The sequence below is a fragment of the Aspergillus lucknowensis genome, assembly GCF_044049455.1.
Source record: "Aspergillus lucknowensis strain CBS 449.75 chromosome Unknown BJX67scaffold_31, whole genome shotgun sequence".
Taxonomy (NCBI): Eukaryota; Fungi; Ascomycota; class Eurotiomycetes; order Eurotiales; family Aspergillaceae; genus Aspergillus; species Aspergillus lucknowensis.
This window is the reverse complement of record NW_027263575.1, coordinates 1-121,925: the sequence shown is the minus strand read 5'-3', so window position 1 is coordinate 121,925 and position 121,925 is coordinate 1. Positions and strand designations below refer to the sequence as shown.

The following is a 121,925-nucleotide window of genomic DNA, read 5'->3' as shown; positions in this document are numbered from 1 at the left end:
ACGCCTTCTCCTGATCCCTGTGACTCCAGCTTCTTGGTTCTCCAAGCGCCAACAGCTCCTCGTCTGGAGTCGATGACGGCGCTGATTTTGAAGGAAGTCGGTCTCTCCCACGGTCTATGATCTCTCTCTATATTTTTCCCCTCTCCAGGATTCGGAAACCGATGCGGTTGCATGATCACCGACCAAATTTAACCCGTAAGAATGGCTCGGTTCCAAAGGTTCAAAGACTCTGGTTCTGGTCCTGGCGCGCACCAACCACAATAGGCAGTTAGCTGCTTTCCTTGCAAGACGAAGACCCAGGTGAAGATCACGACAGCCGCCCAATTGTTCGATAATCTCGCCCATCGTCGTCAGCTGAATCAGCACAGGGACGGGAATCAGAGGGCAACGGCTGCTTCTTGTCCACGCGACTCGAAACATCCCATGACTGCCAGCAGGCCTGTTATTCGGCCAACCAGCAAACAAGGACACCCTCCATCACCAGTATCGTCGGCAATCCGTGACAGTTGACGTTGATGCCGTCAAACAGCACAAACTCATGGCCACCAAGATGTCGTGCCTGTGTCTCTCGTCCTCCGTCGTCTTGAAGCGCACGGTTGTCCTCCGGAGGAGCCTGTCAATTGAACAATAAAGAGCAGTCATCGCAGCCCCACACGCGCGTCTGCAGCCCAACTTCGAGACAACATTCATGCCCAGACTGCTTTTCCATTGCACATCCTCACGAGAGAGGTCTTCCCTTCCTCATGCCGTCAACATGTTTGAACCACATTATTGTCCACAATTATGTTGTCCTTCAACGCTTCAGCTCAAAACCACTCAAAGAGTGCCATGTTTCGGATCCACCCCCTTTTCACAGTCTCGGTCCCATCACTCAATGGGCAGAGCCACCGACCAATGAAACCCCCGTCGATCTGATGATCCCTTTCGAGCCATGCTCCAATGTCCATCGCTTCCAGCTTTCTGAGTCCAATTTTCTTGACTTCTCTCTCGCTGTCGGAAATTTTCGGTCATTCTCCGCTCGTGTTGTCTCATCTTGCACTAAATACTCTCTTCTCCCATTTTCGGCATTCCAGGTTCCCGATGAAGCCGAAAACGCCATATCGATGTAACTCAGGGCGCAGGTCCACTTCGGCATTGTATTTCGCCATCACCAGTCCAAGGACAGGGCCAGTAGACTCCACGTCCCTCTGCAGCTGACGGAGTACAAAGGCACGGTACCCGAGAACAGCAGTTCTCTCGCTCAGCGCATCTTCAAAATAGAACCTTCCAATGTCAAGATGAAGACCAAATGCCAGTGATATCCCCTCCCTCCCGCTCCCCACTGACTCTCGGCCCAGACGGCACAGACCCTGGCTGGTGACTCCTGCAATCATCATCATTATGAGGACAAGACGACCATCAAATCAACCAACCCCTCACGCGCTCGCTTGCCCTCAACGGAGCCTCATTCATTCTGAATAATTAATCTTCTTTTTTTCAGTCGGCAGTCTTAATTAACTTCAGGATGTTAGGTTAACTCGGCAATCAACCTGGGCAACTAACTCGCAATGGCCCCAACGGATCAAATCATCAACAATCCAAATTGATCCTCGTGCATGCTCATCTGCTGCTACGACCAGTCCAGCCCTAGCGCGCCAACCGAACAAGGCAGAAGGATATCTGCCGTTGCTCTTGGTGCTTATCGCCTTGCATTTTCTTCGTCTCACCTTCGTCGCTCTCACGTGATACAGCGTCGAACTTCCGTGATCCAACGAATTACCAAACTTATTGCGCGAAGCAGGCCCAATCGAGATCCTGTCGTCTCTTCCTTCGGCCATGAATAAGATTCAATATTTGGGCTCTTGTGTCTCGACGCGTGATTCAAAATTGGGGCCCTGCGATGTCGCCATTAAAGTCGGTCATACCGAAGCACCCCTCTACCAAAATGTGGAGGGGTAAAGCTGAATGTCGGTTTCGGCCGTCTTGTCCTTTCTGTAACTTAATGCAGAACTCCCTCCAGGCGGAGAGAGGGTGAAGTCTCCAACCAATGCACGAGGCATCGAGTCTTAACAACAATGTGTCCTCCGTCCGTGTATTCTGAGAGCCGGGAAAAAGGTTAAGAACATCATAAATCCCCGCCCATCACAAACAAACTCGAGAGTCTCGTCACGCCGCCATAGTAAGTACATAACTAGAACCAGGAAGGTCAGTCGGCGAATGATAGTCGGGTGCGGGGAGCCACTCACGAAGTAATGCTATCCATCCGCTCCGTCGTCAGCTTCAAGCTAACCGTCAAGAGCTCTCGTGCAATATCCGGCTCTCGCTCCTGCAGTGCCTTCCAATTCTTCGCATTAAGGCTCCACGTAACGCAGTCCTGCTCGGCTTTGACAGTCGCTGTCCGCCGCGTCTCGCTGAAGAAGGGTAGCTCTCCACACGGCCGTCCAGCGACGATCAGCTCAAAGTACCGACCCTGGGGTAGCTCGTACTCTGCCCGGAGCATCCCCGACTCCAGAAGGTAAAATGCATTGGGGATATCGCCCTCTTGAAAAAGGGCGGTTCCCGCTGCATAGCTCTCGCGGACGAAATACGGGCAAGCCGAAAACCAGAAATCTTCGTTTCGCGAGGTCAGGCCCTGGAAAGTCTGAAGGAGAAGGGGCAGTGGTTGGCGCATTGCCGACCACGCTGCTGGAACGATGACCGCAGTTTCGTCTTCGCGGAGCGTCGTCGTAGCCGCTCGCTGGAGGTCTTGGTGGCGAGGGGAACCGACAACTCCTTCCGCTAGCGGGGGGTGGTGTTGGGATGCTGGCACCTCCAGATTTTGCGAAGTCGTCTTCCGCTGCAGCAGCGCTTCACGGTGGCTGTAGAAGACATTGAGATACTCGTTTTCACAGTATTCCAGCGCTGAATTCAGGTCTTCGTATATTCGAACTCCGAACTCCGGCTGGAACAGACCAACATTCTGGAGGCTTTTCCCGACATCCCCTTCCACATCAAGGCCAGAAATCGTCATCTGCACATTCCTCTTTTTCAAGATTCGGTTGATGCGAGTAAAAGCTTCCGCCGCAGAAAAGTCGACACCATAAACCCGAGAAAGATCTAAGATAATGAATCTTATCGGAAGTCTACTGAATGCGTCCTCTTCAATGAGCCCTCGCATGGTGTTTTCAACGTCCACAATCGTCCCGAAGAACAAATAGCCGCCGAGTTTGAGGATCAGGGTCTGCCGCCCAGCCTCTTTCAGGTAGCGGTGCTGAATAGGGGGCCGGCGAACTGTAGAACCGGCAATTTTGCCTGAGTAAGTTGCGCGGATGGCGGACTTCCGGGACGTCTGAACAACAAAACTCAAGCAGGCTAGGATAATACCAACGAGAATACCAGCGACAAAGTCCCAGATACCCATAGTTGCGACAATAATGACAACCTGAAACGTAAGCTAGAGCCGAGAAACCGAAGGAAAGAGGCCTCACCGTCAAGTACTCGTGTCGATGTAGCTTTCCCCAAGTGTCTACAAGTGCCTCCCCCATCAACTCAATCCCGAGCAGGAATATAAGAGCTCCCACAACCATGACGGGAATGAACCCGATTATGACAGGGCCAACTACCATAACACCTGCAGTAGCTCCGGCAAGCATAACACCGGCTAGGCGGGAATTGCCACCACTGTCGATGAAAAGTAAACTGTTGGTGTACACGAGGTAATTCTAGCGGTGGGTTAGAATAGATCACTTCCTCAATGTTTCCTGTGACTCTACCTGAATACTGCCGGCAAATCCAGACAGGGCATTTGTGACGCCGTGAGCTATCAATTCGCGGTCAACGTTCAAATTGTCTTCCCCGGTCGAAATGCCTAGAGCCGGAACGTTGATGGGAACGTGAAGTACTCCAAAGAATGTGAGTGCAAACATTGCGGGAACGGTGTCGATAAAAGCAGGCCAATCGACGGCAGCAAAGTCTAGAAACGTTAGTCGACGGCAAATATAAGGGAGGCAAAATGGGTCCCATTCAGCTACGTGAGTGGAAGTCAATGAAGGATGGGACCTTGTGCCCGGCGGCGGCAAGAAGGCAAGAATAGTCGGGAAACACTCACCATAGAGGGTATAGAAGTGGTACCACGGATTAGAAGCCGAAGGCGCATCAAACACCCAGCCGCTATTCCGTAAGGACATCAAAGGTATGCGGGCGATGAACTTGATGATATAAAAAATCAGGGCAACAACAATGAAGTAGGCGCCAACTAAAAAGTTAGATCTGACAAAACGCTTGAGAACGAGAAGACCAATTGCAAGCGACAAAGGCGTTATCCAAAGAGGAACTGTACCCAAGCGGAAAAGCTCCTGCATAGTTGGGATATTAAACTCAAAAGACCCAGGTAATCGAGCTGATACCTCGAGGCCTGTCAGGATAAGGAAAAATCCTACGCCTCCAATGCACCCAATCAGGATATGCCGGGGGAAAAATCCAATGAGAGAACCGATCTTGCAGGTACCCATCAAGAAGAACACCAGGCCTGTGAGAACAGAGCTGACGGAAAATGCTAGGATTGTAGTAGCTATAACGGATTTGGGATTGTCCTCACCAACACGGTGCAATATCGTAAACGCCATCTGATGGAAGAACGGTACGACCTCGATCATCTCGCTTCCAATTCCTCCACGGAATATCGAGCCTCCGCAAGAGAAAACCAGTTGAGAAATGATCGTACTGACGTAGAACATGGAGATACCGTCAGATCCGAGATCCGAAAATATCGACTCGCCCAATGGAAACAGGATCATGCCGTATGACAGAGCATCCAGGATGTTAAGTAGAAGACCGAGAAATACCGAGGGTAGCAGGCTGAGTGGATGTATAATGCCTTGTCGCCATACGGTTCGGCCATCCCAAGCTTTTGGATGAACTAATATTTCGAATGTCATCGAGAGCTTCGAAAGGGCTCTTGGAAGAGCGCCAGATATCTCTTTCGGCGAATACACCTGGCCCTCCACATCACTAGCTACCCCGTAGCTCCTGGATTTTTTCGAAGAGGGTCGTTTGGTCAGTAGAGATGTCCGCTCCGTGCTGGTATCCGCTTCTTCTGCATCATCTGGAGTGGATATTGTAACCGTTGTATGCTCACTCGATCCATTCAAGGCTTTGGCACTCTTTTTTGATTTTCTATTGTGACTAGAAGACGGGTCACGGATCATAGCCGTTAACACCGACGAACCGGGAGAATGCCCTCCGGGCCCCGGACGTATTTCAGCTACCTTCATTAGGTTGGCCGAATGTTCACTGGACGAGGACAGAGCTTCCAAATTACTTGGGCGGTCTGTTGGTTGAAAGATATTCATGGTTGGGGGCAGGTTTCTCAGTTCCTGTGGCAAGGCGCGCGAGGCCAATTCGGCAGTCTGTTCTCGAAGGCCATCAGAGGAGTAATGTGCTGGATCTAGACAGCTCTGTCAGTAACCAGTGCTAGCCAATTGACAAGAGCTCTTCTACCAGAAGCGTTGTGGAACGAGCGGTGATGGAAAGACCGGCTCGGCGTCCTGTAACTTGTCCCGCCAGTAACTATCCGCTCAGACCCCAGTCCGCGGGGGAAGCTACTTGGCTCCGCCAGAGTATCAACCGTGTCTGGAGCAATGTGGTCTGCGGAAACTGGTCCAGAGTGGGAGGCGCGCGAGTCCCCGCGCTGTCGACGACCCAGGACACCCATCGTTGCAAGGGGATTAACTCGTAATCCACTCGAGAAATTACTAGTAGTTTGCGTGGTTCAAGAGCTCTCGCGGCGTGGGCGGTGGCCAGAGGTGGTCGATGACGCAAGACTTATGGCGAAAACAACAATGGGCATCGCCTTACGGGAGAAGAGACGAGCCGGGAGAGGCGTGCACGCGACGACATGGGAGAGGAGGATGGAACTGGGGCGATGGATGCAGGCGACGGAGGATGGAAGAGTCGATTCCAAGCCCGTTGCTGTTCTTATCGACAAATTGACTAAAAAGTCTTATCATGGGCGGATTCTGGGCTTTGGAGGGGTCCACTTAGACCCGGTCTAACGCTCTGGCGAGGAACAGGAATTCATCGTCAGATTGAAGGAAAGAGAATCAAAGTGGAATCCCGGAGCTTCGAAGAGTTGATGAGAGGAAGTTGAAGCTCGAAGCTCAGATCGTGGCCGTCGCGACGCTTTCGGAGATCGGCCGATAGGGTGCAGCGAAAACGTCGCACTTGCGTTCTGCTGCATTAACTCGTCCACTGACGGAGTCAGCCGAGAGGTCAGGATCGGTGAGTTATGAAAATCCATCCATCACAATTCTGATGAGTTAAATACTACTTGACGCTTGGTTTACTGGATGCAACCTCACAGGATCGAACGTAGGGTCTCGTCTATTCTAATCAAGATAGTAGGCGTGGAGAACGTTAGACACACAAACATCGGGTATCACAAAGCAAATAACCATCAAACAATTAGCTCAATCGCTCCAGAAACCCCTGAGCAATCAGTCGCTCTACGTCACCATGTCGCACATAGAGCTGACTATTCTTCGTCAAATTGATGACCCTGCTCTCCGTTAGCCCAGCCCGACCTTTTCCAGTCCAGGGAAACGAGGAGAAACATACCCATACTCCGTCTGAATCTCCCCTGCGTCCCTCAATACCCTGACATCTATAAACAAATCCTTCGGCGGCTCTAGGCTCCCCGTAAGATCGATATCCGTCCACTGCCCCTTATACGTCGCAAGCATATCACTATACAGCCGAAAATACTCCTCTTCCTCGGGACTCAGCGAGCTCTGATTCCCACTCTGCGAACTCATCACCCCCTGTACTCCTTGCCCTGCTTCCGTACCACCGCCCGATGGTGGTGCCTGCTCCTCCAGTACATCAATACCCTTCCAGCATAGCTCCTCTAGTTTCTCCGTACGGACGCGATGGTAGGCGAGGAGACAGCGCTTGTTGCGCCGAATGCAGAGATGGTCGACCAGTAGTGCGCATGCGACCGCCGGCTCTTGGGACGGATTGAAGCTCCCCTCGAAGGGAGCGAGAAGGTGAGCGAGGTCGCGGTCGAGATCTTGGACTTCGCGGGCAACTGTGCGGACGAGTTCGGTTTGGTAGGGCGGGAGATGGGCGAGTGATTGGGTGCGTTTGGCATGCTGGACCTAGGCAAATCTTAGAAGGCGCTTTCGGTGGGGTGTGCAGGGTATTTTGAACATACGAGTTTGTTCCCTAGTTCTCCGTACATGGTGTGTGCTCAAGGGAGGCGGCTGGAAACAATGTTGAGGGCGTGCGGGTGAACGCTGGGAACCGTCTTGATGGGCGTGGGGTCTGGGTGAGACACAATTGGGGTCCACGAACTGAACCGAGAAGCCTGAATTCCTGAGCGTGTTGTGGCCCTTCCGGTAGGGAATTTGGCGTTGTCGAGGGCCCCCTGGGGGTCATTGTCTGATTTGGGCTTGGGTTTCCCCCAAGTCTTGCAGCTTTAGAAGCTGCCCACGTGATAGGGCACAACAACTTGAACTCACTTCCTTTCGTTCTTGCGCAGGTATTTTCTCGGAGTTTCGTCGCCTCGGATTCTTGAACCATCGTCACTACCCGCATAGCCCTACTAGTCGCCCTTTCCAAGCATCGTCACTGGTGCAAAGCATTTAGCCTATCGGATTTTGATCGCAATGACGAGAATAAGGTCTGATGGAGTCTCATGTTGATGCAGGAAATCGACACCTCCATGCGATCAGCTGGTTACCGCTTCAGACTCAATATTACCAAGGCAAGTCTGGGTGGATATACCGGTAGAGAAACGTTGTGTGAGAGAGTATTTCCAAAAAAAAAAGGTGCTTTAATTTAACCTAGGAGGATCTCTACCATCATGCCGCAAACCGAGTGAAGTCTATGATAATTACCAACCAACCGTAACGACAGTCGGTTGCAGCAGTCCTGCACCCAAATACAGAAATGACTGACGGGTAACTACAACCAAGTAATAAAATAACAAATTGGAGGAAGGAGACGTTAAAAGCAAACCCCGTCAGTCTCGAGACAAACACCGCCCAAGCGGCCGTCCTCCTGGATTCTTATGCCACGACACCATACTTTCAAGCAGAGAGCCAACCCAGTGAAAAGCAGATAAGCCGACGCATATACCACAGTTAAGCGGGTTCATTCAGCTCATGATGTTCAGCCTCATTAAACGTGGTTCAAAGAGAAGGAAATATGTTGATTAGTATCCCACAGAGTCGTTGAAAAAGGTATCAAATTCACCACCAGCAGCGTCGAAGGTGTTTCCCTGGCTCGGGCCCCATGCTCCGCGGCCATCCCCTAGACTCTGCATCCCCGGTTGGAAGGACGATGCACCAGCATAGGGCATTGCCCCGGGATCCATGGATGTGGGGACCGGAACATAGCTGTTTTGACCGGGTGATTCCTGCCACATGGAGTAGTGGGAGCTTCCGTAGAGTTGGCTCCCACCGTCTAAGTTTGCAGGAGCGCCGGAAAAGCCCAACAATTGAGGGTCAAGCTGGCCGTGTTCCGATACTGTCAGCTGTTGGGTTTGCGGTTGGATGAGGTCATGGTGGGCCGCTCCAGGCAGTCCAGCCAGGGTCGTCGACGACGAGTACTGGATCTCGTCCGCATCCACACTGCCCAACCGTGCATGTACGTCTTCCACGTTGTATCCCAAGAGGGTCGGGTTAGCAGTTGGCTGAGTATACTGAGACGGACCGGAGGAGAGCATTATCCCCGAAAGAGACCTGTTGGGGTTGCTTGTGGGCCATGAAGAAGGGAAGTACCCGTCGTTTGGCAAGCCATGGTCCAATGTGTCAAATGGAGTCGAGCGGCTGCTGTTTGCCCCAATGCTGTCGAGGTCGGGAGTGTTTCGATGGTCACCGAGGAAACCAGAATCGTCGGAACCTTGACGCCTCCTCCGATCCTTTGCGGGTGTAAATTTGTAGCCAGGATGTGCGAGAAGATGGTTTTGCTTTTCGATGCTCGCTAGTCGTGTATACTTCTGCCGGATTGCTGGCGTTTCATGACTCCAACTGTCGCCGGTCACTTCCGACACCACCTGATGGTTGTTCTGATCGAACCACGCTTTGGTCCGGTCAGCGTACGCTGATCTATAGAGCATGAACGAATTCATCGGCCTGGCGACCTTCCCATTTTTCTTGGCCACCTCCAGTCGGCGCTCTTCGATCGAACGATGCACGAACTCATCCATGTCCTTGATTGGGACATGGGTCAGATGCTTTGTTATCTCACTCAAGGGACCCGGTAGAATTGTTCGTCCATCCCTATCCCTGGTTCTTTTTGTCCTCCGTCGTTGTTTGGGCGATCTCGCCACGCTCGGCCTCGAGAGTATCCGTCTCTGTGAGGGCGGACTCCACCGAGCTGCGATAGAATCAACACTGTCAGAGATGCCATTGTCATCAGAGACTGGTGGCGTATGCGGCCCAAGACCGTTTGGTTCCATCTATGTTTTCATTAGACACGGCAAAGTCACACTAATCGATGGATAGCAACGAGCAGGGTCCTTACAGAGGTTAAGGATGCGTTTTGAGAATAGTCACTCGTCGGGCCATATTGCAGGGTCTACGGGACGGCATTAGCGTTGTGGGGTCAGGTTTCTTTGCTGCTGAAGCACTCACAATTGATAATGAACTTTGGCTGTCAAAAGAGATATCGTTGGCTTGCCCGGCAGCTCCATAAGCCCCTTCGCTTCCGTACATCGCGTGGTACAGACCGGAAGGCCCTTGGGATGCCTCAGAAGCTAAGTCACTGTCTTGTGACTGAGGCGGCGAAGGCGGATGGCTGCGAAGCGATCGGCCTGTGCCAGCAGTCATTGTTCGTCTTGCTGGAGAAGGTCGTGGGCGTTAGATATTCCACGAGATTGATTGACCAGGAGGAAATGAGAGGTCTTCCTCTAAGTTTCCCAGGATTAAGCAGCGGGGTGGATTTGGAGAGTTATTTCCGCCGGGGTATCTCTGCTTGAGAGCGGCAGGAGACTGGATTTGTTGAGAACTCAGATGAATGGGAAAATGGACCGATTTTGGAGAGAAGCCGGAGAGAGAAGATTTATCAGAGTTCTTTGCTGGCGGAAGACGCGCATTTGATGCCCCTTAACCAGGTGCCCAGCAGTGAACTGCGATAATCCGGAAGGAGCTCGGAAAGCAAGTGAGACACGCAGCCTTGCTATCAACTGATAGTTGAAACAAGAGACTCAGACAACAGACAGGGATGGAAAGAGGAATCTCGGTAGGGTTGAGATGGTGGCGAGAGCAGTGGCAGAAGATACAGGAGAACAGGTGAGTGGAGAAAGAATGTGGTGGTGAGGATATACTGATGGATGAAGGTTCTGGTAGGAAGAGCGGGACGGGAAGGTCAAGACAATAATAAATGGAGATAGTGATCTGTCTTTATTTCCAGCCTGATAGAGAATAGGCGGGGGAACTCTGCTGGATGTGTTGGAAGAAGAGTGGATGGTTGGAGAGGGAGAGAGAGAGCAGAGCAGGTGGATATCAAGCTGTTTAAAGCCGCGATGATACTACTGCAAATGTCCGTTCGTTCTCTGGGACCACAAGCCGTGGGCAAACTAGCGTGACACGGAGACTGTGCTGCGAGGGGAGAATTCTCACATCCATGGGCGGAGGCGGTGCTCTTTTCCCTGTCCCAGACTGTTGAAATGATGGCGCTCAGCCTTTGTGCGACTAGTATCCAGATCTCTGGGACGGCCGTCGTGGTTTCTTTCTTTTGGTTATCCTGACCCCCCCCTGTTTGGGCTATTCCCATTCGGATTTCTGATTTTATTGGCTTTTTCTTTTCTCAGAAAAAAAGAAATGGATTTTTATTCTTATTTTTAACCCTCTTTCTTTTCTTTTTCTTTATTTTGTGATTGGGCTGTCGAGACGTTATTTGACTGGGTCTCTGCTCCCTTCTTTTGCTCCCCGAGAGCGTGCCCGACAATGGACCATCAGAGACACCGGTTGTTTCCAGACTGACCCTTTCAGGAACACCTCTTTGTGCCAAATCTATCCATCGATCTGAGAAGAATGGTGGATGCGCTTCTAGTCTTCTGGGGCAAAACGTGTGGGTTTCCAGATCCGGACGAATCTACCGCCCCCCGGCCAGAATAATGACAAGTGCGCTTCTATCCTGGATCTCAATTTGGCGCGCTATTCGCATGAGATCCGTGGCAGGAGACTGTCTAAGAGGAGCTAATTATAATCTTCAGTAAGGCTGTGACGGCTAGATTTGGCGACATTTTGCCGCGAAGAGCCTGAGACTAAATTGTGGGACCTTCTTCTGTGCCGCCTGTAGGTACGGTGAGGAAGACCCTTGGGAAGATCGGGATCACCATGGTCCTAGAGACGAATCTGCCAGATCCGTGAGCAGCAAGTAAGAGGGCGGCCGGGGTCTATCGCTATTGACGCCGAAGCGGTCTTCGGGGATAACTGAAGGGCCGATGACAGGTGGGACTAGTAGAAAAGTATGAGATAGTGCCCGGAACAAGACGAGGTCTGGCCGTGGTATACCAGGCGGAGTGGACCTGTCAACAGATGCAGGCAAAGAATTTGAGGGTATGGAACGAATGGGGGCCAAGAAAGTCGAATGTTGGGTTAAAATGGCGAAATTATAGCGGTGCGACAGAAAGGAGAGAAGAGATTCAAGAGAAGGGACGAATGGCTGTCAAGCAATCATGGGATCCGCTCGCCGAGCGAGTCATTAGACAGTTCTGGCAGAGAGCTGCTTCCGTCATGTTCTTATCGACACGTTCAGGGCTCGAATCTCAAGCAGGAGAGAAAGGATGCGTGCCATGGAGGGTACTCCGTTGCAATACCCGCATCTTTGCCTACCCTCTCCTTCGGAGAGTCTGAAAGTCTCAGAGCTTGACGAGCGGATCTCTTTCTCCTGCTCTCCGTTCGGAGAAATGACAGGAGCGTGCGGATGGCGATCATCCTATCGTTCCTTGTAATTGGCCTTGACGAGACCGTTCGGGAAGGTGTCATGATACCTCCAGCGTGAGAGGATGTGATGATATTCTCTGTCCCAAGCAAATCCTCCAAGGACTGAAGACGCTAAGTGAGGCAACATCGCAATCCAACACACGGACGAAGAGGCGAGGCAGATCCGGAACATTTCAGCCTGCAGCTGTCTGGTGATGTTGGTGCGGGTGCAGGCAGATCCTGTGTTTGATTGGAGATCCAACTGGCGACACTCGCTACCAGATCCTCTTCGCAGCCTGGGAGTGATCGTGACAGGGGTCCAGGCCACGAGCTGCTTCGCGTTTTCGGGGTCCAAGGCATCCAACCTGGATGCGAAGGCAAGCACTGGCAAAACGACCTGTGTCTGGATCTGGACATGACGGTTGGGGGAGGGCCCACGATGGGCCACTCAATGGCAGTGGACCGTGGACCGTGCCTCATCACTTCCCCATGAACCCCCATTATTCAACCAACAGACGAACGCGCTGTTGATTGGCTCTTCTGCCGACCGGAATGACTTCTCCGGTCACGCTCTCGTCCATGGGTTGGTGGAAATTGAGCAGATCATTGATCTGCCACCACCCAAAGTATCATTCTGTGCTGGTGTACGTCTTCCCAGAGTGCGCTTCCCCTCTCAGTTTCTGTACCTCCTCCCCCAGAATACTTCGGTCTCTCTTCCACAAGTCTCCCTCTTTTTTATTATTGGCTGGCTGTTGGCGCCGCATCAACCGTCTGACGTCTCGGAATAAACTTTAATCGATCCACCATGCATCGCGAGGGCGTTCCCACCGCTTGTCCACCATCTTCGGCTGTTGGATATCTCGCACTCTCAGGGCTCAGCAACCTCAAGAATCTTCAAAGTCGACAGTATGGTCCCTCAGCAAGGAAGAAATCCCGCACTGTAACCTGCGCCGCAGCCTTAGACAATGACTTGATCTCCTCTTCGGGCGCTACCATGTGGCTCTCCCTATGGTGATCCTCGTCGAAACTCCCAAAACCCTTTCGGGCACTCTGCATTCCACGGTCTTGAAGGGGTGACGATCGGGCGTGGATGGTACATGGTACCTTTCGCTCCGGGGACGGCAGCCATCCATGGAAACGAAGACTCGCAGCTCGCGTCTCGCGCTTTTGGGGCTGTTAAGTCCGACGCCAATAATGGCGAACGTCGTACTCCGAACTGGAGTTCGTCAACGGGTCCAATGCTCTCTGGCTGAATTGAGTTAAACGTGGGTTTTGGCTTTCCCCCAACCTTGAGCCACCATCCTTATTCGCTTCTTCCACTCCTGACAGACTGTGAGATTCTTGCTGGCTGGCCTGCATGACACACCTGGTGGTCTTGGCGTCGAAGGATTTGGCTTGGGTTTGCTTGTCTCTTTCCATCCTTCCAACTTATTCCCCACAGGGCCGCGATTTTTCGCTCCAGTCTTGTCACTTTGCTCAGCCTAAGCTCCTCGTGGTAAGGTCGAGCTTCTCCTCCTCGTCCACTTGGATACTTTTCAATCACGTGAGTGTCTTGACTGCACTGGGAAAAGGCAGAATCGATGGATGGATGCTGGTGGGCGAACCCATGCCACGAGCTCTGGGAATCAGGGCCGTAATGGTCTCCCTGTGACTCTTTGCTTTTTCTACTTTTCCCAACCCTTCCCAATTGTATGCCCGTGTCTTGGGGAACTAAATGTTCACGCCTACGCGGCCGTTGCGTCCTTCCAGCGTTGACAGTGATTGGGTCCCAAATCAGGAAGTACGGATGTGGTGGTCGCAGAAAATCGTGCTGGGTACACAAGAGGAACGGAAGAGGAAAAGAGCGAGGAGATAACAGGATGGTTTGAGCGTGGTTGGACGACTTGACACTGCACTCGGTCATTCGGGCTCAACCACTCTGCACAAGCCTCGAGTCGGTGCGTCTTGCTGCCAAAATTGTCTGCATCCGTCTGCAGCCTCGACGCTATCTAAAAGTTTCTTCCCCACCTGCTCTGCGTCCATCCCCCCGAGGCGTCTGTTCATTGTCTCTGGGACTACTAAGAGTGGAGGGGCCTGGGATGGTGTTCATGCACTGTGCCCGGTCCATGATCGACAGCTCTGTGGCTGTCATGGGCAACTGAGAGACATTTTGATGGGGTTGGATGATGACTTGCGCAGGAACCAAGCGCACCTGGCGAGTTTTCTTTGTTCTCCCAGTCCCTCGTCAAAACCACACGAACGTCTCTGGAAGGTCAATGGAAGAACCCTCTCCATTTCTGGCTTTCGTCCAATAAACGCAAGCAGATCCATGAACCACATCATGGAAGGGAACCTCGATTTTCCTGAGTGGTTGGTCTAGCAATTCATCCTGAGCTCGAGCCATTGCGTGATGATGTTCTCAGCTCCTCGCATTCTTCATCTGGGCCGTGAATACCAGGCTGATAGCGAGAAGGTACGAGAACTTCGCAAGCAAGATGTGTTCGGTGGTATAACGCCTTCGTGCTTCCTCAGATGCAGAAACAGTTTAGAAGGTATAAGGAGCCATTGGGTGTACGATAATACCAGGACATACTAGTAGGTTATTGACAATAACTACCAATTAGATGGCACGAAAGAACCGCGATAGGGATCGCCATGTGCACCCAGGGCAACCATGAGCCACCAGCCCTGTCACCTCCACCTGCCAAAAGGATTAAACTCATGGTGCTCGACCTTCTAAATCGTTCTAGAAGATATTTAGAGCGTTGGCTTTACGTCAAAGGGCGCGCCTATCCAAATCCGGCGCCATACATGAGCCCACGGACCTACTCAGTCGCCGACGAAGGATTCCATTGACAGTCTGCTGACAGCACCGTCATCCCGAATTCTCCTCGGGCCATGGTCTTGACTCCTTGGGTCGTCTTATCTGTTTCAAGATGTCTTAATTTGCTGAAACAGGGCCCCTGTTTTGAGTGTCTAAGAATACCTCCCTTCTCTGCTTTCTTTTGTCTACCCCATCGTCCATTCCATGGTTGACTGCCGCGCCTCATGCTACCCCGTCAGGCTCTTTTTTAGTTCTTCAACGGGTGGCTTTTTTTAGCAGTACGGGGGAGGTGTAGGGTGATTCCCTCTCGCTATGGCGAATGCTGTTGATCAAAATTGAGAGAGAATCAGGGCAGGTGATAGCGCAAAGAACCAACCCGAAGAAGAGACACCCTGGTCCCTGCTTCTGCCGGTATGGGAAGATAGTCAAGCGGCCAAGGAAACGTACAAAATCTCTCCGATCTCTTGAGCCCCATTCGGAGTTTCGAAGACGAACTCCCCCGGTGACCTTACCGCAAGCAAGAGACCTCCAGAACTCGACTGGAATCAGAATCTGGCGGGAGTTCATGAGAAAGGCAACTGTCATCCGAACCCATCCTGCATTCGTGGAACTCGCTCATGAATCGAGGTGTTGCTCCCTTTCGAGCGGCGCAGACCTGCACGGTACTTACACCACCTGCCCGTTTTAGAACTCTTACGCACCTCTTCGCACATTTGTCCTGTCTTCTCGCCTTTCCAAGCTGGCCATGGGCTCCGACAGCCAAAACGTGGCCCCAAAAGGTGCGCGTTTTTGGCTAGCATGACAGCAACTGATTCCTTGTCCTATGGTCTGATGGATGGCGCTTAGTCTGGCTATCCGCCACCAAGGCAACTCAGAAAACGTAGCGCCCCATTTCCCTCCGTCTCTCCGGATGATTCTTGCTAGTATTGAATGTGAATACTGTCAGTGCGATTCCCTTTGATCTTTCAAGTAGATGATCGCTGGCTGTGCCGAGCGAGTTCATGTGCCATGCAACCGGGGGAGCTCCTCGACAGCTTCTCGAGCCTACACCGACAGGATGGATGGCTGACCCCGTAAGCAAGCGGGCGAATGCGTAAGGCATGGGGCAAGGGTTGGTGGAGGGGAGGTTGGGCAGTTCTATCCAACGCTGCGCACTGTCCAACAGTTTGCGCTGGCGTCAACCCTGGTCGTGCGGGTGGCTCCTCTCAACGATGCCCTCAGTATACGGATGGCATCTCATCCAAGTGGACCTCTTCCTAGGGCCTAGGATCTCCATACGCGTGCACGTAACCTCCAGCATATTGCTTCATCTCTGAGAACTCGCTGCGGTTCGAAAGTTGGGTTATTCCAGGTGCCGCCGAACTGTTGTACAAATTTCATGAAAAGAGATGGCATTGGAAGGCTTCGAGTCATGAAGAACCTGCGAAGGAAGTGACATTCTGAAGACTGAGTCGAGTCAACAGGGATGTTCTTCCCGGACATTGGATGCGGAGGCCGTCCAAAGGAGAAAGAGCGTCCAAGTACGGGAAATCGATCGGCAACAGGCTTGAACCAGACGACGGCAGGCAGCCAGGCGCTCGAGAGCAAAGATTGCGTGACGACGGGGAATGACATGACACGACGTTCGCCTCAACGCCCGTCCATGGAAGCAGCCCTCCCCACCCGAACCGTCCTCACGCCACTAGCCTTACTACTCATCTCGATCCACCGATCAGTCAATCCTTCGAAGAAGAGAGTTGTCGATTCAAGGGTCGGTCGATGCTTTGACCCCCTCAAGGATGCGCCGGACCTTGTCCCCCGCCGTTCGGGCATCCACCAGCGGCCAAGGAAAAAACAAATGGAAGTATTCTGCCGTCAGTGAGCCTGTGAGAGCACGCCAGAGGCAAAATCCTGAAAGGACGAATGTTGGTCACCGGGTCAGAGTCACAGTTCGTGGATTGCGCACGTCTCTTCCGAATTATCCGCGATCCTGTCCCTCTCTTCGTGCAACTCCAATGGTCTTTTCGTGAATTAAGTTACGGAGGACATCTACCAGGCTGCCTGAGAGTCAAGTCAGTCATTTTGCGGGGCCTCCTAACCCTGCGTTCGATGCCGTCAAGACTTGAGAGCTGCCAGAGTCGTCGATCTCCTCTCCAACGTGTAGTCAGAAGAGCTAGAAATCCAGCGACCACAACACCGACTGCATTCCCAAGGCCCGAGGTGGGCGATACACCAGGCTCATCGAGGGCATCGACGACAAATCACGCAGACAAGACTCGTGGCCGAGTGCTCCGGTGATGTCTTTAGGGTTTCATCTCGGCCGCGATCGGCGGCCTGGACTGGCGAAGTCCCATCTCTGTCAAAATTAATGAGTGACCTTCATGAGCTCGTGGGGCGGGGGAGTTGACAGCATCAATCATGGAGATCGGACCAGAGGCCTCGATTCTCGAGTCTCGACGCTCAAGTTCCCAACACGCGCAATGGACTGTGGTGGAGACAGATCGCAAATAATGGGACCGTAGTCGATGCACCGGCTGGATTCTTTCTGCCTCGAAGTTGAGTTTATGTGACGGCTGTGACAGGCTTGCGCTAGGGGGGATTTGCAAGTTGCTGATGAGTTCTATTGGCCAGCCCACATGAACTGTTGGATTTCTCGTCTCCTGATGCTGGACTCTGAGTCGGCAGCCTGACAATCTGACAGGGCCTTTGAACCGCAGCTCCTCTCAAAGGCCCTGCCAGACTTTGAAGGGGATTGTTATGCAGCTTGGTCATTGACGTTTTTCACCCCAGACACCCTCCGCCGTCAAGTCTCAGAAGGGCAGGCACTGCAGCAGTCAACCGACGGTTACTCCGAAACCGAGATCTCCTTTTGCTCCCAGGATTCTTACCCTCAATCCAGATCCGAGTCGATTGATAAGCAAGGCAATGATGCCCATGGTACTTCTGTGAACAAGCTATTATTTGACAGAAAAATAATTTCTTCGAGCCCGAGAGATCTGCACTACGAGATGAGAGACGGATTGCGTCTTCGTCTCCGTGCCAGAAGCCTTCGTGAAGATCAGATAACCACTCGCCACAAGGAAAAATTCCAAATCGTGAGCGCTACGTTATCGGAGGAACCTTTTCTCTCCACCCGCCCGCCAATAAGAGAGCCGCGACTCCCATCCAAATTGAACGGAGATTGCATTCCGGTTCCGCTTGAGGCTCCCAGCGCGGGGCGTCGGAGGGACCGGGGTCCGGGGAGAGTGCGAGTGAGTGCTGGTTCGTCCCTCGGACCTTGGTTGAGCTCGGGCAATGGGTCGACGACTCGTATCCTGACCATTCGACGTCTCTCTGAAGAGGTGGGATCGACAATAATCAGCTTCAGGTTCGGGGTCTGTCCGCGGGCGAGCGGGATGGACTTTTTGAGTCCTCGAGATTTGACTAACTTTTTTTGTCGCTGGGCCGTTGGATTGAGTCAGCTCCCCGGATGAGGGAAATGTATGCACGGCCTCAATGGATGTTCTCCATCATCCCACAGAGCATGTCTCAAATGCAAACGTTGTCCAGCGTTCGAGGACTCCTCGTGCGAACAATCGCGGGTAGACAGCAAAGACTCGAAGCTCACTCTCTCACAGCTCCACAGCTGCATGTTCGCGCTTCAGTTCCCGCTCCACATTCTCGCTTCGAGATCTTCTGCATGGCTAACGAGGAAAGTGCAGGGTCATTGGTAGGTGCGGCAATTCACGAGGAGGCCCCCAAAACCAAGATTGTGATTGTTTGCTCCCAAGCAGCCCACAGAGATATTGTTTCTCTTCCCCCATATCTCTTTCTCGCCTCCTGCGTCATCTATTCTCTGTCGTCTATCTCAGGAAGGAGGGTCGAAAGGCTCTAGGGCTTCATGCGGGGGCTCGTGCCGGAGTCAGATGAGCCTCCTGACAGGGCAAGGAGCTGAACTGAGCTGCCTTACCTCTCAGACAAGGTACGAGGAAAGAGCGATATTTCAAGATGATAAAAGTTGAGCACTCTCCAGGGCTATGTGGAGCTTTCACCTTGGAGTTTTCTTCAACTCGAGGCAGTTATCCACATATATACATGCCAAAGTCCTCGAAAAACACTCAGAACTCAGACAGACCACCACATCCAGGGCTGGCAACGATAACCCTCGCCAGTCTGACACCCTGCAACCTAAACTGGAATATAACTCTTGACTCGAACCATGTTGGGTTTTTTTGTTTTTTTTTTGCTTTTTCTCTCGCCTCCACACCTCCACGCCCACGGATACATGCAGCCATGGCAGCCTCATACACTAATGTATGTGATAGACCGTGATCGGTGGTGTTTGCTCCTGTGCGGAGAGTGAGAATGGGCTGGTCACCTCCAATAGGTCTCTCGACTACCCAAGGAGGGGAGGAAAGTCGAACCTGAACAATAGGATTATATTCTGTTTGCTACCCGCTGTATGGTTCCTGCCTAGCCCTTCGCTTGCAGGGATCAAAAGGTGATGATAACAGGTTCGGGCTGTGTGACTGGGCTTCTCGCTTCGTTTTGAAGGACAGTAACCTGGGTGCCGTGTGTTGCCTTTGATACAGGTTAATCACGATAGCGAGAATCCGAGTGTCTCTGATATTAATCACAATGCCATTCGAGAATAGAATATATTTTATGTACGTGAACCACCCCAAATATTGCCCCAACGCCAACCACCTGTAAGATGTATTGTGTCTTGTATAAATGCATGCAGTCCAGTCCAGTCCAACCCATCCAGCCATTTTAGTACAATCAAGAAGAAAAATCGTGGCGACCGATGGTACATAAATTCAAGAAGTAAGAAGGGAGGTAAGAACAAAAGTAAACATCCAGCCAATAATCATACGGTATTGTTTTAAGGTTGTCGGGGTATGGAATTGCGGTAGCTCTGAAAACGAAATGTTGCTCTGAGCTCGGTCGTTCAATTAACGTCGCGGGTGTATCCACTGATAGTCCCGTGTATCGAAATGTCCTGCAGATTGTGAGGGACTGCCGAGTTGTCGCTGATAATGTTTCCATCTCGCTCGGATTCGTCGCGCATGCACAGACCTTAAGGTGTGGACAGAGACCCACAATCTAGTTCTCCTCTAGCGTTTGCGGAATTCAGGCTGATCGCCAGGGAGAGCAGAGAACGATTCGGCGAAGAGTTGGAAAATTGGGATCTATGGTTGTCTCAATGGAAGAGGAAAATGACATAGTTCATCAGTTGCCGGTTGGTTATATTATTTATGGACGTTCGCACTATCTGAACACGGCTGCCCGGATGCTTCAGGCTTTGGAACCAATGGCGATGGCTCCGGAAGCGGAATATGGTTGATCGATGGAGAAGACATCATATGCTGGCCATTAGGAGGGACTGCGAAATGGTTGTGTAGTCCCATCGCATTCTCCCTCTGTCTGCGCTCCTCTTGCTCGGGAGTCATGCATTTCACTGGCGGCGGAATCGGCGCGTCCGGCGAACTTCGTCCCATTAACTTGGGGCTCGGTTCTAATCTTTGAACAGGAGGTAGAATCGGGGCGCCCGCCACGCCTCCAGCGGTCAACGGTCGTGGTGATTGTTTGGTAGGGCTCAGTCCAGACATTAGAGTGGGTTGTCCATTATGAGGAGACGAGACCCGGTTCGCGGTAGGTGTCGCCGTAAATGATAGATTCCCGCTGTGACCCGAAGAGAATGACATGACATTTCCTGTGCTGGGGCGTGGGGTCTGGTTGTGCCCGTATGGCGTCCATGGGGCGGGCCCATCCGACGAAACCATGGGCGGGAATCCAGCAAGAGGACCAACATCGCGATTACCTTGTGTGGGGGACATCGAAGGTCTATTCTGAATGGGTGACGGGAGAGTCGGACTATGGATTGAGTGAGAAGATGAGGGTCGTCGAGTACCAAAGGAAGGCGCGGAAGGAAGCGAGCCACGGCCGTTGGGTGGAAGGTGGTGGACTGGCGGCAGTTTCGGGACCTGTTCCTGAGTGGGTGCAAGCCCGTTCACGCCATTTGACTGGGAGAAAGGAGCGCGAGTGGGGCTGAAAGTGTTTGTATGCGACGACTGAGGTCGGCGTTCAGGTGAAGGAGGAGGGAAGGGTAAAGTACGAGTCGGCTGTTGGGACAGGGACGGTTCCGGGATTGGCTGTTTCGATGAAGAGCCGTTGACAGCCGCTGGGACGACACGTTGATGTTCTTTGGCAGTCGGCAGGGTCCTTGAAGCAGTGGGCGTACTACCAGTCCCATGGCCCTCAACGGCAGCATTGGATGGCGGCGAGGAGCTGAGCTTGAACTTCAACGGCGGTAATTTTGGAAGCTTCGCTTCCTCCTCACGCCGCTTACAGTCACGACAGATGAAGTGGAAATCGTCACGTTCAGCTTCAGCCTGCGCGATTCCAAGGCACTTGCTGTGCTGCCACACATTGCATTTCTCGCATGCGACACTGTGAGAACCATCATCCTAAGACAAATTAGTAAGGGTGAGCTGAGTTTTTGACAAATCGGGCAAGCTCACCAAATTCTGCCCATGGACGCCACAGCCCGAGCAGTCAAATATCCACTCGTCTTCTTGTGAGAGACCCTCCAAGTTTTTCCTCTGCTTCTCTAGCTCCGCTCTGAGCTGTCGCTCGGAAATTCTGCTTTCACCCCTTTCCAGTTTCTGTTGCTCTTCCTCGATTCTTTGTAGCTCGGCCTCATGGAGCACGCGCTTCCGCTCACGGTCCTTGATACGCTGCTCCCGTGTCATGATCCGTGAATGCCTTTCATTTTCCATCTTCTTCAGTCTTTCCTCCTCCTTGCGAGCAACTGCCAAATCTTCTTCACGTTTCCGTGCCGCCTCAATGGCCTCTCGCTCTTGTCGCTCTTTCTCGGACTTTTGAGCAATGCGGCTTGACCTCTTCGCACCAGCAAGGAGCTGGAGGTTAAAGAGTTCCTTCTCACGCTTGATTTTCTGGCGCTCCTGGTTCGCTTCCTCTTGCTCAATTATTGGTAGTACCTGCTCTCCGATCCTGTCCCTGAGAATCTTTTCGTCCGCGTCTCTCGTGTTTCGTATCAAGTCGAGGAAGGCGCGGTAGTCGTCTAGCGTGACAGCAATGCATTCCCACTTCATCCCCCCAAAAGAATCTACAACTTCCACTGCGGGTTCAGTATTATCCTCATCCGACTCATCATCATACTCAGCACCAGTGACTTTTCTCCGCTTCGATGCTCTTACAGCACGGGGGCTTTTCTTCTTGGACCTGGACTTGGGCTTGGTAGGCTTCGGGGGAGGAAGAGGAGGATCCGTACGGCGGTAGAGTCTGTTGTCATCCAAAATATAGTAGTAGCGACCTTGCCGGTCGTATCCAACCTCCTCAATACGCTCGAGCCAGTGTTAGTAATTAGAGAAATTTCGGTGCCCACACACTCACCCATTGTGTTTGATCAATCTCCCTTTGCTCTGGCATCTTATCACGGATCCGGTCGGGATTCCAGAATGTCCAAACGGTGAGTTGGTGCAGGACCCGCAGCTTCAAAAAGACGTCGAATTCCAAAAACTTGTTCGGGGTCTCGTCATGCCCAAAGGGATTAGGGATATGCGGAGCTTTTGCGTTGTACTGTCGTCGCGTGTACTCATCAAAGTTGTCGATTCTAGAAGAATAAGTGGCACACTCATAAGAATTCTGCGCGCTGGAGGAAGAAAAATATCCACGTACGTGAGTCCGCGATGCGACGAAACCCATTTGAGGAGGCAAAGACCAATCTCCAAAAGCTTCTCCGAAGGACCAGGTTTGAGGCATTCATTTTCCAGATCCTAGACGACCAGAAAAGGCGGGAATATGTCAGCCCGCAAGCACACACGGAACAGGATAATGCGCGACGGCCGGGATAAGTGTTGCCGAATATTTGGAAAGGTGATTCACGTACTTCAATGCCGAACTCCTCGTCGATTTTCATGAGTTTTCCAAACATGGCAATGTACTGCATAATGTTCGCAAACTCCCAGCAGTTCCGAAGCTGTGTCAGTAACCCAGGCTCCTCTTGTGGCTGCTCCGAAGGAGCGTCCACCTCGGAGCGGGTGCGCTTTCGCGAGACCATGAAGACGTTTCGAGCCCGCTAAAAATGGCGCTGGAGCGCAGGGGCGAAAACGAGGCAAAATTAGAGGCTGAACAACGTGCTGGAGAGGAAATGCAAGTATTCAGGGTAGTACCAAAGTTTAAAAGGGAGAATTTCAATCTGACCCCTATCATGCAGAAAAAGGCATACTCCAAAGTGGGTGGGTTCCAGGCGCGAAGGGGATGGATGAGCTCACAGAACCTCCGGGCGGCGCGTCAGGATCCGCACGTCACCTGACTTCTGATAACGCTGGGCACAAAAAGACTTCTTGAAAGGAACATGCAATGAATTGACAACTACGGAACCAGCAATCTCAGCCAGTCAACGAAACATGTCACTAGATCTTGGTATCTCACATCAAGAAGGTCTACTGCCCCCACATGAAGAGCAGAAAGAACTGCAAAGACCAGGAAACACAGAAGCAGAGCGCCATCCATATCAATACCCACGCCACCAAGAAGCCACGCACCATGATGACCGAAAGAAAAAATAGATAAACAGGGGAATAATAGATGTCAGGAAGCAGAAAACAAAACCCCTGATCGGCCAGGGACAAGAAACCAACCCCCAATATGCTGATAAACACCGTCCATTTATCTCTTCAGTATATCCCCTTTGTTTCCGTAAGACTCGGTCCTCTTCGTTTATTTTTTGGGTTTTGTTTGTTCGTTGGAGTATGCCATCCCACAATTTGCGCCAAATCCATTTCGCCTGTGCCTGTCCCATGCATATCGGAAGTGTATTGAATATAGCAGATAGATTGTGTTCAAGCAATGCTTTTCAAGTTTTTACATGGCAACACCCGCTGCGCCATCGGAAACATTATCAGAGAGGTTTATGAGGAGTTGGGCGAGGCAACGTTTTGTGGCCGCGTCGTCGCGGAGGACCGAGGAAAAGGTGGCGTCTCTCAGGGGCTCGGGAAGACATTGGCGCAGTGCCTCGCGAGCGCGGCTATTATCACTCAATCTACTAAGTGGTTAGACTCGCTCAACGGGTATATTGACCAAGCGGTGTATCGAATCGGACATACCGAAGGAAGCAGCGAACGACATGCTTCAGAAGCCTCACGGTTTGCTGCTCCACCAATTGAGTAACCATATTACTCAGAACCGTACCGACAGCGTAGAACCTCTCATAAGTCGCACATATATAAGCTAAACCGATATCATCCAGCAAAATCTTCTGGACAATGAAGATAGCGACGGTCTTGCTCAGCTCAGAGCCTGTCTCCATGATGCGAAGGCAGAGGGGGATGATCTCAGTGGTAAGGAGGAAGTTGATGACATCAGACGAATCGTTTTTGACTAGAGCTCCAATTACGCCAAGGGAAGTGAGACGGAGGTATTCGAAAGGTCGCGATTTCGAGGTGGTATTAAGGAAGGGATAGAGGAATAGAGGAATATGAGCTATTGGCAAGCAAATATAAATTAGTAAGGCATGCTCAAAGTTGAAATCCCAAATGTTGGCACATACCGTTCAAGAAGAGGGTGCGAGTCTCGTTGTGAGATGCAACGCACTGCAGCAGAGCCAGTGCGTTACAAACCCGATTTGAAGCCGCAGCGGTGAGTTGTGAAGGGTTCAGTAGGGGATATACGGAGATGATTTCCTGGAGTAGAGCAGTCATGACACCTGTTCAACAAAGTAGAGAATTAGCTTCAAGTTAGGCCGCTTTAGTTGGGGGGGCAATACCAAATGAATGCCAGATAACGAGAGCCAATTCCGGCACCTGTTCCCTTTTCTTACTGAGTTCCATGAGAGCAGCCTCCCTACGATTCGCATCTAAAAGCTCCGCCACCCAGATGAAAACCTTGCGGTTTTCATCGCTAACTCCGCCATCAATCATCGACATCGCCCCTGGCAACGCGCCCTCTGCATTGATTCCTCCTGTACCCACTCCCTGGGGAGGATTCCCTCCCGTGGTATTGCTATTCATAGCGATACGATTGTAGTGCTGTTGCTGAGCTGCAGCCGCTGCCGCTGCGGCGGCCTGAACTTGGGCATGTTGTTGAGCGACAAGAGAGGAATGCTGCTGGGTCTGATGCGGATGGTGTTGGGCTTGGTGCTGGTGCTGCTGATGTTGCAGCCAGGCCGCATCAGCCTGAGGGTACTGATGCTGATGGGAAAAGACGTGCTGAGATTGCGTTTGGAGCATGGCGAGCCGAGATCAATCTTCAGGACCTCACCGGCCAAAGAGTCTGAGCTGGTGGGCGGGAGGGCTCAACGAATGTAGAAGCGGTCAGAGAAACGAGACCGGCAGAAGACTCATTGATCAAAATTTCAAGGCTGGTAATGGCCGGTGAAAGACGACGACAGTTCTGCGAGTGAGGAGGTGGAAAGGTGTGAAACGGTGATCGAGGTTCGGGCTCGGGAGGCGGGGAGATGCAGGTTCCGACCGGGGCCTGAAACCTGACTCAGCTCAACCACATCACCTTCACGAACTTAGGAGGCGTTCACTGACTGACTTGGTCATGGTGACCGCGATGGACATCTGCCAGCAGGGACTCGGACCGGCACCCGTGGAGATTGGCCTTCTAAAATACGAGACAGATCTTCAATGCATTGTCTCTGGCCCAAAGGGGTCGCACGAGCTTTCCGGCCGTGCTGATTATTGTGTCGGGTACGGCGGGACGGAACAACAAGAAGCCAATTTGGCTGTTATTGAAACGAAGCGCCCAACAGAGTACGGGGAGGCGCGCACGCAGGTTTTGGGCTCCATGAGTACGTATCAGTGTATCCTCCATCTTGATTGTATCATGGCTTACTGTGGTCGACCTCGTCTGCTATTCAACTAATAGCGTTATTCTTGGGCAGGCTGGTATTTCGTATAGCCTCTATCTGCCTTGCTAACTGCCGAGCACCTTGCCAGGAATTACGTTACGCAGCTCAGCAATTGAAGCAACATCATTCTGTCAAGAAATATTAAGCTAGAGACTAGAACAAAGCTTATGAAAGAAAGGGAAAAGCAAGCAAAGGCAGTAAAAACAGAACTTCAACACATCTTAACATGCTCGTTGAATGGCTCGAGCCATTCGTCAGTCCAGTCTGATGGCTTTCCTTTAATCCTGTAGCAGTCTTCCTCAGCATTCTCCAGGATGTTGTCAATTTGGGTAACAATCTCGCCCGTGAGCCCCCATGAGCTCCTCCACTTTTTACTTTTCACGTCCCACCAGCGCCTCATCCGAGATGGTGCTTTGGAATAGGACACGTCGAGATTTTCATATTCCACTGGGTTCCAGCGTCCACTGAAGAGGTAACGGGTGTGGCTTGTGAAAATCTACGGTAGAGTTAGAGATGAACGGGATATGTGTCGTATGGCGAAATACCTTGCCTGAGGAGTTCATCTTATAGAAGTAGAAGTCTCTATATCAGTGTGGAGTCCGTAGACGACGGAGTTTTTTCCTTCTCTTTTCAGTCTTTCGTGGATGATCCCTAATATTTGTTAGACTCGGACTTCGCATGAAAATTTCTAGAGCTTTTCTATGGCATGACTCACCCATGTACACAAACATCGGCAGTTGACTAGTGATCCGACCACAGCATCGCCGGATGACAAAGTAATCGCGCAGGTTCCCATCACTGTCCGCAAATGCAACGGTGTGTGATGCGTCGGCTAAGAATGTTCTCTTCTGCTTTGTGTACGGAAGGACCACCCCCTGACTTACCGTTGTCGAATGACGAATGATCGGATGACGGGTATGGGCAGATGGGCCGAGCGCTTCTTTTCTTGCCTGGACACAGCGCTCCAGAATCGCACGCAGTAACGTATCGTGGGACTCGTCGAGCACCTTGTGCCAATCATCACCCATTAATCGATCCCTGGTCTGCTCTTCCATCCTCCTAACCATCTCAACTGTATACCACTGATGCTAGAAGCAAGCTACTTGCCGAGTTTCTGGCGGAAGCTAGCCATACATATCTCTTTCGCGTGCGGTGCCTGTCCATACGGCCGAAGGTCTTGCGAGGGACCGCCGAGCGGGGTGCCTCTGACGCCAAACAGGCGATAGATGTCTTTCCAGTCCGGCATATCTTCGCTGATCTCACTCCTCAACGCAAAAAGTGGCGGCGCTTCCGGTCCTGAATCCCCTCCTTCGGGGTCTTCAGTCCGTTTTTCGATGGGTCGGATTACGAGCATTTCGTAGAGCGAAGAATTAGGTTTCGTTGGTGCGGTCCGATCCGTGATAGAGGTCGATGGTAGTGTGAGAGCTGAGGGTAAGAGGGATGAGGAGAGGAGGGAGATGCTGGAATCTCCGGCCCAGCTTGAGCCATTTGAGAGACTTTCACGTCTAGGTTTCAAGTCATCTGTTCCGGAACAGAAGTGTGATGAAACGGGACACATCCAACCCAGGGAAAGAGAAACTCTTAAAGCTTGATTCGAGCGGTGGGCATTCTGGCAACCATCCACGACCTTGCGGTATAAGACGAAAAGTATAACCAGCGTGATCTTCTAGGGCGGATTGCTGCAGGATATAGATATCATATAGTCCCACCATAGGCACGACTTTTATGACTAGCCTTAACCGCATCGATCTACGTCGGAGGGACGAACAGGAAATAAATTAACTCCACGATAACCTTGACCACGTTTTGTGGAAGTCTGAAACGCCGTTAGCCATGAGATACGTACGCATAGGGAGTTTCATGGTCGCCATCATCATTCTTTCCTTGCAATAATTTATTTGTACAGCAATTCTCAGGTGCTTGGTTCATGTGGCTTATCTCTGCACGTAAAGCATCAAATACAGAACCCTCACAAAATATCATTCCAGTGGCTCCCATTAGGTCACCGGGAACTGACCACTCATTTATACAAGAAAGGAATCCCATCATCATCGGAAATTTCATCAAAATCATGTCGTATACCTCGCCATCTCGTCATAAAAATCGTTATGAGTGCGTCCGGGACCTGGAACGGCCTGATCGTCTGCTCCGTCTCGTTCGTCGGTCCGAGCTTTCGCTGGCTGCAAAATGTTAGCAGTATCCTTCACGCTTAGGGGGCAGGAATCGCATACTTGTGCTGGTATAGTAACTATAGTAACTTGGGTAAGTGTAGTCACTCTTCTCGTCATGATCGTTCTTCTTTCTCAAGCCGAGGATAAGTGCAATTGCACCGACAATGATTCCAATCATTGCGAGACTGCAAAACCGAGATTTCTTTTCGCCATCGTGCCCTGATCCTGATGGTCCAGCGCCGAACCAGGTACGGCCTGGAGGCCGATGCGCATGATGTGAGTGGTGATCCTCCACATACGTCTCTTCTGTCCTTCTCCGCTTCCCTATACCCAGACACGCGAGGATGCTGTGCAGGATTCCACGAGCGCACAGGCAGAGGCAGAGGAGGAATAGTAGGAAGACACCAGCGAGCGTCCCAATCACGATGCCCGCGATTGCGCCGCCGCTCAAGCCCCCGTCGTCCGGGGCGTCAACACCATATGCTGGAGACCCGTCGGTGGTTACTGGCGCGTCGAAACCTTGAGTAGCTGTTGCTGTTTCAGTGACGGTGTTCGAGTCTGTTGGTCGTACCGGAGGGGTGGCAGTTTCAGTGGCCCAGATCGAAGTTGTAGCGCCCAAAACGCACTGGTCGTCCCTGCAGACATAGGCGGCGCCGCAACAGTCGCTGCCGCACTTCGTCTCGCCCAGATCGGCCTGGCAGCTGCCACTCGTCGGACTCGCGACCCAACTGCTCCATACCGAAGTCATTGTCTGGACGTCGGTTTCAGTTAAGACGTAGGTGCTGGTATAATATTCCCAGGCTCCGCTTCCGTCTCCACTATCATCACTGCTTCCAGATCGGCAAACAGCTTGGTTGTCATCGTTTGTAATGCAGACTTGGTCGGAGGTGCAACAAAGCTGACTGTAGAAGCCGCAGGGGTTATCGCAGCGTTTTTCCGGTCCGATCCACCCAAGACTAAATGGAGTCGCATGAGAGTGTTGACATCGGCTCAGGAACGTAAGTATCGAAATGGCTGACTGTAGGGCCCGGGAAGAACGCATGGCTAATATCGCAGCGCTCTGAGAATATTCGAGCGACCAGTCTGGAAGCAATCGATAATACTCTGATAGCGGCAGTTGTTGGCTCCAGCGCCCTGAGAATGTGCTGGGCTCGAAACTTGCTGTACTTTGACTGCGATCAACAGATACAGACAGCGACTCCCCACGTCAAACTCCAGGAATGTAAGATCTGTTTGGAGAAATGAAGAAAATACACTGAAGATAGTCGAAAAGGGGAGTAAAGAATGAAAGTCGGGGAGGGTCACTGGAGCTGTTGTGAGCATGGCCAGTTTTCCCAGCCTCCTCCTCATGCAACCGGGTCAATAATATACAAGCCCAACCACCGGATTTCTGAGACAAAGGGAACACGACCAGTGGTCTGGCAAAACTCCACAGATGTCGGAGAATTCAGTTCAGAAAAAATCCAAAGGCTAGTCTGACTTCCGTTCCTGATCCCTAATTTTATTTCGGATATAACAACCACTCCACCTCTTTACCCTCGAGCTGAAGTGGCATGAATCCTTGGAGCCCCTCCATCGATGTCGGCTATCCCCGCATCTTGCCCCGTCAATTCTGACCGACGCGAAGTCCAGCAAGTTGAACATCATCAATTATTATTTTCTTCCAGGTGTAACTAAGTCGTGGTATCCTCTAGACTCGCTTGGCGGGGTCGCATTCTGCTGAGACGATTTTTTCAGCTCTTTCACACCCCTGGACAGCCTGATGTCTGTTCATTAGGCACCTTGTCTCTGCGCTTTCAGGTACTGATGAGCTCGGTCTAATCAGGCACTGATATGCTCCGTTGACATGCCGCTCACTCTGCTCGCTCTTCATTTTACTGGCCAGAACTTGTGGGGGCTGCAGGGACACCGTATCAATCGCAAGTTCGCAACAACCTCCTTGTTCTGCCGGCCATTTGGGTTGTGACAATCATGCGGTGTGCGGGAAGAGATTTTGGTGGCATATCGAGTCCCTGCAGTCTCAAAGGCGACAGAAAAGACTGACTCTTCCAAATCTTTATTGCGAGGCTGTTTAAGGTAATGAGGAGGGTAAGGATACAGCTGGAGTAAGAAAACATCGCTCATTCAATCATTGCATATATCCATCCAGTATATAGTCAGTCATTAAAATATACAAATACCATGCAGGCTTTCCTCATCCAAAAATATGTTCAGTTAGTGCCTGCTGTTCCTTCAGATGAAAAATCCGGCAACGCCAACGGCTAAACCGACGACTAGGTCCTGAAGTCTAGAAGTCTGTCTGCAACCCGCACCATCCGACCCCCCTTCGTAAAACCCACATACCCCCAGGTTGAGACCGTGGCAGGCTGATTGGCGCAAGCTGGAACAGGTCTCAACTGCACCTGCAGCACCACCAGTCTGGGTAAAGTCCGCGCCGCCTCCAGTCACTGTGACACCGTATCCTCCTCCAAAATGGGTAATACACTGACTATAGTCGCTTTCGCACCTGTCGTAATATGAAGAACACTGATCTGCATCGGAAAATGTAGTAGGAACGTAAAGGAACGGATAAGCACCCGAAATAGTTGACCCTGTAACTTCTGGGCCACCGTTCCCTGTCGGCGTCGCATCTGAGGTTGAAGGGAACTGGAAATCTCCTGAACTCGAGCCGGTGAGTGTGCCAGTGCAACTCGCTCCGCTCGGACAACATGCGACGTGGTCAGCTTCGTCGCTTGTGCATATCGCATTCGTCCGACAGCAAACGCCAGAGCCGTCGCATAGACTGTATCCGCCCGGGCAGTTGCCGTCGCGCTTTAAGAGTTGGAGGGCGTCATACGCCCTCCTGTTTGGCTCGGGGCTCGCGGTGATAGGGTGTGCGAAGGGTACGGTCTCTAACGACTGGACGCTCGAGGCGAGAAATGTGGCCGCGATCCATCCACAGGTCTTCATTCTCACGGGTTAGGGCTTCAATCTGCCCGCCAGAGTAGAAATCGATCAATCGTTATCGACCCCGGTGGTAAATTATATGCCGGGCCTTTGAGGCCTCCTCCAACCATCCGAAAGTTCTACCCTTGAAGAGAGGTGCTAATGATGAGGGGGCGGTCAACAAATTACTGGAAGCGGCAAGGTTATCAGCGATGGATCCATCGGATCAGAGTGGTAAATCTGGGGAAGTTGAAGACTGACTGTGGGCTGTCCTCTGCACATTTACAAGCCAGATTGAAGAAAAAAGCGATATAGTTTGGCCTTTCGAAAGGTAAAAAGGGGAAAAACATTTCAGAGCCCGATCGGTGATCGGAAGAGTGGGTGGGCAGAAGGTCGATTGTGTCTGTGCTCCTACCAACGCAAATCTCCACCCGCAATCCCTGCCACAGCAACCAACCATCCACGCGGGCGTGCCCATTGTTGCGACGGGGCCTGTGACACCTTTGTAAGTCCATTATTATTAGAATCGACTTCAGGGTCTGACTTCGACCAGCTTAAAACTGCCCTAAAGCTGGAACGGTCTTATCCCACTGGAGCAACGGACCGATAAACAATACCCCATTAGTTGTGGATGGAGCCCACGATAGGACCCTGCTGAACTTGCGTCAAACAACCTCGAATCTTACAATGCCCTTCAGAAAGCGGGCATCATTGTTTCTCAAACATGGTCAATAAGGCCTCTGAGCAGATAGACAGCAGCTGTAGAACATGTGACCGTCAGACGACTCTCAATCTACCCTCAACGACCTGACAAACCGGACATTCTTGACCTTCATCAACCCCTTACAGACCAAGTTACTGAATTTAGATAATCTTCCAAAATTGCGTTTCTACTCCGGAGTATAATGAATCTCCCTGTTGTGGATTTCTCGTCATGGTGTAGCTCACAAGACGAAGCGTCTGGGCGGTACGTGGCACAAGGGCTTGTGGATGCCTGTAAGCAGGTCGGCTTGTCCAGATCATCAACCATTCTCTGCAGGAATCAACCCTTGATGGAGCATTCGATTGGATGAGGCGGCTTTTTTTCACTTTCCAGAGAGGAGAAAATGAAAACCGTAAGGCTTTAAGAATTGACTTCAGATGCTCTTTAACTTAAAGTCAAGTTCCCTTAGCAAAGAGGGCTCATAACCTGTAGGAAGGAGTCTGGTATTCAGGAGTGCGGATGCACTAGGGGGGCTTGCGGACGGAAGCTTTTTGGTTCCAGCTTTGGGTTGTGCGGATTTTGCTTCCGCCACGTGGTGGAGGAATATACTGATATATCTCTGGCAAGTAAGGGAACAGGTGGGCAAGACCGGGCGAGGGACGTAGATTCTTCACAGGGAGCGGTGTCTGCATTGCCCTTTTCTCCATTTTCCCCTTCTGAGACCGGGATAATGGGAGTGGAGAGATCACCACAGGACTATTGCTGCGCAATATTTCGAGCCATTCTAGGGTCACATAGTAATAACAGCTTAAAAGGTAGATTCATGATGTAGGGTAACTCAAAAATTGGCTAGTTCAATCATTTGCGAATCAGACCTCGATGTGGACTTTTCTATTGGATACATCTAGAGACCCATTAGACCTGTTCCATGGCCAGAAAACGTGCTCGATAATCCAACGATTATTTGGCTGCTTTCTTATTGGCACGAGCTTCTATAGAATTATCTGGCAACGGTCGCTTTTTGCCCACTGACTTGGCCCATGTTCCATCATCGAGAACATATCCGCCGCCACGGAAGAACTCCAGCTCGGCCAGCACATTGACGAGATGGTCAGCGAAATTGACATAACGCCTGCGTCGTTTTGCTAGATCAAAGCATGTAGCGCCGTCCAGCCAGTCGACCAGGCTGCTTGATCGGAAAACAGTTGCCGTAGAGGGAGGTATTGCCCTTGGGTAGATAACGTGAGTCTCGGAATGCTTGGCCTTCACGCTTACTCTGAATGCGAGTCGAGCTGCCGGGTCGTCGTCTTTTGCTGCGGTTGCCCAGGCTTCAGGATGCCTTTCACCGGGGGGTGCAATTTCCGCCTGCACTAGAATGCCCTGCTCATTATCTTCCTTGAAATAGCCCGGTAGGAAAAGCGTGATAGAGCTGTGGATATTAGTGGCAAGTCCTGGACCATAAACTCTACTTTCCCCATGATAGCCCTTGTATAGTCTCCCACTGAGTAAGCTGAATTGTGTCTGGATCACCTGTTTTCCGAAGCCCTCCTTTATGGTTACCCCGCTCTGCTGCTCCGAGTTCACCGTAGGCATCGCCACAACGCGTTTAACCTCGAGCTGCAGCTTGCCATCACGCAAAGTAGTCACTGAGATCCCTGTCTTCTCGAGATCATCGTGCTCGTTGGCGGCGACAATGTCCTCAAGCTCATAGACGTCGAGGGGGACATCTGAGTCAGGATCACAAAGCAATTGGCGCCTCTCAGGCGGCCGATCATGGTCCGAAAAAGATTGTTGCTCTAGCTGTTGTGCGTCTGTTTCCTTGAGCCATCCTTTATTCAATTCCTCATAGAGCTCCTTAACCTGCCGAAGCTTCTGTTGGCAGAGGCTTCGGCCAGCTCGTCTCTTTCCTTTTGACGGTGGTATTTTCACTGTTTTATCATTCTTGCCGCGCGGTAAGGAAATCAAAAGCATGAACATCGACGTCGCGAATGATCCCCCAATGGCTTCAAGACGCTTGATATCATCATCTGTCTGAAACCCTTTCCTGTATAGCCATGCGTGAAAACCCATGTCAGTGTCTCCGTCTCCGCCTAACGGCTCGCCCCGCCGTTCATGGTGGAAAAGTCGAATGATACGTATGCAATTATACGCAGAGTCGTAGTGCATGGGATAAATATCGTCGCGCTCGCATACGGACGCTGCGAACCTGAAAACCTCGCATATTTGTCTGATCTGATTGCCGTTGCTGGCCCATAAAAGCGAAAATGGCCTTGGTGACTGGATATAGACCCTCTGAATTCAAGACTTATCGATCGAGGTCTCGATGTAAGCTCGGAAAACCAGGCCCCTCAGCATGAGGTTGATTGCGGGGCCTAGTCCTAAGTATCTCACAATCTGATCATCACCACTGAAAATGATTACCCGTAGGTTACTTGATTGGATAAGGTCGCGGTTGAGTCTACCCAGGATCGCAACCTCCTCTGGCCTAGGATGCTTGAACTGGTACGATGCTGAAACGTTGAGGATTTCTTGACTCAATGTAAGGGGCCATATAAGAGAATTCTTTCGGGTAAAACCGCTTTCCTCCAAGCCCCATGGTATAGCACACTCACCGAAAATGCCGTGGGAAATGTCCTGGACATTATGGATATAGCTGTTCTGGTCGAAGATAATCCCGATCTGAGCTTCCAGTGTGCCCCTTGGAAGGACTAGTGTGCGTGTGGTGTCCACACAGGTTTTTATTTGTTGAACACAATCGTCAAGGCGCGTCTTGATATTGATTGGTGTCCGTGGGAGCGTGAAATGGGTGTCGATAAGCTTCAATTCCGGAATTCCAAGCCGCGTCCGAGCAGCCGAAGTCAGAACATCTAAGTATTGCTGGCGTGTTAAACGTGGCTCATAGTTCAAGCAAGTGGGCTCTTGTGCCTTTTGTTCCTGCTGGTATGTAGGCCATGCTCTGATTTCCGGGTCTGGCGACTTCTCTATCTGGAGAGAATAATGGTACCGTAGACAGGTGTTTAAAGATATGCCCTGAAGAAGCGGAGGTACCACATTCAGGCCAGTTCCAGAATAGTTGTCACATCCAAAGGACTGCTCCATTACCCCAGGAGGCAGGGATTGGAAAGCTCTTGCCATAAACATTTCCATGATATTCGCAAATACCATGCAAAAGTGCTTGTGGACGTGTTCTGGTGCAACTAGAGTCTACAGCTTAAGGAAGTTAATGGCACGGTACCCAGACCCAACAGCCATGATATAGTAATGGAGTGTGGACATTTCCCGACTGAGGATGGCTTTGAGGTGCTGTGAAATCCTATGAATAGGATATTCCGACTGTCCCACGTATGGGCGCCAATATCCCGCCACGCGATCATCCGTGATATAACTCAGGTAACCACTGTTCTTCTCCCACGACTCTGTCCTTGTCTGTCGCTCGCGGACCTCGTGAAGTCTTCTAGCGGGTTAGTAGAGAGTTTTAATAAACCAATGACTCCCGCTTACATCTTCGTCGTCACTAATTTACCCTCGAGGGCTTTCACCAAGGGATGTATGCTTCCTGAAAGAAGTTCGACTGTGGCCTTCACTCCCCCAGTAGCTTGAATAACTTGTTCATAGGGTATATGCCTTGTTTCTTTTGGTTTTTTGTCGTCAGGGTCTCGAGGAGCTGGGTCATAGTTTGTGTTATTGGTGGGAATATGACCGGTGGACACACGTTTGTCGGACCCTGAAGGATGCGGCACAAGATGGATAAGTCATAGGCCGCATGATATGGCAAAGGAATTGTTATCAAACCTACCGTGCCTTCAAAACTCGAACTTTCCGGCTGCGTTCGCATGCGCTGTACTTGGGTTTGGATACTACTCATCCGATTCCTCTCCGTCCTCCGAGTTGGAGCCGGGCTCCATTGAACGTTGTGCCTATTTCATGGGATGTCGAGGACACTTTCGCTCATGTCCCCTGACGCCGCAATCCGTGCAGGCCGGGCATTTCGGGCATTCACGAATGGTATGGCCTTTGCGCTTGCAGTACTTGCAAGGCAGCTGTGGGCAAATGTATTTTGTATGACCCTCTTCACCACAAATATGGCAGGCTGGTAAATTAGGGTTGAACATAGTGGGATGGACGGTTGTATGATGTAGGCCAAGAAGATGGTCTGATCAAGGCCGTGCGAAGAGAAGTAGAGGCCAGCAGGGTCTTGAAAGAGGGTGTGGGAGGATATGGGTGTTACTCCAGAGTCGCTCAAGAATTGCCAAGAAAGTGCGCTCCAACCAAAGCAACCTCTATTTAAGTGTAAAAGGGCGGCTGAAAGGCTTATTTAAGCTACATCTCAAGTGTGAGCTTCTTTAATTTAGTAGTAGTCCCTGAGAAGTAACAGTGCATAACTATAGTATCAAGTCGAATTGCTTATAGTAATGAGAGAGCAACCCTGATTTAATTGCTTACTTACTGCGCTTTCGCCTTTCTTTGCTTTGTGTGCAATAAGATATATAGAAAGGAAACACAAACCAAAGCCAAGACTGCTGAGAATTCTGGTATCACTTTTACATGTTCCCCCTTCTACCTCGCCGCCTCCCGCCGCCATCATCAGCTGCACTTCCTGGCCACTGGCGATCTATGGAATCCTCCTGCTTGCTGCATGGTGCCGCCATACATTGCCATCACGTCTGCGTGCAGCGTAATGTTTTGGAGAAATTCATATCATGTAGAAGATAAAATAACGAACTACATATTATGGCAGAAGTGCCACCATAGCTTGCAAAAATTTGACAAGGACGTGATTCAAACATGAGAGTTTCCTCACTGCTGTATTCCATTTTATGGAGGGTAACATTCAGAATATTTACAGAAAGTAAAAATTCATCTCATTGGACTGGTGGGATGAGCTATTTTAAAATGGTTAGCATGTGATTCGGAAAATCGGCGCCGGTGGTCCGAGGTCCCAGGGTGGGTGGGCTGACCTGTAGTCACGGGATGTCGTAGGGGTGCACGCGGTGCAGGTTGGGTACAACCCGCGGGGTGAAAAAATCACCCACGCGGGTTTGCAGGTCCTATAAAACTAATGGATCTGTACTGCAAGATTTAGAAGAATCCACACCACTTAATCCATACTTTTTAACGCTATACTTACGTATTTCCCGACCGAATCGATCACCTGGTCGAGCCGACCACCTCTGTGTTCCATATTAAATGGCCATTTTTAAGAGTCAAATATCTCAACAACCAGGCTTCTAGAGGAATTATAACTCATATATAAAGCTTAACAGTATATAATATATAGATATATGGGAGTTATAACCTGCCTAGTATCCTTATACTTTCAAGGGTAATATAAATTACACCTGTATTTTTGGTAATTTTGGTTATTTGAATATAATTAGGATAATATAAAGGCTTGGGAGGTATAAAATAGATATTTTATTAGTTTTAGGGTATATGTACCTAATTATATTTACTTTATCCCTCTAAATTATGTGGTTGTTGAGATACTCAACTCTTAAAAATGGCCATTTAATATGGAATACAGAGCAGGTGATCGACTCGGTTGGGAAAAACGTCAGTTTGGCAATATTTTATAAGCTCCAGCTACTCAACTAACGTTAACGCCTTGGACGCCTCAACGCAGAAAACAAGGACCTCGAACAGCGATATAACAGCGCCTCCGTCTATCGGGCTGCCTCAATCCAAACATTCTGGTCATATTCAAACGTATACGTCTCTTGGCCCTCAAAGTTCGCGCCACCCCTCGCGTCCAGCTCCCTCCAACTTCAACCCCACCTCCGCATCCAAAATGTCTATTCCAAACGAAGCTCTGCAGAAGGTAAGTTCAGTGCTTGACTCGCTACGCTAGTGAGCTATCCAGGCTAACGCTTGTTAATTATCGTTTCAGCTCCTCCAAGAGATCGAATCCCGAGTCATAACCTCCCAACAACAAATCAGTATCACCAAGGCCCAGATGACAACGAAGCAGCGAGATATGCGGATGCTCGAGCTTACATCGAAGGAGCTCGGGTCTATACCGGGTGATACGAAGATTTATGAGGGTGTCGGGAAAATGTGAGGCTGTCCTCTCCCCGTTTATTCCGCGGTGGCTGCCGTTGTTTTTTTGAAGCTCAGACACTAATACTAGCCGCGTGCTTGTAGGTTCGTTGGTGTCCCCAGAGCAACGGTCGACAAGCGGATATCGACGGAGAGCACTGAGTTAAAGTACGAGATTGAGGGCTTAGAGAAGAGAATGAACTACCTTGAGATGACGTTTAAAAATAGTCGGGAGAATCTGGAGCAAATATTGAAGTCAGGCAGGGCCTGATTAATTTCCCCCAGGTCCTGGGGACCTGTGTACGGATACTATATTTTCGAATTGTACGACTGGTTTTGTTCAATTTATGATTATCGGCATTGGAAATGCATTGGATCGAATTGAATGGGTTTTGGTGGGAGACACTGGGTTCGCCCAGAGTGGGCCGATCCCAGAGCCGCTCGAAGAGAGCCATTTATATATGAAATGCTTGGGCACCAGGGCGCTTAGATCTTGAGATGAGGATGAACCTTAGTGCCCTCGCATACTGCTGCTGAAGTGGGAACCGGATGGTAATGCTACGGGGGCCTTGGGAAAATCAGGTAACGCTTCTTCAATTTGACGCAACCTTGAATGCAAGCCTACAGCATCAAGGGCCGAAGATGCGGGGACTAGCGGAGCTTTTCTCGGCTCGAAGAGGAGCAATCAAACCTGCAGGTGGAGCGGCAGAGAGGCTCAGGCAGTAATGGGAGATTGCATTTTTGATGCTGGCCTGGCGGGACCCTGAGGCAGGGCGAGACGCTGGCTTTTGGTTCCACTGACCTCAGCCCTGTCAAAGAAAACTGGACGAGGGGCACATGTCCGACTGAGGCGCCCACCGCCTGGTCGTACGAATTGATACCTAAATATTGGGGTCTCCTGAGGCATCACGGCTGAAAAGAACCGCTGGTCTGGGCCCTGTCGCCATTTGTTTTTGCCTCAGTCAAATGCCAATTGGTGGCAGACAGTTGGATTGCTTGAGTTGGCGGGCCATTCCCAGAGGTTCGCGATAAGAGTCGTTCAGCTCCAATCTCTGCCTGTGGGCGGTTGAGTCTGGGTCCTGCGGGATTAACCGCTGTGTTCCCTGGTCCTCTAGTTGCCCCGGGGGGGGGAACTTCGAGCGATGAAAATGGAATGTCTGTTAAGAGAGGTTTGAAGAACCGCTGCTGAACGGATAGAATGGTCCCCAGCCACTTGCATAATCATTCTGCTGCCCAAGAAGCTGCTGCGACGGTCGGCAATGGTCGTCATTCAAATGATCAGCCGCCCAATGATCCAATGATGCCAAATCCCCCACTCCAGCTGAGCCGCCCGCCATGCTCTCGAAGGAGGGGGGGCTTTCTGTGTGATCTCTTCTCTCTTTCTTCTCCCGTCTCCTTTTCTTCCCGGGCTGTTCCCTCTTCCTGTCAACACTTTCAAAGCACCCCATCCCTCATTTGCACGGTTGGTGTCTGACTTTTCAGCCTGTGCTGCCCCCCTTCTCGCACGTCGGCCCCCACCACTCACGGTTGGCCCTCGTCATCGAGCCTCCTGACTCACTTTTTGACCTTGCATTAGCCTTCGTATTCCTTTTCGTAAAGCGAATTCTTCATATTAAAGACTTATATATTGTGCGACTATCCTCTCGACATGCATCGGCATCGCCGTTATTCGATCACTGACTCTGAATCCGAATACTCAGAGTCCGACATCTCCATGATGGAGGTTCCCCGAAAGCACTATAGGAGACGCTCCGTCTCCCGCACTCGTCTGAGTCCCAGCTACAGCAACACCTACCTGAGCCCGAACACTTTGCACGAAGATGTCCGCATTCATCGGTCCGCCTCAACTGGGGCCCGTCGTACCCGGGAGGAGCGCGAGCGGCGAGAACGTGATCGCGATCGACTCGAACGTGACCGCGTCCAGCCTACCGCCGTCATCGTCGACATCAAGAATGACTCCCGAAATACCAGCTCCAATAAGAACCGGAAGCAACACCGTCACCTCGAGGATACTACCTACCTCGACATCTCCGACGATGAAACAATTTTACGACGTCAGCAGCGTCGTCGACCTCGTGCAAGTACGAGCGTCTCGCGATCTCGGGATGCTTCACCTCTTAACCCGGCTCGGGACTATGATCTTCTTATCGACCAGCGAATGCTGGAGAGGAACGACCAGAGACAAGACCTGGAGCTCCTTCGGCAGCAGCAAGAGATTGAGCGGCTTGAGCGTGAGCTAGCTCGCCATCGTGGAGACCACGAGATCCGCCTGCTTAAGGAAGAGGAGGACCGGTATGAAGACGATATAAGTGACCGGCTACGAAGACTTCAGCATTACGAGGAGTCAGAGCGCCTAGAGGAGGAAAAACGCAAGGCTGAGCGCCGAATTCGACTCCAGAGACTTGAAAAGGCGGAACGAGAGGCCGCTGAGCAGGAAGAGGTGCGCCAGAAGTTGCGCTATGAAAGGTTGAAGGAGCTGCAGCGCAAGATTGATGAGGAAGAAGAGCGCGAGCGGATCAAGAAGGAGATTAAAGACGAGGAGGCGAGGATCGCGCTTGCGGAATCGGAGAGAAAGGCGAAGGAGGCTGCCATGAAACAAGCTGCTGTCGAAGAGTGGAAACTCGCTGAAGAACGGCGGAAGATCGCTGAACGGGAGGCAGCGGCGAGACGTGATAAAGAGTTTAGGGAGCGGTTGAGGTTGGAATTTGGCTATACCGAGGAGGAGATTGAAGATATTATCAACAAGAAACACAAGAAAGAAGGAAAGGAGGGGAAGAAGAAGGAGGAGAAAAAGGAGGAGAAGAAAAAAGAAAAGGAAGAAGAGGAAAAGGAAGAACGCAAGGCTACTTGGATCAAGGTACGGATATCACTATCCACCTTCACTCTCGAGTGCGCATGCTAACGACAGTATAGGTGCATCGCAAACATCTTATTCCCGAGACGCTCATTGCCTACCAGCTGCCTTGGGCCTTTGATGAGGTAAGATCCATTTCCCCAACCTCGAAGAAGAAACAGAGGCAGTAATCTAACTCTAGTTTTCTGAAACAGCTCGACGGCAACTACATTATAATCAAGAAGTGGATCAGCGAAGAGCTCCAGGAGGAACTCTTCAACCACACTCGTCGAATTCGGGAGGGCAAGCTCGTTGCCCAAACCTCCAGCACTTTGACCGAACTCAAGGTAAATGACAGGAAGAAGGATAAAATGTACCTTGTGCGGAAGAAGAGCCCCAGCCGGCGATCCTGGATCTTTACCTGACGAAACAGCCTCGGAGACGGCCGTAGCCATATTTCTCTGATGTCTTCTCTTCTACGTTTTTGGGTTCCACTCAAACACCCCCCCCCCCAAATCTCTTCAGTTCCAAATTATTCCCCTCACCGCTCACCTCATCTTATTATATCTGTTATTCATGTTCATATTTTGTCTGTCATGAGTTGTGATTTTTATGATATGAGCTGCGCTATATACAACACATCTATGAGTAAAGTGATCTACGACGATGTTTGCCAAACCAGATCCACACCCCGCACAGTTTGGAATATATTATACATTATGGTAGGTTGGCCATCAAGGCCATCATGCACCCATCTCGGTCTTTGCCCACCGCGTTTCCGCACGAAGAATAAGCTCCTCATACACAGTCCAGGCAAGCGCGGAACTCAATGCCTTCCTCCCCATTCGCAGCCCTAGCCCACCGAAGAAACTGCGTACTCCGTCTTCATGAACCATAACCCGCACAGCGCGAATCATATTGCCGTATTTTCCAGGCATTAGTTGGAGCCGAGTCTTCACAGCGTCAAAAGGGTTGGTGATGGCTGTTGCAAAGCCCGCTGCTAACGCGCCAGAGACGAAGTTGATGGACGATGAAGACGATGCTCTTAAGGGTTGGTCTGAGTTCGAGGCCTGTATAGTCGTCGCAGATGCAAGATACCGCTTTAATTGCTCATAGAAGAGGACATAGAGACCCGCATATGGTGCATCCCGAGCAGCAGTTGCGCCGAAGCCGGAGAAAAGACCACGAACCCCTTCCGTACGCAGGATATCCTTTCCCGCTCCGTAGAGGCTCCTGTACGCGTAGTAATCTGATTCGTAGCGAACTTTCAAGACAGTCACTGGCATCATGACAAATCCCGCGGCGACCCGCGCTGCAGCGCCCGTGGCTAAATTTGCTGTGTGTGAGAGTTTGGGGAGGGCGGAGGAGGAGGAAGAGGAGGGAGATGTGGAGGTGGTTTGGACTTTGGCGTCATTGGCATTGGCGAGGGCGATCGGTACATGCGTTTGTGCGACGCCTTGACGCAGGGCATTGAGAGATGTGAAGTAGAGAGCGGAGCCGAAGCCCGTACGGAGAGCGGAGGGGAGGGTTCCGCGCCATAAGCTGCGGACTGGGTTGGGAGAGGATAAGATTGTCCTAACGGTTGAAAGGAGGGAGGCGCTGTGGTAGGATTGTTGGACGCGGGTTTTGAGGAGGTCTGCAGGTTGGAGGAGGATCGAGGATGTGAGGCCTGAGAGGAGGCCGGCGCCGAAGTGGAAGGTTGTTTTGGAGGCTGAAACAGATTCTGTTAGTTGGATTTGCTAACAGTATGGCAGAGTAGCAGGACTATACATTTTGAGACTGTTTTTACCGGCGGAGATGGGTATGTGGAAGCATTGTTCGACATATCTCCGACACAGGCCTCGGGAAAAGTTCCGGAAATCTCACCGTCGAACGCGGGGTATTTCAGCACAGAAGGTCGGACGGTGTGGCGCGCACGGTCAGGTCGGAGGAGGTCTCGATCGCATCTCAAGAGTAATCGCAGCGTGAAGGTATTCGCGGTGATTTTTGGGAGATCGTAGTATTTTTTCCTTGCCTGTCGATGAAGTCATCCGCGGCTATGCGAACTGAACGCTGACTGGCTGCCACCAGCGGGCATGGCATGTGGCTCTCGCAATGTATTGGTACGTATTGATCCTGTAATCTTTCCCGCTCTGTTGTCCGACTGGAAAACCGACAGTCTCAAGAGCCTCAAAAGGAGGCGTAGTGGAACGACGACTTCTGCTTAGTACTCTCGACTATCGGACTGATGGGCCTGCAAGTTAATATTTCTGGGCCAGAGATGGAGCGTGGGTACTCAGAGACCAGGCAACAACGGCAACAACTTGAAACTCTTCGGATGATCCATCCAAGTCCGGAACCTGCGGAGGCGTCTTGAACCAATCGGCAACCGAGCAGTAGTCGGGCTGGCAACTGCAAATCAGAGGGATGTATCGACGTCACAGCAAGACGGCCCTGAGCTTCATGGAAATGGTTCATGGTTCCTGCTGGTTCAGACCAAATCTTCACAAGGCTGCTCCTCCCTCTGCATTTTTAAGGACCCATAATATCTGTGCTGACCATGGTCAACTTTTTTTGCGACTTCGCCCCTCTCGCCCCCTCCCCCCCCTCGCTCTCTCTCTCTCTCTCTCTCTCTCTCTCTCTCTTTTATCCCTCTCTCTCTTCTCTTCTCCCGCCCTTGGCTGTCCTGACCTCAGCATTCTTGACTGCCTGAAGAGAGATATCTGGTCGGATGCTTGCGGGGAGTCAACGTCGACGCTATAATGCCGTTACTTCCTTTTTTCCCATACCCGCCTTCTCAGGATGGGTATTGGCATCCCATTACCTCGACCTTGAATTGGTGTGAAGAGGTAAACTTCTATTTTGCTTTTTCTAAGTTCCATGTTAGGGCCTGGTGATTAACCGTCTCTGTTTGTCTAGGACTACTATGCGACTATCTACTCCGCCGAGATTGTTAATGCCTTGACGAATCTTCTGTTCATGTTACTGGGAGTCAAGGGCATCCTGAGCTGTCGGCGCAACGGACACGACACGATCTTCGCGGTCGCATTTTATGGCTACCTCTTGGTTGGGACAGGCAGCTTCCTGTTTCACTCCACTTTGAAGTGTAAGCAAGCTCCTCGCTTGCGCTAGACTTGAAATGCAAAGCTAAATGCTCTCCTCTCACAGACCCAATGCAGCTGGTCGACGAACTGTCCATGATCTACACTACATGCCTCATGTGCTACGCTTCCTTCTCCTACTCGAAGCCGATAACGTACCGGGTCTTCCTCGGGATCTTCCTCACGTCTCTCGCAATCTTTATCACCCTCTACTACCATTACCTTCAAAACCCGGTATTCCATCAGAACGCGTATGCACTTCTCACGGCTATCGTGCTTCTGCGAAGTATGTACACCATGGAAGTCACACTCCGCCCGTCCCGGCGAAGGTCCACGGAGGAAGACCGACTCGCACGGGAAAAACAGGGCCTACCTGTCCTTTCCAAAGAGAGACAGCACTATGAGAATGTCCGGGACCTGAAAACACTGAAGACAATGTGGTTTATGGTCGCACTTGGTTTGAGCGTGTTCCTGGGAGGGTTTGGGATCTGGAATCTGGACAACCATTTCTGTAGTACGATTCGGAGGTGGCGTCGGGAGGTTGGTCTTCCATGGGGAATTCTTCTTGAGGGGCACGGATGGTGGTACGTCTTTGACCTCTTCTCGACCCGGCTGTGTGCTAACTTGGTCCAATAACAAGGCATTTGATGACCGGCACCGGTGCCTATCTGTACATTGTGTGGGGTATTTGGCTGCGCCACTGCCTGAATGAGCTACAAGAAGAATACTATCTCTGGTGGCCGCACCTCTGGACTTTCCCCGAAATCGTGCGGACCCCGATTTCGGCCAATGGGCCAGCCAAAAAATTGAACTGAGACGGAAAGGGATTCGATCGTTTCCTGGTTAGTGCTAGAAATACGCTGTGTCACTCACGCTTGCGTCAAGATGAAGAAATTCAATCGCGAGAACAGGTCTGTGACCCGGAACATACCACTTTTCACGATCGCGGTTGGGAGCGGGCTCTGCCGCTTGCCTTGCTTTTGATACCTGTATTAGCGGAGGAGTTGCGTTTTGGGTACATTGTTTGTATGCTGACAGGTTACGGTTTCCTCTGAACGGATAAACTTGAATAGACCTTTTTTTTTTTTTAAATCAGGTATAATCGATACCTAATATTCCATAGAAAGAGAATGATCTGAGAAATAAAACTACATAGAAATGCTATTCTTGCGAAGATGGAGTTTGTGTATGGCAATCATTTCCCCCCACCTTTGGAATCCATTATTCGTCGCCCCGGCTCGGGATACGACTCATAAAGTAGTGACTACTTAGTATGTTTCACTACTTCGGAGTATCAAAATCGGACCTTGAACCCAAGGTTGCTCGCCGTCCTGCTCCTTCCACGCCCCAAGTCCATCCGGGTGCGGTTTTTGTTGGCGTTGGGAGTCTCGCCGCCTCCAGAGATACATCCGTACACTCAGCACTGACTTCATATTTGGGTACGGCGTTTTGAGTAATTCTGTCCGCATCCCTTTTTACTGTCATGATGTTGTTCTTGATATATTCTAACGTCATGTTAAGTCTCTCTTTATATCCAATGCAAGTATGGGTTGGGAATATACGAGTTGTATATACAGGTAGCCCGATCATACTGGGGGGCGCCGATAGTCTTTGGGGTTCCTATATCCAGACGGTCTATCTCCTGTCCAATAGCCTCGGGCTTTCTGGCCTAGTGGGATAGTACGTCATCCGAAACTCGTACGGTCCCGTCATTTCACAGCTTCGATTTAGAAGCTTCCTTCTGGGGACGGACGGGAGCTGGAACATGCGCCTTCCATCGGGAATCGATAGTCAGCTTTTCAGCCTGCGACTTGAGAGCCCACTGGTCCCGGAAAGTCTTCTCCTCTTCCCGCCACCGCTTCAATTCCAAGCCTAAGAAGTTGCTAGCCTCCTCAGCGCACTGGATGGGTGCCTCCTGGGCAACGAGATGCCCGATATCCTTCAGGACTGCTTTTCGGACACGGCCGGCCGCGACTCCACCACTACCGCCGAGCCCTGTCCCTGTGTTGGCGAGCTTATCAGCTATCATGGTTGGCGGGGACATATCTGATGTTTCGCCGAAGATATATAGAACGCTTGGACGAAGTTGAGGGAGCTGTGCAAAAATACGTGATGGTTCGGGTCGGTAAAATGGGAAAGAGCCTAGGTGATTGGGGTCGAGGTCGGGGTGGGTTACTTTGTTCACAGGAACTGCGAAACCGGGTGGCCCGTCGTAGTTTGGCCGGGAATAAGTAAAGACTTCTTGGTGTCGGGTAGTGGAAAGAGTTACAGGTCTGTCTTCGTTATTGTTCGGGCTAGATTGGTTGAGGGGGTAGATGGCGGTGGGAAGGTCCCGGAGGCCATATTGTAGCCAACGCTCGAGGACACGGGGATCCCAGGCTTGATAGAAAGGATTCTTCTTGAAGGACTCCGCGGCGGCCATTCGTGATGGCCATTGGTCACGTCGGTAGGTTGAGAGCTGGGTCGTTTTGGCGATGACTAATTCCTGCTTGTCTGGGCCCGTAGGGTCTAGCTGGGTCGTTTGTCTTTGGATAACGGGGTCGAGCAGAACGAGGGAGTGGATGAGGCGCGGGTGCATGCTACACAATTGAACGCTGAAGAGAATAATAGTTAATGTTTTCCGCTTGTAGGTATTGTAGTGGAGGGCGGGGACGAACAGATGTGCGCCGCCCATGCTATGTCCAACTCCAATGATAGGGCGTGGCATATCCTTCCGCTTCACATTCACGAGATGAAGGAGGTCACGCGGGTGATCAAACCAGCTAGCTGTTCAGGTGGACGGTCAGTTCTCGGGTATTGCAAATAAGGTGGGGGGAACTGGGATCGGACTGCACGCACGGTCGTTTCCTAAGAGGTTTTCATTGATGACACTGCTCTGTCCCTGGTGCGCAACGTCTGCCATCCAAATACTCCGAATTTGAAACCCGTGTGCTTTAGACCGAGCATGAATCTCTTCCCAAAGAGGCTCGTAGAGTTCCTATTCAGGTGGTTGTTAGCGGTTCGACGCACCGGGAACGGCAGCTTACGCCAGGTTCAGCAGAGGAATAAATCGTACCTTTGGGAAGCCATTCGCATGCGCCGCAAGTATCGTAACATCACCGACTTGCGGGTTGGGATTATCCAAGGGGATGTACTGTTTCACAGCCAAGTTCAAGACATCCTCCTGCTCGTGGGCGGTGGCACCGGGATATTCCCGAATATGCTGCGACGGGACCACATGTTCGACGACACGAAAGGGGCCAGAGGTTGACATGATGTGTTGGAGGGGGTGATCTAGATGCAACTATTCTGGAATCCTGGTCATTTCGACGCTGAATTTCCGATGTTTAAGGAGGAATGGAAATCTGACCCGCATGGGGACGTCGGGAGCATCCGAGCTTCTCGTTGCCGACGCAAAGTGGGTGAACGCCTGAGCCGAGGCCCAAGAACCCCCATGGCCAGCAGAGGGGTGCGGCTTCCTGTTGGGTCATGATGGAAGCATGGCCAACAACACCATCGTAATCGAAAGTATGAGCCCAGAAACTTGGAAGGTCGGAGCTTTCCCAGAAAAGAGGCATTGCGCAGACAATGCCAAAGATTGCTTTTGGGGAATCACGGCAACAGACATGACACGTGACCTGGTGTCGCTTTGGCGCGCCCCGAAAGCGCGTCGCATCGGAGAACACACCCAGAGCCTCACGTTTCCTTCCGCAACCAACATCTACCCATTCTCTGCCCACGCCAATCTTCTAATCTGACCATTTTGACGGCCTTAAGTGCAGGTGTCTTCCCATAATGGGGCACCAGGACGAAACCCCCCACCTCTTCGACCAGTGCAAGGTCTGCATAGTATGCTCTAAAGATCTGAGCCCAGATACCGCGCATCAGGTGTGTACTGGACTGACTTCCACTCGCCTATCATGCAAAATCTTGACTCTAGTTAACACGTCTATGGCTTTGTAGCTAGCATCCACTCTAGAGGAGAATGGCGGCGAGTCAGTCATCTACGAACCCCCCGCCGATTTCCCGGATCTGGCGCAGTTCAGCCATATTATGTCAAACACGATTGACTTCCCTGAATTCGACGCTGCCAACGACGCTTTAATTCCGGTTGTCAAGCCTCACTGGATGCATGCATCACTGTCAAAGACGAAGTTGGCCAACCCCCGTCAATATAGCCCTGATCCACGACTCTTTCTGAACGATGTGGTGGTCACCTGCGGCGATATTCCTGAAGGTGATAAGGATGCGATCATCGGTGGTGTCTTAGCCAAAGGCGGTCTCTATAACTCTAGAGTTACCCAAATGTGTTCCCACCTCGTTGATTTGACCGTCGACTCCGATAAAGCTCGCCTTGTCAGGGAAAGAAATCTTCAGGTCAAGATCGTCCTCCCTCATTGGTAGGCCGAATATACTCCGATGTGACTTGCTTGGATTGATTTTAACTGTTGCTCTAAGGTTCGATGACTGCTTGAAACTTGGACGACGAATCGACGAGCGCCCATACATGCTTCCCGATCCAGAGATTCTTCGCGCAGCGCCAGACCTTCCGATTCGATCCGCAGAGAACCGCGACATCGTCGGGGCATCTACTCCGGAGCCCTCTACATTACCAACTCCCATAACCTCCCCGGTAAAGGGCAAGTTGGACGTATTCCATGGGAGGACTGTCATGCTCTCCCCGGACTTAGGAATCGGCTCCCATCTGCAGAAAACCATATCCGACCTTATTCGGGAGGGCGGAGGCGAGGTAACTTCTGATGTCTCAAAGGCGACTACTCTGATATGCCGCTACAGAGAGGGATTTGCTTATCGAGTGGCGTCAAGACTAAACAAAGATGTCGGAAATCTGTCCTGGCTTTATCATCTAATGACTTACAACACCTGGACATCTCCGTATCGACGTCTGCTGCACTACCCGGTCCCTCGCACTCCGATCCCTGGATTTGAAGGATTTAAGATAAGTTTGTCTAATTATGTTGGTGAGGCACGGTCTTATTTAGAGAACCTCATCACGGCTACAGGGGCGGAATGTACTAAGACCCTGAGACAGCAAAACACACATCTTGTAACAGCTCACGACAGTAGCGAGAAGTGTGCTGCGGCAAGGGACTGGGGTTTGCATGTGGTCAACCATCTGTGGCTCGAGGAAAGCTACGCAAAATGGAAGCTGCTCCCCGTCTCTGACCCTCGATACACTCATTTTCCGCGGCGCACCAACCTAGGCGAAGTGGTGGGTCAAACGCGGTTGGATAGATCTTCTCTTGAGAGCCTCTTTTTCGCAGCAGAAGATACTCCTTCAGCGCCTGCCGTCCCGAGTAAGGCAATGCAGAACAAAGATCAGAATACCGCGGCTGGTAACGCCTTGGGTATGCTAGACGCCGACGATAACCTGGTTTCAGGCACCACCAACGCCACCCCAAGAGTCGGAAAGTCAAGAAAGATGACGGACGGCAAGAATCTACAAACACCAGCCCGTGCTCGTCTCGCCACAGACGATAAGGAAAACGATACACCATCAACCACTAGCAGCCGCAGATCCAAAGACGCAGCAGCGGCCAGGCTGCATGAGATTGCACCAGACATTGCACTGTATGAGAAGGAAAAAAAGCGTGTTGGTGGTGTGATTTACGGTGGCCGAAGGAAAACCGATGAAGATAGGGTGACCCTCAACAATAAAAACAAAAAGCGCACATCAATGGAGGCACAGACTGAGAGCGATGAAGAGGATATTGCTGAAGTCAAGAGGCAGAAGAAATCGAAACCCCCGATTACAATCCATCTTCTCATAACTGGCTACCAAAAATGGGTCGGCAATATGAAAAAAGAAGATGCCGACAAGGTGCGGCATACCTCCATTCTGTGTCGGATGAAAGACTAACAATGAACAGCGTCAACTTCGGGAACTTGGAATCATGGTCGTTCAAGATGCACGAAAGTGCTCTCATCTCGCTGCTCCATCCGTCTTGCGAACGCCAAAATTTGTCAACGCCTTGGCATACGGCCCAGTGATCGTCCAAGTGGAATTTATCACGCAGTGCTTGAAAAAAAACGATCTTCTCGACCCCAATGACTTTCTTCTTAATGACAAGGACGCCGAGCAACGATTTGGATTGACATTGGAAAAGTCAATTATCAATGCCAGAAAGAACAAGAACAAGCTTCTCCGAGGGTATCACATTTATTGCGTCGAGACTATCCGCGGAGGGTTTGATGCTTTCAAGTCAATAGTTGACGCGAATGGTGGGGAGTGCAACATGTTCCGCGGACGCGTCTCATATCAAGCAAAACGCGAGGAAAGCGAGGACGAGAGCGAGGACGAGGATCACTCGAATAGAAAGGAGGTTTACCTTCTCAGTAGCGTTGCCGCTGAGCACCAGAAGCTGTGGCCACGGTTTCGACAGCTCGTCCACCATATGGACAAGACCCCGCGGATTGTCCGGGTAGACTGGCTTCTCGATATGGCGATGTCTCAGGAGCCGCGCGGTGCCCAAGCGTACGAACTCAACGAAGAGATGGTGCAGCAGTCTGAAGAGTGAGTTGGTGGTTTGGTCGACTTCGGAATGCTTCACTTACGATACCTGCATGTGGCGGCGGATTGTCTTCTGTCGAGTTTTGTGTTGAGTACACCCCATATTTTGCCTGCGAGATCGTCGGCGACTGGCGCCAATTGAATGAAAGGCTCGGTTATTGGGCACTAGAAGAACTTCACGCCCTCTTGCCCTTCGCTGCCAAAGACCTGTGCCTTCCCTTGCTTGACAAGGATGTTCAGAGACTTAAACATCACTTCAGGATCCATCCCATGCCACTCTATATCGATCAGCACCGGGAACTAACCAAGTATATAAAGATGGGAATACCTTGCGAGATAGTCGCATCCCCCTCCAGCAACTCATAAACCGTAAGAACAACATTTTTCTGCCCTGTATTCTCGACCTGCAAGCAATCAGCCAATTACCCACACCCGTACAACAAGCCACCTGGGTATGATCCTGAATACATACCCACTCCGCAATAACTCCCGCCCACTCCTCAGGCCTCCTCCACCAAATCCACGCCATCCCTTTATTTGCACCGTCAACCCACTCCGCCCGCCTCCCTCCACCCCCCTCCTCATCCGCCTTGCTCATCCAATCCAGCACAGTTCGCGCATCACTCAAACTCAACTGTTTCCGGAGCTCCGCATTCCGGAAAAGAGGGGATTCGATCGCCTCGACCAGGGAGATCTTGTAGATCCGGTGGTGTCGGCACCATGACTGGATGAGGTTGGACCAGCGCTGGAGTTGGACGGCTCGAGTGTTGCTGTTTGGTTGGAGGGTGAAGAAAGGGGGGAAGGCGTAGCGGCGGGGGAAGGGGAATGAGGTTGATGAATATTCCAAGGTGCTGGCCATTCTCAAGCGTGTAAGTAAGAGAGAAGGTGATGATGGCGAGGTGGATGTTGGATGGATGCGGGGAAGGCGGGGAGGAACTCGAACAGCTCCGCTCCGCCAGCCCGCCAACGTTGAGGAAAAAAAAATTCCGCAGCAACGAGTCGTGCCTCTCTAATCCACGCTCACCCCTCAATTACCTCACGTCAGAGAAAGATAGTGAAAAATCGCCATTCACCATGGGCGCTGCAGCAAAACGGCAAAAGCGCGAAGAATTCCGCAAGAAGATCGCTGCTGCCACGGCCGAAACAGCGAGGGATGGGTCAGCCTGCCCCGTAGGCTCGGTGCTCAACCTTCCCCAGAAGAAGTACTACCGGCAGCGGGCTCATGCGAATCCATTTTCGGATCATATGCTCTCTTAGTAAGTTGATTCCCGGCCCTTTTTTTGTTGGCGAATTGTGCTAACGTAGTCGTGTGGAATTGGACAGCCCGCTCAGTCCAGCACATATGGACTGGGCCACTCATTTCCCTGTGTATGTAAACCCTGATCCAACACAGACGAATGCGAGCGGCGCACGGAAACTTCTCAAAGAAGTAGAGGTCGTGGATATCGGCTGTGGTTTTGGCGGGTTACTTGTTGGACTTGCGCCAGTCTTGCCTGATACACTGATGGTTGGTGAGTTACACGCTCTCCTATACATGAAAAAGGGAGAATGAAGGCTGATTCGATAACGAAATTAAGGAATGGAAATCCGCATCCAAGTAGCAGAATACCTAACAAACCGCATCCACGCCCTCCGCCACCAACAACACAACCTTCTCCTCCACAAAACGCCCTCATCAACACCGGCCACCCCCGAACCATTGCGAGAACAAACGCCCCCCGCCGCCCCCTCAACACCAGACTCGCCATCTGAAACATCCTTCCCAACCTCCGTAATCCCAGGCGGATACAACAACATCACGGCCCTCCGCGCAAACACAATGAAGTTCTTCCCGAACTTCTTCGCCCGACACCAACTTTCTAAAATCTTCATCTGCTTCCCGGACCCGCACTTCAAGGCCCGGAAGCATAAAGCTCGGATTGTGTCGGAGACGCTGAATGCGGAGTACGCGTATGCGCTTCGGCCGGGTGGGTTGCTGTACACGATTACGGACGTGGAGGAGTATCATTATTGGATTCTAAGGCATTTCGGGTACCAGGGGCCGCAAGATGGGGAGGGCGGAGAGGGAAATGAGGATCAGGCTGGGCATGGGGGTGTGGAGGGGTTGTTTGAGAGGTTGACGCAGGAAGAGCTGGATGGGGATGAGTGTGTGCGGGTGATGATGGATTCGACGGAGGAAGGGAAGAAGGTGACGAGGAATAAGGGCAATAAGTATGTGGCTGTTTTTAGGAGGAGGGAGGATCCAGCGTGGCCGCTCTAATTCATTTTCCCTTTACTGGTATTTATTTTCTTCGGAGTAATAAGATCTGTACTTGCATGATGAGAACATCTTCCATCTTTACAACAACTCAAATCAGACCAACCCAACAAGATCGTGAAATCGTAAAATTCTGTGGACACATGCAATAAAGACGTAGCTGCGTAAAATCTGGAAATATTGACCGTAAGAATAAGAGATGAAAAACTCAAGGAGCACTTTGCCAGTCTAATATGCATGGAGAGCAGGAAATGTTCGTCATGAATCCTGACGCTGAATGTAGCGTTCGAGTAGCGACTATGGCCAAGGTCATGCCGGGTTACGCTCGAGGAGAAGCCTTCAATCGTATGCCTTCGCATTTCTCACACACAGCCAGTTGAACTGGTCCTCCAATAATCCGACCTTTGGCGGTCCGTCTGGGCTCGCCTTCCCGAACGAAGTATCGACCCTCACGACCAAAACCCTCCCCGCATTCGTGGCAGACGAAGCATTTGTCATGCCATTTACCTCCAACTGCACTGATCACCACGTCATCAAGGATAGGCTTCTTGCAGCCCGCGCACGAGGGCGCAGTCCGGCGCGAATGGCACTGCAGACACCAGGCAAAGCCGTCCTTTTCCACAAATGGAGTGTCCGAATTGAAAGGCTGTGTTGAGAGGTTAGCAAGAGCGAAAACACGCAATTGGGGGCACATACATCGCCACATTCGGCACAGAAGAAGTGGCCGACGTGCCATTCGGCACCGCACGCGACGACTACTTCTCCTTCGACAGGTGTCTTGCAGCTTTTGCATCTTGGACTGAACAGCTCGTGGAAATCTAGGTGACAGTAGAACCTTGGCGCATGAGCCTCCTCATCCACTGAAGGATCTGCCAGTCGTTCATTCCGCTTTGCATCCGGCTCTTGGTAAAAAGCAACGCATTCTAACGGGGTCTGGCAATGGTGGCATGTGAAGCACTCTGTATGGAAGCGGGATCCGGCAGCAGTCACAACCCTACCGGCAATCGGAAGTGAGCAAGATTCGCATGTTGCAGTTGGAACACCGGCGCGGGAATAGGTTGACATCCAACGATCTTGCGACGGCATAAATCTCCTTAGCCCGGAACTAGACCTCCGGCGGTCCTTCGTGCTCGAGGGTGGTTGTGGGTTTTGCTTACGATTCTGAGAAGGATGATCCATTTCCGCGATGGTGGGTTCCTTCTCATCTGGCAGATTAATAACTGGCACGGAAGGTGGCTCCGACACTTCGATGGCGGGCGGCGGGGGAGCAGACTGAGACACTTGGATTTCCGGTAACTCCCTCTTTGCAGGGCTCTTGGTTTCTGTGGGTTTCCAACTCGGATCGAAGCTCACTATAGGCCTCCCAGTGCGATCGCTCACGGCAGTAGGCATGGGTAGCTTTGAGCTGCGGTCCGACCGCTTCTTACTCGTTGCTGCCCTGATGTCGTCACTGCGGATTTCGAGCCCATCTTTTGCCCGAATTGGTTCGCTGTTCTCCTGCGATGCGTCTGCAGTCGGGGGAGAAGGCAGCGTGTTAGTCTTGTAGTCAGGCTTTCTTGATTGGGTAGGTGGATGTTTATGAAGCTCGAAGCGGGACAGCTTGTCGACGAACGGGATGCTGCCGAACCGACTCGGTAAAGGCCGAGATCCTTGGGGAAGTGCATTGCGTGTTTTCGTACGGAGCGCTGAAGAGTCGGACATTGAGAATTTGTGCCGTTCGTCGTCGTCGTTCCGGTCATAATCGTGCGGCTCCTCATAGATCTGATCTTTGGGGTTCCTAAAGATGCCCTTGGAGGGGTCATTGCTCGCCCCTACAAGACCCAATTCGTAGTCGCCATCTGTTTTCTCCGCTTCGCGTGGTAGTGCAAAGTTAACCTTGAGGTTTTTCTTGGGGATTCCACTGTTCTTAGGCATAGGACTCTCGTCTCCAAAGCTAGCATGGTCAGCCCCTGAGTTATTCCCGGTGGTCCGGCCTTTGAAAGAAAACCGATTGCTATTTCGCCATGAGCTTCGGAATTCAACTCTTTCTTGTTGCGGTTTGTTCTGTTCTTCAGCAACCCTCTTCTGCTCATCCATATCTGGGTTGCGATAAGGTGCATGTGGGTTCTTGAATGGGATTCCTGGGTTCTGGTGCATCCAGACAAGTTCCGTCGCCTCATCTTGCGCATCGCCATGGATGCGGATCTCGTCTTGGATATCCATCTCTTGCAATGCATCGCGCAAGGATTTTGCCTCCTCTTTTTCTCTGCGCCGTTCAAGACTCTCGCGATACGCTGTGGAGCCTGAAGGGATACGAGAAAAGGCTCGACTTGGTGAAACGTTTTTCCTGAGCGGGACTAATCTGGGTTCCTGGACCAAAGGTCGTCCAGCAGAGCTTCCATATGAGCTTCCGAAAGAACTGCGGAACGAGACTGGACGGTGATTTGAGAGAGAGCTAGCGGCACGAGGGCGTTCAGCCTCAGGTGTTGGTGCCGCGGAGGTTGCTCTCGAATGCCCATACGCCGACATTGCAGACGTTGCGCGAGGTGGAAGATCGTCACGGTTTTTGGATGCCGAATCTGGTCTTGTAGGCAAGGGTCGTGAGCCGCCAGGACGAGTCGGTCGATTGGTTCGCAAGTCTTTCAGATAACTCGCTGCCAAATAAACCATATGTTAGTGTGGCCAGGAGGATGAGCAAAGCCAACAGCAAACGAAGTCAAAATAAAGCCAAGGTGTTAGTTACACCGTCGAATATGTGAGAAGCTTCTCCGACGAATGCCAAGACTCTGCCAGCAATGTGGACTCACCGATCTGATCGTTCGACATGTATGAGGGGCCAGGCGGAGTGACCTTCCGCTGAGGGTCTCTGGCTCTGTTTTGCGGATGAGGAGATCGGTGGAGCATCTTGACTGGCTATCAATGTCTTTAAAAATCATATCATATGGCGGAGAGACGTGAAGCGCGAAAGATACTGGTCAGACGTGAGGTGCTCGTGTCGTGTTGGGCTTTCTGAAGCCGGCGATCCAGGTACACGCGCAGGGCCAATGAGCGGCAAGCAGGAGGTTGGGAGAGAAGAGAGTGTAAGACAAGAGTGGATTGGGACGCGAACGAGCGTGGGTCAGTTTTGAGTCGGTGAGCAGTTCCTTAGGGGGGGGTTGAAGAAGGAAAGAAAACGAGAGATCGGGGGAGATTGCCAGGTCTGTCTGGTCTGGCCGTAAACAAGGCCTTGGGGGTGCCTCGGGAGACGGGCGCAAGATTGGAGGAGACGGGGGAGCTATGGCCACCTCAGCAGTGTAAACAATGCAAACACCCGGGCATCTCAGGCACATGCTGAGTCATATCTCCTCCAGCCAGCACAACCCTCTCATCCAGACTTTGCGTCCGGTTCCCTCGGAGAATCAGAAGTCCAGAACTCAGGCACCTCGTGCCCCAAGAGAAATTCAATCTTCGGGCCCTTTTGCTGTCCTAGTCCGCACCCCGCCAAACCGCTCCTTGACTCTACGCACGAACCCCACATGTGGGCCACTCTTAAATAGCCGATCTGTAGTGTGTCTTTATACTCTTCGTTTATGCCCGACCAAAAAGAGGCAGGGTGACCTTTCGGATACAGGGGTGGGGCTCATTGAATTCTGTTGTTGACGCTGTGGTGGACAAATATGAGTCATGAACCGCCCAGCGCTTGTTGGCGGCGTTCATAAAGAGCTCGAGGCTCTTCCTCTGTCCACACCACACACTTCACCCGAATGACGATGACAGCATAGGGACCCGGGTTTGTGGGAGCTCGTTGCATGATGGATGTCCCCGTAGTACTCCAGTTATCCGTGGCCTCCGCCTTCAATGGCCTTACAAAGCAAGAGAAACTCTATGCACATTATATGGCGAAGTATACTCACTCGAGATCTCTTGGCCGATATGTTGGCACTGACAGAGTACGTCTAGAGCCGCTTGGAGAGGAACTCGAATTATTCTGCGGCAAGTGTCTCCCGAAGCTAACGGAATACTCGATTTCATACTCGCCCTATATCGATCTTGTAAGGGTGACTGGGAGCGACTTGCTACAACTGCCAATATAGCGCCAGAAGAACTTGAGAAATTCCTTGACTATGCTGCATTGTTTCTGTCCAACAATGGCAACTACTTTGTGGGTCAACGACAGGTTCCCCGTAATAGCTGCGCAGGTACTCATCACTGCTTCAGGGATCGGGAGACCAGAAGTTTGTGCCTGATATCTCGAAAGAATATCTCACTAAATTGGCTTCGAGTCATTCTCCTGCTAGGAAGCTACTTGCTCATATTTTAGACGAGATGTACCAGATGCCCCCACATGGCCTAGGATCACCCAGTCCCCTTTACCAGACAACGTACTATCTCGGGGACGACTGCCTGGGGAGTCAAGATGACATCTCTTCGATATCAAAATTGATGGAAGATCAATCGCTTCATCCCGAGAACACTCGCTTACATAGATACCAAGAGTCAGGGTTTGACTGTTACGACATTTTACAAGCATCAGTCGATGAGAGCACCGTCACCTTCAACAACAACGGTCAACCATGGTTAAGTAACAAAATAATCCGCCTGGTACGGGGAGACCATGAACAGGAGCTGGAGCAGATATGCAAGTGCTTGCGACGAGCCAGCAAGTATGCATCGAATCCGGCGCAGAAGCAGGTCCTGCAATACACGATGGATAGCTTCTTACTCGGCGATCTAGAGCTCTATAGGAGTGCACAGAAGATATGGGTAACTGATAAAGCCCCATCAGTGGAAACAGTCCTTGGTTTCGTTGAGCCTTATCGAGATCCACTTGGCGTACGTGCTGAATTCGAAGGGATAGTCGGGATACCTGATCCCATAGCGACTGAACGTTTGAAAAAGCTCGCAAGCGTGGCAGATACGTTCGTCTCGAAGCTTCCGTGGGTTGATGGGGATGCCAACGGCAAGGGGCCATTCGAGAGGGATATCTTCGATCCCCCAGAGTTTTCAAGCGCTCATAGTGGGTTGGGGTTTTCTATTTTTTCTATTCTGGATAACAACGCATGCGCTGACGATGAATGAAGTCCTGGCATACTGCTCGAGTAATATATTTCCTGGTATCAATTTGCCAAATGTAAATGGTAATGTCCTTACACAACTCCATCCAAGCTGACCTTTCTAGTACAATGACATAAGACAGGAAGTAGGCTACAAGAACATCATCTTCTCCAACCGTATGGTAGCCGAAAAGGCCCGAACCAGAGGCCTACATATGGTCAGTGAGTCCGAGCAAGAAAAATACCGCAACCATCGATTCCACTCTTATTATATCTGGGTTGTTTTGCATGAAATACTTGGTCATGGTACAGGAAAGTTCCTTGCAGAAGTTTCCGAAGACAGATACAATTTTGACCCAAGGAACCCACCGCTAAATCCTCTAACCGGAAGCCCAGTTGACTGCTGGTATGGAGTAGGGCAAACTTGGACGGGGGTATTCGGTGACCTGGCAACAACGGTGGATGAGTGCAGAGCCGAACTCGTAGGTGCTTATTTGATTGATGAGCCAGGTATACTCGCTTTGTTCGGGTATACCGAGGAAAGCGATATAAAGCCCGGAGATTGTTAGCTTCCCCCGCTTGCCGGGTCGTGAAGTATATGCTAATTTTCAAATCTACGACAGTGATCTATAATATGTACCTTCAGCTAGGTGTGGACGGACTCCGGGGTTTAGCAAATTATGATCCCGTCACGCAGGTAAGGATGGCCGACATCACTACGCAGATAGTAGAGCGCTGAAAGTTTCTTCCTCTAGAATTGGGGGCAAGCTCATAGTCGGGTAAGTTTAATTCTCCGCTTCTTCTGTTCGCTGTTCTGACCGTTAGCTAGGCCCACTACGCTATCTTCCGACATCTTCTTCGCGACAGCGACGATCTCTACGCGGTCTATTGCGATCACCAAACCCGGAAGTTGACCGTGCAGGTCGACCGGAGGAACACCCTTCAGAAGGGCAAACCCTCTCTAGGCCGGATGCTGCTGAAGCTACACATATACCGTTGCACAGCTGATATCTCCAATTGCCGGGAGTTCTATGAAGCCCTTTCCAATGTCGATGATGAAGCTCTGAGATGGCGGGAAGTTGTTGTTGATCACAAGGATCCTCCATTGGCGTTTTGCCAGGCGAATACTTATCTTCACGGCCAGGATGTCAAACTGAAGGAGTATGAGCCCACAACCAGAGGAGTTATTCAGAGTTGGGCGGAAAGAGAGATCCTATAAATACTATGTGAACGACTTAGTCGGTATGTATGGTTTAAGGTAGTAAGATGATCATATGTGGACTATCGAGTGCGATGTGACATGGCATCAGACCATATCTCTAGAGCCAGATGACAAGGTCTTAAATGCAGAGCAACAGCGCCTAGAGATCCTTCGGGTCTCAACTGCTCTCATATCTTCTTTATACGACGATGCACTCCCTCAGCCTCGTCAGAGTTTATAAAGTTCTCTTCCAAGGTAGCGTGTTCGCGGTTGGTCCTTCTGACAGGGTCAGTTTTTTCCAAAGTTCGACACAGTATTGTCGACAATCCCAGACACCCAGCGAGAAAATTTCCGACTGTTGCCTTTGCGAGATTGGCACTCTGCATGGTGAGGTCTGACGTTGAGGACTCTCCCGGGCGAACTCGAATCATCTCCCAATTCATCATTCTCCTTCTCCACGGCTCCCGGCACTGATGAATCTCGCTGCCCACCAAGTTGTCTCCAACTTGGGGATCTTTATTTTTGGGGGGATTAACCGACCAATCACCAAGCCTTTGACGTCGTATCCCCAATTTGCCTCTGGAGACCTCCGCACGACGGCTCGACCGGCACGCCCAACGGACCATCGAGCATGGCCCATGGAGAAGTCGCACTCCATTCCTGCCGACCACGAGAGCCAAGATGGCTTGCGCTGAGCCTAACAATGGGCTTGGATGTTTTTTGACAAGCAATCCATGACACATCGGCTCGACTTTTTCTTCTGCCCGGATTTTCCCTCTGTTTCTTCCCTTCTCCAGCAGGTCCTCCTCCCCGGCTTTTCGCTCTCGAGTCTGGAAAGTTTCATCAATGTTTCCATACACAGCTCGGACTCTTTTCCTTGGATATTAGAGAGCTATCCTTATGCATTATCGGTCGGCGTGTGCATGTTCAAATTGGTTCCCAACGCCGGCTCGTCTATTCTCGGCCCCTCGGCTTTCATAGCCATCACAGATGGCAGATAATCCTCCAATCGACATAATTCACTCCCGAGATCATGACCGCGACCTAGAGATACAGGTGTCTTCGAAGGAAAGGCGCCCTCACAGCACTGAAAATGAAACGGCTACAGGCCTTCAGCAAGAGAAACCTGAAGACGTGCCTCCAGATGGTGGATATGGCTGGGTCTGCGTCGCAAGTGTCTTCTGGATCAATGCACATACATGGGGAATCAACAGCGTCAGTATCTCCCATATCAACTATATCTGCTTAACATGCTGACCTGTGCTATAGAGCTATGGCGTGTTCCTCTCTCACTATCTAACGAATGATGTATTTCCCAACACTTCGCCACTTATGTACGCCTTCACCGGTGGCTTGAGTATATCCTGTGCCTTCCTCATTGCCCCTCTGGCCACCCATCTCATTCACCTCTTTGGGACGCGCGTCGTCCTGAATCTGGGCGTTTTCTTTGAAACACTCAGTCTAATCGGATCCTCCTTTGTCACCCAGAGATGGCAAATATTTCTGAGCCAGGGCGTTTGCTTTGGACTGGGCATGGGCTTCCTCTTCGTTGGCAGTGTTTCAATCACACCACAATGGTTCCGCCGTCGACGGGGTCTTGCAATGGGTATCAACGCCGCCGGATCTGGCCTTGGGGGTATGATGTATTCCCTTGCGGTGGGAGCGATCATACCTCGGCTAGGACTGAGTTGGGCGTTCCGGATACTCGGAATCATCGCCTTTGTTGTGAACGTGATATGTGCAAATCTGCTCAGAGATCGCAACAAAATAGTTGGAAGCCGGTATAAAGCTTTCCCCCTGCCGTTACTCAAAAGACCCGAATTTCTTTTTTTCCTTGGCTGGGGTATTTTCACCCTGCTCGGCTACGTCGCCATTCTATTCAGTCTTGCCAATTTCGCCGTGTCAATCGGTCTTTCGGCCCACCAGAGCAGTATCGTCGGTGCCCTCCTCAATCTTGGTCAGGGACTAGGGCGACCCTTCGTAGGCATGTTCTGCGACAAGCTAGGCCACATCAACATCGCGGCCTTCCTCACCTTCCTCTGTGGGCTGTTCTGTCTGCTAATTTGGATCTTTGCCCATAGCATGGGCCTGGTCTCTTTCTTCGCAGTTCTTGTCGGCGCAGTAGCAGGTACATATTGGGCTACTGTGGCTCCGGTCCTGGCCGAGGTCATCGGCTTAAAGGATCTTCCCGGCGGCCTTAGCATTACCTGGATTGTCCTGGTTGCGCCGACGACCGTGGCAGAGCCCATCGCGCTGCTCCTGCGGGATAACAATTCCGAAAACCGTGTGTATTTGCACGTCCAGATTTTCACAGGCCTGATGTATACTGCGGCTGCGGTCTGCCTTTGGATTGTGCGGGGTTGGAAAGTCGGAGACAATATTCGAGTTAAACAGGAGAAAGCGGCGGCCGCCGTGGAGACTGATCAGAAGGATGGAGGAGCCGTTCCCCCGCCCCCGCAGGCCACAGAAGCTGGTGATGGCAAGAGGAGCGTGGATCGGTCGCCGGTGCATTCCAAGGCAGCGCTTTGGTATCCACATACACTACTTCGGAGAATGGTAGCGGCTAAGAAGGTCTAATCGCAGAGGGACATGCCCTTTAAGATAGTCACCTTCGTAATACGGAAATGAAGTATCGACACCGTGATGTTACCGATTCACGTATTGCTCAAGCTGTATATTGAATGTACTTGTATTGCTTTTCAGTAATCACCTGTAGATGCCATGGATCCCCCTTTCATGAATGGTTGCATCCCCTTATCACCGAATAATTCTATCGGAACAACATTACGGTCTCAAACGGCGCTCATATCCTATTTGCCGTTGAGGATCAATATCCTCACCCTCCTCTTCCCAACACCCCTTCCACTTTCCTCCTTTACAGAACTAACATTAACCCTCACCCTCTGGAAAAGCTCAACAGTCATCGCCCGATCACTCGACCCCTGCCACTTCTCCGTGACCTTGAGTGTATAGTCCTCGGGATCGAAATCGCTCTCGCGCCTCGTTACAAGCTCGCGTCGCTCCTCAACAGACCGATTCGCCGTATCACCCGGTAAAACAAAGTCCTCCAACCGCACGACACCCTCAATGCCGAACCGGGGAACAAAAACCACGACACCGTTCTCAAAGACGCGCATTACGTAGCCGTCTTCTTCGATGCCGGTGTCAACTCCGTCAGCGGCGAGTTTTTCACTACGGGCTTTGAGTGCTTGTCCGACGTAGTACTCTATACTAGCGCGGCCGGCATATTGGGCGTTCCGGTGGCGGTAATTGATATTCCGGCAGATATCCTCGAGGCGGTTACGGGTGATAGAGCCCTCGATTGTGGCGCGGCCATCTTCGCCCTCGTAGTTGATTGCTGCTGCGAGTTGGCGGTGGACAAGCAAGTCTGCATAGCGTCTAATGGGGGAGGTAAAGTGCGTGTAAATTGGAGAAGCAAGACCGTAGTGCCGGAATTCGGACTCGGCATGGGCTCCGGCGCTGAAATATTCGGCAGAAGTCATGCAACGGGTTGCGAGGATGCGGACTAGGGTGTTGAAGAATGGGTTTTCGTTATCCGTGCAGCGGTCGAGGGATTCTGCAAGGGCTCCGGAGCTAGAAACGTCGAGGCGCATTTCCCGCTTTCTGGTGAGTTGGTTGATTAGTTCTTCAAAGTTTTGGGGCGGGGGTGTTGCGTGGCGCCGCAGCATGGCGGTTTGGGGGAATGTGCTATAGATTTTGGCTGCGACGGTGATGTTGGCGTGAAGCATGAATTCTTCAACAAGGCTATTCGTCGCGAGCATGGCCTTGGTCTTAACGTCTGCTAGTGGGTCACCGACCTCGTCGTTGTCTGCTTCGATGCGCACTTCTGGAGAGGCGAGGTTTAAGGCGCCAGCGTCCATTCGCTTTTGACGCAGGATCTTCGAGAGGTGGAGAAGTGTCCGCATACTTTGGGTCAGTTCATCAGTTTTTGATGGGTCGTCAATCCGCAGTTGAGCCTGTTCATAACTGAAGGCTTCACGAGAACGAATTACGGACTTCGTAAAGTCAGCAGAAACAACCTCGGCGTTTGGTGTCATTTCCCACAGAACCGAGAACGCATAACGCTCCACGTATGGCTTCAGGGAGCAGAGATCTGTACCCAGGAGATGTGGAAGCATGTCAATACGCTTGTCGACCAAATAGACGGTTGTTCCACGGACACTAGCCTCGAGGTCCATAGCATTATTCGGTTTGACGAAATGAGAGACATCAGCGATATGCACACCCACTTCAAAATTACCATTCGGCAACTGACGAGCGTGGAGAGCGTCGTCAATATCTTGACAGCCTGGAGGGTCAATGCTGCAGATGAGGAGATCTCGAAGATCCCTGCGGCCAGTCCACCCCTTATCTTCTTTGCTTTCTGGTACTCGCCAATCGTGGCCCTCTGAAGGAAGACAGTCCAGCACAGACTTAGGGAACGGCTTATACTGAACGTCCCACTCAAGCAGCAAAGCTTCGGTTTCGGCATCCTTTGTTTCCAACTCGCCAAGTGACCGGATAAAGTGCCCAGTCGGGTATCGGGAGTCGCGGTTCCATGCATCAATCGTGACTAAGATCCTTTGGCCCAAAAGGTCCGCGGCTTGTCGCGTTCGGACTCGGATTTTTGGCACTTTCTTATCCATGGGGAGAACGAAAACATTCTGCTGTCGCCTACCGGTAGTATGAGAGCTTGTGGAGGTCGAGTCAACGGTCCCAACATATTGCCGCCAGTTTCGCCTGACGATACCGACAACTTTAGCTGTTGGTTGCGGTCGTCCCTCCAGATTTTTCCCATGAGCATGTCTCACCTCCTCTTGGAGCGCCCTTTGTTCTCTCTCGGTGACAACAGCTTCGTTGTCTTCAGCATCAGGATTGTCATTCTTCGTGACAACTTCCTCGTCCACAATCTTAGTTGACGGTGAGTTCCACTGGTCTTTGGGTAGGACTTCGATTACAACGACGTCTCCGGAAATAGCTCTATTGCTATTATGGCGGCCCATGATGATAAGAGGCTTATCGAATGCAGCGACCTTGACTGAGCCTTCCAGATAGTTGTATGGGGAGACATTGAAAACGCCTTGGTGTAGATTTCCGGCCCTCAAGCCCGTCATCATTTTTGACATCGAGTAGTATTCAGGATAGAATAGCTCTCCGCGTGCTTCCTTCGCCTCTCGAGCTTCTTTGCTCTCATTGATCATATCGAGCAATCGATCTGCATCTTCCAGACCACTGACATAGTTCTCCAGAGATAACGCTGTCACATTTTCCTCTTTCGCTTTGCGCAGATTTTCCTTATCATCTGTAATCATGACAATTGCCGGAAGTGCCTTCTCCTTCTTGCTCCTTTTTGTCACCATGCGCAGATGTTCCATGTACCATTTTGCGACGGTTCTCACGGCTCGGTCATTCCTGTCATTGATCGACTCCTCCTGTCCTCTCCTAACGTGCGTTTCGAGACGAAATTCGTTGAAGAAAAGGTAGAAGCGTTTCTCGTCGGTTTTGATCAGGGCGAGGAGGCGATTGTAGAGAGGCAGCGATTGGTTCTTTAGCTCCTCGAGGACGGTTTGCAGGATGATCACATCGTAGAATGCCCCAGTATGCTCAAATAGGTCCATACCATTCAAAAGCGCATTCGTATCGGGCACGATGTAGTGACCGCGGGGAAAGGCCGTTGTGCCTGCGGGCTGCTCGGAAAGAACGAAAGGCGCGACTATAGAAGCCCACATTAGCGATAGACCCGCACAGCGGAGGTTGAAAGCATTTTCTTACTGTTTCCATTCGCATCTGTTGGAGCGACCGACGGGCATATCGTACATAACCTCGACGAGCAAGGAATATCCTGTCTTAGGTACAGCTCGCGAACGATCTTCTGCACCTTCCCACTTTTTGTCGACCGCACGAAGACTTTGCTGGTGACATTTGCGGTGTGCGGATCTGAAGACAAATCACGCCTGAGACTCTTCATGTTACTCTGATTAGAAACCAGAACTCCCCGGTCAAAATTATCCTCAGAGCCAGACTGAAACGTGATAGCTGCTAGAGAGGTCGGCGATGATCTGATAATTCCTCACCTTCCGCAGGTGCCTTGTCCAGAAACTGGTCAAATTAGGCAAGTCTCCCGAGACCGGGCCCCAAGTGGAGTTAATCACCTCAGGGTCCAAGTCGGAGATGTGATCTTGATTCACAAGATAGTCCACTGATTTAGAATCAACTATGGCTATTGCAGTATGTCCAGCTCCCTCCTGGCTACGAATACGCTTTCCTTCACCATGCAAGTCTACTGAACTATCCACCGCTGATAGGCCGTGGGGCAACTATGTTCAACCGCAAGTATGGCGGCCAATTTGGCCCAGTGTCGAATACTTGTGCGAAAGGCAGTTCAAGCTGGAGCAAAGGTAGTACCCGGCTAATTTTTCAGCTGAGCTGAAGTGTTCCATGTTATACCTCTGACCTCCCAGGCACTATTCCTCCCAGAGGCTGCGGACTATATCGGGTCATCTCCGGCAGAAACGATATCACTAGCCCGCTTAGTACAGGAGAGTGAGTTTGTTTTGGGTCTGCAGAGCGAGGCGCGGAAAGCAAATCTGCACATCAATGTCGGGATTCATGAGCCAGCTTTACACGGCAAAGTCAAGAACACTCTCATCTGGATTGATGATACAGGCAACATTACCCAGCGATATCAGAAAGTTCATCTGTTCGACGTGGACATCAAGGGGGGGCCTGTACTAAAAGAGAGCTCGTGCGTTGTCTCCTTCATTACGTCCATGCGACATCTAGTCATATAACCTTGTCCAGGAGTGTTGAGAAAGGAATGGAGATACTTCCCCCATTTGATACAGCCATTGGGCGGGTCGGTTTGTCCATCTGCTTTGATGTAAGCTCTCTCCACCGTTTCCCATTGGTATTGGTAGGCCACTCGAATACTCACAACATGTTACTCCAGTTGCGTTTCCCAGAGATCAGTCTAGCTCTGAAACGCCAGAACGCCCAGATTATCACTTACCCATCAGCCTTCACAGTTCCGACGGGCAAAGCGCATTGGGAAACACTTCTACGCGCTAGAGCGATTGAGACACAATCTTATGTGATAGCTGCCGCGCAAGCGGGTCCCCATAATGAAAAACGACGAAGCTATGGCCACTCTATGATCGTAAACCCATGGGGAGAGATCCTTGCGGAGCTTGGGGATGAGTATGAAGAACCGCAGATCGCCGTTGCGGACCTTGACCTGGACCTCTTAGCAAAAGTCAGAAGGGAGATGCCTTTGCTTAGAAGAACAGACATATACCCAGATATATGAGCAACAGCGCCGCGTCAAACGGGCGCGACGAGAATGCGTCAGCCGCGTCCTCAGCAGGTAGTCACTCTTAACTTTACGAGCCATTCCTCTACAGTTCTTGCTCAATTTTATCGCGATAAGCAGTCAAGAAAGTGGAGATGTCTAAAAGTAGACTTCGGATCTTTTTCTCTTCCCTTTTCGTTCCCTTTAAAGCAAAGCGCGAGAAGGAACAGGTCATGATAGAATATCTCAGGATGCGCGCAGACGACAAGAATTAAAGAGGAGAACACAAGGCAACCAACACCATCTAAATCCGGAACAATGCGTCTTCACCGGGGTTGGTGCGAACACTTGACCGAGATTGTCTTTTCTGATCACTCTATGTACAATGTACAAGGAAAATCGGGTGGTACACATATCACTTGCCCTGAGGGTCCTCGAGAATACCTTCCGCTTCCAGTCTCCGTCGGGCTTCTTCCAAAGCCCATGTTTGTATCCTAGAAAGCGGGTTAGTCAGGTAATCCGAAAAAATTGTATTAGGAAAGCTTGGGAGAGTCAAAACGGTAGGACGTACGAGGTGTCCGGCTTGAAAACGTATGCAACTCCAGCAACGAGCAGACTGCCAATGAAACCGTAGTACCAAATGTTCTCCCAGCCTTCCTTCACATATTTCTGGCCTGGCTTAACGCCGAAGAGGTACCCGGTAGGAGGGTCGTAGTGGTCGCCATGGTCGGCGGCGCGGAGGTTGCTTCGCGTGGAGAAACCCTGGATGCTCTGGGGGCAGCGCCGAACACAGCGGGCACGAAGGCAATGTGTCAATGGGCGAGCAGTCATTGTGTATATGCGTATCGTTCTTTGAGCTTGTTAACCGGTCGGGATAGCGGTGGCGGTTATGGACCCCTGTTGTACACAGTGGGGCGAGCTCGCGGAGACCAACGGTGCCCGAAATTGAAGACTTTATCGGCCAGAGGTGAGGGAAGATGGCCAATTGAGAAAACCCGGAATAGGATCGTTCGCTCGGGCCGCAGGTTGTGACAAGATAGAGGTAGAAGGGTGACGAGATGACCCCGGTGGACGACATTGCGAAGCCGCAAAAGGCCGATGGAGTCAAGGTACTAGGCCCAACTGGGAAGGTTTGGATGCCGCCTTTCTGCCTTATGATTCAGGCCTTAAAGCCTCTTTCTGCCTGAGGCTGCTATAGGACTGGACGCGTCGACGCGTCCCAAAAGAGATATCACCGCGCCCTTCACTGGGTCAAACAACAACTTGTGCCGACTCGAGCGGCACCTGCACCTTGGAGTCAGACAAGCGATATCCTTTTCTCTTTGTCTATGGCAAATATCAGCTGGTATGTTCCCCCTGCTTCTACAACCGCACGTTGCAGCTTGACTGAATCCTCGAACCAGACCCCTCATCGAAATGCCCTGTCGCTCTTTGCTCGCGGGGAAAAAGCACCAATATGAACCCCACGTATGGACAACTGCAGCGAATTCCGCCCTCGTCGACATCCCTCTCGAAATTAAACGCTTTCCGATATGCAAGCAATAATGAGAATGGAGCCGAGGCATCACCAGCGAAGCCATATCTTCCGGGGGGACGTGCGAACAAAGAGAACCAAACCTCTTGGCTGAATGGTGTGGTAGAGCAAGACGAGCCGAAATCTGACCCGCAACAACCTTTGCGGGAGACGGCAGAGGAAAACATTGCCAAAGAACCCCCCCAGACTCCTGCGAACAGGCTGCCACTCGCAGATCTTATCGGCAACGCAGAAGACGCTTTCAGTCGGGTCCCCATTGGAAACGATTTCACACCGGAAGACTACGTTATTTGGCAACATGTCCCGCCGAGCTCAAACGCAAGCATACAGACACCGGCAACGCAAAGCAAGAAACGCCGCCATAGCTCTTCACAGAGCAGCTCTCCTCTAACCGAAAGCTCCAAAGGAGCGCAAAATGGATCCTTTGACCTACAGTCCTTCCAGACCGTGCTCAAAACCCCACAAAATGATCTTGCCACTGATTTGTGGAATAACTACGTTGCCAAAAATACCAATGTTTCTGATCTTCAGCAACCGCGTTTCGCAAACCTCCTATCATCCTCTCCACGCACACCAGCATCAGCTAAAACAGGACAGGATTCTTCCGGATTAAGGCGGTCAAACAGCTGTATTGCTGAATGGCCTAGTTCCAAGGCGAAGAGGAGGAAGGTAGATGGGGAAAGGCATCCAACAGGGCGTGCTATCTTCTCACGGACCCGCAGCAACACAATGATTCCCAAGGATTTCAAAGCATCCAATTTCAGTTCTCTTGTCAAGGAAATGGAGAGAAGCCTGAGAAGAGCCCCTCCTCAGCAAGCAGATCACCATCAGATCAGCCCAATCCCAGCACACACCAAAGCCCGGCGAAGTCGATCAGCAACACCGTTGGAAGCTAAACCAACCAAACCAACTGACGAAGGGACAGCCATTTATGGCCAACGCGGTCCGCCAAGCAAGAATATGCTGCAAGGTACATCTTCTGATTTCGGTGACGATGACTTGGATGACGATTTCCTCGAACTTGCTGAAGCCGCAATGGACCCTTTCGCGGAACCTATTCGGATGGGTAATGCAGCAGGAGGTACCACTACGGAACCCAAGCAAGCTTTGCTCTTAGATAGTGGCGAAGCTTCGTTCAACAACATGGCTCATGATTTACCTTCGAATATGACCCAACCTCTACCGACGAAAGCCGATCATACCCTCCACATTGATGAGTTTGACGACGATTTTGAGGGATTTTCGGACGATATAGATGAGATCCTCGCCGAATGTGACGAAACGCCCAGCAATAAGCTCTCAAAGGCCCCTCAACAACAGCCTCCAATTTCGGAGTTTCCTCCTCATCAAAATATGAGGGAAATGCCGCCAGTGGCTACAAGTGTATCGCATAACGAAAACAGACATCAGTATATAACCTCTAGTGATGAATTTGGTGACGACGACTTTGACCCAGATTGTTTGGACCAAGCAATAGCACAAGCAGGTGAAGATGGCCCAGATTATGTTCGTCATTCTTAGTTGATATGTCCCCTAGGTCTTTGCTAAGTACTTTATAATTAGAACTCTAGAGGCCGTAAAGCTATCAAACGGTACTTGATCATGGACACTGCTGAATCTACTTATGCTACCCCGAACGGACGCATACAACCAGAAAAGGTTTGCCATACATCCCTCATAGTTTCTTAACATGAACTAACATTGTAAAAAGGTTCTGTCTATCCAAGATGAGGTCACAAAGCGTAAGAAGGTCATCGTGCTTCGGGACTCCTGGATCGACAGCCCGTGCGACAAGAATTCTTATATACACTTGATCGGCGAGTTCGACGCGGCGGGTCACTGCATTGTCAGTAATGCTCAGAATATGATCATTATCCACCCCGACCACCTTATATCCGCAACAGTCATAGCAGACTCAATCAGTTGCCAGCGGCGAGCTGTGCTCCAAGACCGCATCAAAAGGAGCTCTGATCTCGGGAAGCCGCAGGTATTTGGAAACATATTCCACGAGGTCTTCCAGGAGGCTATGAAACTCAATATATGGGATACAGCGTCGTTGAGAACGCTCGTTGAAGATGTCGCAGTCAGACATGCCGAGGAGTTATACCTGATCCACATGAGTATTCACGAAGCTGTTGACCATCTGATGTCCAGAATTCCAGGTATCCAGCATTGGGCGGATCTATTTCTTCGGCCAAAGCCCACCGTGAGTACAGCCGAACAGGTCGCCTTCCAAGTTTCTCGCTGATCTACAACAGGCTCAATCAATTGTAGAGGACCGAAATAGTTCGAATTTGAAACTGAGCGTTAACAAACTGCTTGAGGTGGAAGAGCACATATGGTCACCAATGTACGGCCTGAAAGGCAATATTGATGCCACCGTTCAAGTCGCCTGCAATGAGGGACAGGGTGACCGAAATCTGGTTGTGCCTCTGGAGCTCAAAACTGGTAATAAAGAGACAAACCAGGCACATAGAGCTCAGACGGCGCTATACACGTTGCTCCTTTCTGACCGCTATGGTAAGCATACGTCTTATGCTGCGTTACGCTTTGCTATGGCCGGATGTTTGCTAATATGACCGGTATACCAGATGTGGAGGTTACATTCGGGCTTCTCTATTACCTCGAGACCTCTAAAATTCTGCGAGTACGAGGCCTTCGACATGAGCTACTCCATATGATACAGCAACGCAATCATGTAGCGGGTTTTGTACGCGACAGAACGAATCTACCACCTATGGTCAAGAGGCCTTCGATGTGTGCGAATTGCTATTCGAAGACGCCGTGTTTCATATATCATAAGCTTTCAGATGGCGGAGACGGCGAAACTAGCGGCCTTGGTGACGAGTTTGTGCAAGCTATGGAACATCTGACCCCAGCATATCGTGACTTCTTCAGGAAATGGGATGACCTCCTCACCAAAGAAGAACTCAGTATGATCAGGTTCAAGAGGGAATTGTGGACTTTGCTCAGCAGTGAGCGAGAAGCCTTGGGGCGCTGCTTTGGCAACATTGTTATTGAACCTGGAACGGCTTGCGAAGACAGGGATGGAACAAAAATCAATCGATACCGGTATACGTTCGTCAAGAAACGACTGTCTCCCTCGTTCTCATTTGCCGAATCCCAGATCACCATTGGAGAGCCGATAGTCGTTTCGGATGAGAAGGGTCACTTTGCTCTGGCGAATGGGTATGTTGTTCAAATCAGCCCTCGGCGTATTACCGTCGCCGTGGATCGAAGACTTCACAATTCCCGAACCAGAACAAGCGACTTCGATCCCCAAATGAACCAATCATTTCGAGGAATCATGGAGATCACAGATGAAAATGCTCCCTCAAGAGCGCCATCTATACAGGCAGAAGAGATCCTCTATCGACTGGACAAAGATGAATTCAGCAACGGGATGGCCATCGTTCGAAGCAACCTAATAGCTATGATGGAGAAAGACCTTTTCCAGGCTGGCCAACTCAGGAAGTTGATTATTGGAGGAGAGCCACCGGCATTCAAAACCACCATCCCCGAGATGTGTGGCTTAGACAAGTCTAGCCTGAATATTGATCAAAAACAAGCAATCAACAAGGTGATGAGCGCGCAGGACTACGCACTGGTCTTGGGAATGCCGGGAACAGGAAAGACAACTACCATTGCTCATATCCTCCGCACCCTCGTCGCTCAAGGAAAGAGCGTTCTCCTTACATCATATACTCACACAGCGGTCGACAACATTCTATTGAAAGTTCGGGATGACAATATGCGCATTCTCCGTATTGGAGCAGCTGCGAAGGTGCATCCTGATATTCGCCAGTTTGCAGAACTTGCAGCGACACCGAAGAAAACTATTGAGGAGCTGAAAGCTGCATACGAGGACTCCCAAGTCGTCGCGACTACCTGTCTTGGAGTTGGCCATAATGTCTTCAGTCAGCGCATATTCGATTACTGTATCGTCGATGAAGCCTCCCAGATCACACTTCCAGTGTGTTTAGGACCTATTCGTATGGCAAAGACCTTTATTCTTGTGGGTGACCACTATCAACTCCCACCATTAGTGCAAAATAAAGAAGCACAGGCAGGCGGACTTGATGTCAGTCTGTTCAAGCTACTTTCGGATGCTCACCCTGCGTCGGTCGTGAATCTTGAACATCAGTACCGAATGTGCGAGGACATCATGCTTCTCTCAAACACACTCATCTACTCGGGTCGTCTAAAATGCGGTACCCCAGAGGTCTCAGCCCGCTCCTTGGAAATCCCCAATATCGGAGCCCTCAAGCAGCACCACCTTAACGACTTCTCTGAGCCCAGCAGAAACCGTCAACTTTGCTTGGGAACTGGCCACGGCCGCTGCTGGCTCCGTGACCTGCTTGATCCCTCAGCGAAAACTTCCCTCGTCAACACAGACCCACTCGGTACGTCTGCTGGCGATGTCGCAAATGGCTCACGGATTGTGAATCCCACCGAGGCAATGTTATGCACTCAACTTGTTGAGGCCTTCATCTCATGCGGCATTCCCGTACGCAGCATTGGTGTCATCACATTCTATCGCAGTCAGCTTTCTCTCCTCAAGCAAAATCTCCGTCACCACCTCCCAGAACTTGAGATGCACACCGCAGACAAGTTTCAAGGGCGAGACAAGGAGATTATCATCCTGAGCTGTGTCAGGAGCAACCCGGAAAACCACGTCGGCGACTTACTTAGCGACTGGCGACGGGTCAATGTCGCCTTCACACGAGCCCGCACAAAGCTTCTTGTTGTGGGAAGTAAACGCACCCTCCGCGACGGTAACGAGCTCCTCGGCAAGTACGTGAAACTAGTGCAGCAACGAGGCTGGGTCTACGACCTGCCGAAGAACGCGCTTGAGAATCACATTTTTGACGATGTCCCCGCTTCGACGTATGATCGATCAACACCCAGTCCCAAAAAGAAGTCCCCAGTGAAGAAGCCGCCACGCAAACCGTTGAGCCTTGTCGAAGGACGGCAGACGGGGAAAGGGCTCAGGAAGCCTGCGAAGAAAGGAGCGAAGCTTTTGAGTGGCCAGAAGATTCTTGGAAATCGACCGATTCTCCAAGATGTGGTTAATGACCTTGTTGGATGATTGAAGTACTTTCCTTTTTTGGAGTCGTCTGAATGGATATGGCGTTTCCGAGAAACCAAGTTCCAGACAATTTAGCATAGGCGTCGGATTTCCATTCTTGATTAGGGTTTATTGGATGATACGCCTTCGTGTGTTGGTGGGAACATGTCTTAGCTTTCGATCAATGATTACATCTGACTCTGCTGGCCTTTTTCCATTACAATGGTCCTACTACTGGGACCGGAAGTTCATTGCTCTATTCCTCCTGTTCGCTATTCGATGCCTCTCAATCCGGCCTCATTCTGCTCGACTAGAGTGGACAGAGCTGTGTCTAGTATGACCGGTGGCCTTGCTTGAATATGCCCAGGGATGTTGATCTCGCGGTTTATATCCACCACCGACTTTGTTATTGGAGTTTATGTCGACTTGAACGTAGCAAGAGCCTTTCTTACCAGCGACTACGTTGAGTCTCGAACTAGTCTGCTGTGCCCAGTGTATACTTCCTGGAAGATTTCAGGCAGTACAATAGCACATAACGGAAGGCCTGCTCATCATCAACAATGAAAAGGGGTAAGAGTTCGAGGAAAGCCGTCTACAACACAGACTCGAGAAAGGGTACCCCGAATTTCTATAATATTGACGCGCCAACGAACTCCCAACAAATGGAATGGCGGATATCTTGAACCTTTGCGTCTTGGTTTTCCGGAGTACGACACTGCGCAGCAGCACAGCTCACGGGAGGTAGTACCATAATTGTGCATCCATCTTTACCCTCTGTAGCGTTCCTCCCGAGTGCACTTGCTGAGAGAGTGAACCAAGTCCGTGACTTGGAAACTCGAGGCGCTGTTTCGCGGCTACATGAGGTTATAGGGAGTTAGGGCTGCGCAAATATGGCAAACACAAATGGGACGGGACTTACAAAAGCGTAATGAATAACTGCGTAACCCATTGTGGAGGGATGAACCCATGCCATTTCAGACTAACAAGGTCAGATGCGCTCGAATCGCCGATCCCCGGCGCATCATATCGACACAGGAACGGGTCTATATCGTCCCCGACAGACACTCGACGAGATCCAAGGGAAACCATAGCCAGCCACTCAGATACCTCACCGCAGAGGCTTTTTAGGTCTGATTCGGAGGTTTCCTCAGTGATTTTCAAGTCCGAGAAAGATGGGGTAGTAATATTTTCATGCACAGTGCGCACTGGTTCGCAGGAGATGAGTTCAGGGTTATTTCCCTTCAGAGAGGGATCATCTATTCCTGGTTACTAGAAATACGGGAAAGAAGATTTGGCTGTAAAGCCCCGAAGACCTACCTTCTGCCATGCCGGTTGATTCCGATCCTAGATCAAAGAACAGCCAGGTAACAGGCTTATCCAAGGCTTTTCTGAATGCCCACTCTATCCTCTGAAAGCCCTTTTTGCCATGCAACATCGATGGCAGCCGTAGATTAAGCTCAACAACTGCAGATTTTCGTTAGTTTATATACTTGTCGGGGATGACCCGCGGGAAATCTCGTACGATATCTTTCTTTTGTATGTTTCTTTCCGCCCGTGCGGATAGCTTTCCCTGTCAACCCGGTCCTCTCATAATCCTCTTTTCCAAGCTCCAGCCTCAACATACCTTGAGCACAGGTCAGTCATAGTTTCATCGGCCTGTGTAGTCCCTAGTAGGTAACTCACCATCCCTGAGAGTAAAGACATTATCCAGACCTGACCAGCCTTCGGATATCATGAGAAAGTTTCCTGATATTAGGAAGTGGTCAGTGTGCAGCTTCCATGCGGTATTAATTCAAGGGGGAAGTTTCCTCAACAAGCCCACGTACTACGCGGTTGATGCGAGAAATGTCAAGTAGGGTCCAACGTGTAATATACCTGCTTTGATATAGGTGTTAAAAAAGTCTCCTTCGACTAAAGATGAAAGAGCCATGTGAAGCCGAGCATATCTGAGCTTCGGTAGTTTAGATTCTAACGAACTCTCAATTGATGAGTAGACATCTCTAGGCAGCGTGACTTCGACCTATTCATGTCCCGTCAGTATAGTGCCGGAAGCGGGTGTTCGGAATCTGAGGAATGGTGTATACCGTATGTACAAATGGATGAGCTTCAATTGCTGAGAACGGTGGACTTCTGGCCGGGGGTTGTTTTGGGTCAATAAATTGAGGCAACTGAGCTATGGTGGTGTAGCATTTTTCGCGCCCAGAGGCGTCATCACCTTCGAGCTCAAACATGGATCGCTAAGTGAGCCCAGTAGACTCCTAAAACCAAGAAGATACAATGAATTGCGCGTATGGAGCTTATAGGGGCTGTTGTAGAGAGCGTTCTTGCTGCCAGATGTCCTCGTCCCCGAGAGTAAAGCTTGGAAAGTTGCGAAAATTTGGTGACAAGAGGTCCCGTTCGAGCGTGGACATACCTTCTGTAGTATTTGATCAAGCTTTTTGATGCAAAAACGAATTTCTTCCGCGAAAGCGTAAATGATCCCGCACAATTGCGACGGGATACCGACGAAGATTCTTAAAGCTATATTTAGGCCTCAGGCATCAAGGCATAAATACCACGCGCTCTTTTGAACGGCAACCAACCCAAAGCTCTCCCTCCGTCAGAGTTGCAGCTCGCCAAATTCCCCCAAACCCGACGCCTTCCCACTCATCCTCGTCTAACCGCAGTGTCGCAATATATATGCAATACCACCTGTTGATCTCTCGCCAATTCCTATCCCTCCCCCTGTCAGAGAACCTTCGCCCACACCCCGCCCTCGGGGCAGACGAGCTCCGCCAAACCCACTAATACTATAAAACATGGCGCCCCCAAGGCGCATTCTGCTATCCAAGGAGCGCTTCGCATATAACTTTGGATTACTTAAAACACAGGCCTATCATGATCCTCAAGCGCGGGCACCAGGATCTCATACGTACGTCTCCGTCGGCCACACCCACGACTACCGTCCAGCCCATTTGTGCGGGAACAGAAACTCATGCTTATAGAAATACGGCAGAATCCGAACAATTGCATGGAACCCTACCGGCCAGCTGATCGCGACAGGATCTGCAGACCGCACCCTTCGAATTTGGAACCCCGAGCGCTCACAAGCCAAAAACTCGACAGACCTGCGTGGTCACACGGCGGGGATTGAAAAGGTCATCTTCAATCCCGTCCGCGACTCAGAGCTAGCTAGTTGCTCTACCGATGGCACGGTGCGGATATGGGACGTACGTTCTAAGACGTGCGTGAGCCGTCTAGATGTCGGCGGCGAGGCATTCACTCTGTCTTGGTCTGCCGATGGCACCGTCCTTATGGCTGGGAGAAAGGTGAATCCTAACTCCCCGCAATCCGAGATTGTTTGCCACTTACGCTTGTGGTCTCGAATCGCAGGATGATACACTCGTTCCTATCTCCGTTGAATCTCCGTCCTCCCCAATACCCTCCAGCGGACCTCCTACTACATCAACAACGACCGATCCAGCAACCTACAAGATTCTCCCCTCCCACCCTCAACCCATTCAAACTAACGCAACGACATTCTCCCACCACATCCCTACACCTACTTCTCCGAACCTCCATCTCCTCGCCACAACCGGTGAAGGCACCGTCAAAGTACTCTCCTACCCATCCTTCGAAACCCTGCACACCCTCCACGCTCACACATCGGCATGTCTCTCCATAGCTCTGACCCCAACAGGCCGCTACCTCGCGATCGGTGGTAGCGACGCCCTCATTTCACTTTGGGATACAACAGATTGGATCTGCCGGCGGACCGTATCAAGCAATAACGGGGGCGCCGTCCGCGGCGTCAGCTGGAGCTTTGACGGGCGGTTCATCTGCGGTGCCTGCGACGAAGTCGGGTGTGGCGGGAATGGAATTGAGATCTTCCACGCGGAGACGGGGGAGAGCGTCCACACCGTCGCTACTGGTGGGGGTATGAATGCGGGGATTCCGGCCGTTGCATGGCACCCATCGCGGTATTGGTTGGCTTATTCGACTACGGCGGATTCGCACGGACCGGGGGGGCTGAGGATCGTTGGGGCTGCTGGAGGTGGGAATTTATAGTTGAGGTCAGTCGGTGGTCGGGGCTCTTGTTCGGTGTTGCCGCTGTTAGGTCATGCCATCGGCATATAATAAATATACACTGGCAAAAAATGTGACATAGCGGATGTGTGAGGTCAATACGCGAACGCAGAGACGAGATTCCATTATATACATTATTATATACAAATATCGCGAAGTTTCCAGTCCTGTCCATGTATCCCGAGAATGTCAAAATGCAATCCACCAGAGATATATTACCCAAAACTCCCACCACTTACCCAAAGTCATTAAGTGTATCGTAATTTACCCGAGGTCGTAAGGATATCACCGCTGCTCACGGTTATCAAGGTTATGGATTCCACCCGGCGGACCCTAAGATATGCGCCCATTGGGCCCCGCTAAACCCATCCATGTCTGTCGTCATCAGATCGATAACCTCCGCATTTGGATCGTTAAAATCGCCAGTCACATTAATAGGGTAGCCCCATGCGGATGACATGGTCTGAGACCCATCAGCTCCGGATGATTGGAGTTGGTCCATGACGAATAAGGGATTATTGGAAGTAGAGTTTGAAGTTTCTATGAATTGGTTGACATTCGTTCCGTCGAAATCTCCAGATCGCTCTTGGACGGAGGTACCTAGAGACGATGATGGTTGTGACTGTTTCGGGGACGACGATTGATCGGTCCTCATGAATGAGGCGCTGGATGAGGAGTTCAGAGTTGACGGGGTGGAGCTTTCTGCCGCGGAGTTTGTCACGTCGTGGAATCGCGAAGGTGGTTCGATGTCGAAGAGGACGCCTGGTGTGGGATCTCCAGGAATGAAGGGCGCTTTGCTGAAGCCTGGCAGATTGCTGATGTTCATGGTTGGAGGCGGTTGCGGTGTGGGATTGGAGGCGGAGTTTGCGTGCTGCGTAGGTTGTCGCGATCTTGGGCGGGTAGGAAGACAGGGTAGATTTCCTGGAGGACCCTGATGGTGTCCAGAAGGAGTCGGATCCCATGCCACGCAATTGCCAGCCTTCTCGGCGGCGGGCTGACGCTTGGCTGGGAGTGTGGGTAGGCCGGTCTAAGAGATATGGGAGTCAGTGATGTGCGGTCTAATTAGCGGGACAATGGGTAGTTACATACACCATCATGGTGCACACTTTCTTCAAAGAAAGTCTTCTGCGGGGGCTTTTGAGTATTCGGTGCCATCCGGATATTTTGGAATGGAGTTCCTTCAATGTCAACTTCGAGCTGAACAAGGAAAGATTCGGTGAGAGGGTTCTTATTCTTCAAGGCGTCAAGGACAGAGAAGACAAATTGCAACGAAGAGCGAGCAGCCATGTCATCAGGACGAAATTTCAGATACTGCACGAAGACGCGCGCCGCTACATAGACACAGAACGATATGAATGGGTTCATCTGTAGACTGTTAACGGGTGCTATGATAGCCAATGCAACCTCGGGAAACGTACTTTGCTAATATCCATAGAGCTCACCATCTTCATTATGCTTGAGATCTGGTCAGCTGCGACGATGCATCTCCGTTTGCTCTCCAGAATGATCTGTTCAGGCATTCTGTTCTTCTCAGCTTTGAATATTGCTGCTTGGTGGAGACATATAGTGGATGTGTGGACTGCCAGGTTGCAGAAAAGAACGTTCGAATCACCCATTCCGGCCGGGAGCCGCAAGTGGTTCGGCATTGACAGTGCGAAATGAAGCAAGATATTATCATGGGACCTATGGCGCTGCCAGAACACCCCATTAAGATCGTTGTCATTGTCCTCCGGTTCAGGACGGTGGAGATGGGTCAGATTTCGACCAAAAAGACAAGAGACGAATGCAACACTAGCAAAAGGTGATAGCTCCGCAAGCTCATCACCGAGGAGAGCTTCGCTTAGGCGGGCAGTCTTTTCGAACTTGCCGTTAACGAATGCTTCTTCGCTTGATGGAAGTTTCGTCATGACCTGTCCAGTTCTGTGAGTCACCTCAAACCGTTAGTATCAAAGTATTGAGGGCATAACTGACATCTCTCTCATCGATACAAGTGGCCCATCCTGTCCCGATACTTGCATATCTATCGACAGCGAAAGTCATCCAAAAAACTCTGCGTCGCTCTTCTTTCTCTACCCAGTCTCTTGGCGGCGGCAAGCACTGTTTCACCTCGAGGCCCTCGCCATCCAGACGATGTAAACCAAGCATTACAGCTAGCCTAGCCGCTATACCAGTGCTGATCCATGCCCTGGGAAAGAACATCATCTTGTACTCGTAGCAAGCGATAAGGATCCATGCTTGACAATGTGCGAGGCTAAGAATGTTTTCCCCAAGACCTTTCATCTGATCCAGTTCGGCGTACTTCCGAGCGCGTTGGTAGAAAAGCGAATGTAAGTCAGAATACTTGTCGCTGACGACTGCGGCATGACACCAAACTATGTACCGTAGACATGCCGGAGGCCGTGAGTTAGGGGCGAAATTCATCATGGCCAGGTATCGAGGACGGTGGATGATCGGCATAAAGGCATGGGTCTTCTCAAAATAGACTTGGTTCCTGTCGAGAAAATGAGAAGCGCGCTCACCAATAGAGATAGAGAGTAGACATACAGCTCATCCATAACCTCGCGAGACGGGAGAGGCTCTTCCAACCCTAACCCGATCATATCCCACCCAAATGTGTTAGTTGCGTCCACCCCTTCCGGTGTAAATTGTGAGGTCGAACCAGCCGCTGGACCCTCAATGGGGGAGATCGAAGTGTTCATGCCAGCCCCCATCGCATGCATCTCGGTCATACCAGTGGGCTCATTCGGCAGAGCGCTTGGGAAGCTAGGTCCTTGGGCGGATGGCACATTGGGCTCTTGGGTCTTCAACAGCGTTTCGACCTGGGCTTTCGTTCATAGACAGCATTAGTACCAGGAGCGCAGAGACACAACTAAACATTCAGCAGGCGAACGCACCTAACCGGGCTTCTAGCTGCTTCACATATCCCCGCTTTGGGCCACTCTTCTTCCGCGCCTCATCGTACGTGCATTCATGACCTAACCGCGAGCAGGTGCCGCAGCTGGGCTTCCTCCCATCACATCTGAGCTTCCGGCGCCGACAAACCGCACATGCGATTCGCTTAGGACGGGGGATGTAGTTGCTGTCGCCACCACCAAAGCTCTCGGCGGTTTGAAGAAGATGCTGAGCGGCCGAATTTTGTCCAGTCTGAGATGCCGCAATATCGTGGTCGATCCGCGGCTGGCATGGATCGTCAAGATGGCTCGCCATAGCGTTGTCAATGGCGTGGGGCACACGGACAGGCGAGGAAATCTGGAAAAGCGAGCGGCAGTCGAGGAGTCGGAGGTTCTCGCCCTAAAATAGCAAAGGGCATATGCTTTGACCTGTAGATCCCTCATCAAAAAGGGGAAAGGAAACAATGGAGAGATGCAAAGGGAATCACTGGTTGATGAATAATCGTAATGTTGGAGGTTCAGGATAGGCAGCACTGCGCCACGATCTTCCCAACGCCTCGTTCGCATGTCCCTCCAACATGGGCCAGTGCGGATACGAGCAAGGCCATTCTGTTTCAAGGAAAACCCGAGAGATCCAGGGATCCATCAATCACCTTCCAAAAACAAGAATCATTCTTTCAACCCCACATGAGTTTCTTCAGGCAGTTGAAATCTGAAAGGATGCAAGGGAATTTGCATATATGTCTTGGAATGCGGTCATCCCCTCGCTGGAGACTCTTCCCTTGCGCATCATCTTTCCTTCTGAAGACCAGTCGGCCACGTTGCAGAGGGGGAGAAATGATAGTCGATGCCCAAGTAATATCGTCTTGGCTGCAGCTTACAGCTTGCAAGTTTGAAGGAAGCCAGATATGGAGGCAAGTATTCAGCCCATAATATACAATGCCAGCAGCCATGAGCATTTTCAGCCGAGAAGAAATGATCTTGGGAATATTCGAGGTGGCAGATCCGTCTGATGGGACTGAAAAGACGATCTATAATACAGTACATACAAACGGAGACATTGAAGACGTCCCAATAATCAAAGCCCGGTTGAATCGAACGACAAACACGTCTAGCTGTACCCTCTGCGACGCTTACCCTGGTTGCGAACTCTTGGAACAACAACAGCTTTGTTGACTCTCCACTTGGGACGAGTCTTGTAGCCAGATTTTGCCTGAGTGGCACATTAGTATGTTGAGACAGATATTAAACTTGACCTTCAGAAGGAGGTTACGTACCGGTAGACCCCAAGGACTCTTCGGGTGCACATTACCCTTCGACTTGCCTCGTCCACCACCATGAGGGTGGTCCATAGCGTTCATAGCAACACCGCGAACTGTTGGCCGGATATTAAGCCAGCGCGACCGCCCTGCCTTTCCTAGTTGGGTGTACTGGTAGTTAGGATTGCTGGCAACTCCGATAGTAGCACAGCAATCCTTATGAATAAGACGGACCTCACCACTTTGAAGGCGGATGGTGATATGGTTGAGAATACGGTCCTGCTTTTGTTTCTCGCGCTGGGTCATGGGCTTCTTGGTTTCCGTTCCCTCCTGGTTTTCCTCTTGTTTAGCCGCAGCCGATTGTACGTTGCTTCCCTTTGCGATGACTGTCGCGTAGGTGCCGGCACTCCGACAAAGCTGAGCTCCTTTACCGGGATATAAGCCCACGTTGAATATTAGCGTCCCAACCGGAATCATATGTAGCGGCAAGCAATTTCCTCTCCAAGCTGTTCTGGCTGCGAGCACACCAGGGTCTACAACTCCTCCCATAGTTTTCCACAGGTCTTCAGGTATCCCGGACATGTAGCTCTGAACAACGTCTCCTGCTCTCATGCCATCTGCGGCCAAAATATAACTCAACGACTTGGTCTGATGGCTGCGAACAAGGGCAATGTGTGCACTCCGACCAGGGTCGTACTCAATGCGCTCAACTGTGTGTGGGCCAGGAGCCTCTCTCTTAAAGTCGACAACTCGGATTCTGCGTTTGTGCCCTCCACCATGATGCCGGACAGTAATCCTCCCGGAGTTATTTCGGCCTCCTTTGGCGTGACCTTTCTTCGGAAACGTCAGCCTGTGTACCGGGCGACCTTTCCATAGATGATCATTTACGGGCCTTCGCAAATGTCGAACACCAGGTGTGCGGGGTGTGTATGTGCGCAGATTGACACCAGAATCCCCGCGAGTAGGTGGAGGAGCGAATGCAATGCTGGGGTCAAAGGTCGAGCTCGAAGTTTCAGTGGAGGAGGGGGAATCAGCATGCTGCTGGGCACCGTCGGAGTAGGCACGAGAGGAAGCGCGCGACAGAAATCGGAATGGGAGACGGATTCCCGGAAGCAGAACCCGAGTTTGAAGCATGATGAAGAGTATGCACTAACAAAGTGAGGTCCTCTGCGGTGGAATCGACCGATTGGGAGATAGACAGCGAAAGGTTATATTTGTTGAAGTCAAGCGGACTAATGCTGAGCCATGCTCGCACAAAACGAAAGAAAGGTACAAAGCGGTGAGAGAAATGAGATACCGCTCAGTCCGCAGGCCGAATTCAGCCGAGATATTGTCGAGGAGTTGGGGATGTATTATTATTTCAGAAGCACCTCCTCTCTTGACCCAATTGAAGCAAAAATGTTCGCTGGAATAATTTACGGATGTGGCTGTGTTATTGTCACGTGATATGTGACGCCACCGCCATGGTGTGGCTAGGTAAGAATCACGGGACTACGCGTGTCGTGAAGTGCGTCCCCGGTTGCCTAGCAACGAGGTCTTGTTTTGGTGATCGTGCCGCGCTGCATCACGTTCTTTGGCGCGTTTTGTTCAGTGGCCTCATTGCCTTGACAACTTCCGGTGCCCAGGCCATTATTGCTCTGCTTTTCCTGCTCTGACAGTACCAATAATACCACCTCAGAGCGTCCACTTGCTTTCAATTCTCCTGCATGCCCTGAAGTGGTGAATTTGGTATTTCATAATACGGTACCAGGACCTGCTCAACAAACAGGCCACAGCAGGTTCTCTTTTTCTTCTCTCACATTTTCCTCATCCTCAATTTACTTTCCCCCTCTTCTTAAATCACTGCCCGAGTCGGTATCCAGACGTACATAGCAAAGGAATTGGGCGTATCCGCCCATCCTGAGGACAAACCCCGACTTGACTTCACGACGTAATTCCACGCGACCTGGGTGGGTTGTGCTGTGGGGCAGACATCTTTCCCAGTCTGGCTCCCTCTTCACGCGAAAGAGAGTAGGGCCAAACATCGCCTGTGCCCTGTCGAGTGGCCTGCCGTCTTTTCCTCCCTCCACTCATCCCATCAACACACCCAAGGGAACCCAGAACCTCGCACATCTTTGGCGATTCCCTGTATTTTCTCGCGTTACTGTTCATATCTTACCCATTTGATTCTTCTATACCCTCTCACGCCGAATTTCGTGTCAAGCAAGGACGGTTGCATGCCGTGACGGCGACGTGATTTGCCTGTATTGAGATCCGATCAGCGTCAACAAACCCATATACGCCACGCTTCAAAGACCGCTCAACCAAGTTATTCCACATTCCTCTCAGTTAGCCTTATCGGCTCTGCATTACCTTGACTGATTGTCTGAGGGTGGACATACTCGCGCCCGGTTCGTGCACCAATATTGCTGTTCCTTGGGGTATTCGGGCTCCACCAGAGCAATGTATCTGGAATGCTGACTGAGCCCAGCGACGTGCACGTACAGAACTCCAGATATTATCTTGAGCATTCTACCTTTGTCTTATCCGTCGAGAGCTTGTTTCCGCTCTTCGCCCTCTTTTCATCATGCCTCCGGTAAGTAAGCCACCCCGCAGATATGCATGGGCCACTTCCTACGGATACACCTCCTGTTCGTGATGCAAAAGATTAGAGCTAAATTTCCAATTCACAACTAGGCTCGGAACCTCCGTACGCGAGGCACTATGAACGAGAATGATGAGAATGGCCCGTCAACGCGTGTGACTCGAGCCAAAGCCGCTGCGCTGACAACAGCAGACGTACCCGCCTCCAATGGAGCCCTCAAGAAGCCCCTTCAGACAAAAAAAGCCGCTACTGGCACCAACGGGACGCAAAGAAAACGCGCTGCTCTCGGCGATGTGAGCAACGTTGGCAAGGCAGATAATGGCGAGACTAAAGACACGAAGAAGTCCACGTCAACGAAGGCTAGCTTGACTTCGAAGGCTACCATGCAGTCAGGAGGCGTCCAGAAACTCAGCCGTAACAATTCATCTCGCACCGCTCTTGGAGCCAAGGATAACAATGCAAAAAAGCCCGTTCCTGAGGCAAAGCGTCCCGGGAGCGGCTCAGGAATGGGGAGCGCAATGAAGCGGACGTCAAGTCAGAAGTCGCTCCAAGAGAAGACACTGCAGACAGAAGAACCACCGCGCAAGAAAGTCGATATTGAGAAAGCCGTCGAATTGAAAGCCCAGACCATCGCAAAGGAAGATGTGCGAGCCAAGTTTCACTTGGAAGAACAAGAAGCACAGGATCTCGTTGCAGATCTAGATACGGAAGACTTGGATGATCCACTGATGGCTGCTGAGTATGTCGTGGAAATTTTCGACTACCTCCGAAATCTGGAAATGGACACACTTCCCAACCCTCACTACATCGATCACCAGCCCGATCTAGAGTGGAAGATGCGTGGTATTCTTGTCGATTGGCTCATCGAGGTTCACACTCGTTTCCGCCTCCTGCCCGAAACGCTTTTCCTTGCCGTCAACCTCATCGATCGTTTCCTCTCTGCAGAAGTTGTGGCTTTGGATCGTTTGCAGCTGGTCGGTGTTGCCGCTATGTTCATTGCTTCCAAGTATGAAGAGGTCCTCTCTCCACACGTCGCAAACTTCAGTCACGTCGCGGACGAGACCTTTTCCGATAGAGAGATCCTGGACGCCGAACGCCATATCTTGGCCACCCTAGAATACAACATGAGCTATCCCAACCCCATGAACTTCCTCCGCCGGATCTCAAAAGCAGACAACTACGACATTCAAACCCGTACCCTTGGCAAATACTTGATGGAGATCAGCCTCCTAGATCATAGGTTCTTGAGTTACCCTCAGAGCCAAGTGAGTGCGGCAGCCATGTACTTAGCGCGCCTCATCTTGGACCGGGGCGCTTGGGTAAGCCCAATCACATATTATACTTGTGCTTGTTCCGTACTGACTACCCCACAGGATGCTACTCTCGCTCACTACGCGGGATACACTGAGGAAGAGATCGAACCCGTCTTTCGGTTGATGGTCGATTACCTCCACCGTCCAGTCTGTCACGAGGCGTTCTTCAAGAAATATGCCAGCAAGAAATTTCTTAAAGGTAAGGGTCCCAGGAACCAAAACGATCCGCGCATCCTTTCTAACTGATCTTCTAGCCTCCATCATGACACGACAATGGGCCAAGAAATATCACAAACTCTACATCGACAGTGCGCTCTCAGAACCATACAACTCCATCAAAGACAGCGAGTAAGGGTGGCACCCGATGATCTAGGTACCACGGTACCGAGGGAACACCGAAACTAGGACAGGAGTTGGTTGATTTCAATATGTTGGCATTTTGTTTGTGATGGGTATAAGGCAGCTCTTGCATATGTTTACGACGGCATCCTGTTTCAGTTGCGGACATTGGCATTCTTCACCTTCTGCGGTTGGGGGTGTCTGGCGCTGTGTTTTCAAGACTTGCTTTATTCACTTCTTTATAACTTTCTTGGCAGTGTCTTCGGGATGCTTCACCTTTGATTAATGAAACTTTCCCAAGATCCAGCGATACTTGAATTCGAGATGATTCAGTGAGGTAATGGAAAGGAAGACTTTAATTGGTAGCAAATATGTAACTGCGTTCCTCTGACAATTGTGCTAATAGCGCAATGCGGATATTTATCCCAGTCGAGGCTCTGCAACACCCGAGGTTCCGCCACGCCTCCTTCCCCCCATGGATTTAGACCCTCGATTCTGTTCTCTATGCTTCTTCTATCCCATCATAATTGACTGTTATTAGACTCGGCTTTCTTTCTCCTCTCATTTAAAGATGTCTCCTACTCCCTGTACCTTTTGTAAAATTGCTGCTGCACACCCCCCGGTCTCCACATTGGGCTACCTCCGCAAACCAGACCAAGAATCAAAACAAGTGCCTTCAACACCAAGTGTAGACGAAGACGGCCACGCGTTTCTGATTCTTTCAACGAATCACGTCCTCGCCTTTCTCGATATAATGCCCCTGACCCGGGGACATGTTCTCGTGGTCCCGAGGGAGCATCGCCAGAAGCTTGGCGAGGTCGGAGTGAGAGTTAGCCGGGAGGTATGCCTTCATCGACCATGAATTTATTATATTTTTTACCCTTGATTTATCCTCTACTGTCGGAGAAGTCTGCTCGCATGCTACGAATACTGACAAAATATCTAGCTCGGCCAATGGCTCCCCATCATTTCGCGCGCCATAATGAGGACTATCTTTGGGGAAAGCACGGAGTCAGATCCCAGTACAGATGATAGCTGGAATTGGAATGTCGTTCAGAATAATGGTTTCTATCCCCCTGTTTTACATGACCAGTTCGTTGAATGTCGCCTAACCTGTCTGACTAGGAGTGGGAGCCGCGCAGGTCGTCCCACATGTACACTTCCATATTGTGCCGAGACCGCCTTTGGGTGCTGCGGGCACCGCAGCGAAGATGAGTTTCATTATGTTTGGGAGAGGGCAGAGGGATGATCTGGATGACGAAGAGGCGGAGAAGTTGGCGGCGGAGTTGAGAGTGGAGGTTGCGAAGGAGGTGGTCCGGGTGAGGAAGGTGGAGGGGATTGATCTGGATGGCTTGGAGGAGGGCCCGAGTGCTATTGGGAAGGGGAGGTTGTAGAATGGTGGGTTCGGACTACTTTAAATAGGTAGAAGAATTAGATAGGATATGACCTATAGGCTGTGAGGTTCCTTTTCGGCGCTTTTAAATTTGCTCGCGGCCTTTTGCACCATGATGATAATGAATATACCCTATCCTTACCCAGGCATGGCTGGATCTTCATTATCACGGGGGGTATTTATTGTGTCATTGTGACCCTATGATTGGGACCTTCGCTGCAGATTTTGGGCCTGAGTTTTTCATGAAGTACTGCAGATGCTCAGCATTGTAAGGAAAAATGCTGGGGTTAGAAAAGTTTGGGGCGAACCTTTCTTCTAAACGGATTTAGCTCGTCTGCTGTAGCTCCCGTTGAATCCCCCTTTTGACGTCCTAGTGATATATCCGAAAGCATGCCTTCTGGAAGTTTTCGGTATGTGATTAGCCGTCGCGACCCTGGGTGGATGAGAAACCATCAGTAAGTATTTATTCAAAGAAGACGAAGAGAGGGGTGCAGATGGAGTGCGTACAGTTTGTGAACGGTTGGACTGAGACGCTGACAACTTCTAGATTTGGGTGCATAGGGACGGAGAGTTCCACGTCTTCGTCGTTGGCGGTTGGCATCCACATAGCAAGACGACCATCAATGACGAGGGTCCGCGCCGCGAAGGCAAGGATATCATTTAGCATGGCTTCAAAGCCATATGGTTTCTTGGGCGCGATATAGCCGGGCCGACTAAAGAAGAATCAGGCTGTGGTTCAGACAGAACAGTTTGGGGGAAGGCATACTAATGCGCAGGTACTCCGTCGATAATGACTTCTTCGTTTCGACGGCCATCTCGCACTCCCAGGACCCGTAGGCCCTCTCGGACTCCATAAGGTGGATCACAGACGATGCCATCCAGGAATGGGCGGTCCAATAATGGAGTATTCGTGAGGTCTGAAGTAAATGTGTCAACAAGCTTGCTGTTAAGTCCATATTGCTGAAAATTCAAACCCACGCCCGTGGGTTTCCCTTTCGCCTTGTCCTTCCCCCGGAAGCTTCGGCCATCAATATCGGAGCCAAACGTAAGGGCCCCAAAGTGCGCCGCAGCAACACAGAAGCTGCCGGTTCCCACAAAGGGATCAAAGAATAGCTTCCCTTGACCAGCACCTGCCATATTTGCGGTGATCAAACTCAACTCAGCATCCATCGAGGTAGTACTGATATACCGACGCTTCTTCAAATCATATTTATTCACCACGTCGCGACTGCTATTCGCAATCCACCGTCCCATATAGATATTCACCGGCACAGATACCTGAGCTGGAGGTGGCCGCTCAACGCCCGCCGGGGCATGCGTGTGATCGTAGCACTGCTCAAGAACCCAGAAGTCCTGTTCAGGGTCCTTTAATGTGATCCGTCCCTCGAAGCCCACATAGCCGAAGGACTGAATGATATCTCGTTTTTGAGTCGAGCTGCGCTTTCCAGCAAATGTCTCGACTGTAAATCGGAATGGGACTTCCTTGTACTGGGCCCAGAGATGTTGTGTCCGCTTGCGGACATCGGCATGTAGCTCCTCGTAGGTTGTACCCTGGCCCCAGAGCTCAAAGATATCTTTTGCGATGATGCTGCGAGAGATGAGTGTTCGTGCAGCCTCCTCATTTGGAAGTTTCACGATCCAATACGGAGACTGGATGTCATTAGTGCGTATACTTTCATGCTTTTCTTTCCGTTGCGCGCGGGGAGGTGGCGAGATTGTCACTTTCTGCAAATTGGCCTATGCTGGACCCAAAGGCAGCTCGGAAAAAATTGACAAAAATAAAAGACTCACGATTTCATTGTACGAGATACTCTCGACCTCGATATTTGCGATATCGGCTAGTGCCTGGATTTCCGGCCGTCGGAAGGTCTCATGGACTTGGGCAAAGCGGATGAGATATTCCATCCTTCGCGTGATATTGCGTTTCAGTCCAACCTCTCGAGGGCCCCGTTCTGTATAATGTCCAAAATAGAAAGAAAGTGCAGTTCCTCTTCTAATTGGCTGGGATTTGAGGGTGGTTGTTGATGGTGGATTGTGGCAGCGAGATTTTTTCGTCACCCAGCGATCAAAGCCTGAGGGGAGGGCAGAAGCGTGGTTGGACGTCACAACTAATAACTACAAATTAATTAATTATGACCACCGATGTGGAAGAAACGCGAACTGCTTGCTTGCAAGCAAAGAGGACTCCTCAAAGTCGATGGATATGTTCAAGCAGTCGAAATCGTTCTATAAAATACACAGACAAATGCTCTCTATCAAAGATCGTCTCTCGGCGGCCACAGTAGAGTCGAAAATCGTCCACGACGAGAAATCCCTCGGAACATCCCGAGAGCAGAGCAGGTAAAGGAAACACTAATGGCGCACATCCTCCCGTTAGCCCTCCAATAGATACCATAAACCGACGCCATCCCTCAAGAAAGACAGCCTGAAGCCCAAGACCTATCCGAACACGAAACTCCGCCGCTATGCGCCGACAACCTTAAATACATGTCGTGAGTCATATCCATAAACTGGAGTGATGTCAACCTTCTCGTCTGGGGGTATCATCTCATGCTTCAAATCCCATCCAGCCCGGCGACAAAGTTCAGACACCACCACATCGCAATCGCCCAGCAAATCAATGTCAAAACTAGTATGCATCACAGGCTAAGAGGTGATATTAGTTGCGGAGATATCTTACAATGTCTATAGGAACTCACGGTGCGGGAAATGTAAATTTGAGGCACATTGGGTGGCAATACACCGGGGACCTCTGCAACAGGTGCAACTTTCAAGGAGGTCCCTATGACAATGACGAGGTCTACCTTGTCTCGATCATGGTGAAGGAGGCGGCGGCCAAACTCATCAGGAAGGTCCTCTCCGAAGAATGTGATATCCGGCTGGACGGGTTTGGGTCAGTGATCAGAAGTGAGGGTAGGGCGGGATCGCGTCCTTCTCAACTAACCTTCATCACCCCTGGAGTGGGTATTTCGTAGTCATCGTCGTCAGAGCTATCTTCTCCATCACTTTTTCTATCTCTATGAACGCTATTGCTATGGCGTTTCCGCTTCTGCCCTTGGGGCTTCAGCGCGTCTTGAGCAATCTGCTTGCGACACTGGGCGCATTCAGGGACGACCCCTTTTTTAATCTCGTCATAAATTTCGTCACCGGGGACCTTGTACTGACACTTGAGGCAGGTAGCCATCGCAAAGGAGCCATGGCACTGCACGATATTCTCCGGATGAACACCCGCATTGGCTTCGATGTTGTCTATGTTTTGGGTGTAATTGGTAAGCAGTTTGCCTTTGTCCTGGAGGAGTCGGATGAAACCATGAGTCGGCGAATATTTCTTTTCAGTAGGCAGAATATCTTTCGCAATTGAATAAAAGACGCTGGGGTCTTCGCGGAATAGGTGGATATCGAAAACTTCCTGCGGATCACTTAGGCCCAAGTGCTCCAATTGTGAGTAGAGCCCAGTGTCCTTCGATCTAAAATCTGGAATCCCAAGACTTGTAGAGATCTATCGAATCGGTCAGTAATCTCCCACACAAGATCAGAGACGGAGTGCGACACTCACACCTGCCCCCGTCAAGACAATTATATTTTTCGATTCGTTTAAAAGTTTGACTGCATCGTCTACCGAGTTGTATTCCGACAGCTTCTGACGCCTCGTAAACTCCTTAGAGATGGCGATCGCCAACAGGGGATGATAGGCCTCATCCGGCGCACCATCAAGGAAGGCTGGAGGCAGAATCCCAAATGCAGTACACAACTTTCTCGCCGTCACGGTGTTGCGAGCAATGGTTTCCTCCACAAATGCCGCCTTTCCGATCTCATGTAAGCGTTTTCGGTAAGAAACAGCCTCCTCGAGGGTACAGGCGCCGGGTATTGCTAAATGGGAGGAGGACAGTCAGTGCGCCGAACATTTGACTTGCACTATGGCGATAAACACTTACTTCCCTCGCGCAACTGGTCGTCGCGGAGCATTTGAATGGCGTCTTCGTAGAGGGAATGAGTCTCCCACTCATCTTCCAGGCCATCGCTATCCGTCTCATACTCAGACTGAGAGAGAGACGCCCTCTCCTCCAGAGTTAGAGCGTTCTCTATCGGGGGTGTCTCTTCGACCTCCGCAGCCTCAACCTCCACCACGGGCGGCTTCAACGACGGGCTCTCCCCGCGGGGCGCTGATAAAAGGTCCATCCTGGTGAGTAGGCTGAGAAACCTTCAGCAGCCCTTATATTGCCGGCTGGATCACTCACATTGAGCCTTTTGCCAAGCCATATAAAGAGGATTGGCTCTGCACATGGACGGTAGCGCGATCGGATTAGCATTAATCCGATCCGTTTCCGAGTAGGAACGGGCGCTCTTTGTCTCCAGCAGCACCAAAGAAAGCGCGTCCAGATGGTGAATATCGATTGATTTTCATTGGTATCATCATGGACATTCGTTCTAAGTTATTCACACTATGAGTCAGCCATTTCATGGTCGCTATCTGACTCAATCCCTTCCCATTCTTCCTCACCACCGTTGCCATCCTCCGCGTTGCTGTCATCGTCCATCTCTTCACCCAATTCCTTGTTCATTTCCTGGACTAGTTCCAGTGCATGTTCTTTGAGCCTTTCATCCTCGTACTCGACGAGTTCGTAAAGCGCCAGACTCTGCTTCAGCCATTCCCGGCTGGCAACAAGCGATGCATGTCGCTTTGACTCAGGCTCTGTCGTCTCTTCCCCTTCAGGGTCTTTGGGAGCCTCTCCTTTCTCAGCAAGAAGATAGGTGCACCAACCCCCCAAATACCATGCCTCCACGCTTTGATCATCTTCTAGAATAAGACGTTCTAGTACTTCTAGTGCCTCGAGCAACATTGACACTTCCATTAGCAGACGGGAAAGACTAATCCTTGTCGCAAAGTCTGGGACGTTAGGGTCTTCTGGGGGCAAGTCCTTCCATAACTCTATACTCCTCGAAAGCGCCGCCCGCGCATCGTCTTCTCGCAATTGCGAAATCCGAATGGACGCCAATGTTTGTAGTACTTCTGGGGAACTGGGCTGGACCAGCAGCGCCTCCGTAATAAGGGCCTCGCAACGGGTTTCCGCGTCTTCCTCCCATCTGGTAGCCTGTTAGCTGAGGAAAAGGGAACGTATAGCGGCCGAGGCAGTTAACACCTACGAAAGGTCCGTCATATAGATCTCCGCAACACCGCAGAGTGCATTTCCCATCTTCCGCTTTTTTTCCTCGAGTTGCAGCACTTGCGCGGGGCCATGATTTGCCTTTGCCTCTAGTTGTTGTAGGACGTTCCTCAAAGCTGCCACTCCCTTCTCAAACCACTGAACACTATCCTTCCCCCCAAGCTCGCTCAATTGAGCTAGCCATAAGAACTTTTCCGCTCCCCCTCCTTCGGACTCGGATATGGAGCCGGTCGGATCTAGCTCAACAGCCTGCATAAAGTGTTTCCTGGCCAGTTCAATTTCGCCGAGCTCAACATAGATCTCCGCCACCGTATTGAGGGCAAACAGCTGGGCTGGGGAGTTGGCGGGCACATTGTTGAGTGCTTTTTGCCCTAGTGAGAGCGCAGCATCTGGCTGCCCCGTCTGAAGAAGTATCGTCGCTTGTTCGAGTATTTGCGTTGGATCCTCGTTCATCTTTCGTTTCGAGACTGAGCCGCCGGCACTAAGGACGGATTTTTCGCGGGTCTTGGAAGTTTTCTTTTTGTGAGGTCTGGGCTTTCCCATGATATGGTCGACGCGGTGACGTACTGTAAGCGCTTCTCTAATGGATCAATACCCAGCGTGGGATAGTGTCGAGTAATCCGGTTCGTGGGTATGTCATATATAAAGTGTCTTGCTTGAGGATTGAACAACCCCAGTGCATTTCCCGATTCGGGTGAAACAATTTTGGTCGGTTTTCTTATCTGTTTGTTCGGTTTGCATGAGGGACCAGCGACAGTATCCAACATTGGGCAACGGAGTATGCAGAATTGATTTGGACATTCGTCAGGCATTTGCTTTGCCCCTTCTGAGACGGTGATAGATATCTCGGACCATATATTCTCTCACTTGACTCCGTTTTGTGGATGCTGCTATAATTTTCCACTTTCCGTCTCCGATCAATACCAACTGCAATACCCCTGTGGCGGCGCAACAAAGCTAAGATGGGCCGCGAGGACCAGATCGAAGAGCGCGAGGTGCTCGAGTCTATCTTTCCAGATGAAATAACAGGTGCAATTACACTCATCCCTTTTTGTTAGAGGTTTGGTAAGTACTTGGCCAACTGACAAGAGCACTCCATGATTTTAGACCTCTCCGACACCTCATTCCGAATATCAATCACATTAGACGCCCCCGAAAATGACCAGCAGGAAGCGGAACCTCCGATATTGCTCTTAGAAGTCTCTTACCCAGAAGAATACCCCGACGTCGCGCCAGAACTAGAGATATCGGTTCCTCCGAATGCGCCGAGACATCCCCGACTAAATATCAACGAGGATCATGACCGCCTACTTGAAGCCCTCCAGCCGACGATTGAGGAGAATATGGGTATGGCGATGGTGTTTACGCTGGTTAGCGCACTGAAGGAAAGCGCTGAGCTTCTCATGGCCGAGCGCGTCAATGCCGTCCATGCGGAGAAGGAGATGGAAGCTGCAATGGCCGAGGAGGAAGAGAACAGGAAATTTCAAGGTACTACTGTGAACCGGGAGACTTTCCTGGCTTGGCTTGAGAGATTCAAGAAGGAGATGGAGGAGGAGAAGAGGCTGCGTGAGGAAAAGGAGGCGGAGGAAAAGAAGGCTAATAAGAAGGCAGCCGTGAAAGAGGAGAAAAAATTAACAGGGAAGCAACTTTGGGAACGGGGTTTGGCTGGAAAAGCAGACTTTGATGAAGAGGAACAGGACAGTATACCGGCTGCGGTGGAGAAGATGAAGATAGCAGCATAGGGTATCCTTCTATCAATTGAGAACTTCTGAGCCATTGTGATACACCATTCCGCCCACCTTTGGTTCCCTAACGATAGCACCAGCCGCAAAACTTATGTGACCAAGGAAAGCGCACCGAATGTTCTCGAAAGTTGGCACACTGATGTTGTCTCCGATCTATTTGTGATTTTCAGGAGGGTGGCTGGCCGCTTAAACTTTCTGATGCCGACGACCCGTCGGGCTCAATACTACATTCCGTTGGACAATGGCCGGGAAATGAGTCGGCTGGATTACCCAAGGGGGATGAGCCCGCTATGCTGAAATCGTGAGCGAGACAGCCTAGCAGAGGGAATCCCTAAATCACAGCCAGCGAGAGCCATGAAAACGGTCTTTGGTTCGAAGGAATGATAGAGACGCATAACTGCGTGGGGGTAGGGAGGGCATCACGTCTTAGCCGGCGTCTGCTTCTCCTCTTCGGCCAATTTTCGCTCGGCAAGAACAATTTTCCACATTGATTCCGCGAGCGTCGTATTCTTTTTGTCGGTGTTGTGGATGAGGCGTTGAACATCCTGTAGGGAAGTGGCAATCGGATCAGACCACGTTTCCGGTTCGCTGCCAATTGTCAAATTATCCCAGCGGTCCTCATCCTTGCCGTAGGTCAATTCAAGCTGCAATCGTTCTTTACGCTCAATCATTGCCCACCGCCTTTCGAGTTTTGATCGTATAACGCGGCTGAGATTGTTTGGTTGCGGTTTTTTTATGCGCAGGAAGGGAACGCCGCGGGCATTGACAAGTACAGGGATACGACGTTGGCCACTTACAGCTAGCCGAGGACGCGATAGTATAGGAGTGGCATCCGGATGTCGTCGGGCTGTCTTCTCCTGAACCCGCTTGTTTTCCTCCGCCTTGATTTGCTTTAGTGATGGTTTCTTAACGGGTAGGTGCTCGGATATGATGCTTTGCAGCCTTCTTTTGCGCTCCTTCACCGACGCAGCTTCAGAGAGTATCTTCGCGATCAATTTGCTGTCATTCTTGCTTCCTTGCAACGCCGAGTGCAAAAGGTCAAGACCCTGATGACTTTAGCCATTGGCCGCGAAACGTAGCTGAGGGCTGCATACTTCGTACCCAGCCTTTAGTGCATTGGCTATTTGAGTCGGACTTTGAAGAGTTCTATATCTGCGGAAGCGCTCCCGAATGTGCGATTGCGCCTCACTGAGCTGGGGCACGGTCTGCGGTAACTTGCTGCATTGCCGAAGAAGCGCGCGGTAAAGTGCGAAGCCTAACACGAGTGTATCCAGTGAGCATCTTGCAAACAGAGAATGCTACAGTAATGCCGTTGGACATACATGCAAAACGATGCGAAAGGGAGAACTTGGGGACGAATGCTCGATGCATGCTTGAGCTTCCGCAATTTGGCTTCCGTGTTGGAGATCTTTGGTCCTTCGAAGGGGGGACCACTGTGACAATCGCCCGTCACGTGCAGGTCGAGACCATATCTAGGCACGTCAACTGTCGGAATCTTGAAAGTGACAGCAAGCTGGATTACTCGACAAGTCTCTCTTGTGAAGATGATGATGTCTACAGTATGCAAGCAAAGAATCCGCTTCCCAGAACGTGCCAAACGCCGCGCATTGATCTCCTATATATAAGTGCCAATTGGCGCTACAAGGAGGCAGAGGTCATTTAAAACAGACATGGCTATTCCGGATGTCCTTATAGCTCGAGTTACCATAGTTCGCAGACGGTAGGCAATTGGCATACGCGAGCTGGTATACAGCTGGTACTCCGCTGAATAAAACTCTGAGAAGCTAAATTGATAGATTGCAACAGGACATTGATTTATAGTTTGATGACCGCCATCATGCAGACAACATATGCTCTAATAAGTCAAGAGGGAGAAGCTGATAAACCGGATGCGAAGACCGACCGTAATACTCCGTTTTCGGCTCGTGGACCGTTCGGGATGCAGGGCTTAGAAATTCGAACCCTCTGGAGGCTGTGGAAGCTTTTTGTGTTGGGGCAAGGCCATATACCTGAATTTTTAAGTACTTATAACCTACTTGAAGACGGCGAGATTGCCACCTACCTTCTAAGTTCTATCAGGACGGTCTCCATTGTGTAGTCGCGCTTCCACTGTGCCAGACAGGGTAGTTTGGCCGGGTCAACCTGAGCGCTGCTGCATCAGCTGCTACTTATCATGGCCCCAACATCAGATGGTATCGAACCTTCCCGGAATGCGGGTCAACGCATGGTATGTTGACGCGCGAAATGAATTGAAGGGATGGAGGCGCATCGGGATAATCGGGACCGCAATGAATATTTAGACTGTATATCCGATTCTCATGCACGCTCTATGCTTGGGTGGTATTCGGCCTTAGCACAATTCTTCTGCTATTGGGGGTCGACCGGCGTCTGGCATACGTGAGGAGGCCCCAGGACGGTTCCATTCCAGTTGCTCATCATCATGTCTTCACCGTCGGCAAGACCGTAGGAGCAGGCCTCTAATTTAATAAAGCAAAGTGTAATCAGCCTGAATATCCATACTGGGTTACTGGCGCATGCTTACCTGCTCCCAAGCCCTTTTCACCTTTCTCCAGCTCCTCTAAGAGTCGGAAATTCCTGGGTATCTTTGCATTTGCGGACATTATGAGCAAACTACTTTAATAGATGACCTAAAAGCCGAATAGAATTAATTGGTCAACGAGTAGGAAAGGTCGGGAGGGACGTTGGGGGAAGGAAACAATTTCATCACCACCAGCCCTGCAAAAGAGGGGCTGTCGTCACGGTCCCCGGGCCGCCGTTATCCACATAAAGATTGGCAGTAATACATTTACAATACCTGCCAAATTTTGGTGGATTGTGAGTAACCCCATACCGTAATTAACTGATTGTATCGCTGGGCTTGTCTATCACGTGATGATAATGGAACGCCGCAGCGGGATTATTCCCGAGCGCCCACGACGACGGAGTTGTTTATACACCTGGCCATCTTTTCACCACCTTCTAGCCGGAGAATGCTGGCAATCTCCCCCGAATCGCACCCAGAGCTGGAGCTAAATTAATACTAGCCCGTTTTTGAGTTTCGTCCGTTTGCCGTCCCACCCAGCAATCCATGACGCTCTCATTCCACTATTGCTACCTACTTGTTGGACCGGCCTCGGCCATGCGTTGATCGCAACAACCCTAGTGGAAATGTCCTCCCAATTACTGCAGTCGGAGCTTCTAAATCTTATTCAAGAATCCAAGAGGAAGAATGCCGACATACGAAATGTTTGTCGGCCTTTCATGTTATAAAAGGGATGTCGGCAACCAATGCTGACTCGAACTGTAGGCCGCTGAAGAGTCTCTTAATGATTTGAAGGCGCTTCCATCAACTTCGGAGGCGCAGATATCTGCTGGTAAGACTAGTGCTTTTATGTGTCTGACCTGCATTGCTGATCACCGATCAAGATCTGGTGCGCAAGCCTAGATTCGTTAACCCGTTTATCCTGGCCTGCCATAGTCGCCATGCCAAACTTGCTGGATTCAGTGTCGTCTGTTTGCAACGACTGGTTGCCTCTAAATCGCTGCCGTCTGAGCGTTTGAAGGACGTCCTTAGTGGCCTGAAAGAGATCACAACTTTGAGTTAGTTCTTGGGCCCCAGCAGCACTTCATCAAGACTAATCCGGGAAGCACTGGATATCCAGCTCAAAATACTGCAGACTCTGCCATCTTTGCTGCAGCATTATTCTAATGACTTATGCGGCGAGCTCCTTGTCACGACCCTTGAAATATGCGCAACCCTTCAATCGAGCAAGACCCTTGCGGTCTCCAGCACCGCGGCTGCTACTCTACAGCAACTTGTTGTTTTTACGTTTGAGCGAGTGTCAATTGAAGACCGTAAGTTGTCCCCGTAACTGTCGCTGCCGGGTGACTTACTCCTCTGTCATCCCAGAGACCAATCAAGATTCACGGCCAGCAACGACAGTCAAAGTTGACGGTGCCTCGGTAAAGATAGGACAATTTGCGCTGGATGCCTTACGGGTGAGCCCTGCCAAGTAGCCCCACAACAATCATGCTGACTTTTTCCTAAGGTTTTGGATGACCTTTGCGGCCTTGCGGATGGCGAGGCACTGCATTTCCTGCGGATCAAGTCGTTGTCTCCAACTTTTGCCTTAGAGCTTCTTGAAAGCGTTATTCTCAACAGCGGCCAGCTCTTTGTTGACCATCCCGAGCTCACCCAGGTACTACGGACCCGTCTAATCCCCATGACCGTCAGATATCTCTCGGAAAGGCATACGTTCGCTCAAACGGTACGCATAGCGAGGATTCTCCTTATTCTCCTCAAGCGTTATCTGTCACTCCTGACCGCGGAGTGCGAGATGGCCCTCTCGCTTTTAGCGCATCTGCTTGAACCCGACGGAACTTCAACTTGGAAACGAGTGCTTTGTATGGAGATGTTTCGAGGACTTTACGCTGAGCCGGGGCTCGTCAGGCTGATATATTCTTTGTATGATGGAGAGGAAGGAAGGAAGAGTATTCTTCGAGACCACATGGCTTCGCTTGTCCGATTAGCAGCTGAGAAGCCTTCTTTGATCGGCGTTAGTAGTCGTTCAACCGTGCCATTACGCGCAGAACACGCTCGATCTATCACTGAAGAGCAAATAACCCTCGAGGTTGGAGGAGTAGCGGGCGTCATTGGCACGTCGGTTCCTTCTAACGACATCAGTGTGCCGGGAATCAGCAATCAGTGGAGTGTAGTTCGCTCTCCCTACTTAGAGCTGCTCGATAAAACCGAACCTCCTCCGCCACCTGACACTTACATATATAGCTTGGCGCTGAACTGTGTAAGCGCCTTTGCTGAAGGACTTGCAAAGTTCATACTTCCGCTCACTGTGCCTGACCTGAAATCGAAGCGGAGAAGTCGTGTTGTGGGTGATCGAAATGGCGGGTCTACAGCGTCCTCGGAAGATTTTCAAAGGGAGGACTCTATGAAACGATCGAAGTCAGTAAAAAGATTTCCTGTACCCGTTAACCCACTCGATCTAGAATCCCACCCCCAACTCTCGGCTGTTCGAACCTGCGCCGGGATTATTGAGGATTGTTGGCCCGCGGTCCTCGCAACGTGCTCAACATTCCTATATGCATCGTTGGACGATGATTTCTACCACAACCTTGTCCGTTCGTTTCAGAAATTGGCACATGTTGCTGGCCTTCTAAGACTGTCCACTCCTCGAGACGCCTTTTTGACCACCCTGGGGAAAGCGTCCGTACCGGCTGATGCGAGCGGTGTTAAAACCGCTGGTTCCTCGGCAGCCACACCTGGCCCTCAGCTTGGTGAAGTGCTAGAGAAAAGACGAAGGGGCAGTGAGGCTGGTCATGTCGCCCCACAGACACCTATAGAGGGTCCTGCAGCACCCTTAAATGACCAAGTTCTTTCTCTCACAACGAGAAATCTTCTTTGTTTGCGTGCCTTGCTCAATTTGGGCATCGCTCTCGGACCAACTTTGGACCAATCTGCCTGGTCGATAGTTCTTGGTACACTCCAGGACACGGATCTTCTGGTTAACAAATCTCCCACAAACGCACAGAGTGCGGCTGGTGATTCCGGGGGTATTGCGGGAGGGACTAGGGGTGATGCACCTTTGGGTAATCTAGGTTCGGAGATTCTAGCTGTACAGGCCGCCTCGACCAAGCTGTTCGAGAGCACTAGTGAACACCCTAGCGACACCTTTCGAGATTTTTTAGTTGCGCTATTGGACCTTTCTGTAACGACGGAGGAGCCTGCCGCATCTGACGCTCCAGAAACATCAACAGGACATGGGAATTCGCTACAATCGACCTCCGGCCGTATGCGCCGGTCTTCCCGGCGTGTGTCCCATGCATTGGGGAAATCTAGAATTCAGGATGAAGAGTTGAGATTCGTCTTGGAGAAGGCGCACGAGCTAGCAAGGGCCAACCTTGAAAGACTGTCGTCCTTGGCAGAAAGTGATCAAAGTGTTTGGTACCTTCTGACTGACCGGCTCATGTCAACCGCAGCCAACGGGCAGACTGGTCAAGGCCTTCGTCTCCATGCCAATGAGGTTCTTAATGGCTTAGTATTTGAGACTATGAAGCAACGGGCTGACGAAAGCGGCTCGGAAAGGGATTTGCGGCAGCTGAGAAATCTCGAAACCTTGAAATCACAGGTCAAACTGCTTTACGAGAGAAGTGGTTGCTCGCTAGGATCGCCATCTACGGCCATTGTTGAGGTCCACGAGCAAAGCCTTGAAACATTGAAGAACATCTTGGAGCAACATGCTGAGACGTTTGCCCGGTGCTGGACGGCTGTATTTGGCCTAATCTCCAGCGTGTTCGGTGAACCGATCTTGGGTGAGAATAAAGATGCATCAGCAGCTGTGAGCAACGGACGAAGGAGGACACTGATAGCGGACTCTCCTCGGTTGATTCAAGTTGCTTACAAGAGCCTGCAACTTATAGCGTCTGATTTCTTATCCCAGCTTCCGCCACAATGTCGCCTCGACCTTGTTGAATCTTTTTCCAAGTTTGCACTGCAACAACAAGTCTTCAATATCTCGCTTACAACCACATCGTCTTTCTGGAACGTGTCCGATTTCCTTCATGATCAGACTGGACGCCTCCCAATCGAAACACATGTGAATTTATCTGTGAGTGAGGGTGAGCTTGCAGCACTAGCAGGGGCGGATAACCCGGCTGTTGCAAGAAACGCTCTTTGGTTGCTTCTACTTCTGCGGATCGTCGACATCACGACAGATAGCAGAGCCGAAGTCAGGAACTGCGCAGTTCACACCTTACTGAGGATCTTTGACGCCTATGGTCAACAACTGTCCCCCAAGGCATGGTGCCTCTGTTTAAATCGTGTCTTGTATCGAATGTTGGAGCAGATCGAAGCAAGTTTTGCCAACGTGCAGCGCAAGGGTAGTAGTGATTCTGACGAAGCCAAAGCTTGGACCGAGACGACAGTCCTCGTGATAAAGGGAGTTTCTGACCTTATCACCAACTTTCTCGAGACTATTATCCAGGACACTGAGTTTGACCGGTCTTGGAAACGATTACTGGAATACTTTCAAACTCTGGTCGGCTTGCGCCTTCTGGCGTTCAGTCAAGCAGTGTTTTCCAGCCTGTCTACCATTCTTCTGCGGGTTCAGCCGCCAACTTGGCTAAACAAGCAGTCGCTGCAGTCGGTCTGGTTGGTCTGGGTTAATGGCCACCCTACCTACAAGGAAGATATGCTGAACTTGGATCATCCAAATCAAGAGGCCGCGATATCATACTTGCGTACCTTCCAGCAATTGTATCGCCTTTACAAAGACGAGCTGTCGAATCAAGATATAGAGAAGATCTTACAGCACATAAGGATGCTCATATGGAATTCGATATGCCCCAGATACTCACCTGATATCGACCGCCCATCCGACTTACAGGCATTGGTCATTGACTGCGTAAAACTGATGTGCTTGGAAAAAGACAACTCTCAGGGCGAAATTTTACGATGTCTAGCAGAGTTTGCGGATTCCGCTCTTCGAAAATGGTCTAAGAGTAGCGATCCGAGAAGACCGACCTATATCGCTTTTTCCAAGAGCGCAATTGATCTGCTCAGCTGGTACGTTGCTGAGTATGGCATCAAGCAGGACATATTCGTGGATGGCTCGCTATCGTCAACCCTTGAACATCTTGCGAATCCTATCATTCGGCGATATGAATGGCCTGGGAGGGACCGTGAGCCAAGCTTATGGCGGAAGTCAACCACGGCATCATTGGATGTCTTGCAGGTGGCAATCCCTTACGTGGAGAAGCAGTATGGCGGTCCAGTTGAATCTGAAATATCACAATTCTGGCGTTGGGTAGTTGAGATAGCGAACGGTATTATTGCCGCCAATGGCTACCGTACTGTCCCTATCCCTAGGTCTACTCTGCTGTCCGACGAGGCTTTCGACATTGAAGCGTTCTGCAAACTAAGATGCCTCATTATCCCGCCGCTGGGTTCGTCGGCTATCCCAGCGTCTATTCGACGGGATTTCGCTTGCGCGTTGCTCCATTCTTCCTTTATCTACCTCCCACAACGCTTTGACTTGCCAACGAAACACCGCGAGGGCAGTCCCCTTGAGGACGTTTACGGCGTGCGACCAGGAAGGACTTTTGACCCACCACCAACCACACGGACTAGGATGGCCTATGTGGCTTTAGATACCTTGTTTGAATTGTCGTCTTCACCCGATCACCCAACCGAGGCGGCTGGAGACCGCGGACCAACCGAAGAGGAGAAGTTCAGGAGAATCTCAATCGCACGTTCAGTATCCCCATACCTAATCCTCCGATGTACGGTGTCGTTGAAAGACTACATTGCTGATCAACCACTGCGCGGACTCATGCCCCAGCCAACGCCGGCGCGCAAGGTACTTTTGCATCTTCTTGAAGGAATGGTCAACCTCCGCAGCGAGCCATCTGCAATTCCGCCGCCGCCGACGGGGAATATACCTTCGAGCAGCCGTCAAAACCAAAACTGTAAGATGCATCTGGAGTGGATATACCCGCTTGTTGTGCAGGCTGTACAGGTTGCAGGTAAAGAGCGCGAGGGGGATGAACTTCTCAGTATCCTTGGAGAGGTATTCCGTGAAGTTGGGACTAGTGTGTAGATACTATATATTTCCGGGAGTCTGAAAGGTTTGGATTGGGCACGTTATTTTAGCGTCTAGATTTTCTTTAAGGTAATGAAACGACCTCCCTTATGGATCGCCCCAACTGAAGATTCCGATTGTGTATCATCGAAGCAACGATGCATAATGGAAACACCGCTGGAACTGGTGGCATCATGGCCCGGGCTTCTTCGAATCTTTGTTTCAGTCGCTGCATTAAATACGCTACAAACTCCCATAACACCGTCCATGCAATCCCCAACACCCAAGGCAAGGAAAAGAAAAGGATAGAAAATGCTAAGGCCGATATCCCTTCAACTCCTCCCCAACAGCCCTCATAACCTCCCTCTGCACTTCCGCCGTACTCCCCCTCACATCAACAGTCAGCGCATCCCACTCCCCGGCCCCGGGCTCTTCGAGGTCCCTCAACTGGCTCTCCACCATCCCGGGCTTCATATAATGCGCCTGCCTCGCCGAAACCCGCTGAAATAGCGCAACAGGGTCCAGTTTTAAGTAGACGAAGTGGATGCGAACATTGGGCGATCCATACGCGGCGACACGCATGACGTCTCGGTATTTTTTCTTCAGGGCGCTGCAGGCGACGACGACGCCAGCGGGTGGGGAGAGGTTTGTGCTGCTAGTCGTGGAGAGGAGGGTTGTTGCTGCTGAGCGTAAGGAAATGAGCCAGTCCCAGCGGTCTGCGTCTGTGAGCGGGACTCCGGCGGACATTTTTTCTTTGTTGGCGATGGGGTGATACTAGCGCCTTTTGTTAGGATTTCATTTATTCCGTCGTGTACTCTCTTTCCCTTTTCTGGGGTTGTATTTTGGGGGCGGGGGCGGGTATAGTTGGAGGAGGGAGGGCTTACATCATCGCCCTCTAAGAAAGGCACGCCCAATTCCTGCTGGAGGTATCTTCCCACGGTGCTTTTCCCGCTTCCGGCCGGACCAGTGACGACCCATATGTGTTGGAGGTGCTCAGGGGCGACCGGGGCTGGTTCTGAGCGCATTTGCGCTGATGTGGAGGAAGCAGTGTGGTCGATGGAGGCTTTTGTGGCGCGAGACGGGTCTACGGCCGCGTTTTGGAGGTCGCCGGTGGAGAGCATTATTTGGACGGTCGATATAGGGCGCGGAGAGCTTTCTTTTATATAAGGGTGGTTTCAGTGCCTAGACGGGATTGGGAAATGGAAGCGAGGAAGTTTGGGAAGGTCCTTGGATGGTTCAACCAAACTTCAAAGTTCCAGTGCAGGTGAAGTCGGATTTAGGCTGTGGTAGTACAGAAGAAAGGACAAATTTTGGCTGCTTTGGGCGCAACGAGTCAAGGGTGCCGGGAGGGTTCAATTAAGCTGCGCAAGCGTCGGGAGTCGGGAGAAAGTACAGGGGGAAGGGAAGAGGAGCGGAAAGGAAAGTTCTTATGTCGAGAAACCCAGGGAAAAATGAAGGGTTTGCCTCCTGGACGGGGTTTGTGGTTGTGGGTCATGACCCGATATTTGTATATCTCATCTTCCAGGGCCGCTTTGGGGCTCTCCATTCTGGGCAAGTATTGGGCGTGACAGGTGCAGAAACGGGGAAGAAACATGCAGGGAAATCCATCAATCCAAATTGAAGACAACCGAGTGGGGGGGAGTGGGGGAAAGCAAACAAAGACATGGAGCTGATTCGAGTCCAGCGGTCTGGTTGTTAGCGGCTGATCTCAGCAGTCGATGGCCGCCTCGTGCTTTTGCGTCTTCCGGCGCAGGGCTTCAATTGGGGTATTCGTGAGGCTATACAAGAGATCTCATCTCTACATGGACACACGATCACAGAATCGAAAAGGATGTCAAAGTTTTTCGTTCTTGCGCTGGCCATGATAAGGAACTAACCTATGATGTCACAGACTTCCAGACTGGATCGAAGCAGAGACTCTTGAGTCTGCGACCATCCGAAACTGACGGAGCATTTTGATTGAATCTTGGAACCGAGAAACGCCCCAGCCGAAACATCAAGAATCTTCCTCAGGACCAATCATCTCTCAAGAGGACAGGCCATACCATGCTATGAGCTGGTTTTGTAAACCCCCACACTATACCGAAATAGGCAACTATGTCATTGAGCTGGGAAACAATAATCATGGAAAAACGGGAGGTCTTCCCTTCGGAAAAAGGTACGAGGAGATGATGAATGACAAGCCGGCATGTAGTGAACGGCGGACAGACATGCGTTTCTCCGTCTTCGGACGCCGCTGTCATGGGAGATCAATCGTCAGCTTTCTGGTCTTCGGTTTCTTCGATTCGGCTCCTTGACTTGCCGTCTTGGCATCCTGCTTTCGGCTCTGGATTCCAGCACAGGTGTTCAGGAAATCCAAGCAAAGGCCGCTGCCCAAATCTGGAGACGTCCTCTCTGAAACAGTGCTCTGGAGGGTCAGGACGGCTCAGCTGTTTCGTGCAGACTTCTCTCATCCTGGTCAAAAAGACGGTAAGACTTTGTTTCTCATCCCTTAAGAGAGGCCACCTGCATTGAGGCCCTGCCGCTCAAGGTAAAACGCCCGACGGGAGGGATCCGACTCTTTGAGGAAGGCTCTCAATCGAAAGCTCGAGAGGGAACGCTAGGATTGGCTGATGCTGTGGCTGCAGAGTGTGGCGGAATCTGGGGAAGGTGAGGCAGGGGACATTAGAATGACCTTGTGTCGTCCTTCCTTCATGTCATGGTCCTGCGAGCTTCGGCCAATGGGTAAGCAACGTTTTCCAGTTCCTTGCCCATTTTGCAGCGGAAACGGGTTTCCTCGGAGGATTCGGGCCACACAGTCATAGTTTTGTACGGAGCTCCTCATTCGAGGACCCTTCGATCAGCAGTCGAAAGACGATGCTGGGAATGTCATCTGTTGGGTGCGGATAATGAAGTCATTCTGCGTTCGCCTGACTTGAACTCTCCCGCATGGTCATCCTTGGCGGCGGACGAAGATGATTGCTGGTGATGGGGTGCTCAACACCTGTCGTGTTCAATTACGACCGCGATTCATCATACTTCAAAAAATCAAGTTGAAATGATCGTTTGGGAGTACGTAGAGTTCACGAAACTCCTGACCGAAACCAGGCCTGGGGTTGGGCCATTACGTAATCCTGATATGCCCACCGCCAGGCAGTAATCAACTGCCACCAACCCGTCTGGAAGCTCAGCTCGACTCGACGAGTGCGCATTGTCCTTATTATTGCGTTACTCCGATCTACTTGATGAGACGAGCGAATTGAACTTCTCCTATATATCCGCTTACACGCCATGACCTCACTTTTTTTCTCAACCCCGCTCGACATCGATGTCGTCCTCGAAGATGGAGATGAGCGCCAGATGGTGGATGTCAAGCTGGACAAGGGTCATCGGGAAAAAGTACCGTTATACATGGATGGGGAATCAGTCAAGGGCGCTGTAACTGTCAGACCGAAGGACGGGAAGCGGCTGGAGCACACAGGCATCAAAGTACAGTTTATCGGGACGATAGGTACGGAAAGCTGGCTTCCCTCGGCGACGCGGCCAATGTTGCGAACGGTCCTTCAGATCGCAATGGACATGCTGTGATACTGTACTAACGTAACTCGCATTCTACTACAGAGATATTTTACGACAGAGGTAACCACCACGAATTCCTATCTTTGGTCCAAGAGCTCGCAGCCCCTGGTGAACTACAACACCCCCAAACATTCCCATTCAACTTCAAGAACGTCGAGAAACAATACGAATCCTACAATGGCATCAACGTGAAGCTCCGATATTTTGTCCGGGTGACAGTATCCAGACGCATGGCGGACGTGATTCGAGAAAAAGACTTATGGGTTTACTCGTATCGCATGCCTCCCGAGACCAACAGCCCGATCAAGATGGACGTCGGTATCGAAGACTGCCTGCATATCGAGTTCGAGTATTCCAAGTCGAAGTACCATCTCAAGGACGTCATTGTGGGACGAATCTATTTTCTTCTTGTGCGGCTGAAGATCAAGCACATGGAGCTATCGATAATACGACGAGAGACGACTGGGACTCGGCCAAACGAGTACAATGAAAGCGAAACATTGGTGCGATTTGAGGTTAGTGATTGGAATAACACCTTCTGTGAATAGTTCAGGGCATGTTCGCTGATTGGCTAATCCATGCATAGATCATGGATGGATCACCGTCAAGAGGTAAGCTCGTCGATTTGCCCTTTCCTTGCGTATGCTTGAGCTTTTCGGATCTTGAGATGATGCCGCGTTTCGAATTGCTTGGGATGGAACAAGCCGGAAGAGAAAGAATGGCCTAAGGGACGCAACCAGGATCACTCTCGCTTACCACGAATAGGTGAAACCATCCCTATCCGTCTGTTCCTTGGTGGATTTGATTTGACGCCTACCTTCCGAGACGTCAACATGAAATTTTCGACCCGTTATTACTTGAGTTTGGTGCTTATCGACGAAGGTACGTTGACATGGTTACACGCGCCCATGATGTGTCCTCTGCTCTCCTCAAAACTTGGAAACAAACATCCTGTTGTTGAAACTCACTTCGCCCGCACGCGTTGGGCCTGAGACTCCTCCACCACCATGCCAGCATCAGTTCGATAGCCGACGGCTTTTGAACACAAACTCGGACGAATCCAAGTTGTGTGGCGTTCGGCTCGGGTCCTCGCGGGTCCCAGTGTCGGCCTCTCCCCGACTGAAACCCCCACGCTAACCCCTCACGTGGTGGACTCCACTACCCCCAGTTTTGGTTTTCTGTTTGACGTGATCGTCACCATCCCGCTCGTCGCTGTATTTTTGCGCTGACTGACTTCAACGTCTCATAGATGCCCGTCGGTACTTTAAACAGTCCGAGATCATTCTTCACCGACTCGCGCCGGAAATCCCACCGACGCCTGAGGTAGCCCGACAGCAACAAATTCAAATGCAGCAGGCTCAGCAGGAGCTTGAACAGCAGCGCGAGCTTCCTCCTGGATCTGCGACGCCTGGTCCTGGAAGGGAACCGCAACCAACGACGAGCCAAACCGCGGTCCCTGCTCCTGCGGCGTAGGAAAGCGCGGAGTCTCAGCTTTCCGAATCATTAGCTCCCTTATCTAGAAGGGGTTGTCTCTTTGTTAGACTTTGGGCTTACCTCCCTCTGATACGTATTAATTAGTATTGAAATATACCCTGTGAGCTACCTACTATGTATAGATATCCCTCTGTATGCGTACGCTGTGTCTCTATCATGACCGTTGTCTATTTTCGCGTGCTTCTGTACAATTACACTTTTACTTCGTTTTTGAGGACTGCAGAAGGTTTTGAGGGCTAGATGGTTCCTGTTGGTGAAACTGCTGGGTTCAATCTGGCATACATGGACTGCTTGAGTGCTCGCTCGGCCTAAATGCTCGTGTAGGTGAATGCCGACTCTTCCTGGCAAAACTCCGAGAGATAAGCAGGGAAGATGGACAAGGAACGAGAAAGGGGGGGAAAGAAAACTACTCAAACATGAAAAGAGAGCTTCAATGAACCGCTAGCACGTATTTGTCACCCATGTTGTCTCACCCTTGATCCTGTGGCTCGCGGGTACAGGCTCTTGTTCTCAAGAGAGTTTCTGGAATTGGGAAGCATAGAAATTAGAGACAGGTATCAGCTGTTCTCAACTACTCAAGAACTGAGTTGTCGCTCGCATTCTGACGATTGGGGAGGACGATGGGAATATGCTCTGCGGTGAAAGGATCCCATTCTGTCACCTTCCGGAAGAGCAGAAAGAAGGAATCCATCCCTCAAACTTCTCCCGGGATTCATTGTCGCCGAGATTGAGAGGTTCACCACTGGGAATGAGATCAATGAGGCGACGGCTGCGGTCTGTCTCTATGCATCTCCCTGCAATCTTCACGCAATGAAGCACCGAAGTTGCCACTTCCAATGGTCTCTCATCACGCTTGTTGACGTAGTAGAAAAGCTTCACTCTTCTTCCGAACGCAACGACCACCGGTCTCCCTCTGATATAGGAGCTGATCTCGCGCTCCTTATCAATTTCGCGATCATGGAGCTTTCGTACAACATATTCTATCGTCTTCACCCATTTCTCTGCGCTTTCGTCCTTCGCAGCTCTGAGAAATATATGCATACCACTACAGACAAAGGGGCTCATCATTAGCTCCCTATAGCCGTGGGGGACGAGGCATTGATATTGTGCGCCATCGATGTGTATGTGCCTACCGAAGACCGTGGTTCCTCTCCTGATAGGTTCCGATATATAACTTCGAAGAGCTTCTTCGAAAGATCCCAGGTAGAGATAGTCTGGGAGTCGAAAGAGTAACTCCAGGTTTGATCTGTCGAGCTCGTCGAGACTATAAAACGGGCCTATGTTCATCGTTAGATCCTAGGAATCACATAGATGGGAGAGCTGACACCTACCGGACGGGCATGTCTCCTTTGGAAGGATAAGGTGGACCCTTCGAGGAAACTTTTGAAAACCTGAAGCTCAACTCTTCCACGATACTTCTCCTATTGGGGTTGATATCCCCACGATAGGGCTTTAGTTTGAGATTTGCCTTGCTGCCCTTTTTTGCGCCCAACACGGAGCATATCTTGCGCCTCGAGTGAAGATCTTCTAGAGTAAATGTAAAAACCCCTGATTTGCAGTCGAGATTGACAACAGCATAATCATCGTTCAAGCGGAATTTGCGACGGTGAAGGTCCCTGCAGGAGGGCGATGCCTTGGCGAGAGACAGCGAGGTCTGAAAATCTGAGTACTCCATGACTGTATTCAAAATTTCGTTCGGAAACACTCTAGAATGTGCACCCGCGAGATGATCATCTGCGGCTGCGTCGAAGAAGCGTATCAGCGCCAAGTGAGGGTTATCAAATGTAGCAAGTTCACCAATTGTTGGCAGACTGTCTCTGATTCCCAGGAAATCAGAGCCTTCGAAGTAGCTGCTCTCGTATACACCACCGCTCCCGCTCTCTCCAGCATCATTCTCACCTTCTCCGTCGTCAGGTCCTCTTCCTTCATCATCATCATCATTTTCCATGCGTCCTTCGTCACAGTCAAGAACATCATCGTGTATTTCCTGGCCGTTCCCTTTCAAATTTAGTTCGGTTGTATCATGGAATGGCGGGGACTCTGGATATCTTGTGCGCGGCCCCTTGGGGAAACGCGAATTGTCATCGTCGAAGTGGATGATATTCACAAGTGGCGACCTTGTAACTCGAATATCCCATTTCCTTCAATCCGAATATGTAGTAAGACAAAGTCCCAGATAGAGAACACCACTGCCCGAAACGACCTTAACCCTTGATCAAGGCCAGATTTGACTACCGTAACAATGGGTGCCTTTTCGACTTGGACAAGATCGGTTCTGGGGATCAGATATACGAGAACGTTACCAAGCCAAAAACTAGGGCTCTTTGGAGCAGATCCTGGCTCGTTACCAAGGCCATGGCATGCCCTGAGAAATTTTGGAAGTAGCGCCTGCTCCTGGGACGGGATCTCGGCATTTGGAATAAGAAAAAAACCTTCTCTAGCATTATTTCGGTTAAAATCCCGAGGGGTCTCAAAAGATATCTCACCGGAAGCAATAGACAAAATGGCGAATGCCAGCTCTCTGAACGGGAAGGAGGTAGATGTCCACTCAAGATAGAACGCGTCTAAGAGATATCTATAATGGTTGCTGATAGTCATCATAGTGATGGTCAACAGAATCTCGCGAGCGGTACGTGGTGTCCCGGTAGCATTGAAAACATCTATCGAGTTCTCTGTAACCTCAAGAGATTTGTATACATCCACCATACTGCTATCCACTTGAACATTGCTGGCTGGATCAGCAACGAGATCTCGTGGTGTGTCCTGGTGCAGGATTCTGCGCTGGCGGCGATCGTTAGACAAGTGGTTGATTCAGTCTGGGTAATGTGGTAGTCTGGAGAGGTGAAAGAAAATGGCTTTATCAACTGCGAAAAGCTGGCGATCGAGATCAAGAGTGTATGTCCACTCATTATCCCAATACTTGACATCGTCTAACAGCGCCTGGGTTGGAGGTGCGTCAAGTCGGTCATCTAAGGCGAGGTAGCTCCGGGCATAGCGTTCGGCAGGTGGCATAACCCCTCCAGGTTGGCCGAATTTGGGGGACACGCAGAGGATTTCCTCCTCAAACTGCTGGGAAAGACGAGTATAGAGTTGTCTCATGCCCTCTAACCATTCTAGAGAGAATTAGATTGGACGAAAACGCTTGATCTATCCACTTACCGCGGATTTGCCGACGTCTTGTGGCACTGTCGCCACTATAGCTGCGCCTAGGCCCTCTGTGTAGCTGTCAAGCCTGTTCCAGTAGATATAATATCTACCACAGCAACGAATTATTACGAGATCTCTGGTTCCCATATCGACGAAACTGCTTTCGAAGGAAGGAGGTTCGCGATGGGTAAACACCTGGGCCCTTGGATTGACGTATAAGTCTTGAGTTCCTAAGCTGAATGGTAGGAAAAAAGGTAGAAACCGATACGGGCCGGGCGAAGAATTGAGGGACGTACGGTTGGGGAGGCAAGCTGAAAATGTGATATTCAACTCGAATGGTAGAATCAGAAATGCGAAGATGGAGGATGTGGAGATGGAAGATGAAGAAGGTGAAGGTGGCTGCGTGGGGGAACAGACATGTGTTGTCGTGCTGTGTTGTTTGTCTTTCGCCTTTCAAGGGCAGCTGCAATTGCGCACATTAGCGACCTCCGGGAGTAAAACTGGCCTCGTAGCTCTATTTAGATATTCGGGGAGAATACTTGCGAGGCTGGACTTACGGACACGATGAGATAACGTACGCTCATGACATCTTGATTTGGAAGTTAGATCTATGTAGGTACCACTAAGCGCCATCCCACAAGGCTGACTATTTAAGGTCATCGGAGACTCAAGAGCATACGCTCTGGCGACTCAATGAGTTCCTTTACCAGGCTAGCCATCCTCGCCATTGTCGCACCATCTATGACTCTGTGGTCAGCACTCCAACTGAAGTTCACAATCTCACCCTTCGTGACCTGCCCAGCATCGCCGAAGACAGGCACTGTCCTTGCCCTTCCCACGCCAAGGATGGCCAATTCATTGGTGACAATCACTGGGCTAACATATGTACCTCCGATGTTCCCAATATTTGAGACGGTGAAGGTGCCGCCACTGAGGTCGGCAGGTGTGAGCTTGCCTTCCTTTCCAAGCGCGCTGAGGCGTGAAATCTCCTGGGCAACATCTAGGATCGAGCGACTCCCAACGTCTTTGATATTGGGAACGATCAGACCTTGTGGAGTATCCATCGCAATGCCGATGTTGTGTCTTGGCCGCATGATAAGTTGTGGCTTGTCGAGGTTGCTGGTGTCCAGCTTTGCATTGATAATGGGGTACTCGTTCAGAGCGAGAGACACAGCTTTGACAACAAAGGAAAGGAATGTAATCTTCTGGGGATCCTTTGCGTCATTGGAAATCCTCTTCCTTAAAGCTGTGATGTTGTTGATGCTTAACTCGTCCGCATATCCGAAGTGCGGGATACTCAATGACCGCGTCATGGTCTTGAACATCTGCGACTGAATGGGTGTAAGATCAACGGCTGTGTCTCCCTGCTGTGGTAGAGACGGCACAACACCCTGGCTGCTTCTCGCTGCAACATATCGTTGGACGTCCTCCTTGAGTACCCGTCCATCCTTGCCTGTTCCTTGCACATCTTCGATATTCACATTTAGCGTCTTGAGCAGTCCCCGAACTGCTGGGGTTGCGAGCGTCGCGTAGCGTGACTTGGGCCCATTATTTGCAGTGTCTATAGCTGGAGGGGTGTGTGTTTGGATCGTCGACTGAGTATTCGACTGCGAGTCTGCGGGCCCCAGCGCTGGTGGAGAGGCCTCTTGCTTCGATTCCGGGGGAGGATTGTCTTCGGGGTACGTCGCATCATCTACTTCAATGTCACAAAGCGCCTGGAGGAAGATGAGATTAATATGAATAGTGTTTCTATTTTTGTTCTGGGGATGTGTCCTTACCCTTCCCGTGGGCACAGTATCATCTGCTTGGAAGTGCAGCTTCTTCACCACTCCCTCATACCTCGAAGTAATCTATACATATTAGATCATCATCGAATGTGAGAGAGCGAGGTAGACCAACATCATCGACTGCTTTATCCGACTGATACTGGCAGAGGGGCTTCCATTCCTCAACCCGAGCCCCTTCCTCGACATACCACTGGATGATTTGAACCTCGGTGATCCCTACGGAGATTGCGTGTTAGTAGCAGGACAAGGAAATCTATTACTATAAAGAAACAAAGCGGGTATATGTTACCTTCCCCGACGTCTTTTAGAACCTGAGACCTGATACCACCTAGCGCCAACGCTGCGTGGAAATTCCGTCGAGGGAAGCGTATTGTGGGGGGTCGAGCAATGCCCAGGGCTATGCGGGATTGGGATGGTGTCCAGGCCCTGGAGAAGGCTTGACCGCAGCGGAGGGCATTCATTATCAATTCTGCAGCAGTTCAGGGATAGAGGGCAAATAGAGAGGCATCCAGATGGGAAGAAATAATTCATGCTTCCCTTTTTACATCTCCGCACACACGCATACAACCGCCGATGATAACCGGTGCATAGCGTCATCTCACGTGAGTTTCTCCGCATCCCGGGGGTTGGACGGGGAAGTCACGTGTGGCCTAGAGCGAACCCGCCGGGGAAAGGGATGAGTGTGTTTGTTAACATTTCTGTCTCGATTAAGGTTGGATAAGGTGAGAATTATAGTACTCTATGGGAATACATTGGGGCCAATTCCTATGCCACGAGGGGTAGCCTGGGCCCCATGATCTGCCGTTCTCGACAGTCGAACCCTGATTTAGTCACATTTCTTGCCCATCTGGGTCTGTTGATTCCCTTTTCGCACAAAATCGCCCTCCTTGGGCAGGCGATACGTACCCCCCAGCCTATCCCAAAACGTTAGGAACTGCCCATAGTTATAGTTGAAGTATAAATGATGCATGGTGTGGCATGCCGGACCGTTGACAACCACGGACTGGGAAAGATACTCGGCGTCATCTGTTGCTCGTTAGGACTAGTCCTTCAAATCATTAGATTAGTGGATTACTTACGAATCAATACCGTCCAGAGCGTAACAAAGACAAAAAGCCCGAGGTACGCAACCTTCTGGAGCGGAAACAGAAATGGAAAGATATGATATGGCAAACTCTGTGACCATCCATCTACAGGATGAAACGCGTAACTGGCGAACGGTGTCGGAACAATCCATTTATGGTGCGGCTTATGTAGCCAACGATAGACAGGCGGGTAATGCAGTCCACGATGAATCCAGTAGATCCCGCAGTCTGTGAAACACACGAAGAATATATACTGCAGCCATGTATATCCACGGAATGGAGCTTCGTTGGTGAAGTCGTATAATTTGGACCATCCGCGCACTTCTGCTAGGAAGAAAGGCGTTGTGAGAACGGCAATCACCGGAATCGCACTTACACCTTGTCGGATCTCAAGCCGGATTTGGTTGGGGAGGAAGTGGGGGTGTCGAAGGACCCGCTTGTCAAATATTGTGTGGTAGGCTATTGTACTGCCGATGAGGTACATAGCCAGTCCGAAGATCCTACAACACGGATATATGTGAGCGGCTTGTTCTCGAAAAACAACATTTGGAAGGGGCAATACGCACCACGCGACTAGAAATAAGGATACTGCCTGTCGCGCAATATGGTCCCTCTTCCACAGGCTTGAATCCGCGTAAGGTGACGGTTCCAGCTGAATGTAAAGATTGATATGCTTGTTATAGGTTCTCTGCGCTCCTTCATCGCCTGAATTTGGGTTGGCAGCTGGCAGGATCGCTGCGTATAATTGGTCAAGCACAAATGTGTCCAAAACGTCGAGAAACACGTCCATGACACAGTGGGAAAACACAAATTGAAGCGCTCGCTGTTACTAAAACAAGAAGAACGGTCGATGACATGGCCCTATTCTTATATTCGGGAAATCCCTATATATAGTTAGGGTAGGGAAATACCTACAGCGGATAATACCCACAGAGGGAATTACCTACCATGGTGAGAAGCCACGCGGGGAATACCTACATGGTTTATTCGTAACTCCGATGCTACGGCCAGCCGGAAACCGAATGGCTTGATGATATCTCGTGAGACCATCGATTTCGACATAATCATAAACAGCCGAAAAAGGGTGATCCATCATGCCACACCAAGCGCACCGGTTCGTTTCATATATCGGCAACACCACTGGATAAACTCATTTAGTTTGCCTAGATCATCTGTCGCAGCGCTCTCCAAGTACTTCGGAAGACTCGAGGGATTCTGCCTGGCAATATCAAGTGTAACGGTCAGGAGAAGCCAAAGCTCTTCTGCATGTTTTGGATATCCTAGGAGAAGCGTTTTCTCGTTACTTTGGTCATGATACACCCAGTCCCAGATCTGTTTCCAATTGCTGGCGGCGCATCTTATCTTCTCCAGTGGTACAGACCCGGAGAAGTCGGCTCTGGCCAGGAAAGCGAGTGAATTCAGCGCTGCGCCATATTCTTAGCAGTGACTTAACAAAATGTTACTAGACAACATACCATAAATCACGATCAATAAATGTTCCGCGGAAAGCGAGAGTTTGGGCGGTAGTGGGCCGGTGTCTGAGTTATCGAATAACAGCCGGACTGCTTCCCTAATGGACGGCAGCGGGATTTCTGTTTTATGAGATAAAACGAGGCGGCTGAAAATAGACGCATTTTCGGCCTCCCATAGCTCTGTCCTCCATGGAAAGGAACAATCCAACTCGAAAATGGACACCGTTGGGCGGTTCTTAAAACAGAGCGTAAGGAATCCATCCGCCAGGAATACCCATGAAGCAAGGCGTATGCAGACCTCCTCCGCAACTGATTCTCTCCATGTACTGTCTTCATAATTGCAAGCCGGGGGAGTTATAGTCCGCTTCATGTGGAAAATGCCCAAGCAACGCATGAGAGATATCAAGCTTGGGTGCCGGATGATCCGAATACGGCGCCTTGATTCAGCGTTTTCTTGCCCGAACTGAAGCATTTCGATGATTAAGGCAGCCTGCAAGAGCTGGATTGTAGGATACTGTCGCCTGAGATCGTTCGCTGGTGGCGCACATTGCGCCGATAGGGCTGTGATCTTTCGAAATATCTGCTCTTCAGCGATGTCAAGAAGAGTGGGCAATAACACTGGGTAGTTGAAGGAGCTACTATACGCCGCCCCGGTTAGGAAGATCGAGAGTAGGAGTGGGTTAGAAATGTTCCCTGGGTCAAATGTAGGGAAGTGTACAACAGGAAGATGCCAATGGAGCGAGTGGAAGAAAACGGAAATGAAGGTAGCAAGATTAGAGACAGTGAATAGTTGGTAAAGCTGTGTCGCATCAAGTAGTGGCTGTGCATCGTCGATACGACCGAGTTTCAATGACTTGGAGGTTTCGATGACTTCCTCTATTATTTCGTCGAGTTGCTGGGATAATTTTGTAGGGCTAGGGTTGTAGGACAGCAAGTCAATCGGGAAATATTCGTCCGTGGTCAGAGGAGGGCGGAAGAACGCTTCAGTGCTCAGGAAATCGCTAAACCCAGCAGCTATGGAATCGGGAGGTATGAGTGCATCTTCGAGGTGGGAATATAGAGTTTCAAGGTTCCTTCGGACAGAGCATTCTGCAGTTGTTCCAATTGCAAGTCTGTCCTTCTCGACACAAGGGTCGGTAAGATGCCGAAGAAACGAGAACTGCAAATCAACTGTCGGTGAAGGAGAAGGTGGTTGTATTGATCCTGGTATGGAGCCGTGCATCAAGCTGGCGACTTCATGTATCCCAAAGGTGCATGGCTGCCCAAGATTTCTGCAGCGCGAGCATGGTGAACTTTTATCACACGCTCTTTTTGTAGAAAAACATTGGTCGCAGGATTGCCTTTTCCTTCCCGGTTTCGCTGCGAGGACAGGTCGTTGGTTGTGCTTGATGGCACATGCTTTGCTATGTCGTCGAGCAACCTCTCTGGAGCAGTAATGAATCAGAAACAGTCTCAATTTCCAGGGAGAAGAGGTCAATACGGTTTCATAAAAGACTTCTTGCAAATGGGGCACGCTGAAGACGCCTGGCCAGTATCTATTAGATGGTCAATTGTGTAGCTGGGCGACAAACACTTCTCCGAACCTACGAGTCAATTCATGGCGCCGCAAATGCGCTTTTCTTTGGTAGAACTTGTCACACTGCGAGCATGTGAACATGGTTCCGTACCGAGATTCTCCAAATCATCACATTGGCCTGAATTAAGCCTTGAAAGTGGAGTGACAAGTTGCGCTTGAGGTGGTGGCTCTCTCAGCAATGGCGCCATCATGTGATGCTGGATGCTTAGTCAGTCTCAGACATACCCCTCAAGCCAGGAACGCACACACAAGCAGGTTTATGAGGAAAATGTCGCCCAGATGACTGTCTCGGGATTCTGAAGTGTTGTATCAATGCCCATCCCGTCTAATTTTGGGGCAAAGCGCCCATCTGCTCTTGGCTGTTCATGGCTTGGTCGTCCAGATGCGGCCATGGGTCTCTACCCCTCCCCCACCAACAGCTGAAAAAGGAGAACCAACCTTCAGCATGCACCAAGATCGATCCTGATTCACCAGATCTCGGTCGGATCTCCATTGGGCTTAACTTTTGGGACGTCCTCCCGAAATTATCTACACATCCTAATTGGCGCCCCGCCCATCGTGGGCTGTTTAGTTGCAACTAAAACCACAGATCCTTGGAGCCTAAAGTTCACAGCTGAACTTCAGACCTGCTTCATGTCCTGACTCCCCTCCAGCAGTCTTCTCGACCCCTTAGCATCCAAACACGACCCAAGCACTCCCAAACTGTGCTCTCATAGAAGCCAAAGTTGCTCAACATTACCATGGTTGCTGAACATTTGACGATCAGGAATCTTAGTTCCACCCCAATCACGCTGAAGCGCATTGAACGCTTCCGTGCCCCTGAAAAGCCTCGCGATGTCGACATTGGGGCCCTGGCGAAGAACTTTACTCGGCTCGTGACCAATGTCACCCGTTCGGAGGCGCCTGTGGCATCAATTAGCGATGATACAAAGCCATTTGCGCACAAGGATGTCGATATCCATGTCGGGCCCTTTAAGACAGTTCGCACCGAACTTCATTCTCACATCGACTCGGAGCAGGAACGGATTCGATGGGTTTTCGAGTCCAAGGGTGAAAAACACCAAATTCAGACCCCGGTTCCCACAACCGAAAGTGCTGGGATGAAGCCCTTGACCAAGGATGCCAAACTCAGATTTACTGGCATTTTCTCGACGGCCGAATCTCATCTCGCTGTGTTCTCTTCGGCCAATTTAAATGCATGGATGCGCGAGCTCAAGGACGACACCTTGCTCTCTTCCCTCTCCATCCCGGGAACGCACAACTCCCCAACTTGCCATGTTGCACCGCCCTCTGTCCGCTGCCAGGCTGTCGGCCCACGCGAACAGCTGAAGAACGGCGTTCGATTTTTCGACATCCGTGTCCAGCCTAAGTTCCCCGATGATGCGTCAAAGGATGAACTCGTTCTCGTTCACAGCACCTTCCCTATCTCCCTAACAGGAGACAAATACTTCCGCGATCTTATGCGGGAAGTCAACGATTTCCTCGAGCATAACCCCTCTGAAACTCTGATCATCTCACTGAAGCGTGAGGGACCGGGAAAACACACTGACGAGCAACTCAGCCGCATCCTGCGCGACCACTACTGCCGCCCAGGAAGCAGATGGTACACCGAACCCAAGATCCCGACTCTCGGCGAAGTCCGCGGCAAGGTAGTCCTGGTTCGCCGTTTCAACATGCTTCCGGAGCTGAAGGATGTTCACGGCGGAAAGGGATGGGGCATAGATGCCACCGGCTGGGCCGACAACTGTGCCAACGCCACGTGTCCCAGCGGTCAAATTGTTATCCAGGATTTCTACGAAGTCCTAGAAACCCAGAACATTGATAAGAAAATCAAGTATGTGACCGAACACTGCAAACGCGCTAGTGAAACCCGCTATCCATTTGGTGTGCTTCCGGGTCCGGGGGCGACGAAGGCACATCCCTTCTATATCAATTTCCTGAGCGCGAGTAACTTCTTCAAGCTTGGGACATGGCCGGAGAAGATTGCAGAGAAGCTGAATCCGGCAACTGTGGATTATCTTTGCAGGAAGCACGGAGAGAAGGAGAGCTCGGATTGGGCCACTGGCGTCCTTGTTACGGATTGGGTTGGCCTTGATGGAGATTGGGACCTTGTAAGGTGCATTGTGGGTCTCAATGCTAAACTCATGGTGCGGCAGAGAAACCAGGAAAATCATGATCGCAAGTAGATATTGTGACTAACCGATGCTATCATGGTATATTTTATTCATATCCCTATACAACATTCTTCGCTGGTGAAAGACGATCCCTGTTGATAGATAAACCGTGTTCAAGGCTTAAGAGCGGCCATCTTCGTTCTCAAGGTTGACCATTCGACAATGACGCTCAGATGGCTGCCAGCATTAGAGATTTAATATTGAAGGCTTAACCAAGAATTTTATCTAAAATAATGATCATGACCTGTACACACAAGAGGTCTAAAATATAGATATTTATTGTACACGCGGAATCCAAGATAGCAATTTGACTAACTTGGTTCACACTGCCTTCCTCCCGGACGCTTCTTTCTGCTCATCTTCTAAAGCGGTTCTCCTGCCCTCAAGAGTCAAGTAGAGACTCTTACTCGCCCCCTCCAAGGTCCTTGTGATGCTGGAACCCATGCTTTGCAAGGTCATGACGAGCTGAGAACGTAGACCGTCCAGACCACCCTCGATACTTCCAACCCACTTCATCTGGTCGGCGTCAACCACCTCGTTGTCCATGCGCGCAGCAAGAATGTTCAATTTGTTCAAACCATTCTGAACAGAGAATTCGTGCCAATCCGGGTTCGCTCTTCGGGTGGGAGCGGGAAACCCAAAAGCCTTGGGAGCTAGAACGGACAACGCCGCCTTAAGGTGTTCGGGAGACATGTGTGGGATAGATAGCACCGCAATTGGCCCGACAAGAACGGTAGAAAGTTCATGCTTTCCCTTTAGATGTCGCACAGCACTTTGAGCGGCACGCGACAAATCGTGTGTTAGGGTAGGGTCGTCTCGTGATCCAGAGAGACAGATTTCGGCGGCTGTCTGTGTAGCCGGGTCGACAGCGCTGGGGGACTGGGCGTTTTGTAGTATCGATTTATCAGGCCGGAAGTATTCCACAATGCGCAGTGCGACTTCGAAAATGCTTGTTTGGATAATTTGGACTTTGATATGAGGCGCTAGAACAGGGGCGCTACGGCCCTCGGCGGCGATCTGAGCGTCTACCTTCTGCATCGCCTTGCTCAATTCCCGTCGGATAGCAGCCCATTCGACTGACTGGAGATTATCATGCTGAACAAAAAGCATGAGGGGCGTGGTGCGAATGAGAGAGGTGTATTGTCGGAGAAGCTGGGACCGTCGGTACTCGGGTTTGCGGTGTGAAGGTGGTTGTGAGGGAGGAAATCTGGCGATTGGTGGGGGGGAAATGGTCATCTGCTCAACAGAAGGAGTAGGTGTAGTGGCGGCCGCAGCACTGGCATATCTAATTGTGGTAGAGATGTCAAATTCGCAGAAGAGCCTTTGACACCCGATGGGTCGAAGAGCCCGGGGACTCGAGAGACGAAGCCGCGGTGGCATTGTGGGTGGAAGTGAACGAAATATTAACACAAAGACCGATATTCAGTAAGAGGACCACTCCTGAATACCAGAAAAGATGTAAGCTTTCTTAGGATGGAGAGTTGCCGGCTGCCAGCGTCGACTCCTTCATGAAGCTCGAGACAAAAATAAAATGGGCCAGGGCCTGGGTGAAATCTGATTTCCCGAATCGGACTAGTCTATAACCAAGGCGGTATAATTCTGCCTCAACTGGTCAGTTCGAGCCTTGCCGAAAGGAGGAAATATGTGTCACCGACGATCCCCGATAGATTGGACAGACAGCGGACTCCGGAGTATATAGAGCCGTACGACGCCCGCCGGAAGGCTCACGGTCTTGAGTCATCAATCGCGAAGGTCTCTGAGTACCTCCTGACGCTTAATGAGCCTCAATGTCCGTCCAAACCCGCCAAAAACCGGAGAGCATCTCCATTAGCCCTCTTCTGAAGAAGCTTGCATACCCCGCCTCCGAAGTCGCTGTCGAAGCATCGGAAATCGCTTCAGCATTCGCATTGATTTTCGAAGACCGTCTTTCAGATATTCAGACCGCAGCTCTACTTACCCTTCTACATTCAACTCAACTGGATAAAAATGCCGAGGTCGTTGCGAAATGCTCTCATCGAATGCGCGAGGCCGCTCGTCAAGTCGACAAGACGGCGTTGAAGAAGGCCATTGAGTCCCGCGGGAAACAGGAAGGAAGCTACAGGGGTGGCCTGGTATGTTCTGACTTAAAGGCACAATTATGACACCGCAGCTATCTGACAGCGGCATCTTGTCCGTAGTGCGATATTGTCGGAACAGGTGGTGATTCGCATTCCACGTTCAATATCTCAACGACTGCCTCCATTCTTGCCTCACCTCTCCTTATCATGGGCAAACATGGAAACCGTGCGCAGACATCTTTCTCCGGGTCTGCCGACGTCCTCAACGCAGTCTCTCCTATTCCTCCCAAGATCGGTGCGGTTTCCGCCGAGAACCTCAGTCAGGTGTTTGCTGCCTCGAACTACGCTTTCCTGTTTGCGCCAAACTTCCACTACGGTATGATGTATGCGGATCATGTGCGCCGGAGCCTTGGTCTACGAACCATATTCAATCTTATGGGCCCACTCGCAAACCCTGTCGATTGGGCTATAGAAGCACGGGTGGTCGGAGTAGCCTACCAAGCTCTTGGGCCCGTTTTCGTGGAAGCGTTGCGCCAAATGGGAGCTAAAAAGGCGCTCGTTGTCTGCGGTGAGGAAGACTTGGACGAGATCAGTTGTGCGGGGAAGACAAACTGCTGGCAGCTCTCAGAAGTCCCTAACCCTGAATTTGACAAATCAAAAGTGGGTGATGAGGATTACGATGACCAGGTGCCACGCACGATCGCCAGGCTGGAGACGTTCCAGCTCGAGTCCTCTGACTTCGGGTTATCAAGTTACCCACTCTCCGCAGTTTACGGGAGGAAGATGCCCAAGGACAATGCTACCAAACTTATGGCCATTCTTCGGAACGAGCTGGAACGTGATGACCCAATCCTGAGCTTCGTCCTTATGAATGTGGCCGCTCTCTTGGTAACTTCCGGAATATGTGAATCAGATACTTCAAACATGGGCCCTGGCGATGATGGGAAGGTAATCACCGAACGTGGTCCAGGCGGTGGTCGTTGGAAGGAGGGTGTCCGCCGCGCGCGCTGGGCGATTGAAAGCGGCGCGGCTCTCAAATGTTTCGAAGAATTCATTGAAATCACAAACAAGCTTCAATGAGGTAGCGTGACTACAACATTTCGGGTATCATTTTCATTTCGGATCGCCACAAATATAAGACCTTCCAAGGCCTCACGGCCGGGTGCTTTGGGTCTTTGATGGAACAGAAAAATTGTCTGGGCATATAAGTATCATATCGGTCCATATCGGGATGAAATATTTGGCTTGGCAAATTCTGTTCATAGAATCAAGAAATACCCAGAACACACAGGCATCATCTTTGCGCGTAAAACCCTCCTCTGAAGTCGCGGCACTGTATGCTGCATGCTTAGATCCCCAACTCCGAAAGCGCCACGAAATGCACGGAACAACCGTAATGACAAATGAGGCATCAACCAAGGCCCCGTAAATCCAATCCAACTCGACGAAACCATATCTTCATCCGCGCCTTTTCATCGAGCCTCAAACTGGACCATTCTACAGCCAAAAGTCAGCATAGCTCGTTTCCTCAGGAGCAGAGAAGAGAAGAAAAGTGAAGTGAAGCGAAAACCCACCGCTTCGTCCTCTCCTTATACAGAACACGATGCCCACACTCCTTGCACCGGATCTGATCGCCCCGCTTGAGAGACACGCGGGAGTTGCATTCACCGCACAGGTAAGCGACGACGGGGCCGTCCACTGAGCCTGCGCCGAGATTCTCGTTGCTGAAGGCGTTCCGGCCGCCGAGGGAAGGCACTTGGTAGGCTTCGCGGGACATGATGGCGGGTTTTCGGGCTGAAAACGTCGGAGGATATGGTTTCTTGTGCAATTTCGCGATCGAAATCCAGATGGTGAAGCGAGGAACAGCGATTATTGCAAGGAGGATGTTCTCCAAAGTCGATTTTCAATCCAGCCCAGAAGCTCTGGATCCTTCTGAGTGATTAGTCAGCGAGAAAAAATATAACGTATTTCCCCACCGAACGGCCAACCCCACCGAGCGGCCAACCGCCCCGATTTTCAACGCGCCGTTCAACACGTTGAATTCAAACCTCCACCATGCCACCAAAAGCGCGTCAAA

General features: G+C 50.9%; 48 protein-coding genes across 48 annotated transcripts; 18 read left to right on the top strand and 30 right to left on the bottom strand.

Annotated features, from left to right (window-relative positions):
- Positions 1 to 2,022: 2,022 nt before the first annotated feature.
- Positions 2,023 to 5,839, bottom strand: BJX67DRAFT_176257 (sulfate transporter family protein). The gene is made up of 5 exons (XM_071025137.1): positions 5,458 to 5,839; positions 4,067 to 5,404; positions 3,732 to 3,931; positions 3,447 to 3,680; positions 2,023 to 3,400 (listed from the first exon to the last, which is right to left on the bottom strand). Exons 1-5 carry the CDS (start codon positions 5,669 to 5,671, stop codon positions 2,222 to 2,224), a joined length of 3,165 nt encoding a protein of 1,054 aa, XP_070884485.1. The 5' UTR covers positions 5,672 to 5,839; the 3' UTR covers positions 2,023 to 2,221.
- Positions 5,840 to 6,314: 475 nt separating this feature from the next.
- Positions 6,315 to 7,417, bottom strand: BJX67DRAFT_358139 (DNA replication protein PSF1). Its single transcript, XM_071029551.1, has 3 exons — positions 7,169 to 7,417; positions 6,574 to 7,112; positions 6,315 to 6,514 (listed from the first exon to the last, which is right to left on the bottom strand). Exons 1-3 carry the CDS (start codon positions 7,193 to 7,195, stop codon positions 6,421 to 6,423), a joined length of 660 nt encoding a protein of 219 aa, XP_070884484.1. The 5' UTR covers positions 7,196 to 7,417; the 3' UTR covers positions 6,315 to 6,420.
- Positions 7,418 to 7,886: 469 nt separating this feature from the next.
- On the bottom strand, positions 7,887 to 10,057 carry BJX67DRAFT_176212 (HMG-box domain-containing protein). Its single transcript, XM_071025136.1, has 3 exons — positions 9,594 to 10,057; positions 9,484 to 9,537; positions 7,887 to 9,418 (listed from the first exon to the last, which is right to left on the bottom strand). Exons 1-3 carry the CDS (start codon positions 9,786 to 9,788, stop codon positions 8,171 to 8,173), a joined length of 1,497 nt encoding a protein of 498 aa, XP_070884483.1. The 5' UTR covers positions 9,789 to 10,057; the 3' UTR covers positions 7,887 to 8,170.
- A 2,990-nt stretch (positions 10,058 to 13,047) lies between these two features.
- Positions 13,048 to 13,916, bottom strand: BJX67DRAFT_175915 (uncharacterized protein). Its single transcript, XM_071025135.1, has one exon. The coding sequence runs from the start codon at positions 13,789 to 13,791 to the stop codon at positions 13,192 to 13,194; it is 600 nt and encodes a 199-aa protein (XP_070884482.1). The 5' UTR covers positions 13,792 to 13,916; the 3' UTR covers positions 13,048 to 13,191.
- A 5,397-nt stretch (positions 13,917 to 19,313) lies between these two features.
- Positions 19,314 to 22,932, bottom strand: BJX67DRAFT_358121 (putative PHD finger domain protein). Its single transcript, XM_071029550.1, has 5 exons — positions 22,565 to 22,932; positions 22,354 to 22,451; positions 22,069 to 22,288; positions 21,174 to 22,019; positions 19,314 to 21,119 (listed from the first exon to the last, which is right to left on the bottom strand). The coding sequence occupies exons 1-5, from the start codon at positions 22,733 to 22,735 to the stop codon at positions 19,902 to 19,904; spliced, it is 2,553 nt and encodes an 850-aa protein (XP_070884481.1). The 5' UTR covers positions 22,736 to 22,932; the 3' UTR covers positions 19,314 to 19,901.
- On the bottom strand, positions 22,914 to 25,180 carry BJX67DRAFT_358118 (Rcd1-like cell differentiation family protein). Its single transcript, XM_071029549.1, has 4 exons — positions 24,443 to 25,180; positions 24,227 to 24,382; positions 23,784 to 24,159; positions 22,914 to 23,719 (listed from the first exon to the last, which is right to left on the bottom strand). The coding sequence occupies exons 1-4, from the start codon at positions 24,903 to 24,905 to the stop codon at positions 23,542 to 23,544; spliced, it is 1,173 nt and encodes a 390-aa protein (XP_070884480.1). The 5' UTR covers positions 24,906 to 25,180; the 3' UTR covers positions 22,914 to 23,541.
- A 53-nt stretch (positions 25,181 to 25,233) lies between these two features.
- BJX67DRAFT_382731 (uncharacterized protein) lies at positions 25,234 to 25,581 on the top strand (the record flags this gene model as incomplete). Its single annotated transcript, XM_071033296.1, has 2 exons — positions 25,234 to 25,471; positions 25,565 to 25,581. The coding sequence occupies 2 exons, from the start codon at positions 25,234 to 25,236 to the stop codon at positions 25,579 to 25,581; spliced, it is 255 nt and encodes an 84-aa protein (XP_070884479.1).
- Positions 25,582 to 26,090: 509 nt separating this feature from the next.
- Positions 26,091 to 26,885, bottom strand: BJX67DRAFT_382730 (uncharacterized protein; the record flags this gene model as incomplete). The annotated part of the gene is made up of 3 exons (XM_071033295.1): positions 26,091 to 26,182; positions 26,247 to 26,590; positions 26,635 to 26,885. The coding sequence occupies 3 exons, from the start codon at positions 26,883 to 26,885 to the stop codon at positions 26,091 to 26,093; spliced, it is 687 nt and encodes a 228-aa protein (XP_070884478.1).
- Positions 26,886 to 27,600: 715 nt separating this feature from the next.
- Positions 27,601 to 28,744, bottom strand: BJX67DRAFT_373135 (uncharacterized protein; the record flags this gene model as incomplete). Its single annotated transcript, XM_071031352.1, has 2 exons — positions 27,601 to 27,707; positions 27,763 to 28,744. The coding sequence occupies 2 exons, from the start codon at positions 28,742 to 28,744 to the stop codon at positions 27,601 to 27,603; spliced, it is 1,089 nt and encodes a 362-aa protein (XP_070884477.1).
- Positions 28,745 to 29,819: 1,075 nt separating this feature from the next.
- BJX67DRAFT_358107 (uncharacterized protein) lies at positions 29,820 to 31,013 on the bottom strand. Its single transcript, XM_071029548.1, has 2 exons — positions 30,889 to 31,013; positions 29,820 to 30,815 (listed from the first exon to the last, which is right to left on the bottom strand). The coding sequence occupies exon 2, from the start codon at positions 30,649 to 30,651 to the stop codon at positions 29,935 to 29,937; it is 717 nt and encodes a 238-aa protein (XP_070884476.1). The 5' UTR covers positions 30,652 to 30,815; positions 30,889 to 31,013; the 3' UTR covers positions 29,820 to 29,934.
- A 1,277-nt stretch (positions 31,014 to 32,290) lies between these two features.
- BJX67DRAFT_382727 (uncharacterized protein) lies at positions 32,291 to 33,400 on the bottom strand (the record flags this gene model as incomplete). The annotated part of the gene is made up of 1 exon (XM_071033294.1): positions 32,291 to 33,400. The coding sequence occupies one exon, from the start codon at positions 33,398 to 33,400 to the stop codon at positions 32,291 to 32,293; it is 1,110 nt and encodes a 369-aa protein (XP_070884475.1).
- A 3,718-nt stretch (positions 33,401 to 37,118) lies between these two features.
- BJX67DRAFT_382726 (putative prefoldin subunit 1) lies at positions 37,119 to 37,637 on the top strand (the record flags this gene model as incomplete). The annotated part of the gene is made up of 3 exons (XM_071033293.1): positions 37,119 to 37,148; positions 37,218 to 37,384; positions 37,472 to 37,637. The coding sequence occupies 3 exons, from the start codon at positions 37,119 to 37,121 to the stop codon at positions 37,635 to 37,637; spliced, it is 363 nt and encodes a 120-aa protein (XP_070884474.1).
- Positions 37,638 to 38,914: 1,277 nt separating this feature from the next.
- Positions 38,915 to 40,783, top strand: BJX67DRAFT_175451 (uncharacterized protein). Its single transcript, XM_071025132.1, has 3 exons — positions 38,915 to 40,223; positions 40,280 to 40,345; positions 40,415 to 40,783. Exons 1-3 carry the CDS (start codon positions 39,015 to 39,017, stop codon positions 40,622 to 40,624), a joined length of 1,485 nt encoding a protein of 494 aa, XP_070884473.1. The 5' UTR covers positions 38,915 to 39,014; the 3' UTR covers positions 40,625 to 40,783.
- Positions 40,784 to 40,942: 159 nt separating this feature from the next.
- On the bottom strand, positions 40,943 to 42,024 carry BJX67DRAFT_373132 (putative mitochondrial carrier protein; the record flags this gene model as incomplete). The annotated part of the gene is made up of 2 exons (XM_071031351.1): positions 40,943 to 41,910; positions 41,970 to 42,024. 2 exons carry the CDS (start codon positions 42,022 to 42,024, stop codon positions 40,943 to 40,945), a joined length of 1,023 nt encoding a protein of 340 aa, XP_070884472.1.
- Positions 42,025 to 42,663: 639 nt separating this feature from the next.
- BJX67DRAFT_175468 (ceramidase) lies at positions 42,664 to 44,358 on the top strand. Its single transcript, XM_071025133.1, has 5 exons — positions 42,664 to 43,027; positions 43,098 to 43,284; positions 43,347 to 43,863; positions 43,920 to 44,121; positions 44,191 to 44,358. Exons 1-4 carry the CDS (start codon positions 42,941 to 42,943, stop codon positions 44,092 to 44,094), a joined length of 966 nt encoding a protein of 321 aa, XP_070884471.1. The 5' UTR covers positions 42,664 to 42,940; the 3' UTR covers positions 44,095 to 44,121; positions 44,191 to 44,358.
- Positions 44,359 to 44,769: 411 nt separating this feature from the next.
- Positions 44,770 to 46,952, bottom strand: BJX67DRAFT_358084 (putative toxin biosynthesis protein). The gene is made up of 4 exons (XM_071029547.1): positions 46,335 to 46,952; positions 46,118 to 46,256; positions 45,937 to 46,045; positions 44,770 to 45,873 (listed from the first exon to the last, which is right to left on the bottom strand). Exons 1-4 carry the CDS (start codon positions 46,530 to 46,532, stop codon positions 44,994 to 44,996), a joined length of 1,326 nt encoding a protein of 441 aa, XP_070884470.1. The 5' UTR covers positions 46,533 to 46,952; the 3' UTR covers positions 44,770 to 44,993.
- Positions 46,953 to 50,353, top strand: BJX67DRAFT_358082 (BRCT domain-containing protein). Its single transcript, XM_071029546.1, has 4 exons — positions 46,953 to 47,146; positions 47,222 to 47,658; positions 47,717 to 49,100; positions 49,150 to 50,353. Exons 1-4 carry the CDS (start codon positions 47,054 to 47,056, stop codon positions 49,795 to 49,797), a joined length of 2,562 nt encoding a protein of 853 aa, XP_070884469.1. The 5' UTR covers positions 46,953 to 47,053; the 3' UTR covers positions 49,798 to 50,353.
- On the bottom strand, positions 49,855 to 50,690 carry BJX67DRAFT_175476 (ESCRT-II subunit protein VPS25). Its single transcript, XM_071025134.1, has 3 exons — positions 50,263 to 50,690; positions 50,119 to 50,194; positions 49,855 to 50,068 (listed from the first exon to the last, which is right to left on the bottom strand). The coding sequence occupies exons 1-3, from the start codon at positions 50,647 to 50,649 to the stop codon at positions 49,956 to 49,958; spliced, it is 576 nt and encodes a 191-aa protein (XP_070884468.1). The 5' UTR covers positions 50,650 to 50,690; the 3' UTR covers positions 49,855 to 49,955.
- A 91-nt stretch (positions 50,691 to 50,781) lies between these two features.
- Positions 50,782 to 52,310, top strand: trm8 (tRNA (guanine46-N7)-methyltransferase). The gene is made up of 3 exons (XM_071025129.1): positions 50,782 to 51,046; positions 51,114 to 51,301; positions 51,368 to 52,310. Exons 1-3 carry the CDS (start codon positions 50,865 to 50,867, stop codon positions 52,048 to 52,050), a joined length of 1,053 nt encoding a protein of 350 aa, XP_070884467.1. The 5' UTR covers positions 50,782 to 50,864; the 3' UTR covers positions 52,051 to 52,310.
- Positions 52,067 to 55,380, bottom strand: BJX67DRAFT_358077 (LIM domain protein). Its single transcript, XM_071029545.1, has 3 exons — positions 54,834 to 55,380; positions 52,744 to 54,680; positions 52,067 to 52,693 (listed from the first exon to the last, which is right to left on the bottom strand). Exons 1-3 carry the CDS (start codon positions 54,928 to 54,930, stop codon positions 52,367 to 52,369), a joined length of 2,361 nt encoding a protein of 786 aa, XP_070884466.1. The 5' UTR covers positions 54,931 to 55,380; the 3' UTR covers positions 52,067 to 52,366.
- A 437-nt stretch (positions 55,381 to 55,817) lies between these two features.
- Positions 55,818 to 58,278, top strand: BJX67DRAFT_382717 (dipeptidyl peptidase III; the record flags this gene model as incomplete). The annotated part of the gene is made up of 8 exons (XM_071033292.1): positions 55,818 to 55,909; positions 55,966 to 56,167; positions 56,224 to 57,022; positions 57,087 to 57,136; positions 57,185 to 57,623; positions 57,683 to 57,756; positions 57,815 to 57,838; positions 57,889 to 58,278. The coding sequence occupies 8 exons, from the start codon at positions 55,818 to 55,820 to the stop codon at positions 58,276 to 58,278; spliced, it is 2,070 nt and encodes a 689-aa protein (XP_070884465.1).
- A 28-nt stretch (positions 58,279 to 58,306) lies between these two features.
- BJX67DRAFT_175163 (uncharacterized protein) lies at positions 58,307 to 59,297 on the bottom strand. The gene has a single exon (XM_071025128.1). The coding sequence runs from the start codon at positions 59,001 to 59,003 to the stop codon at positions 58,449 to 58,451; it is 555 nt and encodes a 184-aa protein (XP_070884464.1). The 5' UTR covers positions 59,004 to 59,297; the 3' UTR covers positions 58,307 to 58,448.
- On the top strand, positions 59,251 to 60,837 carry BJX67DRAFT_373124 (MCT family MFS transporter; the record flags this gene model as incomplete). The annotated part of the gene is made up of 2 exons (XM_071031350.1): positions 59,251 to 59,475; positions 59,530 to 60,837. 2 exons carry the CDS (start codon positions 59,251 to 59,253, stop codon positions 60,835 to 60,837), a joined length of 1,533 nt encoding a protein of 510 aa, XP_070884463.1.
- Positions 60,838 to 60,953: 116 nt separating this feature from the next.
- Positions 60,954 to 64,652, bottom strand: BJX67DRAFT_175161 (exosome catalytic subunit DIS3). The gene is made up of 2 exons (XM_071025127.1): positions 64,033 to 64,652; positions 60,954 to 63,973 (listed from the first exon to the last, which is right to left on the bottom strand). Exons 1-2 carry the CDS (start codon positions 64,226 to 64,228, stop codon positions 61,071 to 61,073), a joined length of 3,099 nt encoding a protein of 1,032 aa, XP_070884462.1. The 5' UTR covers positions 64,229 to 64,652; the 3' UTR covers positions 60,954 to 61,070.
- On the top strand, positions 64,353 to 65,716 carry BJX67DRAFT_175228 (carbon-nitrogen hydrolase family protein). Its single transcript, XM_071025131.1, has 5 exons — positions 64,353 to 64,488; positions 64,566 to 64,658; positions 64,722 to 65,005; positions 65,062 to 65,140; positions 65,210 to 65,716. Exons 1-5 carry the CDS (start codon positions 64,477 to 64,479, stop codon positions 65,564 to 65,566), a joined length of 825 nt encoding a protein of 274 aa, XP_070884461.1. The 5' UTR covers positions 64,353 to 64,476; the 3' UTR covers positions 65,567 to 65,716.
- A 247-nt stretch (positions 65,717 to 65,963) lies between these two features.
- BJX67DRAFT_382713 (uncharacterized protein) lies at positions 65,964 to 66,379 on the bottom strand (the record flags this gene model as incomplete). The annotated part of the gene is made up of 2 exons (XM_071033291.1): positions 65,964 to 66,042; positions 66,120 to 66,379. 2 exons carry the CDS (start codon positions 66,377 to 66,379, stop codon positions 65,964 to 65,966), a joined length of 339 nt encoding a protein of 112 aa, XP_070884460.1.
- Positions 66,380 to 66,651: 272 nt separating this feature from the next.
- BJX67DRAFT_175221 (bifunctional ATP-dependent DNA helicase/ssDNA endodeoxyribonuclease DNA2) lies at positions 66,652 to 68,866 on the top strand. Its single transcript, XM_071025130.1, has 4 exons — positions 66,652 to 66,893; positions 66,952 to 68,568; positions 68,654 to 68,741; positions 68,794 to 68,866. Exons 2-3 carry the CDS (start codon positions 67,005 to 67,007, stop codon positions 68,680 to 68,682), a joined length of 1,593 nt encoding a protein of 530 aa, XP_070884459.1. The 5' UTR covers positions 66,652 to 66,893; positions 66,952 to 67,004; the 3' UTR covers positions 68,683 to 68,741; positions 68,794 to 68,866.
- Positions 68,867 to 72,778: 3,912 nt separating this feature from the next.
- BJX67DRAFT_373119 (ribonuclease P protein subunit p40) lies at positions 72,779 to 74,381 on the bottom strand (the record flags this gene model as incomplete). Its single annotated transcript, XM_071031349.1, has 7 exons — positions 72,779 to 73,004; positions 73,070 to 73,406; positions 73,468 to 73,614; positions 73,673 to 73,774; positions 73,834 to 73,896; positions 74,026 to 74,170; positions 74,235 to 74,381. The coding sequence occupies 7 exons, from the start codon at positions 74,379 to 74,381 to the stop codon at positions 72,779 to 72,781; spliced, it is 1,167 nt and encodes a 388-aa protein (XP_070884458.1).
- Positions 74,382 to 74,753: 372 nt separating this feature from the next.
- BJX67DRAFT_358047 (WD repeat-containing protein) lies at positions 74,754 to 76,316 on the top strand. Its single transcript, XM_071029544.1, has 3 exons — positions 74,754 to 75,061; positions 75,146 to 75,458; positions 75,523 to 76,316. Exons 1-3 carry the CDS (start codon positions 74,949 to 74,951, stop codon positions 76,195 to 76,197), a joined length of 1,101 nt encoding a protein of 366 aa, XP_070884457.1. The 5' UTR covers positions 74,754 to 74,948; the 3' UTR covers positions 76,198 to 76,316.
- Positions 76,317 to 79,669, bottom strand: BJX67DRAFT_358043 (putative C6 transcription factor Prf). The gene is made up of 6 exons (XM_071029543.1): positions 79,110 to 79,669; positions 78,760 to 79,039; positions 78,187 to 78,706; positions 77,634 to 78,125; positions 77,305 to 77,580; positions 76,317 to 77,242 (listed from the first exon to the last, which is right to left on the bottom strand). The coding sequence occupies exons 1-6, from the start codon at positions 79,420 to 79,422 to the stop codon at positions 76,526 to 76,528; spliced, it is 2,598 nt and encodes an 865-aa protein (XP_070884456.1). The 5' UTR covers positions 79,423 to 79,669; the 3' UTR covers positions 76,317 to 76,525.
- Positions 79,670 to 81,741, bottom strand: BJX67DRAFT_358042 (mitochondrial 54S ribosomal protein uL2m). The gene is made up of 2 exons (XM_071029542.1): positions 80,384 to 81,741; positions 79,670 to 80,319 (listed from the first exon to the last, which is right to left on the bottom strand). Exons 1-2 carry the CDS (start codon positions 81,497 to 81,499, stop codon positions 80,218 to 80,220), a joined length of 1,218 nt encoding a protein of 405 aa, XP_070884455.1. The 5' UTR covers positions 81,500 to 81,741; the 3' UTR covers positions 79,670 to 80,217.
- A 1,327-nt stretch (positions 81,742 to 83,068) lies between these two features.
- BJX67DRAFT_373115 (B-type cyclin nimE) lies at positions 83,069 to 84,614 on the top strand (the record flags this gene model as incomplete). The annotated part of the gene is made up of 3 exons (XM_071031348.1): positions 83,069 to 84,268; positions 84,323 to 84,461; positions 84,517 to 84,614. 3 exons carry the CDS (start codon positions 83,069 to 83,071, stop codon positions 84,612 to 84,614), a joined length of 1,437 nt encoding a protein of 478 aa, XP_070884454.1.
- Positions 84,615 to 85,066: 452 nt separating this feature from the next.
- Positions 85,067 to 86,138, top strand: BJX67DRAFT_174886 (HIT-like domain-containing protein). Its single transcript, XM_071025126.1, has 3 exons — positions 85,067 to 85,442; positions 85,548 to 85,665; positions 85,727 to 86,138. Exons 1-3 carry the CDS (start codon positions 85,173 to 85,175, stop codon positions 85,993 to 85,995), a joined length of 657 nt encoding a protein of 218 aa, XP_070884453.1. The 5' UTR covers positions 85,067 to 85,172; the 3' UTR covers positions 85,996 to 86,138.
- A 43-nt stretch (positions 86,139 to 86,181) lies between these two features.
- BJX67DRAFT_373114 (uncharacterized protein) lies at positions 86,182 to 91,702 on the bottom strand (the record flags this gene model as incomplete). Its single annotated transcript, XM_071031347.1, has 11 exons — positions 86,182 to 86,244; positions 86,303 to 86,427; positions 86,502 to 86,707; positions 86,761 to 87,644; positions 87,786 to 87,929; positions 88,694 to 88,873; positions 88,939 to 89,493; positions 89,551 to 89,864; positions 89,930 to 90,186; positions 90,438 to 91,087; positions 91,283 to 91,702. 11 exons carry the CDS (start codon positions 91,700 to 91,702, stop codon positions 86,182 to 86,184), a joined length of 3,798 nt encoding a protein of 1,265 aa, XP_070884452.1.
- Positions 91,703 to 92,121: 419 nt separating this feature from the next.
- Positions 92,122 to 92,901, top strand: BJX67DRAFT_382702 (RWD domain-containing protein; the record flags this gene model as incomplete). The annotated part of the gene is made up of 2 exons (XM_071033290.1): positions 92,122 to 92,188; positions 92,267 to 92,901. 2 exons carry the CDS (start codon positions 92,122 to 92,124, stop codon positions 92,899 to 92,901), a joined length of 702 nt encoding a protein of 233 aa, XP_070884451.1.
- A 422-nt stretch (positions 92,902 to 93,323) lies between these two features.
- On the bottom strand, positions 93,324 to 94,275 carry BJX67DRAFT_373112 (LYR motif-containing protein; the record flags this gene model as incomplete). The annotated part of the gene is made up of 3 exons (XM_071031346.1): positions 93,324 to 93,950; positions 93,999 to 94,159; positions 94,227 to 94,275. 3 exons carry the CDS (start codon positions 94,273 to 94,275, stop codon positions 93,324 to 93,326), a joined length of 837 nt encoding a protein of 278 aa, XP_070884450.1.
- A 23-nt stretch (positions 94,276 to 94,298) lies between these two features.
- BJX67DRAFT_358027 (E2 ubiquitin-conjugating protein MMS2) lies at positions 94,299 to 95,640 on the bottom strand. Its single transcript, XM_071029541.1, has 5 exons — positions 95,447 to 95,640; positions 95,302 to 95,381; positions 95,106 to 95,231; positions 94,967 to 95,046; positions 94,299 to 94,913 (listed from the first exon to the last, which is right to left on the bottom strand). Exons 1-5 carry the CDS (start codon positions 95,523 to 95,525, stop codon positions 94,853 to 94,855), a joined length of 426 nt encoding a protein of 141 aa, XP_070884449.1. The 5' UTR covers positions 95,526 to 95,640; the 3' UTR covers positions 94,299 to 94,852.
- Positions 95,641 to 95,844: 204 nt separating this feature from the next.
- Positions 95,845 to 101,663, top strand: BJX67DRAFT_174502 (putative endosomal peripheral membrane protein (Mon2)). The gene is made up of 6 exons (XM_071025122.1): positions 95,845 to 96,150; positions 96,212 to 96,278; positions 96,331 to 96,504; positions 96,553 to 96,759; positions 96,815 to 96,903; positions 96,954 to 101,663. Exons 1-6 carry the CDS (start codon positions 96,073 to 96,075, stop codon positions 101,514 to 101,516), a joined length of 5,178 nt encoding a protein of 1,725 aa, XP_070884448.1. The 5' UTR covers positions 95,845 to 96,072; the 3' UTR covers positions 101,517 to 101,663.
- A 1-nt stretch (position 101,664) lies between these two features.
- Positions 101,665 to 102,725, bottom strand: BJX67DRAFT_174537 (gluconokinase). The gene is made up of 2 exons (XM_071025124.1): positions 102,383 to 102,725; positions 101,665 to 102,272 (listed from the first exon to the last, which is right to left on the bottom strand). The coding sequence occupies exons 1-2, from the start codon at positions 102,617 to 102,619 to the stop codon at positions 101,814 to 101,816; spliced, it is 696 nt and encodes a 231-aa protein (XP_070884447.1). The 5' UTR covers positions 102,620 to 102,725; the 3' UTR covers positions 101,665 to 101,813.
- Positions 102,726 to 104,624: 1,899 nt separating this feature from the next.
- BJX67DRAFT_174520 (vacuolar protein sorting-associated protein 26) lies at positions 104,625 to 106,868 on the top strand. The gene is made up of 5 exons (XM_071025123.1): positions 104,625 to 104,988; positions 105,099 to 105,571; positions 105,643 to 105,667; positions 105,822 to 105,938; positions 106,306 to 106,868. Exons 1-5 carry the CDS (start codon positions 104,769 to 104,771, stop codon positions 106,527 to 106,529), a joined length of 1,059 nt encoding a protein of 352 aa, XP_070884446.1. The 5' UTR covers positions 104,625 to 104,768; the 3' UTR covers positions 106,530 to 106,868.
- A 339-nt stretch (positions 106,869 to 107,207) lies between these two features.
- On the bottom strand, positions 107,208 to 109,844 carry BJX67DRAFT_373107 (uncharacterized protein; the record flags this gene model as incomplete). Its single annotated transcript, XM_071031345.1, has 5 exons — positions 107,208 to 107,796; positions 107,882 to 108,691; positions 108,754 to 109,331; positions 109,416 to 109,652; positions 109,710 to 109,844. 5 exons carry the CDS (start codon positions 109,842 to 109,844, stop codon positions 107,208 to 107,210), a joined length of 2,349 nt encoding a protein of 782 aa, XP_070884445.1.
- A 509-nt stretch (positions 109,845 to 110,353) lies between these two features.
- BJX67DRAFT_373106 (putative 2-oxo acid dehydrogenases acyltransferase) lies at positions 110,354 to 111,945 on the bottom strand (the record flags this gene model as incomplete). The annotated part of the gene is made up of 4 exons (XM_071031344.1): positions 110,354 to 111,412; positions 111,476 to 111,547; positions 111,597 to 111,700; positions 111,774 to 111,945. The coding sequence occupies 4 exons, from the start codon at positions 111,943 to 111,945 to the stop codon at positions 110,354 to 110,356; spliced, it is 1,407 nt and encodes a 468-aa protein (XP_070884444.1).
- Positions 111,946 to 112,169: 224 nt separating this feature from the next.
- On the bottom strand, positions 112,170 to 113,453 carry BJX67DRAFT_357996 (sterol desaturase family protein). The gene is made up of 2 exons (XM_071029540.1): positions 112,564 to 113,453; positions 112,170 to 112,510 (listed from the first exon to the last, which is right to left on the bottom strand). Exons 1-2 carry the CDS (start codon positions 113,357 to 113,359, stop codon positions 112,311 to 112,313), a joined length of 996 nt encoding a protein of 331 aa, XP_070884443.1. The 5' UTR covers positions 113,360 to 113,453; the 3' UTR covers positions 112,170 to 112,310.
- A 208-nt stretch (positions 113,454 to 113,661) lies between these two features.
- Positions 113,662 to 115,698, bottom strand: BJX67DRAFT_373104 (uncharacterized protein; the record flags this gene model as incomplete). The annotated part of the gene is made up of 4 exons (XM_071031343.1): positions 113,662 to 113,993; positions 114,045 to 115,465; positions 115,522 to 115,576; positions 115,629 to 115,698. The coding sequence occupies 4 exons, from the start codon at positions 115,696 to 115,698 to the stop codon at positions 113,662 to 113,664; spliced, it is 1,878 nt and encodes a 625-aa protein (XP_070884442.1).
- A 408-nt stretch (positions 115,699 to 116,106) lies between these two features.
- On the top strand, positions 116,107 to 117,957 carry BJX67DRAFT_174437 (phosphatidylinositol-specific phospholipase C). Its single transcript, XM_071025120.1, has one exon. It carries the CDS (start codon positions 116,358 to 116,360, stop codon positions 117,801 to 117,803), a length of 1,446 nt encoding a protein of 481 aa, XP_070884441.1. The 5' UTR covers positions 116,107 to 116,357; the 3' UTR covers positions 117,804 to 117,957.
- Positions 117,788 to 119,417, bottom strand: BJX67DRAFT_174457 (mitochondrial 54S ribosomal protein uL10m). Its single transcript, XM_071025121.1, has one exon. The coding sequence runs from the start codon at positions 119,169 to 119,171 to the stop codon at positions 118,113 to 118,115; it is 1,059 nt and encodes a 352-aa protein (XP_070884440.1). The 5' UTR covers positions 119,172 to 119,417; the 3' UTR covers positions 117,788 to 118,112.
- Positions 119,418 to 119,578: 161 nt separating this feature from the next.
- On the top strand, positions 119,579 to 120,928 carry BJX67DRAFT_382692 (anthranilate phosphoribosyltransferase; the record flags this gene model as incomplete). Its single annotated transcript, XM_071033289.1, has 2 exons — positions 119,579 to 119,902; positions 119,969 to 120,928. 2 exons carry the CDS (start codon positions 119,579 to 119,581, stop codon positions 120,926 to 120,928), a joined length of 1,284 nt encoding a protein of 427 aa, XP_070884439.1.
- A 392-nt stretch (positions 120,929 to 121,320) lies between these two features.
- On the bottom strand, positions 121,321 to 121,625 carry BJX67DRAFT_382691 (Rpo12/RPC10 RNA polymerase subunit family protein; the record flags this gene model as incomplete). The annotated part of the gene is made up of 2 exons (XM_071033288.1): positions 121,321 to 121,345; positions 121,423 to 121,625. 2 exons carry the CDS (start codon positions 121,623 to 121,625, stop codon positions 121,321 to 121,323), a joined length of 228 nt encoding a protein of 75 aa, XP_070884438.1.
- Positions 121,626 to 121,925: the final 300 nt, after the last annotated feature.

Coding starts and splice junctions, on each gene's coding strand:
- BJX67DRAFT_176257 (XM_071025137.1), bottom strand. CDS start 5,671: ATGGGTGTCCTGGGTCGTCGACAGCGCGGGGACTCGCGCGCCTCCCAC. Junction 3,932..4,066: donor CCACTTCTATACCCTCTATG/GTGAGTGTTTCC, acceptor TAACGTTTCTAG/ACTTTGCTGCCGTCGATTGG. Junction 3,681..3,731: donor GATTTGCCGGCAGTATTCAG/GTAGAGTCACAG, acceptor ACCCACCGCTAG/AATTACCTCGTGTACACCAA.
- BJX67DRAFT_358139 (XM_071029551.1), bottom strand. CDS start 7,195: ATGTACGGAGAACTAGGGAACAAACTC. Junction 7,113..7,168: donor GAGAACTAGGGAACAAACTC/GTATGTTCAAAA, acceptor AGATTTGCCTAG/GTCCAGCATGCCAAACGCAC. Junction 6,515..6,573: donor GAGATTCAGACGGAGTATGG/GTATGTTTCTCC, acceptor AACGGAGAGCAG/GGTCATCAATTTGACGAAGA.
- BJX67DRAFT_176212 (XM_071025136.1), bottom strand. CDS start 9,788: ATGACTGCTGGCACAGGCCGATCGCTTCGCAGCCATCCGCCTTCGCCG. Junction 9,538..9,593: donor GCCAAAGTTCATTATCAATT/GTGAGTGCTTCA, acceptor GCCGTCCCGTAG/ACCCTGCAATATGGCCCGAC. Junction 9,419..9,483: donor AAAACGCATCCTTAACCTCT/GTAAGGACCCTG, acceptor ATGAAAACATAG/ATGGAACCAAACGGTCTTGG.
- BJX67DRAFT_175915 (XM_071025135.1), bottom strand. CDS start 13,791: ATGACCGAGTGCAGTGTCAAGTCGTCCAACCACGCTCAAACCATCCTG.
- BJX67DRAFT_358121 (XM_071029550.1), bottom strand. CDS start 22,735: ATGGTCTCGCGAAAGCGCACCCGCTCCGAGGTGGACGCTCCTTCGGAG. Junction 22,452..22,564: donor ACGAGGAGTTCGGCATTGAA/GTACGTGAATCA, acceptor CTGGTCGTCTAG/GATCTGGAAAATGAATGCCT. Junction 22,020..22,068: donor AGATTGATCAAACACAATGG/GTGAGTGTGTGG, acceptor CACTGGCTCGAG/CGTATTGAGGAGGTTGGATA.
- BJX67DRAFT_358118 (XM_071029549.1), bottom strand. CDS start 24,905: ATGCTCCAAACGCAATCTCAGCACGTCTTTTCCCATCAGCATCAGTAC. Junction 24,383..24,442: donor CGTTATCTGGCATTCATTTG/GTATTGCCCCCC, acceptor TTTGTTGAACAG/GTGTCATGACTGCTCTACTC. Junction 24,160..24,226: donor TCGCACCCTCTTCTTGAACG/GTATGTGCCAAC, acceptor GCTTGCCAATAG/CTCATATTCCTCTATTCCTC.
- BJX67DRAFT_358107 (XM_071029548.1), bottom strand. CDS start 30,651: ATGAAGACCTGTGGATGGATCGCGGCCACATTTCTCGCCTCGAGCGTC.
- BJX67DRAFT_175451 (XM_071025132.1), top strand. CDS start 39,015: ATGCATCGGCATCGCCGTTATTCGATCACTGACTCTGAATCCGAATAC. Junction 40,224..40,279: donor GCAAGGCTACTTGGATCAAG/GTACGGATATCA, acceptor ACGACAGTATAG/GTGCATCGCAAACATCTTAT. Junction 40,346..40,414: donor TGCCTTGGGCCTTTGATGAG/GTAAGATCCATT, acceptor TTTCTGAAACAG/CTCGACGGCAACTACATTAT.
- BJX67DRAFT_175468 (XM_071025133.1), top strand. CDS start 42,941: ATGCCGTTACTTCCTTTTTTCCCATACCCGCCTTCTCAGGATGGGTAT. Junction 43,285..43,346: donor GTTTCACTCCACTTTGAAGT/GTAAGCAAGCTC, acceptor CTCCTCTCACAG/ACCCAATGCAGCTGGTCGAC. Junction 43,864..43,919: donor CTTGAGGGGCACGGATGGTG/GTACGTCTTTGA, acceptor TCCAATAACAAG/GCATTTGATGACCGGCACCG.
- BJX67DRAFT_358084 (XM_071029547.1), bottom strand. CDS start 46,532: ATGTCAACCTCTGGCCCCTTTCGTGTCGTCGAACATGTGGTCCCGTCG. Junction 46,257..46,334: donor ATGCGAATGGCTTCCCAAAG/GTACGATTTATT, acceptor CCACCTGAATAG/GAACTCTACGAGCCTCTTTG. Junction 46,046..46,117: donor AAACCTCTTAGGAAACGACC/GTGCGTGCAGTC, acceptor CCACCTGAACAG/CTAGCTGGTTTGATCACCCG.
- BJX67DRAFT_358082 (XM_071029546.1), top strand. CDS start 47,054: ATGGGGCACCAGGACGAAACCCCCCACCTCTTCGACCAGTGCAAGGTC. Junction 47,147..47,221: donor GCCCAGATACCGCGCATCAG/GTGTGTACTGGA, acceptor ATGGCTTTGTAG/CTAGCATCCACTCTAGAGGA. Junction 49,101..49,149: donor AAAAAGAAGATGCCGACAAG/GTGCGGCATACC, acceptor AACAATGAACAG/CGTCAACTTCGGGAACTTGG.
- BJX67DRAFT_175476 (XM_071025134.1), bottom strand. CDS start 50,649: ATGGCCAGCACCTTGGAATATTCATCAACCTCATTCCCCTTCCCCCGC. Junction 50,195..50,262: donor CGGGAGTTATTGCGGAGTGG/GTATGTATTCAG, acceptor GATTGCTTGCAG/GTCGAGAATACAGGGCAGAA. Junction 50,069..50,118: donor GGATGCGACTATCTCGCAAG/GTATTCCCATCT, acceptor TGATCGATATAG/AGTGGCATGGGATGGATCCT.
- trm8 (XM_071025129.1), top strand. CDS start 50,865: ATGGGCGCTGCAGCAAAACGGCAAAAGCGCGAAGAATTCCGCAAGAAG. Junction 51,047..51,113: donor TCGGATCATATGCTCTCTTA/GTAAGTTGATTC, acceptor GGAATTGGACAG/CCCGCTCAGTCCAGCACATA. Junction 51,302..51,367: donor GCCTGATACACTGATGGTTG/GTGAGTTACACG, acceptor AACGAAATTAAG/GAATGGAAATCCGCATCCAA.
- BJX67DRAFT_358077 (XM_071029545.1), bottom strand. CDS start 54,930: ATGCTCCACCGATCTCCTCATCCGCAAAACAGAGCCAGAGACCCTCAG. Junction 54,681..54,833: donor CATGTCGAACGATCAGATCG/GTGAGTCCACAT, acceptor TTTATTTGGCAG/CGAGTTATCTGAAAGACTTG. Junction 52,694..52,743: donor TCTGTGCCGAATGTGGCGAT/GTATGTGCCCCC, acceptor CTCTCAACACAG/CCTTTCAATTCGGACACTCC.
- BJX67DRAFT_175163 (XM_071025128.1), bottom strand. CDS start 59,003: ATGTGTCATGGATTGCTTGTCAAAAAACATCCAAGCCCATTGTTAGGC.
- BJX67DRAFT_175161 (XM_071025127.1), bottom strand. CDS start 64,228: ATGAAGAGTCTCAGGCGTGATTTGTCTTCAGATCCGCACACCGCAAAT. Junction 63,974..64,032: donor AACAGATGCGAATGGAAACA/GTAAGAAAATGC, acceptor GGGCTTCTATAG/TCGCGCCTTTCGTTCTTTCC.
- BJX67DRAFT_175228 (XM_071025131.1), top strand. Junction 65,006..65,061: donor CCTGTACTAAAAGAGAGCTC/GTGCGTTGTCTC, acceptor AACCTTGTCCAG/GAGTGTTGAGAAAGGAATGG. Junction 65,141..65,209: donor GTTTGTCCATCTGCTTTGAT/GTAAGCTCTCTC, acceptor ATGTTACTCCAG/TTGCGTTTCCCAGAGATCAG.
- BJX67DRAFT_175221 (XM_071025130.1), top strand. CDS start 67,005: ATGAACCCCACGTATGGACAACTGCAGCGAATTCCGCCCTCGTCGACA. Junction 68,569..68,653: donor CCAAGCAATAGCACAAGCAG/GTGAAGATGGCC, acceptor TTAGAACTCTAG/AGGCCGTAAAGCTATCAAAC.
- BJX67DRAFT_358047 (XM_071029544.1), top strand. CDS start 74,949: ATGGCGCCCCCAAGGCGCATTCTGCTATCCAAGGAGCGCTTCGCATAT. Junction 75,062..75,145: donor CGGGCACCAGGATCTCATAC/GTACGTCTCCGT, acceptor GAAATACGGCAG/AATCCGAACAATTGCATGGA. Junction 75,459..75,522: donor TCCTTATGGCTGGGAGAAAG/GTGAATCCTAAC, acceptor CTCGAATCGCAG/GATGATACACTCGTTCCTAT.
- BJX67DRAFT_358043 (XM_071029543.1), bottom strand. CDS start 79,422: ATGGCGAGCCATCTTGACGATCCATGCCAGCCGCGGATCGACCACGAT. Junction 78,126..78,186: donor CTTGTATCGATGAGAGAGAT/GTCAGTTATGCC, acceptor AGAACTGGACAG/GTCATGACGAAACTTCCATC. Junction 77,581..77,633: donor GCTCTATGGATATTAGCAAA/GTACGTTTCCCG, acceptor AACAGTCTACAG/ATGAACCCATTCATATCGTT.
- BJX67DRAFT_358042 (XM_071029542.1), bottom strand. CDS start 81,499: ATGCTTCAAACTCGGGTTCTGCTTCCGGGAATCCGTCTCCCATTCCGA. Junction 80,320..80,383: donor AGAGTCCTTGGGGTCTACCG/GTACGTAACCTC, acceptor TGTGCCACTCAG/GCAAAATCTGGCTACAAGAC.
- BJX67DRAFT_174886 (XM_071025126.1), top strand. CDS start 85,173: ATGTCTCCTACTCCCTGTACCTTTTGTAAAATTGCTGCTGCACACCCC. Junction 85,443..85,547: donor GAGTGAGAGTTAGCCGGGAG/GTATGCCTTCAT, acceptor CAAAATATCTAG/CTCGGCCAATGGCTCCCCAT. Junction 85,666..85,726: donor GAATGTCGTTCAGAATAATG/GTTTCTATCCCC, acceptor CTGTCTGACTAG/GAGTGGGAGCCGCGCAGGTC.
- BJX67DRAFT_358027 (XM_071029541.1), bottom strand. CDS start 95,525: ATGTCCGCAAATGCAAAGATACCCAGGAATTTCCGACTCTTAGAGGAG. Junction 95,382..95,446: donor TGAAAAGGGCTTGGGAGCAG/GTAAGCATGCGC, acceptor TTATTAAATTAG/AGGCCTGCTCCTACGGTCTT. Junction 95,047..95,105: donor TTGACCCGCATTCCGGGAAG/GTTCGATACCAT, acceptor AGCAGCGCTCAG/GTTGACCCGGCCAAACTACC.
- BJX67DRAFT_174502 (XM_071025122.1), top strand. CDS start 96,073: ATGTCCTCCCAATTACTGCAGTCGGAGCTTCTAAATCTTATTCAAGAA. Junction 96,505..96,552: donor GAAAGAGATCACAACTTTGA/GTTAGTTCTTGG, acceptor TAATCCGGGAAG/CACTGGATATCCAGCTCAAA. Junction 96,904..96,953: donor TTGCGCTGGATGCCTTACGG/GTGAGCCCTGCC, acceptor CTTTTTCCTAAG/GTTTTGGATGACCTTTGCGG.
- BJX67DRAFT_174537 (XM_071025124.1), bottom strand. CDS start 102,619: ATGCTCTCCACCGGCGACCTCCAAAACGCGGCCGTAGACCCGTCTCGC. Junction 102,273..102,382: donor CTTTCTTAGAGGGCGATGAT/GTAAGCCCTCCC, acceptor AAAAGGCGCTAG/TATCACCCCATCGCCAACAA.
- BJX67DRAFT_174520 (XM_071025123.1), top strand. CDS start 104,769: ATGACCTCACTTTTTTTCTCAACCCCGCTCGACATCGATGTCGTCCTC. Junction 105,668..105,821: donor GGATGGATCACCGTCAAGAG/GTAAGCTCGTCG, acceptor TACCACGAATAG/GTGAAACCATCCCTATCCGT. Junction 105,939..106,305: donor TTTGGTGCTTATCGACGAAG/GTACGTTGACAT, acceptor AACGTCTCATAG/ATGCCCGTCGGTACTTTAAA.
- BJX67DRAFT_357996 (XM_071029540.1), bottom strand. CDS start 113,359: ATGGACGTGTTTCTCGACGTTTTGGACACATTTGTGCTTGACCAATTA. Junction 112,511..112,563: donor GCTCTGGACGGTATTGATTC/GTAAGTAATCCA, acceptor AACGAGCAACAG/ATGACGCCGAGTATCTTTCC.
- BJX67DRAFT_174437 (XM_071025120.1), top strand. CDS start 116,358: ATGGTTGCTGAACATTTGACGATCAGGAATCTTAGTTCCACCCCAATC.
- BJX67DRAFT_174457 (XM_071025121.1), bottom strand. CDS start 119,171: ATGCCACCGCGGCTTCGTCTCTCGAGTCCCCGGGCTCTTCGACCCATC.